Source organism: Spermophilus citellus (assembly GCF_964194105.1).
Source record: "Spermophilus citellus genome assembly, chromosome: 8".
Lineage (NCBI taxonomy): Eukaryota > Metazoa > Chordata > Mammalia > Rodentia > Sciuridae > Spermophilus > Spermophilus citellus.
This window is the reverse complement of record NC_138189.1, coordinates 23,794,343-23,938,521: the sequence shown is the minus strand read 5'-3', so window position 1 is coordinate 23,938,521 and position 144,179 is coordinate 23,794,343.

Below are 144,179 nucleotides of genomic sequence, written 5' to 3'. Positions count from 1 at the left end.
TTAGTTTTGGGCACTATTTTTCAATTCCTCTTCTTGTAGTATTTTGCTCAAAATGCTTTGCAGTGCTGGTTTTCTTGCTGCAAATTCTTTTAGCTTTTTTTTTTATCATGAAAGATTTTAATTTCATTGTCAAATCTGAAGCTTAATTTTGCTGGATACAGTATTCTTGGTTGGAATCCATTATTTTTCAGCGTTTGAAATACATTGTTCCAGGATCTTCTCGCTTTCAAAGTCTGTGATGAGAAATCAGTCGTTAACCTAATTGGTTTACCCCTGAATGTAATCTGCCTCCTTTCTCTCGTAGCTTTTAATATTCTCTCCTTGTTCTGTACGTTGGCTATCTTCATAATTATATGTCTTGGGGTTGGTCTATTATGGTTTTGAATGTTTGGGGTCCTGTAGGCTTCCAGGATTTGGCAATCCATTTCATCTTTCATCTCTGGGAAGTTTTCTAGAATTATTTCATTTAATATGCTGTCCATTCCTTTGGTTTGAATCTCTGTGCCTTCTTCTATCCCGATGATCCTCAAATTTGGTTTTTTTATGACATCCCATATCTCTTGAATAGATTGCTCGTGGGATTTAAGCATCTTTTCTGTGTTGACTATATTCTTTTCAAGTTGATAAACCTCGTCTTCATTATCTGATGTTCTGACTTCTACTTGATCAAGTCTATTTGTAATATTCTCGTTTGAGTTTTTAATTTGGTTTATATTTTCCTGCAATTCTAGGATTATTGTTTGATTTTTTTTTAATATCTCTATCTCCTGGTAGAGCTCGTTCTTTGCCATTTGAATTTGATTGTTTAATTCATTTTCAAAATATACTTTTATTGCTTGGACTTGCTGTCTCATGTCTTCTCGAATATTCCTTTCCATTCGAGTTAGGTATGCCTTGAGTTCTTTCCCTATCCCTGCTTCTGATGTTTCTATGTCCTCCTGTAGAATTAAGTTGTCCTGCATTGTTTGTACTCCTTTGTTCCCTTGTTTTCTCACGTTGTCCACGTTACTTTCCAGCTCTATTTGATTGCCGTGTTTCTGCTCTCTTCTATAGATTTGTTTTGGTTCTGTGTTACTCTGTTGTTTCTTCTTTGTGTTGTTAAACTGTGCCTGCTAACGTGGATTCTGCTGGGAAGGAATTCCGACGGCCGAGCTCCAGTGACGTCACTACTCTGCTCTGACGGGCCCCAGGCTCCTTGCTGGGGTGTCCTAATGGGGTTGTGTGACTGAACTGTCTCTGTTTGGTTTCAGCTCCCCATCACTACTCTGCTATGACGGACCCCAGGCTCCTTGCTGGGGTGTCCTAATGGGGCTGAGTGACTGAACTGTCTCTGTTTGGTTTCAGCTCCCTGTCGAGGCAGGCAGGCAGTCTCCAGCCACCCAGTATCTCAGGCAGCGGGCGGGTGATCAGTCGCCGGCGGGGGGGTGGACTCCAACCGCCCAGTTGCACGGGCAGTGGGCCGGCTGTCGCCAGTGGGCGGGCAATCTCTAGGAACCCAGTCCTGTGGTCAGTAGCTGGTGGGCGGGCATTCTCCTACCACCCAATTACACAGGCAGTGGGTGAACTGTCGCCGGAGGGCCTGCGGTTTCCAGCCGCCCAGTCGCGAGGGCCTGGCCTCTAGTCCCCTGGTTTCTCCTGCTAGTCTTGGTTTCTCCTGCTAGACCAGATTTCCCCTGAGTGATGGCTCTCGGCAGTTCAAACTGTACTCTGGACCTGCCATTTGTTGGGTGTGGAGGGTGTCTATTGGGAACCCCGGCACTCTATTGTTTTGTTTCCGTTGTGGGGGATAGAACTGTACTGCTTCCTTCCCCCTCTGAAATCCCGTACTCAGCCCGGGGGTCAGTGCGGGCTCATCCGGCAGGATTCCACAGAATTGCAGCCACTTTTCTCCCTGCTTGCTAATTAATCGCTTCTCTGTGGCGCCCCGCCTTCTGTACCCGTGGGGAAGACCGGGCGAATCAGTCAGCCCGGATCTCCAGGGTCGCACAATTGGCTATTGGGATCCCTGGCACTCTATCGTTTTGATTTTTTCTGCTTGCCCCTCCCCCAGCGCTGGCTAGACAGGTTTCGTTTTGGCTGTTGATGGGAGGGGGAGTTGAAGGTCAGGTGTCTCTAGTTTTCCCCTAGTCTTTATGCAGGCTCACTCTGATACTCCCTCCCCCGGAAAGCCTAGGAGAGGTTTTATGCGAATTCCCCAATGTATGGGGGATGGGCTGAGTGACACAGACCTGTTTTATTGTTGCAGTCTGTCGGAGAGTGGCGGTGGATACTTCAGCTCTCCAAGATGGTGGCCGCTGATTGCCTTGGTGGAGTTTCCTTTGTAGGGGATAGGACTGTATCGCTTCCTTCCCCGTCTGAAATTTGTACTCAGCCCGAGGGTCAGTGCGGGCTTGGCCGGTGGGGATCCACCGAATCGCAGCCACTTTCCTCCCTGCTTGCTAATTAATCACTTCTCTGCGGCGTCCCGCCTTCTGTAGCCCTGTGAGATATATCTTATTGATAAATTTCTCAGTTATCTTTCCTTTCTTTTTCTTGTGGCTTAGTATGGCTGAAGGGATATACATTCTTTCCTCCACCTACTTTTTTTCTACTCAACATTTCTTAGAGAATTTCTCCCTATTGTTTTTATTTACTTTCAATTTTGCACATATTTGTTTGTACTGTTCCGACATGAGAATTCGGTGGTATGATTCTCACTTGAGTCACCCATGGAATTTGAAAATGGTTGAGAGACTAATTTCAACACAATACTGTAAAAATTTAACTGTAATGCATAGAAATGAAAAACAACAGAAGGAGAAAAATGTCTTAGATCAGCTATAATGATATAGTTAGAGTGTAAATTTTAAAAAAAGTGTATCTAAAAAATAGTTTCGATATAAAGGAGAATGGAATGGGAATGATCATAGCATCAGAAGTAGAGTCACAGGGCAAATAATGCAATGTCCATGTTGAGAATGTTTTGATAACAAATATGAACTTGATCTGATTCTCATCTTCTTGTCTGTCTCATAATATCAGAAAAATGAGCTGAAAATAATAATTAAGAACTATAACCACATGGTAAAAGAATGAACAGGTTGTAAAAGGAATATAAAGACCAATACATTGAATGAGCCGGGGTAGTTCATCGATGCTTAAATGAGAGTCAGTTCTTTCAAAGCTGATATCAGCAAGCCCTCCAAGAGGGTCCCTATCCATTTTCATCCTGGGTGGCATGAATTGTGCCTCCAGAAAGAAGTCATTTAGACTTAATTTGAATACTATAATAAGGAGTCGGTTCTTTATTAAAAGGGAAAAAGATATTTTGGGTAGAGAGACATCGGAATGAGAAGCAGTTTAGTACGTTCTGAGAAAAAAAAATAGTTCACTTTAAACTTTTGGAGGTGAGTTTTAAAAGCTAGGCTGGGGCCAGTCAAAGAATGTTTCATGCGCAGCATTCTACCCTACCATGTAATGTTGTCCCTCAACCTCTCTATTTCTTCTCTGTGGCACTTACAACATTTTTTACCTACTTTATTTTTTGCTTATCTTTTCTGCTAGACAATAAGTTTTAGGAATGACAGATTTGCAGAGCATAAGCCTGGAAACAAGTCAAGGACCCTTGTAGCCTTCAGATGAGGGGCCACAAGAATTAAAGAGAAGGAAAAGAGGGGGTGAAGATGGTGATTAAGTGTGGAGGGACAAGAACAGAGTACAGTTGGGGGTCACTAATAAAACAGGGTGTAGTGGTAGGAGGGGTTTGGAGGTGAGAGGGACACTTGCAGGTTGTCACCTTGACTAATGTAGATTAGCAGGCCATTGGGCCTATCGCCCATATTCAGTTCTGCATTGGAAGCATAAATTCAGGAATGGTTAACATTTCCTTGGTACTGAGGTACTTATGATAGATGTGGTCTCCTAGGAAGTACTTATAGAGGTGGAAGAGAAGAGTTCAAAGAACAGAACTCTGGAATGGATGAAGGAGGAGGAGGTAAATAGGAATGGAAAGGAAAGGTAAAAGAACAATCGAGGGAGGATGGTAGCACGTTACAAGGAAAACCAATTTTAAGAACAATGTAATACTTACCCAGTATAAAAGCAGCAGAACAGTTTGGTTCAGTAAGCAGTAAAATATTCTCTTTTAATTTGGCAATTCAGAGGTAAGCAGTGAACACAAAAGGATAGTTTGCTAAAGTGAGAGAGACAAAAGGCAAACTCCAAAGACCAACAACAGAATGGAAGGTAAAGAGGTTGAGAATGAATATGAGCTGATTGCAGAATAACTCACCTATATGTAGGATGTTTACTGCTTAATAGTTTTCTGGTCATTGTTAGATAAATTTGTCAATACATTACCTTTACTTGATATATTTTGATTTTGAAAAAAAAAGGGGCAATACCTTAATTTGAAAGACAAAGCATCTGATAATAGGAAACGCTGGTCACAGAGAATATATAAGCTCAGACACAGTCTATACACCAATCCATGGCTCCTTGCCTTTTTAGACTCCTTTCCCTACCCACCTCCACAGAAACCCCCCAAATTCACAGAAGCAGTGGGGGTTTAGCAAGAAGTCAACAGCTACTCAACCAAGTTTTGCAAGGGATTTTGCTTTTTGCCTTTTAGGCCATGTCTCCATAGCATGACTAAGTTGGTCCTGGATTGCTTGATTTATTCTTCATTTTTTCCCCTTGGATGTATTAATAGAACAATCAATCAGATCTTGGCAGGGATCAGAATTGGCCACTAAAGCAGCCCAATACAGTGAATCATGCATAGATTTTTTTTTGATAAACACATAGACCTGACCTTGGTTGTGCAAATGTTACATATGAATGCACACATAGCTTTTCATTATACTTACAATATCTAGATTTCAAAAACATCAGATGGAGATCTTTCTGCTTTATAATCCTTCTGAAAAATGATACAAAAATGTATTAAATATATAGTGTGAAACATACTTAAGCAAGTGATTCTCTATTCCAGGTGATTCAGACATTTGTTTAGGTTGACAATTATTTAGGCAGCAGCTAGAAAGAGATGATCAAGAATGTTATATTTGTTGCAATTTTATAAGTTCATGTTTGTTTAGAACACATATTTCTGACTTTTTAAAATTAAAGCTGCATTAGTTTACAACTGGGGAAGGCAATAGACAAATTATGAAAATAAAAAAAAAATAATGTGGTTTGTATTAAAAACATTTTTCAAGTCAAATTATTGTTTTATTTGGAAATTTAGGAAATGGAATGCTTTACTTATGGTACAAATTGACCTTAGAATCTGTCAAAAGAACTGAAGTGATATAAAGTCATCCTTATTTTACCAGAAAGCAAATAGCCTTCCAATTCTACTTGATCTCAGTTTTCAGGGCACATTTGAATCACAATTTTATGAAAATGTATGCAATTGTTTGTATGATCAACAGAGGCTGGGACATTTTGTCCAATCTCATGTTTGTCACAATGTAATCTTTCACACTACAGCAAGAGAAATCCATAAGGAATCAATGACTCAGGATGAATATTCTAGCCCATTCACTTTGGGACCAAATTGTTTTATTTGTGAAGCAAATTGCCTCTGTAACTGTTACTGCTTGAGGCCACTGCATCTTGGGCCACAGTTTCTATTCTTACATTAGTGTTTATGGTTTAGATATGCAGTCCCCCCAAAGCTCATGTGTATGACAATGCAAGAAAGTTCAGAGGAGAAACAAATGGGTTGTAAGAGTCTTAAACCAATCAGTGAATTAATCCCCCAATAGGGATAAACTGAAGTAACAATTAACTGAAGTGGTAGGGTGTTGCTGGAGGAGATGAGAATTGGGGCATTCCTTGGAGCTATATATTTGTATCTGGTGAGTGGAGTCACTCTGTCAGATTTCTGATTGGCATGTGAGCTGCTTCCCTCTGCCATACTCTCCCACCATAATGTTCTGCCTCACCCCAGGCCCCTAGAAATGGAGCCGGCCTTTTATGAAAGGAGAACTCTGAAGCAGTGAGCCAGCAAATAAATTTTTCCTCCTAAAATTATTCTGGTCAGATCTTTTAGTCACAGCAGGAAAAAAGCTGCCTAAAACTGAAATTGGTACTGAGAAGTGGGGTTGTTACTGTGACTAACCTGATGTGGTTCAGAAGCTTTTTGAGCTTTTTGGAATTGGTGGGAAGAATTTCGAGATGTTTAGCAGATGCAAGCACAATTCTTGTTGAAAGGGATCTTCGCAGCTTCAATCACCTGAAGATACCAGACTCTCACTCCATCACTCTTCCAAACTGGACTCTGTCAGTGATTCTCCTTGGAGAATCCAGAAGCCCTTATTGTGGGACTAGGTTAGCACCATTGATTCCTCTTGTTCTGAGGCTTCAGCTTCTTGGACTACACAGCTACTGGTTCCTCCAGCTGTCCAGCCTGCAGACAGCCATTGTGGAGTATCCAGCTTCTGGTCCTGTAAGACAATCTAATAAACTCCCCTTCTATAATCATACTTCCTGTTGATTCTGTTCCTCTGGAGAACCCTGACTAATAAAATGAGTTCTGATATGATAGAACAACCATATAGGTAGTTAACAGAAGAAAATTTTATATTCACATATAGGCATTAAAAGACACCAAAAGCCCAGGAATCATGATGAGCCAGTTCTGCAAGTTTCAGGAGAGCTGCCCATAGTGGATGAACCCTCCTTTGTGTGTACTACACTTGCAGTGCAGCAAAAGAACCCCAGAAAGCAGTCTACTTTGGGATTTATGCTCTACATGAGGTTCTGAGATCTTATACTAAAATACTATAGTTCACTAGATTCTATGAAGGGCAGAAGAGCCCGGGCTGTTCTTGTCAGTGTCTCCTTATCTGAGAATGTTGTATTTCCCTAAAATTCTACAACCATTCTTGAGAACTTCAGTAAAGAAACTGGGGAGAAATGCAGAAATCCAGCCAGCTGGAGAACTGTCCTGCAAAGTCCTGCCCTGGATGGTAGCTTTAAAGTTCATGGAGCTCTGGGGACACTTGTCAAGAGAGGAAAGCTCTTTCAGATGACAATAATATATGCCAAGTACTATTCCGATGACAATAATATATGCCAAGGAATATCCATTTTATTTCCTCTTCAAATATAAACTTGATTATCAAATTTAATCAGAGATTCACCAGCATGAAATATATTGTGGGTCAGGAATGAGATTTGCTGTAAATGCTATACAATGTCCCTTGTACAGGGTATGGCTGCTTATGGAGCTCCCAAGGGCAGCAGTCCAGTAGAAAAAATTATGGAAAGTCTTCTTCTACCACCTTATACTAAGATCCTCTGCTAAAAGTTTTTGGCTCAGGGCTCAAGTAATTTCTTTGGAGCTCCAATTAGATATAAATAGAAAAAAAATGTGATCTCTCTGGAGAGAAAATTGGTGAGGAAAAGAAGAAATATCATTAGAAATATTTTAGACTTAAAATATTTTAGATTTAAGGTTTTGTGAAATGTTGGCAATATTACCCATCACTCAAGGCTGTTATGAGTTTTGTATTATATAATTACATTGGAAGAGAAAGAAAAATGATATAGAAATGAAGATACCCCAATTAAAAAAGAAATTATGATGTACTGGTCAGACAAAAAGCTTGCTACCATTTTTACCACCATGTTATCTGTATCCCTATCCCTGTTCCACTCCGTTTCCTTACTTCATATTTACCACTTATTTTCTTCCTTTTGCCACTTGCTTCTCATGCAAATCTACTAATGAATTTCCTATTATAAATGTCAGAAAGGACTCTGGTGAGTTTAGAACTTGTGACCCCAGGGTGTTAAGAGTATTAAACACACAGACAAGATCAACCCTAATATCAGAATGAGTAAATGGCCTGGTCTCTGGGACATGTTTTTTTGTTTGCTTTCTTGAAACAGGTGAACTAATAATACATTCTTCAACATTACCCTGAGGTATAAGGCTTTACATATATAAGATGCTTTACAAATGTTAATTAATGTTAATAACAGCCATATGGCTAAACTAATTTGTGTTTGGATTCAGCTTTGCAAAGCTTTCTAATATGTAATCCTAAAGCGTGGCCATCCAATTTTTGAGTCTACTCTGGGATGCATGCATTAGCTCAGTGGATGTGCTCAGGGTGTACAAAGACTATACTGGGAAAGGTGGAGACTTCTTGGCTGACCAAGATTACATAAGTTATTTGACTTCTTTGTGTTGTATTTTATTGTCTTGTTTGCCATTTGTAATACTGACCTACTTCACAGGGTTGTTATGAGGATTAAATGAATCTTGCATGTAAAGCCCTGTGAACAGTGAGGATCACATTCTAAGTGCTCATTGACTGTTAGCTAGTGGCTTGTCATTCTGTATTTTGAATTCAAACTGCGCATTTATTGAGCACTTCACAAATATAAGGACCTGTAGGAATGTCGGAGGATTTTTAAAATTAAGAATTTATATTTAATACCTGAATATAATAATCTAGTCATTGTTTAAAACACATAATTGTGTTTTGTCTTCTAACAATAGCATTTTGTCCTCATTTGATTAAATCTGGAGTTCAAACATTTCAATTGTTGAATTGGCTGATTTCCCTTTCAGATTTAATGCAAAGCCAGTTACTCTTTTCTGCATTTAAGTTTACCTCTGGTTTATATCCATTTATTCTGAACTATAATCATATTTTAGGGAAAAACAATATTTATCAGAGTAGAAATAGAAAAGGAGGAACTATTTTCAGCTTTTTTTGGTATTACAATTCACTGACATAGGATCTTCTAACATGTGAATAAATACCAAAAGTCCTATGTAGGGTACCACCATCACCATATCACACTAGAATTGCAGAAATTTAGTATAGAATGGGGCCTAGCAGCAGCTGTTCTAACTGCCTTCACTTGGATAACTTCCTGACTTTTCTGAGATCACACATTCAGTAGTGAAAGAAAAATCAGAAAGCAGCTCTCCTGATTATATGGAAGATGGCATCTTCTGCCTTGAGCAGTACTAGTCTTTAGAGCAAGTCATGTAATAAGAATTTGTGGAAGAAACAAACGCTGACCTGAATTCAGCATTCTTTCTACCATTTTCCAATGTTTTTAGAACTTTATTCTTATCCCAGGCTCTAAAGCTGATACAAGCCTAAAACCTAAAATATATACATTACCTTTGGTCACTGCTTCCTCTAGGAGAACTGAGTAAATATAATTTCATTCTTCCTTTGGGTTTGAGTGCAATTCTTTCAGTCACTAGGTGCTGTTTCCTGGTGATTTTTTCCCTCTGTGGGGGTAATTCGGTTGATTAGCTACTAACTTCTGTGGAACCAGCTTTCCTTGGGATGGATCAAGGAAATCTGATCTTCCCTTTGTTCTTAATGTGACTTAATATAAAATGGAGCTGATACATTGTGGGATTTATAAGTTTGTGTTTGTGTTCACTGAATTAATACACGAAAAGCCCTGACACACAATAAACTCTCAGTAAATATTAATTATTATTAACATTAACATATAGGACAAATATATAGTAGAACTGATTTTTTTCAACAAATAATTGTTTGGAAAGCCACGATTTTGTTTTTGTTTACGGAGTCAATTTTACAGTCAATAAAAAATATACATAAAATAGAATAACTTTTGTACTATACCCAGGAATCTGCCCCCTTTCATAACTAGAATAAAGTAACCATTTTCCTGGGAGGGGCTGAGGAGACAAGGCCTGTATTATATGGCTGCAGATATTGTGGATTCAGATAACAATGTGGGCAGCAGAAACCACACCTGCTAAGATGAATTAATCCTAGGAGCATTGTTAGGCACTATGTCAAACAGCTGTTGAGAAAATAAAATTTTGGGTAAAGGAGGAGATCTAGTGAAAACATGGTTGGACAAGCAGGGGAGAAAGAAAGCCACAATGGAGCAGGGATTATGAAAAGCTGGGGAGAGCCAGGCAATGTGGCACATGCCTGCAATCCTAGAGGTCTAGGAGGCTGAGGCAGCAGGATCACAAGTTCAAAGCCAGCCTCAGTAATTTATCAAGACCCTGTTTCAAAGCAAAAAATAAGAAAATGGTTTGGGGATGTGGTTCAGTGGTTAAGCGCCCCTGGTTCAATCCATGGCACATAAATAAATAAACATAAATAAATAAATAGAATTATTGGTAAGATAAATGAGGATCAAAAGGCAATGTCACCAGGGAGTCTCATTTAACAATTGGAGACTTCAAAGGAGAATTCTTAATTCTCAATCCAGTGAAATCCCTCAGATGTCTCCAAGAGAGTTGCCATTGCTCCCGTTAATTCTACATTTTGGGGAACTACTCAAGAAATCATCAGCCAGACCCAGGTCTTCTTCCCCATGTCTTATTATCAGCTAAATTCTTATATATAGTCATAACATGTAGTTGTGTGTGAGATGAAGTTCAACTGGAGAAATAGTAAAAACATTTTTATAGCTGTATAGGTATTAATAGCAAGAACAGAAATAAAGGGGTCAGTTTCAGAGAAACAATTAACAGACTTAGACATTGATTATGTTTTAACATGAAGGAAAGAAGTGGAATTGAGATCTGAATGTGAATAGTGCTAATGTAAATAAATAAATAAATAAAAGGAAAACATAGGAGGGTATTAAGTCTGGGAAGATGTAACCTGACTCACCAAGGTAATATAGTCCAGGGCAGTTGCAATTTTTTTTTCAGCACTATCAGCAACAAGGAGGTAGGTAAGTCATGAAGGCCATGCAAAATTTATAAAGAATTATCTATGTGCAAGACAGCAACATCTCATGTAAATCTCACTTTCAAATACATTTTCTTGTACAAATGTCTTTCCTCATTGTCATATATTGATTTTTCTATATTTTATTTGTAGCTAATATGGGTATTGGTGCAGGATTATCTAAAATGTTCATGTCTTCTCCCATCAGAGCTTTTATTAGAAGCAAATTGTTATTTAGGTATATGAAGCATACCTACGTATGTTGAAAATAACTTTAAGAACGTTTAGGAAATAGGTGAATAGTACTTGAAGCATATCTGAAGTATTAAACACATTTGAACTAGAATAATCAAACAAGACATTTGCTGCCTGTTATGAAGCTATAAAGTTATTCTTCACATTTATCTCAATTGAACATTTCAACGAGGGCTTGCATTCTATCTTACCAGAGAGAGAGGAGGAGGAGGAGGAGGAGGAGGAGAAGGAAGAGGAGGAAGAGGAGGAAGAGGAGGAGGAGGAAGGGGAGGAGGGGGAAGGGGAGAAGGAAATGGAAAAAAGGAAAGAAGAAAGACAGTATTAAAATATTGCATGGCAAAATGGTAATATATGTATTACCAGTCAAAAATTCACTAAGTCTCCATGATGTCTTCACCACTTTCACCACTAAGCACTTGGTGTGGCAAAGATTTGTGTTTACTATATAATACCTATTATAATATAGATATTATACAAGGGTATTATTATTATAATGTACAGTATCCATTATTCTTACTAACAGAGTTCTGGTGTTAGCCAGAATGGCTCTGTTAAGATATCTGCATTCCTTTGTTCATAATGGCTTCCCTCTATTCAGATAAGAGGTGGAGTTCTCAGAGTCTAACAAGCCTTGCAGAATCTAGACCCCTGTTACTTCACTGACTCCATGTTCTACTTTTCTCCCACTTGAATATTCCTTTTTATAGCCATTGACCTCCTTGCTTCTTTTAATTTTCTGCAAATGACTTTAATGCAGGGATTTTGAATTAGTTATTTCTTCTTATTTGAATATGAAGTTGCCTACCCCCCACACCCTCACACACACCTGGCAGAAGCCCCAGTGCAGGAATGTTCAGAGGTGAAATAATTGGAATGTTAGAGCTGTAAACTAATCAGTCCTTCCTAGTTTGAATGGACTCACTGGATGGTAACTGTAAGCTTGGCTGTGGCTGGAGGATGTGGGTCACTGGAGGCAAGCTCTGGAAGGGTCCATCTTGTCTATAGCCCTTTCTAGCTAGTCTCACTTCCTCTGCTTCCTGACTTCCAGGAATGGGACAGAGCTTCACCATCAAACCCTTCCACCATGATATTCTTTCTCCCTCACCTCAGCCTCAGAATAATGGAGTTGGCTAACCATGGACTAAGCCATAAAACCATCAGTCGAAATAAACCATTCCTCCTCTAAATTTTTCCCTTTGGGGTTTTTATCACAGAGACAGAAAGCTGAAAGACAAATACATCTCTCCTTCAAAGTATTTTCCTCTGAATATTGCTAAGGCAACTTCCTTCTTCTTTCTTAACCTTGGCTCAAGTGCCATGTTCTTAATGAAAACCACGCTGAACATCCCATTTTAAATCATATTCCCCTGAAAACTCTTTCAGCCTGATCATCGCTCCCATGTTCCCTCCACCTGCTCAGTTTTCTGTAACAGTCACTATGCTAATGTAGTATGTATTTATTGTGTTTATTGCTTATTGTATATCCCTTAGCACAAGCATTACATGTGCAAGAATTTTTATCTGCTTAATTCCTTCTCCCATCTACAAGTCCTAGAACAGTACCTGGCACATTAAAGATATACAATAACTATTTCCTGAATTGAATTTCTAGATATAGCTACATGCCTGGCAAAATTTTCAGTTTTTTTGATAAGATACAGAGGATCTTGTTAATGAGATTTAAGCACAAGTTTTATCATGGAGATTTCAGGATAATTTCTTAAAGGTGATAGTTTCTCTGTGTTCTCTACCTTTTTTTTTTCTGAAAAGCAGAAATGTTATATAATTTTTTGTAGTTAGTGTGTTAATTTCCTTGAACTAGAAGCATTATGGCTGTCAATAACATCATTCTTTTCTCACATTTTATAAGTGGTTCAACTTATATACATTTTATGTTTCCAATGTGTCTCTCATATTTTCTCACTCTTCCATCTCTATTGCCACTTTTTGAATTGCCCTCCCCCTTCATTTTAATGATTTGTATTTACTAAAATAGAAATCCATATTAGGCCACTCTACCTTTCATATTTACTTACCCTACCTATAGAGTGAAGTACAAACTGCTTGTCAAAACTTCAAGACCCTTTGAAATCTGTTTTTCACCGTTGCCTTTTAAGAGTAATCTTTTTAACCTGACCCACATTCTCATGTACTCCAAACTCCAGTCACACAGATATAACTTTTTTCCCAAGTATGCTACAAATTTACCTTCAGTTTTGCCTTTGTAAGTGCTTCCTTTTAACTAAAAATAACCCCCTTCCTGTTGCCTGTAACATCCCTACTTATTTACATTAATCATCATATGTAACATGCTGAAGTAGCATATAATGCCTAAGCTCATGGTATAACATGATAAAACAATGATAACTAACATCAAGTCCATAGACACTGAAAATAAACCCTTTTAGGGTATCAGTGAGGGCAAACTGGTTGCACAATAGTAAAGTGGTATTTCTACTTTTTTAACTGATGACATTTGTACTGTTGGTGTAACATAGTGGATAATGGTCATGGTATTGATTAGCATTATATTTTTCCCTTTGTTGTAGAGCAGAAGGGGAAAAAAAGGCCAGTGTTCCTTAAAAAATGTATTTCATAAATCACAAAAAATCAATTAAATGTTGTCCCTTGAGTATGTCTTTTTAATATTCCATGTGACACAATAGGAAGAATGCATGAAGCACTTCCACTGCATACCAAAGTATGTTAATGGTCTCCAAGAAAGGCATATGTGCATCCCTAAGAATTTTGAGCTGAATTAACACTTTTTTTGTGATGTACTGTTTTTACTTGAATAATGACTGACAAACTATGTTTATTCAAAATTGAGAATTTGGCAGGCATTTTCTGGGGGGAAAAATGAATGAACAAAGTGAACCTGTCACTTCATGAAAAACAACTGAGGCTTTTTGTGACCGATTATACACTTTGAAATTCCTATGAAAGAATTTGGCATAGTGAATTTAACAGCTACCCAATACCTAAAGATTTTGCAGATGAAATTGGTGGTGATATATACAGTTGTGTGTGTGTGTATGTATGTTTTTAAATATTGAAGAGTATAACTTGCTGAAAGCTAAATTTAGAGTGCAAGATGATCATGGATTTTAATGTAAAACAACAAGCTCACTGATACAGTTTTAACTTCCAGATTATAATTAACTTTTAAGCATTATAATTTGCTAGATAGTTTTGCCGATTATAAAAGAAGAAGAGGCATAATTACCTGAAAAAGTTATTAAAAGTCTCCTCCATTTTCTAACCATGTATTGGTGCAAGCCCAGATTCCTTTATGTAATTCTACCAGACAACATCTCAACGGATTGGATCCAAAAAAAAAAAAAAAGATAAGAACATCCAATTTTATTCTATGAAGGCAGATATGAAGAGGTTTGAAAATTCAAATAAATACGACTTGCTATGGTCTAAATGGTTGTGTCCCCTCAAAAGTGATGCTACTAAAGAGATGGACTGTAGCCAAACAGTGGCACATACCTGTAATCTCAGCAGCTCAGGATACTGAGACAGGAGGACTTCAAATCCAGCCTCAGCAATTTATTGAGGCCTTAAACAACATAGGGTCAGACAACCTGTCTCAAAAAAAAAAAAAAAAAAAAAAGAGATGGGGCAATGATTAAATCATAAGTGTCACATCCTCCTGATGAATGAAATTAGAGGCCTGAAGGATCTTGTTTGCCACTTGCACTGTGTGAGAGTTCACCTGCTGTGAACCAGAGAGCAGGCCCTTACTAGATGACAAACCTGCTGACATCTGATTTTGAACTTCCTGCATCCAGAACTGTGAGAGATAAACTTCTGATGATGTTGACATCATCTAAGATATTTCGTTTTAGCAGCTTGAACAGACTAAGACACAACTCTTTTCATTATTATTTTTTTTTTATCTTTTGTTTTTTGGGATACACATTGATTTTTAATAAAATACAGTATGCTCATTAAAGTAATAAAATTGAGTACATTTCTGTTTTAATTTGAAACATTAATACTAAGAGTTTAAATTCACTTTTTGGGTGAATAAATTATCTCATTGGGGTAATAGATTAAATTCACTCAATATTTTTTTTAGGAAATCAAAAATAAAACCAAAATATTTGAGAATTGCCCATAAAAAGTGCTTTCTCATTCATGCTACATGCCTAACACCAGAAGGTCAGACATGTTATTCCAGATTGCCATTCAAGGACTCAGGATGACAAAGGCTCTTTATCATGTATCTGTAACATTTGAAAATTGTAAATTCTGTTCTCACAACAAGGAAATAATGAAAAACGTATGTAATCTCATGTTAAATTCTATATAATCATTAAAAAATACTAGATATAAAGAGAGCCAGTGAGACAAATATCAACAGGGAGTTTTAAGCAGAAAATTTTATGTAAGTTAGATTTCCAATTATTGGCAGGTTATGGACAGGTGAGTTGGTGGATAAAGGAGCATTCATGGACAGATTAACAACACTAAAGAAGGTCCTGATAGATTGGTCCCGATGGCCTTCATGGCCATGAGGCATTCTTTCCAACCTTAATAAAAGGTCCACGATGGCAGGTAAATGAAGAAGTATATTTGGAAAGTCAAATAAGAATAGATTGTGATGCATTTTAAATATAAGGACAAATAGATCAGTCTGATTGATTACATACAAAAGTTTTAATTTTGAGAAGGCCCGGCATAGGTAGCACTGGAAGAAGACCTGGCTGCTGCTAATGGTTTTCAGGATGCTAATTGCATGTGACCAAAACTAAATTAAAAAAAAAAAAAAGTTTTGTTTTGTTTTGTTTTGTTTTTTAACTAATCCTATGTACTTAGCAGAATGAACTTGTGATTAAGGATGGCAAACCGTTTAAAAAGATGAGGACAAATGATAGAGATGGTTAGAAAAATATGAATTGGTTTTGCTTATTGAATGGATATTGGGTAAGAGGACCAGGATATATTTTTATAGTTACATATATGTTCTTTTTTCTACTTTTTATTGAATCATCTTTTCAGTCATTTTTCTATATGGAAAGTGTTTCTTCATAATATGTGCCCATAGAAAGTATCACCTTTAACTTGAATTATATACACATATTTTTCATTACCTATGTATTTGGAAGTTATGTTTCAAAAGTCAGCAGGATAATTTTCATATGCCCCATGTCTTAATACAGTTCTTGGTACATAGTCAGTGCTTAATAAATGCTTATTGAGTACATGATTATATTATGTAATTCATATTTCAATTTAAGAGCAATTATTCATTCATTTAATGTTCAGAAATAAATAGATGAGAACCATTGTATAAATTTTAAAGAATTTTGACCATATTTTCAAGTTTCCATTTGGACTTAGTAAATTTTAAAGATAGAGTTGTAGAATATGGGCTGGATTGTAGCTCAGGGGTAGAGTGCTTGCTTAGCATGTATGAGGCACAAGGTTCAATCCTTAGTACTGCACAAAAATAAATAAATAAATATATTGTGTCCATCTACAACAACAACAACAAAAAATAGTTTAAAAAGTAGGATTGGCAAACAACAACAAGAACAAGATGTAGACTTGTAGAATATATAGCATATTGTATATAGTATAAACTTCATTTTTTTTCTTTCTATGCTGGCACATGTTTCTGGCAAACTGATTATGGCATAAATCAATATGAAAAGTCTATCAGACAAAATGAGGGTAAAAAGTAATATCACTTACTTTGAGTTCCTATCTATGGCCCGCATGTAGAAGTATATTTTAATATACCAGGAAAGATATAAACCTGCTCTACATAGCACCAGACATTTGCCATCTTCTTTTCTAAGTGCTTTCCACATAGCAATTAATTTAATCCTAAAAATAACCCTATGAAGGAGATGCTATTATTATCTCTGCTTTATATGAGGAAAGTGAAGCACAGGCTCCTAGCTTACCCAATGTCACATATGTACATCAATATGCATGTGGCAATGACACTTGTCTCAGGCAGTCCATGTTCCTCGCCTCTGGCTTTGAACTGAACTTTTCCTATAGGACATTACAGAGTTGCAGAGCTCTCACAAAAATGTCATGAAATTCTATAGGATAGTTTACATACACGGTGATTTCTTTTTCTTTTCAGAAAGAGCAGATTAGCTTTTGTCAAATGGAGACTTTAGGAAAAGCTCACAACTCCTTAGACAGTCTCTTGAGTTTATAGATCTGAAATAGTCAAATGTTTGTATTTTACAATGAAATTGTAAAGATAAAAATCTCTAAGAGGGAAATAATAATACAAAACTCTTCTCTATAGATTTAGAAAACCAGCTTTTTGGATGATTGTAAACCAGTGTGATCCTTGTAAATAGCAAAATGTACTTATTAAAAGACTAAGCAGCATGTTATACACTTGAAAGTTCTTGAAAAATGTGCATGCCAAAACTACTAAAGTCATGAACATATTCTCATTATTAGCATTATCATCAGTTGCTATTTTTTAAATGTATAGGGTTTATGATACTGAATTAAATGCTGCAAAACAAAATATATTTAAAAATCACAAAATACTCAAAAAAATAATTAAAAACTCATTGTTGAGAGACATTAAAACAGTGCCTCATTTACTGAGCAATGGTTAACACTTTCCAACAAATAAATGCTTTATAAGTAAAATTTCCCAAAATAGTTTATACATGGAGGAGATTCTACTTGAAATAGTTAACATAGACTTAAAATTATCTACAATCATATCCTACTGAATGCTGGAGAATCTGACTCAATATTTGCAACCAATTAAGTTTTCCTATAAATAGAGTTGACATTTTTGCTTTAAAAACTCAAAGTGACTTTTTCCTTTATTGTTTTGCTGTGGGTAGATTTATGATTTTTCGATGGAAACTGTTTTTTTTTTTCCTCCACAAAAGGATTGAGATTTGAAATGAAGGCTTGAAGTCAAAATGACAGCTTTTATATACATAAGTATACAATCAAATTCAGTGACATGGTTGTTTATTTTAAAATAGAATGGAAATGTGCTCTTTCAAAAGCAAACATATTCAGTTAGCATTTTACAAACTAAAATTAAAAGTAACAAAAGAAATCAAATTGCAGTTGTTGTAATCTTTAATTGGTATTTAGAGCAACAGGTTGGAATTAAAATTAGAAAGCATTTTGTTATTTTTACCTTTAAGAGTCTGTAGAGGATAATGTGAAGTCAGTCTCTACACATATCTTTTATTTTTTATTTTTATTTTTTATATAATGGACGTGCTTTAGAAATTAATTGCAATTTGATGAAATATGTTGTGAAATTGAACTAGATGTCAGTTGTCCAGAGGATGCTACAATTAAATCATCCTGTCTAAACTAATATTTCTTCTCTATTGAGAATAATAACTTCATATATCTGTCTACAATCTTGTTTACATAGACAAGATACAATCTTATCTATGTATCTGTGTGTACTAGTTAAAAATAGATGGACATATAGTGATCACTTAATTGTAATATTTGTATGAGTTGTTTCTCTTTTAGGAGCTCAAAATTATACTCATATATTTGAAAATAAACAAACATCTACTGTTCAGCATCCCTTTCTTTGAAAAAATGCTTATTTCAAAAAAGCAAATTGAAGGATGGTGTTTTACATTTCAAAACCACCCTGAGGATTCCTTAAAGAATGACATCTTCTGTTAAGTGTCAGAATCACTTAATTCAGGTATCTGGGATTTAATCAAGAACCACCAGTAAGACTGATGCAGATGCAGGCCCAAAATTCATTGTTTTAAAATAATCCTGATTTACAAAGTTTCCATGATACATTTTAGTACTTTCTTGAATTCCCTTGGCATTGCCTCAAGAATCTGTAGACATTGGCTTTGTTAGGCAAGCAACTCTACTCCAATATATAATATCCCACAATAGGCGAGTGTTTCCCCTGATGTTGGGTTGGATATGAGGTATCTCTCAAAGTCAGGAATATTCAGAAATGAAATGATTAGATTGTGAGAGCTGTAACCTAATTGGTCTATCCTAGTTTAAACAGATTCACTGGATGGTAACTACAGGCAGGTGAAGTTTGGCTGGAAGAGGTGGGTCTCTCGTAGTGTGCCCTTGGAGGTTATATCTTGTCCTCCTGGCTTCTCTTCTCTCTTGGCCACCATGAACAAAGCAGTGTTTCTCTGTCACACCCATCCAACATGAGCTTCTGCCACAGCACAGCCCAAAGCCATGGAGTTAGCCAACCACAGACTTAACATCTGAAACCACAAGCCTAAAATAGTTTTCCTCCAACTTGTTCTTATCCGGTACATTGGTAACAGTGATGTAAAGCTAACACATCCATCTAGAGTTTGTGTATCCTCATCCAAATTTAAATGAAATGTAACTCCTTAGAGTGTGTAATCTGGCTTTAGGAGAGACCAACTACCTTATTCAGATGCAGCAACCAGAAATGCAATGGAGTTCATCTGCTGTCCGGAGAAGTTTGATTAATGGGAATAGGCAACAGGAGAAAGCTAGGCAGATGTCTCCTTCTGTTCCTCTGTTGTGTTCTTCTCACAGACTGCTCTGTGGTTCCTCCATGTAGCGTATTGGGCTATGCACTATGTGTCTGAGTAGCACACATGACATTGACTTGCTGCAAAAGCTCATCAATGCCAGTGCAATGCTTCTCTTTCCTTCCCGCTTCACTAATATTCATGCTCACTTATTTCTGTTTTTTTTTTTGTAATTCAGTCAAAGACATTCTATGTGTATTTATTTTAGAAGAAATATATGCATTTTATCAAATGCACTTGTGTCTTTACATAAGATCTACCACCTTGAAATTTATCTGAAAAAAAAATCATGATCTTATAGTAAGAGGTATTCATGCAGAAACCAAGAGTTGCATATAAAACACAAATTACATCTGGCATTAATATTTTTGATCACCACTTCCTAAATGTTTCATTATACAATCTAGTTTGTAAGTATAAATAAGTATTCTTGATATTGTACTTTCACCTTATTTGCCTGCAAGTTCCTTCTGATCCTCCAAAAGAACCATTATTCATGAATAGTTGTTTGGAGGGGGTTGAGGCTCTCAAATTTGTTTTCTTGCTGCTGTGAGATGTAAAAGCTCATGAACTGCGGAAGAAACAGTGGGAGTGATGCCCTTTTTGTCAATATCTTGTAATCAATTTTACCAGTTGTCATCTCACAATTGTTTTTTTTTTTTTTTACATCGAAAGTCTATATAAAGTTTAGTTGTATTTTTTGTTATAGGGTCACTCTCGGGCTTCAGTCAAGCTCATGGCTGGGCAGTAGTCATCTTAAGGCTCAACAAAGAAAGAATTCATTTCCAAGTTCTTCACATGGTGAAGTATACTTTGGTGACTCTTGAAGTGGTGGACTGAGGATCTCAATTCTTGGCTGGCTACCAGTGACAAGCTGTTCTTAGTTCATTTCCACTTGATTGTCTTGATACAGTAGCTCAAATTGTTTCATCTGGGTTGTTCGGAATAAACAAGCTAGAAGAGAGACTAAGAGAGAAGAGAGAGAATGAGAAAAGGGGGATGCACAAGACAAAAGTTACAGTATAACCTGTAACACAATTTCAAAACAGATACCCGTCTCTTTGGTTATTTTTTATCCATTAGAAGCAGGCCAAGGGAGGGGAATCTATGCAAGCATAAATATCCAGACACGGGGATCATTTGGAACCATTTCAGAAGCTGATATGGTCTGCAAGAATGTGAAGTCTCCTGTAATACTCATGTGAAATGGCATTGGGAGGTTGAGCCTTTAGTTGATGTTAAGTGATGAGTTATTTGCTCTCATGTTGGATTAAAGTTGTAGAGAGTGTGGGTTGTTAGCTTTCTAGGCTCCCTCTTGCTCCATCCACTTTTCCCCCTTGGTCCCTTGCAGGGTCTCATTATGTGATGCCTTCCAACTTTTTATGATGCAGCAGGAAAGCCCTCAGGAGATGCTGGTGCCTTGACCTTGGGCTTTCTATCTTATAGAACTGTACGAAATAAGTTTTCTTATCCAATCTGTGGTATTCTGTTATAATAGTAGCAAATGGGCTAAAACATCACATGAGAGAATTTATTAAAGACTATGGGCAAAAATATATATATATATATATCAATTCATTATATTCTCAGCATCTCACATACAAGTCAATTACAAATATAAAATCATTATGAAGAGTTATCTTAGGAGTTTTCTTAAATATGCATTTTACCCAAGCAGTCTCATTTAAAAATAATTTCATTTGCATGTTGTCTCATAAATAGGCCCAACTTCAATCCACCATTAATCATACTACTATCTCTGTTTGAAGTGTGTTGTATGTTGTGATGCAATATAAAAATGTAGAAAATGCTCTCAGTCCTCAAGGAAATAACAAGTCTTTTGGAAAAGCAAACCTATAAAATGCAAACACATTTAAAAATATACTTTATATATATTAAAAACTGAACAATATAGAATCCATATAATCCAGATATTGTATTCCAGAGGAAAAAAGTTGATAATAGTTAATAATTTTTTATTTAGTCATTGAAGCTTGAGCTGGACCTTGTAAAATGATGGATGTATTTGTCATTTTTGTACATAGAAATACACAACCCTTCTTAGTTTTTAGAGAATTCTCAATTGTTTATTTTCTGGTAAAAAGAAACATCCTACATCCCAAAGTACTGATTATATAATCTCCACGCTACCTGGAATGGAGTATATTGATGTATAACTTTATCAAATCTTCTTCCTTAAAATTTTTCATATGGATCAAATTAAAAAAGTATGAAGTGAATTCCTTTTTTTATTTTTATATTTGTGGTGTTGGTGTGTGATGGTGTATTCTTTGATGCTTGGTCCTTTAGAATTTCTTTGATTTCTCTTGGTTTCCAAAGTCTAGTTTTCCAGTAACCCTGATGATTACTAGTGAATGCCTCTTATGCTTAACATAGATAGCATCTGTTAATTGTGTTTGCATTCAACAATGTGATTGACACAGCCACATGTCATGCAGGCAAAGATTCATGCTAGTTTTATTTCAGGTTAGAGAGACAGCCTCACAAAGGGCAGTGTCCCTACAACACACAACTGCTATTTAAAACTCTTCAGTATTTTTCAGTATAATTAATAACATAGACAGATGTGTATGTCTGTTCTAGTAAGCATGTCTATGATAAGAACCATGAAGTAAACAGAGAATCCTAATTAGACAACACCTGTCTCTGATAAAGATGAATGTGACTTTTTTTTTGTCTTAAAATTTGAAAAGAGCTTTTTATTACTTTGTGGAATTAGAGACAAAGAAAGTTGTCTTGTCAGGACTTGCAATGATAAGAGCAAAATTTCCACCTGTTGTGTAGCTTGTTTTCCATGCAGAAAATGGGACTTATAATGGAGAAAAGATCATTAAGAGCATTCAGTTTTCCATGGTTTTGGAATATAGGGTAAGGGAGAGGAAGCAGATGTAATTGAAAATTTAATTCAAGGCTGAAACCACTTCTCTTATTGTCCTATTTACTTTGCATATGGAAGGAATTGGTCTGCACAATACATGGAGATGAAGGAGAATCCCTCAACTTTCTGAAAGTTGTCCTTTGCCTAGATGGGCACTAGAACTTTGGAGAGAGAATGATTTCCAAACCATGTGAAATCTCAGGTATTTTATTCCATAAAGATTTGTTGTTGCAATAAAATACCATCAATAAAGATCTTAAATATAAAAAAATAGTTATTAGCAAAGCTTTTAAAATATTATTTTATTACTATAACCTGGAGCTACATAGCTTTAGGAGGGACTATAAAACCAATAAAGCGTTCAGCATAGCATAATATGAAAGTCAAAGTAATTTGGTTTTAATAAACATTGAAGTCCATCTAAAGCCATGTGCATTTTTAATTACTTTCACCTCTTTTACAGAACTTACTAACCTGAAAGAGAGATTGCTCGAGTATCATTCATTTTAATGTATATTATTGAACAGTAGGTTTCTAAAATTTGTGGAATCAATTTCCAAAGTGAAGGCTGAAGTGTTAATGTGACTCCTATAGCATTTGGTTTCTGTTAGACTCATAAGTACTAGAAGTGCAGAGTTAACAGTGCATTTCACTCTGACTTCATCATTTACTAGTAAAACTAAATAGCATTTTGAGAAGAGTACATAATAAATGCATTCAGATACTGCAGCTGTTTTTTGTCTGTTTTCCAAACACATAATGTGCTAATTTGGAAAAAAATCAACAACAGCTGCAAATACATGTCAACAGCAAGGTCTTCAAGGGAAGGCCTTAATAGGTTTTGTTAATCAGTGGTGAACCAGGTGTGAATAAATAATTAACACACTTGATAAGAGAGCCCTGTTGCCACTACTGCTATAGCTAAAATTCTGGTTGCCTTTCCTTTAAGTTCAAGATTTATCTGCAATACATGAACAGAAAAATAATCACTACAATTCAAAAAAAGTGAAAATGATAATAAAAGCATTGAGTATGGATATCCAAAGAGAAGTGATGTATATTTTAGAATACATTTTAATCTTACATAAAAGTAGATGTTTAATAATTTGTTTCGTTGGCATATCATTTTTTTTTCAAAAAGGAGCTAAGGTCTACTAGTCTAGACATGATTAACCAAAATTGATCGCATATAGAGCATGTCAACATATATATTAACATTCTGATTAACATTCTGATACATTTCCTTTTGAAGATAGAAAATGCTGAAATGCATGCTCACTTAATAGCAAGTGAGCATGGAATGCAAACCTGAACTTTGTGATTCCTACCCTTAAAGTGTGTACTATACATGCTAATAAACCTACATATACTTTAAACACTGTATAAGGGTGAGGAAATAACTATAATTTATATTAACTATATTTATTTAGTATAAAATGCAATATATAAAATATTAACATTTGTGAACAAATACTAAGACAGTAGGCATTCTATTCTTTATAGAAGAATATGCAAAACATATTGGGTTTAGAATATGCAAGTGGTCATCAAATAACCGTCCCAGGTCTAACAGTTGTAGCATTGCCTGGGAATATGTCCAAAAGTCACACAATTCTGACCTACCTCAAAACTAGTGAATCAGAACTCTGGGCGAATGCTCAGATATGTGGTTTAAGAAGTCCCTCTAGAAAATTTTTAATGCCTGCTAAAATTTGAGAATTGTTTATGTTAGTCACAACTGTGTGTAATACAACAATGTTAATTGCCAAGTGCATGGTTTGATGACTAAGGCCCACATCTGGAGACAAAAGCTGTTTAGCAACCCATGAACTCTGAGGAAAGCCACCAGCTGTTGGCATTACTTCACAGTAAGGCATGCTGAGAGGCCCCAGAAAACAGAAAAGTCATTTGCCACCAACTGTGTTTAACTTGTGTGGATTGTTCATGTGTTGCAGAGGTGCAATAGGTTGCGGGGGGGTGGGGGTTGTCTTCACTTTTTAATTCATGGGAATTAAAGAGTTCAGGGTAATGTATTTCCCAGAATATAAGTGGGAATTACAAGTAGTTATCTAGTAAAGTTGCCATGGTCAAATCATGTATTTCTCCATCAACAGAGGGATTGGAGTAGATTTATTAGAAAATTAGGAAGAACAGAGTGCCTAAGAAGGCCAATGAATGATAGCTTCCTTTACAAGCTTGGAAGCAACATTTGAGAAGTTTCCATAGGTGAAATGAAAATTACAGAAAATGTTTAGGCTTGAATCATCTTGCTTCTTTCTCTCAGTCTCTCTCCCTAAAACAAACTACTGTGGACTATGTTTTTACCCTCCAAATTCACATATTGAAGGCCCATCACTCAGTGTGATGTTATGGGAAATGGTACCTTTGGGGAGTAATTAGAGTTAGATGAGGACACAAGAAAAAGAGTACCCTTATAAAAAGAGACACCATCTGGGCACAGTAGCACATGCTTATAAATCCAGAGATTCAGGAAGTTGAAGCAGGATTGCAAATTTGAAGCCAGCCTCACCAATTTAGCATGGACTTGAACAACTTACTGAGACCCTGTCTCAAAACAAAAAATAACCAGGGTAGGGGATGTAGCTCAGTGGTACAGTAACCCTGGGTTCAATTTCCTGTACCCCTCCACCCTCTTCAAAAAAAAAAAAAAGAGAAAGAGAGAGAGAGAGAGAGAGAGAGAGAGAGAGAGAGAGAGAGAGAGAGAGAGAGAGACACCAGAAAAGTTGCTTTCTTTCTTTCAAAGCATGCAGGAAGAATAGGCCACTTAAGCACAGAGGGAGGAAGCAGCCATCTGCAAAGCTGGGAAGAGAAGCCTCACCAGGGCCCAATCATGCTGGCACTTTGACCTTGGACTCTCAACTTCCAGAATTATGAGAAAATAAATTTTTATTTTTTAGGCTACCCAATCTATTTTGTTGTGGCAGCTTGATTTAAGATACTTGCAAACGTATGTTCCTTACTCTAAAGAATACTCTTAGTTTTGGGGAGAGAAGGCAGCCCTCATTTTGAAGCCCTAAAGCCTTCAAACTTTAGGATCATCATATTATTTTATACCAACAGCATTTTCCCCTTCTGGGTCTCTTGATGTACCTGAGGTGAGTGAGGATGTGGCTTTGGGAGAGGCAGCTGGAGATAGTGTCACCCTCTGGCTTGATTTAGCAAGTCTTGTAGGAGGTGGCTAGTGGCTTTTGTAATTTATTGAGGGATATAATTACCTATAGTTCTCAGTTATTGGTTTTAATCCCCAGGACCAACACTTACTTGAAGGTTAACCTATTACATGCATTATGTAACCTAAGGACAGTCAAATGTTCTCTCTCAGTCTCTGTTTCTTTACTTCTAAATCTAAGTTTTTTGAAAGAATGTAGAAATAAGTGAATAATTGCATAGCATATAATGGAAACTCAATAAATATCCTTTAATGAGTTTGAAGTCAATGAATAGATGGTCTTCTATTGAACTATTTCTCTTCACTAACTAAAAAAAATATGCTAGATTTTTAAAAGGAAAAGGAAGCTGAAAAGTCATACTATTCAAGAAAGTTTTCTTTAAGTGAATGAAGTATAACCTAAATTTGGGGAAACCGAAATGTGAAATAAACGTGAGATTATTTTTGTGATTTTTAAGAAAATGAAGAGCGTTGTCTTCATTGAAGAGCCAGAATAAATCATAGTTATATTATAATTACACATTTACAGACAGATTATCAGATAACAGGTTATATATTAAGTCTTAACATAAAACTTTAATTCTGTCAACAAACCTAATGGATGAGCACCATTAGTGTTAGGGGCTGAATTGTGTTCCCCACCTCCCAAATTATATGTTGAAGTCTTACACTCTAGTACCTTAGAGTGTGCCTTGCTGGAAATAGTGTCTTTAGAGAGGAAATCGAGTATAAATGAGATTTAAGGTAGACACTAATCCAATGTAATTAATGTCCTTATAAAAAGCAGAGATTAGGACACAGACATGCCCACTGGAAGAACACCATATGACTCCAAAGAGCTTTCTCAGTGATGCTTCTGTGAGTCTAGGGATGCCATATATTTCGAATAAATCTCCAGAAGCAGGAAGAGGCATAAAAAATATACTTCTTTACAGCCTTCAAGAAGAAACCAATTGAGCCCTAACACCTTGATCTTGGATTTAAAGATGCACAACTGTGAGACAATAAATTTCTTTTGCTTAAGCTGCTTGATTATTGACACTTTGTTTCTACAGTCCTAGTAATAAATACGACTGGTATCTCTACTTTTGAAGTGAGGAAACTGAGTCTAGTATTCAATAGATGGTGTGGTGAATTGATTCTAGTTTATTCCCTTATGGGATCCCTACCCATTGGATGTGAGTGAGGACCTGTAGTTTACTTTAAATCAAAATAATATGGCAAGTGTGATGGTGCATACACGATTCTGTTCTGGATTATGTTAGATAACATTCCCATATCTGTCTTCTTAAGAAGAAAACTCATGTCATCAGATTCTATATAGAAAAGGCCTCGTGACAAGGAGCTGAGGGTGGCCTCCAGCTGACATCCATCAAGAAACATAGCTCATTCTGGCAAGCAGCAAGGAACTGAATGCTGCTGGTTAAATGAACTTAGAAGCAGATTCTTCCTTAGAATCAAATGAGAACTTCGACTGGCTAAAATATTGATTGAAGTCTATCCAAGACCAAGCCAGGCCATCCAGAGGACCCTGAGTAGAGAAAAAGAGAGTAAAGTTGTTGCTTTGAAGCCACTAGATTTGTACAATGTGTTTGTACAGCATTAGATGCCAAATACATGTAGAATTGACTCCTTAAAACCTGATTACTGGGCTGGGGATGTGGCTCAGCTGTAGAGCGTTCACCTAGCATGTGTGGGGCCCTGGGTTCAATCCTCAGCACCACATAAAAATAAATAAACAAATAAAGGTATTCTGTCCAACTACTACTAAAAAATAAATATTAAAAAAAACCCTGATTACTAATGGATGAAGAAAAATTCCATTTATGATTTGTTGCTTGAGAGACTTGAGGGGAGTTCCAGAGAGAATTTGTTTTCTGACACTTGCATCCTGCTATAAATAATCCTGCCATAAAGAGAGTCAGCCCTTTAAAGATTGTGTTGAAATAAGGACAATGAATTTAGCATTAGAAAAATTTGATTTAAGTCCTCTTGCTGCTACTTATGTGGCAGTGGGATCTTCAGAAAATTTATTCTGATTTAGCCTATTCTTTTATTAAAGAGTATTAATATTATATATAAAACAACCTAGTACAAATTTGGTGCATGTTATGGTTTGGATCTTAAATGTTTCCCAAACCCCATGTAATAAAGGATAGGTGCTATGTGGAAATGGTAGAGTCTTTAAGAAGTGGGGTCTAGTGGAAGGAAGTTAGATCAATGGGGGTAAGCCCCTGGTGGGGATATTGAAACCCTAGCCCCTTCATTTTTCTTTGCTTCCCCACTATCATGAGGTGAACAGAGTTCCTCTACCACATTTTCTCACCATGAAGTATTTACTGCCTTACCACAGGTGCAAAAACAACAGTATCTAGTAATCACAGATTGGAAGCCATCAGCCAAAATAAATCTTTTCTTCCTTTAAATTGATTTCCTCAAGTATTTTGTCAGTGATAGAAATCTGATTGACATAGGAAAGTGTTACCAAGAAGTGAGTACCCATTTGGCTAACAGAGGAAATTGGTACCAAGAAGTGAGTATCAGGTATAACTATACTTGATAATGTTGTTCAGAAGCCTGTGGAATTCATTTGGGAGAGGGGTTTGGAAAAGTTTGGAGAATCAAGCCAGAGAGAGCCCAAAATATTGTAAGAAGATTTTGATGGTAGCTCAGAAGATCAGAATGCTGATAGGAATGCACACAATAAAAGCTGTGCTAATAAGATTTTAGATGGAAATGATGACTGTTGGAAAATGAATTAGAGGCTGCCCTTTTCACACTGTGGAGAACTTGAATTCATTTTGTCAGTACCCTGAGACTTTGTGTGAGGCTGAATTTAAAGGTGACTATCTGGTAAAGGAAATTTCTAAGCAGCACAGCATTCATATAGTGGCATGAATGGTGCTGGCTGCTTTGAGTCAGATTTATGGTGAAAATTGAGTAAAAATGCAGAGTGGAGAGATTTGAAAACTTTTTGTGTGTGTGTGTGTGTATGGTGCTGGGGATTGAACTGAGGGCCTGGTGTGGGGCAAGCGCTCCTCCAACTGAACTATATACCCAGCCCCCAAAATGTTCAGATTGGTCAGAAAAGGAGAAGCTTAAATTGCAATCAGGAAGTGTGTGATTGCAAAAGAGATTAGGGCACCATAGGAATCAGGAAGAGCCCCCTACCCTTACACATTGAAGGCTCAAAGCCTTTTGTTTTAGAAGAAAGCCCCAGAGCAGTGTGCTGTATGAGATCACCTAAGGAATTTTTTCCCAAGGAATGTTTTTCTTATTCTTCCAATCACTCAGAGGCTGTTGCAGCCATGTTTCCAGTGGGTCCAGGTAGACACTGGCATCATCTATGTACAGAAACATGCAGAATGCAAAAGTTACATGCTCACTGTGATTTCAAAGAAAAGCTTGACAGGCCAGGCAGTGTACAACCAACCTCTAAGAGGCTGATACATAAATTGCCAGAATAAAACTGAAGCTGTAGTGGAGACCTCAGGACTTTAGATATGCCAGGAATGTGAGATACTGGCCAAAGGAAGTAAGAAGCAGCAGCCCAAGAGAGAGGCCATTTGGGCTACAGCCAGCAAGGTCACAGGGATCTTGACCTTTGGAGGTCACATCATGCCACTGTGTGGCCCTGATGCCAGGCATGGAGCTGTATGTAGCATTTAATATTTGCTCTTCTGAGTTTCAGTACCACACTGCTTCAATTCCTTCTTTCTATGCCCGGATTCTTCCCTTTTCAAATGGAAATATTTAGCCTGTGCCATTGTATCTTGGATATTTATAACCTGTTTATTTATTTATTTCATTTTTGCAGGAATTTACAGATTAGAATTTGCCTTGAATCCCAGAGGAGACTTTTGACTTGGACTTTGTAGTCATACTGCAATAGTTAAGATGTTGGGGTCTCTTAGAGATGGACTACAAGTATTTTGCATTATCAAATGAACATGAGCCTTTGGGGTTCAATGGTAGAATATTGTGGTTTAGATCTTATATGTACCCCCAAAACCCATACACTGAAGGACTGGTTACCAGCCTTTGGTGCTATTGAGAGGGAACTGAACACTTAGGAGTTGATGCCAAGTGGAAGAAAATTAAATCATTGTGGTCTTGAATGGGATATTGAGACCCTGGACCCTGGAAACATCATCATCTCTCTCACACATTTTTTTTTTTTTCTCTCTGTTCCTCACTGCCATGAATTGAACAGGCTTCCTGTTTCATATGCTCCTGCCATGGTGTATTGCCTCACTAGAATCCCCAAAGCTGCAGGACCCAGTAACCATGGACTAAACCTCTGAAGCAGTTAGACAAAAAAATCTTTCCTCCTTTAAACTTGATGTCCCTAGGTATTTTGTCACAGTGATAGAATCTAACTTAACATATTATAGGAATTAATAAGTACTGAATTTCTATTCTTTTCTAACTTTAGCTTTTAACTTCATTCTTTTCATTCCTGATAGAGCCATATGGTCTATCAGTGCTTAGCAGGGAGCTCCATATAATTCAAGGGCATGTTTGTGAATGATCTTTGTGTGGTTTGAGGTGGTGGTTAAGCTTATAGCAGTTTCACAAGATTCAAGGTGAAAGACATTTGGGAATCCAAGCCGGAATTTATATCATGCACAGCACTGTGAAGTTATGTAAAAGTAGTTATGCTGTAAACTCAGGAAAGATTTATTTCTTACAGTGACATCTTAGAAAAACAAAACGAGAAGACCTCTTTGTTTTTTTTTTTGTTTTTGTTTTTTTTATTTTTATGAAAGTGCACAGTTCTTCTGTCATTAAAAGTGGAGTATTTTGTTAACTTTGTAATTTCTTTGTCAAGCTTACAGATTAATTCAATGTATACTCTGGGACTTTGATAAAACAAGTAAAGACTTTTATATAAATTAAGCCATGAGTGAATTAATTGAATGACTTAACAAATGAAAGGACAATGACACTGTAGTGTTTTAATGGCATTTCAAATTATAACATTTATTATCATATATTATGTTGGATACCATGGCATTATTTCATTTTGTTTAATATATGTCATGGTTTGTATCTGAGATGTTCCCAAAAAGCCATATGCTAAAAGCATGGAAGCAAGCCTGTGTCATTGTTATGAGGTGCTGCAAACTTTAGAAAGTGGGGCCTAGGTGGAAGAAGTAGGTCACTTGGAGTGCGCCTTTGAATAGCATAAATAATTCCAGCCAATTCTCTCTCTCCCTCTTTCTTTCCTTTTTTTTTCCTCACCACCATGGGATGAGCACCTCAGCTCTACCATATGCTCCCTGCTATGATCTTTTGCATCACCAAAGACCCAAATAACAGAGCCAAGTGAAAAATCAAATTTTTCCTCTTTTAAGTTGATTTTTCTTAGATATTTTATTGCAGCAATAGAAAAAAAAAATAAAACCATATGTAGTTTTTCACACACACACAAATCCTTTCTATTTCCTGGCCTAATTACCTTGGAGTTATACATTCCGTGCTTTTAATCATAAACAACATTGAAATAAAATGGAATTTGGGGATCTGGTTTGCTAGAAAGTAAAGTGGCTTTTATGTGTGATACTTAAAACTTAGGGCGCTGATGTCCTAGGAGGGCTAAAGTACTAAGGAATTCATTACAATATCTGAAGAACAGGAGGTAAGTGGAAGACACATTCCGGAAAGAGCAATTGAGCATCCATGAAAAAAGATAGTGCTTCCTCATCTTTTCTGTACAGAAGGGAGTCACTATTCTGGTAGAAAAGCAATAGGCAGGGGTTAACCTGTTTGAAGCTGTGTTGACATAGTAATTCACAGTAAATCTCAAACAATTATATTTCAAACTAAAGAATGTTGGTAGGTAGAACTTACAGTCTAGAAAATCATGCTGCCATTAGTTTCCTAGCTGTGCAACCTTCAGCAATCTAAATGTCCTTATTTGTAAAATGAGGCTAATAACAGTACATAACTCATAGAGTTGTTGTATATATTAAGGTAATGCAGAGTTTTTAGCTTGATGCATGGTCAATAAATTTTATATTTAAAAATATTATTGTTATTGCATTATTGATCAAAAATCTAAAAAGTAGTTTATCAACCTAGCCAGAATTAGGGGTAGAGAGAATGGAATATCATATTTGGGTATTTATTATTTTTTCCTAAAGAGTTATGGTTTTCTTCAGATATGGATTACCTTTTGTGTCTATTCATATACAAGAAATAATTTATATTTTCTGGAAATATACAGGTACACAAGGCTTTAAGTTGCAGCATGTACTCTGAAAGGTCACAGGGATATTTACATTTACTATAGCTTATTCAGAGGAATTCTTTTCTATGAATTTGCTAGTGAAATATGAATGCTTTGTTGGTTTCCCACCAACTGGCAGACTTCATGTTTCCATTTATTTTTAAAGACCTGGGTGCATATTTCATGTTTTTATACACCACAAAATCTAGTTTCTCGAAAAGCGCACATGTGCATAATATTGAGTGAGAACCATTCATCACATAAGTGATGCTTAGAAGACAAACAAAACACATTAACACTTAACCAAAAATGAGTTTTTGTCCCATCATGTTACCTACTTCTGATATAAGAGCAGTGAGAAAAAGACACTGAACAGAAACACCTATCAGGAAACATGATTGAACCTGCAGTAAAGCTGGATTCCTGTGATGGGGAAATGTTTTATAATGAGGTGTGACTGAATTAAACACCTGGTGGTTTCAATATCAAATTAAATCACCCCCTTTGAACTCAGTTTCACTTATGTAGTAACTGTAGTTTTTTAAAACACATTGTGAAAATAAACTCCTTAAGCATAATGGTGCAAAAGTGTTGCTAAGGTAAGGAGAAGCTGGTTTCAAAAAGGCCACATTATCATCTATTTCTAATTAATAAGACCAAATTTCATCTTTGTATTCATTTCCATAAATTAATTTTGTTAAATTATTTCATAATGTCTATCTTTATACACATATTTTCAAGTTGTGAGTTATAAATTTACATGTTATTACTTCTTCTACTTGGTTTCTTTTAATGGGTAGGTGACCCAAATTATAATAACCATCATAGCAGAGCAACACCATTAGGAATAGTCACAATTAACATCTATTAAATGCTTTCTCTGAAGCAGGTATTATCCTAGGGTCTTTATACATATTAACTTATTTCACAAGGAAGTCCCTTTCCAAAGTCAGTAAGAATTTTCATTCTCTAACTCTATCCTTAACCCCTCAGTGAGAACTAAGTTTATTTGACTGCTATCAATGATTCAGTATCTCTTGAGATGTCTAGGTTCTTGTTATGGTTTGAATATAAGATGTTCCCAGAAAGCTCATATATAAGACAATACAAAACTCTTCATTGGTAACATGATTAGATAATGAGAGCTGTAACCTAATGTTGTATTTTGAATGTGAGGTGTCCCCCAAAAGCACACATGTGAAACAATGCAAGAAGGTTTGAAGGAGAAATGATCGAATCACATTGTTAATCCAATCAATGAACTGATCTCTGATGGGATTAACTGAGTGGTGACTGGAGGCATGTAGGGCATGGGTAGACAACGTGGTTCATTGGGGTTGGGGCTATGGGGTATATATTTAGTATCTGGAGAGTAAAGTTTCTCTCTGCCTTCTGATCACCATGTGAGCTATTTCCATCCACCACACTCTTCTGCCATGATGTTCTGCCTCAACTCAACCCCTAATGAATGGAACCAGCCTTCTATGGACTAAGACCTCTGAAACCCTGAGCCCCCAAATAAACTTTTTCTTCTCTACAATTGTGCTTGTTGCACCTTTTAGTCCTAGCAACAAAAAAAAGGTGACTAAAACACCTAGTCAGTGGATTGATCCACTTGATGGGATATTAATTTGAATGTATTAATGGGTCTTAACTTCAGGCAGGTAGGGTGTCTCTGGAGGAAGCAGGCCTCTGAGGGTGTGCCCTGGGGGATTGTATTATCCCTGGGAACTTGCACTCAAGCTCTCCCTGCTTACCAGCTCTCATGAGTTGAGCAACTCTCCTCCTTTACACCCTTCCACCATGATGTTCTGCCTCCCCTTGGACCCACCACAATGGACTCCACCAACCATTAACTAAATATGTAAAACCATAAGCCAAAATAAACATTTCCTCTTCTAAGATGTTTCTGTTGGATACATTAGTCTCAGTAACACAAAGTCACTAAAACATTTTTTTTTTCTGTCTCTGAGTACTTAGCTTGTGGTTTATTCATTTTCTAGCATTCTCTTTAATTTGTAATTTTCACTACAATTCTCCTCTAGGCTAGGTTTTAGATATCATCCTCTTTAGGAGAACATAATGAGTTAGGACTAGAATGCTCTCATCTGAATATTTATTACCCTCCCCAATTCATATATTGACATCATCCTCACAAAAATTATAATAATGAAAGATGGGACATATGAAAAGTGACTATGTGTTAGGGATGGAACCCTCATGAATGGCACTAGTACACTCATAAGAGAGGCCTGAGACAGACCCTTCCTCACTCCTTCCTTCTACCACATGAGGAAACAGATAGTTGGCATGACCTATGAACCAGAGAAATGTCTTTCCCAGATACCTAATCTACCAATGCTTCCATCTTGGACTTCCTAGTCTCTAGGAAGGTGAAAATGCATTCTGTTGCTTATGCTGCTCAGTTTATAGTATTTTATTACAGCAGCTTGAATCAACTATGACAAGGCCCCTTCTTTGTCCTTATACAAGCGAATACTTCACCCCTGTCACACCTTTACCAGGAGAGGGAAGCCTTGGGTATATGCTTGGTTCACTGAGCACAGGGCCTACCTCTGTTTATCACATTTAGCCCAGTGCCAGGGCACAGAGGTAGTTAGTACATTTTTTGTTGGGGCAATAAATAAATTAGGCAATTTATTTTTTGGTTTTTTTAAATCAAACTTAAATTATTCTCTAAATAATTTCTATGTTACAAATCAACACAGTAAAGAAAGGTGTAGGCATGGTAGGGCAAGAATATATAGACATTTATTAATAAAACTAATGAACAACTTTCTTTCTTTGAAAATCCTGGATAGGTTGAAGAATGGATTGGAAAATAGATCCCAGAGCATTAGACAGTTAATTCCAACAACATTGACTTTGAAAAAAAATTTTGTCAAGGTTTTTGCTTTACCCTTTAGTTACTAAGGCATTTTCAAGTTCAATTACATAGCATTGCCAAAAGCATATAATACTAGTGATTTGGTAATGGCAAGGAAATTAGTGATTTAGATAATGGTGAAGGTTTTGGATGAATAAAAAGACAGAAACTAAGAAAATCCTTAAAATATAATGAAAAAGCAAAATGAGAATCTGAGCGGCATGGGGGTTTACAATGAACAGTCAGACTGCTGCTTTTCTGTAACATATATTCATCCATTTCTTCAGATTGGAGTAATGTTAAAACTAACTTTACTAAACTTACTTGTTTTTCACAGGCTTTTGATGATTGATGATGCCTCTCGTTTGAATGCTTTGAAGACTGATATTTAAATAGGAATTAAGTAGTGATTAAATACCAAACAAACTCTGTGAATATTTTATCCACGGATTTCAGAAATCAGATACAGAAATAAAAACCATATATATTTTAAAATAAGTATTGAAAACAAATCAAAATGATGTGTGCTGTAAATGGCATGCATTATTTATAGAATCGATTACAATCAGAAGTATTACATATGCACGTATATCAATTATGTTAAATAGATTTCAGATATTTAATGACTAAAGACTTTCATAGCAGTCTCATGACTAATTATAAAATGAGTAAGCTATTATCCATCTTTCTAGATGTTTCAGAAATATCTTTGAATATTTAGTATTGTTTTGAGCAAAATGTTGTATATTAGTTTTATACATTTGACAGCAAATTAAATTTATTAATCAAATAGATTTACATTTATTTTTTCACTAAATCATACTTGAAATGATTCAATTGTAGGAGAATTATTTAAAGACATTTTCTAAAGATAATCAAAACATTATGAGCCTCTGGTTCTATTGAAATACTAATGCCTTGAAAATGTTAATAGCTTTTCTTTTTCTGCATTCATGTTTTGTGCAGATTTCAGATGAGACAAACTAGGACTATAATAAATAATGATTAAGACAAAGTGAAATTTTTTTTCTAGTATGAGAAAAAAATATAAAGTTCTTTTTGAATATAAAATTGGTGTTTCTTTTTATCCTCTCAGTTTAAAGTTGTAGTTTTATAAAAAAAAAAAATAGTATTGGGAACTAGATGCTTCCGACTTTCTCCCTTCTTTGGGATACATTGATCCATGCTGTGGTGGTTAGACTTGAAGGTTTTGTTAATGGTGTTTGATCTATTGTATAAAATCAAGAAATATTTGTTGAACCATTAGATTCACATTCTCTCCTTTCCTCTTACATTTGTAATGGCAGAGCATGTAGTCTCTCCAAGTCTCATATTGTCCTTGAAAATTAGAATTACAATTGTGATGATTAAGTGATATATTGTCTTTGAGATGCACTTAGGCTCTCCCAGTTGTGTGCCCCTTGGCAATTCCCATGGTCCTAAAGCCCTCCTCTTACAATGCATCAAGAAAGCAGTACGTTTATAGACGAGGAAATTATACACCCTTTGTATCACTGCACATCTCTTGGAAAAGACTAGAAGCAACTGGCTACAGCCTAGCATCATTTGCCTCTCATCCAAAGGTTCACTACTTTGGGCACTCCATGAAATCACACATAACCTGATATTTAACTTTCTCTCCAGAGCTTCCTGTGAGAAATTGCTCAGGACACCTACAAGCCATTCACTAGAAGGGCTCTATTGAAAGTGCAGGCGGCCTACCTGGTTGTTCAGTTTGAAAACAAATTCACCAAAAAATGACCATTATACCAAAAGACAACTAGCTGTCATGCTATGCATATTGTATATACAATAATTAGCAATGTTTATTATTTGCTCAGAGATTTCTTAATCTTTTTTTTTTTATTGGTTGTTCAAAACATTACAAAGCTCATGACATATCATCTTTCATACATTTGATTCAAGTGAGATTTGAACTCCCATTTTTACCCCAAATACAAATTGCAGAATCACATCAGTTACACATTCACATTTTTACATAATGCCATATTAGTGACTGTTGTATTCTGCTGCCTTTCCTATCCCCTACTATCCCCCCTCCCCTCCCCTCCCCTCCTCCCTCTCTACCTCATCTGTTGTTGTTCAGTTCTCTCCCTTGTTTTTTTCCCCCCTTTCCCCTCACAACCTCTTTTATGTGATTTTGTATAACCTTGAGGGTTTCCTTCCGTTTCCATGCAATTTGAGATTTCTTAATCTTATTGTTGAATATCAGATATTTTCCCTCCTGGAAATCTAAGTTGCCATGGTAAAGGGTAAATTAGGACCAGAGCTTCAGGAAATTTTCATTGTATTATATTTTCCAATATCATTTATTATTATTATTTTTTCACGAAACTGAGGAATAAAATACTAAAGTAATTGAAATATTTAAATATGCAAGTTTTAATAGTTCAATTTAAAAACCATTATAAATTTGTTCATCAGTATTTTTTCTGGACAATGCTAGCAATTGAGTTCTTTTACAGGCAGATTCTTATTAATTGTTTTGAAATGGCATTGGTTTCTTCCACTCATTATACATTATTGACTTGTTCTATAAACAAGCCCATTTTTTCAAGGTTGCTTGACTTCTATCCTTTTCTTATCAATTTTAAATTTTAAAAAAAAATTAAAAATGCATTAAGTATATTACCAGTCACATAAAATATTCCCAAGACATAGAAGTATTAATTAATGTATGTTATTGATATGCCAACTGGCCAGGGTTAAGAGTTTAATCGGATAGTGTGCACAGAATTTGTTGTTTTCATAGGCAGTTAATTGATCAGTTAATGGAGAGATAAACACTCAAATACTTGAATGAAAAGAACACATCAAGTCTCTCGGCATTGCATGGACTCTGTGGTTTCAGAGGTCACTCCAATTTTTCTGACTTTGTCTTATTTTTTGAAGTAATGGACAAACTGACTTCTGGTGGGTAAAATGCCCACACAGAATTGAGGGTTTTATTCAGAAATGAGGTTTTTTTTTTTTTTTTTTAAAGTAAGTTCTTTCCTGAGTATAAAGATGTGCTCAGCAATCACCAGCAGATATAAAAAACCAGCTGCAACTTATTGTGGCCATAATTTTAGGAACATGATCTTACCTAATTCATAATATGTTCTGAAATACATATCTGTCTTTAATACGAGGATCACAAATCTTTATGAACAGATGGCATGCCTAAAGTTTCACTGGTCATGGGAAGTAGAGTGGAGAAGTGAGATCTATGCACTAGCAAAGCTATGCTCATTACCCACCACAATATATGCCATGTCTTAGAGGTTTTATCTTGTAGTACATATTCAGTTCCCTTTTGTTGATTCATTGCATAATGCCTCTGATTGAAGAATTTATGGAGTTCTTACCAATGATTTTTTCCTTGCTCTCAAGTTCTTTTATGTATAGAGAGGATAAAGATGTTTTTTTTCTTTTCCTGATTCTTCAACAACATAACCAAAGAGAGGGTTAAAATGTTCCCAACCTAAATTTCTAATTTTAGCAGAGAGCTAATTTCTCAAGAAATTATATAGGAATTAATTTTTAATTTTGCCCATATTTATGCTTCAGTTTTCAAACTTATCAGCTTTGTTATACTTTGTTTTAATTTCCTCAAACATTTTTTTTTGTTTTCATGCCCTCCTAGCATGTTGATCTCTAAAGTGTAGGTCAAAGACTTGTACCAAAGGCACATTATGGGAGTATTTTAGAAACACAGACACTCAGTTTCCACCCAGACCTACTGAATCAGCAGCTGCCTTTTATCAAGGTCCTCAGTTGATTCTTAGGCACATGAAAGTTTGAGTCTCACTGCCCTAGCATGTCATCAGAATGCTTTAAAATAGTCTTGGAAACAACAGAACAAACACAAGCATTGTAATTTCTTAAGAATCAACAACTCTGTTTTGATATGCCTATACTTCCTAAAGGGAATAGAAACATTTCATAAATCATCAATCATTTGTCAGGCACACCCTTTTTTTCCTGCCTCAGTAACTCGTTTCCCTATAGTTGAGGTCACTTGATTGTCATCTGTAGAGCTCCCTCACTTCTTGCTTCTAGTTTTTGGGACCAACTCTCATCCAAGAAAGGAATAGCTTGATCACTCCACACTGACCTGTGTGCTCAGCCTCAAGTCATCTGTAGTCTTCCCCCAGTTCTTGTAATTCATATAACTTGGCTTCTCTCTTGTTTACTTCTTCTGTATCTTCAGAATAATCTTCAAATAATGCATCTTTCCCAAGCTTGGTAGTTCCTTTTCCTCTTTCTATTCTTTTTTCTGGTGACTGGTACCTACTTTAACCTATGGACCTGCCAACAGTTTGAATGTTTTGATTTTTGTTGTCATCTTTCAGCTAGATTGCTGGGCTCTTGCCTGATCCGACATTTTTTAATTTGTATTTGATATCCAATTCCAAATCCACACTGTCCAGCCCTTCTGTTGTACTATGAAGCCACTAATTTAGCTTTATGCTTTGCTCTACTTAACACACTCTATTTTCAAGACCTGCAAATTAGTACATTTCTTGTCTTGAGATGGTTTGAAATGTAGAGCCAAAGGATTTCCTGTCTCCCTATAGATCATTAGGAACTCCAAAATTTCACATTATGCTCCTGTTATGGTTTATATATGAGGTATTCTCTAAAAGCTCCTTTGTTAATGCTGTTAGCTCCTGTGTTAGAGGTGAAATAACTAGATTATGAGAACTGTAACCTAATTAGTGGATTAATTCACTTGATAGATTAATAATCAGAAAGAACTACTGAACTGAGTGGTGACTATAGGCAGTGGAACATGGCTGGATGAAGTAGGTCTCTGGGGCTGTATGGTTGGGGATTATTTCTTGTCCTCTGGTTCCTCTCTGTGTTTCTTTTCTTCCTGGCAACATCAGGTAAGCCACTTTTCATCACCATGCCCTTCAGCCATGATGTTTTGCTTTACCTCCAGTCCAAAGCAATGTGGTTCACCATCCATGGACAGAAGCTTTGAAACCATGAGCCCAAATAAGCTTTTCCTTCTCCAAATTTTCTTCTCAGATATTTTGGTCATGGTGATATAATCTTAAGTAATGCAGCCCCAATAGATTGAAAAACACAGATGAACTTTTAATAAATTAGTTTTTATGGATATCATCTAAATACACAGATTAACTATAAACTTGAAAAACTTACATGTTTAACTTTCCCAAAACTCTATATTCTGTTCTCAGAAATACTGAACTTAGAAAAATGTTGTAGCTGTGAGTATCTGACATCTTTCTCAGAATCCACTAAAAGCAGAAGATATTATTAATTCATCATTTGAGATGGAAGTTTTGGCACAAAGAAAGTCTATAAGACTTTAGAAAACAAATGCTAAAGATACTTCAGAATAATAACTTTAAAAAGATTGAGATTTGCCATTATATCTGTTATTTGAATGTGAAGAAATAAAACCAACCTTAGATCTATGCTTCCTGATTCTTTCTCTGGCCCAGGATTATTACTATTTTCAGACTATCTCATGCTTTATATATTGTTCCTATTCTAAACTATCTTCAATGAAGACAGAGCACTGGGTTTTGCTAGAAACCTACTTCTTTGTTTGACTTTTCCTCTACTCTGTGTACCATGCTACCTGAGGTCTAACATGCTGGACAAAAATGCATTCATTTCTCTCTGTCATGTTGTACTCAATCACTTCTATGGTTAACATTCCCTCCTAGAATTTACAAAATCCTTACTGTTTCCACCAAAATAACAAAGAACCAAAAAACACCAAAAAAAAAACCCACTTCACTTTGATGAGCATTAAATTTTTTTATTATAATCCTTCTCTTATTGGTTTCCCAATATTTATTTTTTTTCTGTCTCCAAATAATTCTATGTATAGTTTCCAGATCATCCAGAATGTCTCCTGCTCCCTTCATGATCATTTCTTTCTTGTGCTTATTCAAATTACATATGTATACACACACACACACACACAAATAATATGAATAAACTGCTTCAGCTATCATTTTAAACGAAACTTTAAAAAACGATGATTTAACTCTTGACATACACACACCTCATCAACATACAATACCCATATATAATTATATATGTGAACAAACATATAATAATGTGTACACAGTAGTCTCCTCTTATCTAAGGTTTTTTTTTGGTGTGTTTTCAATTAACCATAGTCAAACATGGTACAATGATATTAAATAAACAGGTTCAGACATAAATCATTCTTGAGTTTTAAGTTATGAACCATCTGAGTGGTGTAGTGAAATTTTACTTGCTCTTACTCCATTCATCCTGGGACATGAACCATCTCTGCTTGGCATATGCATAGTGTGTGTGTGTGTGTGTGTGTATATATATATATATATATATATATATATATATATATATATATACTATCACTTGTTAGCCACTTAGTTTCCATCTCAGTTATTAGGTAGACTGTTGTGGTATCACAGTGTTTGTGTTCAAGTAACTCTTATTTTACTTAATGTTCCAGAAGAGCATAAGTAGTGAGGTTGGCGGTTCAGATAAATGAGAGAGAGAGAGAGAGCGAGAGAGAGAGAGAGAGAGAGAGAGAGAGACTATAAAATGATTCCTTTAAGTGAAAAGGTCAAAGTCCAATAAGATATTTTAAGAGAGGGACTTAACTTTTATTATAGTATATTGTAAATTTTCTATTTTATTATTAGCTATTATTGTCAATCTCTTATAGTGCCTAATTTATATATTAAACTTCATCATACATATGTTTATATAGGAAATAACATAGTATATGTAGGGTTTGCTGTTATCCATGGTTTTACTGGGGGTCTTGGAACATGTCCCTTGTTATACACCTTTGTGTTCTTGTGTATTTGTATGTATGCCTGTATCTGCACACACATTCAGAACAATGCATTTCATAAACCAAATACACTGTGTAACCCGTTTCCAGATTATAAGAGAGAACATGTCTGCTGCTATTTTTAGCCACTTTTTCCTAAGGCCAAGACTTCTTTTAGAATTCTCTTTAACCATGCTCCTCCTCACCATCACTCTGAATGGGCCAAGTTATGCTGCAGCAATAAACAATGCTAATCTTGAGCATAAAAAGAAAGTAAATGTTTGTTTTGTGATGGCATCTGGGTTGCCCAGAGTGGACTCCAGCTCCTGGGCTTAAGTGATCAAACAGTCTCAGCCTCCGGATTATCTGTGGCTATAGGCGTGCACCACCATGCCGGTTTAGCATGTTTTGCCTTTTAATATTAATGTCCACTGATATCATTCAAACTCTGTTAGGCATTACTTTTATTTATTATTTAAACTGTTTTTAATCATAAGGGATAATTATGCTTAGACACTTGAAGGCTTATTATATTGTGCGTCTTTTAATTGTGTTCGTTTGTATTTTGCACAAAAGTTTTCTTATAGAGTTAGTTTAATTTTCTAATTTATAGCTGTAAATAATCTCACTCTGAACATAATCTCAGCCCTATTTATTGCATACCTATTATATATTAACTACTGTGTTTATCATTATGTTAAACATCTAAATTGGAGGTATGAATTTGATGCTGAATCAAGGGGTATAAAATCCCATTAGAGGGGATTATAGAGTTTTTGATTAAGGGTTTGTTTTTCCCTGTTTGCCTGAACTATACACCAAAATTGCATTTGAGGCTCATACCAAGTCCCCCCACACACAAGCCCAAAGTAGTTTCTCATGTTTACAGAGTATAAAATAAGATAGATGGAAATATTTTCCTTACATCTTCAATTTGTGTCTATCATATGTAATGTATTTTGCCAGGCACTAGTTTACAAGTATTTTTTCCTAGACTTTGTAGATGCTGTATAGTATTAGGTTTTACATTTATGTTTACAATTTTTTTCTAAGTTAACTTTTATTTATGCAATGAGATATAAATCAATGTATTTAAAAGTTTTTTTAACTTTCTTTTTTTTTAGCATATGGAGATCCACTTGTTAAAATACCTTTGTAGAAAAAATATTATCATTTTCCCGCAGAATTACCTTTTATAGCACTCTTAAAAACAGTTATCTATATACATCTGGTTGTACTTCCAAGATTTATTCTGTTTTTTCATCTGTCCATCTTTATGACCAGGTCACAGCTGATTAATCACTGAAATTTTATAATAATATTGAAACCAGGTAATGTTAGTGTTAGTACTCCAACATTCTCTTCATTTTTTTTTGTCTTTTATAGGTCCTTTGCATTTCCATATGAATATTAGGATTTCTGCAAAGATCCTGCAGTGATTTTGATTGGAATCACAATAGGGAAAATGGATACCTTATCTATGTTATATCTTTCAAACTGTATTTCTCCCGGTTACTTGACTCTTTCTGTATATGTTGTTTTTTCATATTCAGGTTATTGGTGTTCAACATTTTCTTATAGGTTTATGCCTAAATATTTTATTGCTTTGAGGATAATATAAATGATACTTACAAAATCTCAAATATTATTCTGTTTAAGTGGTATCATATGTCTTCCAAATAGTATACAAAAGTCAGAAAAGTACTTTTATTTCTATTTCTTCTCATCACATGCTTCCTTGAAAACAGACATACAGACAGACAAGATAGACACCAAAAGCAAACTCACAAATCCCATTTACTGTGATACTTGAATTTAGTCCAGTGAAACTGAATTTAGAGTTCTGATATCCAAGAACTGTAGAGAATAACATTTTGTTGTTTTAAGCTACTAAACTTGACAATGTGTTAATGCAGAAATAGGGACTTTATACATTTCTAATATTTCAGGAATTATTTTCTTTCTGTTAGCTAATGTCTAATGCCTTAAAAATCAATAATTTATATGTTGTGTTTGCTTTTGATTATTCTTGGAGGGTTAGTCAATACTCAATCTATACTGAAAGGGGAAATACAAATATATTTTATTTTCTATTTATTGGGGAATTATGACGAGACAATTCCTCAATTCCTTGAAGACCAGTGCATGAAGTTGCTCACTGGGATATAAAAGTTAGTATTCTGCATTTGTGTATTTCATGCAATTAATTCTTGATGATAGGAAAAATGAGTATCTTAAATGATGGTGTCTTCTAATAGTAGAGGAAAAAGAAAATAAAAAGTACAGCTGCATAGTGGAGGTAGCATAGTATGTGCAAAGAAACGAGTTTTACAGTCAAACCTTCATTTATTTCCTAATTTTTCTCCCTCCTATCTTGTGATTAATGCAAGGGATTAACTATTCAGAACCTTGCTTCTGTTATCTGAAAGATAAAGATAATGTTCTCATGACTGATACCGATAAATTTAAGAGTTCTAATTCATTATTTCTTCTAATGGGATAGCAAAGCATTAGACAACAGGAATTCTTGGAGTAGGCTCTCATTTCCTCTTAAAAAAGAGTTGAAAGCCGCCATGCCCTGCTGAGTATCTAGGAAGTCTTGAGTGAAAACTGGAGTGTTACATTTGTTGTACTTTTTTTTTTTTTTAATTTTTATGTGACGCTGAGGATCGAACCCAGTGCCTCACACATACTAGGCAAGTGCTCTACCACTACAACCTCAGCCCTAAAAATTGGAGTGTTAAGGATGCAATTTTAAATTTTACATGGTAACTGATATTTTCATAGTTAAAACTGGGTCTTGAATTGTCTTCAAGAATTTTGCAAATTGGAAATATCCATTACTCTCAAAGATAAGATAAACTTGAGCCAAAATTGAGAACCAAATGTCCTTTGTCTCCAAGAAATTATTTAAAAGATTGGATTAATTATCTTCAAAGAAAGTCCAAAATGATTTAGCCTGAGTCAGTCCCCTGAAGGAGCCACCCGCACCCCAGTGAGCTCTGGGCTTCACAGGAAAGGAAGGCCCAGTTTTTATATTGGTAGCTCTTGAACCACAGGACCTCACAAGCTTTACACCTCCAGTCTGGGCTTCCATGCCTACCATTTGCCTCTGCTTGCTGCTTGTTATTGTCTTTCTTATTCCATACATGTTGCTCCTGTTGACAACTTCCTACCCATATCTGACTCAGGGACTTCTGTCCTTTAGAAACTTTCTGAGCTCAAATGAGGATCACACATGAAGGTTAAATTGTAGAATGAGATAAAATGGAAAGTTCATGTTATTTCACTTTTTTAGAATATAAAAAAAATTCTTTATATTATACTCCATATTATGCTAACTTGGAACCAAGCTACTCAGTTTTAATCCTTGCTCACTATTTCCTAGCTATGTCACTTTGAGGAAACTACTTTATTCGTTTAGCTTTTGCTATTATTCCGATAACACATAAATAATAATGGTACCTCCTTCATCAGGAATTTATAAGAATTAAATGACTAAATTCTTTGTCCTTATTAGTATGATGTTGTATTGCCTCTAGTATCTCCCATGGATACTGAAATCTTTAAAATGCTCAAGTCCCTTATATAAGACTATCAGTATTATCATATGTATATCCTTTGGTATACTTTCTCTCCAGTATAAATGCTATGTAAATAGTTGCTATGATGTAATTGTTTGGAGAATAATGACAAGGATAAAATGTTTGTACACATTCATTTTGTAATGACATAATATCCATCAGCAACAATGTGTCCTTTTTTATTTTTTTTTTTTAAGGAATTTTTCAACTTAGGTGATACTGCTGGTTACCGGTTACCTTGACGAGTCCTGTTTCCTCAAATGTTGAAGTATAACACCAGAGAGGTATACCCAGGCAAGCCTAGAGTAGAAAGTAAGAAGCTTTATTAAACGATATTAAACGATAGTGAAACAGACTTCTCCTGGGTGGACTTCTCAAAGGTGGAATCTGTGGTTTGAGGAAGTCCTGTCTGTTTTATATGTCTAAACTTTCCCTTGTTCTCCAGGATTCTTCTCCCTTATCTTGTTAATTTCCCCTTATCCTGCTTAGTGACTCAGGGATATCAGTGAAATATCCAAGGTAGGCTGGAAGGGCTTAGGTGCAGTGCTAGGCAGGAAGGGAGCAGCAGCCCAAGGGGCAATTGATTAGCAGCTCTTTGCTCTTGAGTTGCTTAATTAACAACCTTTTTGGGAGAGGAGAATCAAAGGAATTTGGAGACTTGAACTCTCCAATCTCCCAGGGGCTGTTTTCAATTTCCTGGACTCAAATCCTTGAACAGGAGTCCATTTTCTCCATCAGACCCAATTTACCTAACTACACTAACTACCTGTCTTAAAATCTGTCTTCAGAGGGATCCATTCTAGATGTGAAACTGATAGATAGGGAGGATCAATTGTATATTGAAATGGGGTTACAACTATGTCTGGCACACGACATGCTAGATAAGTGTATAGATTTTAATATTTCAAAAACTGTGTGAATGTATTATAATTAATTACTATGTTTGATTGTAATAGAGTGCAAGTTTAAATTTTAAATAGGTACTTAAAAACACATAGAAACTAATATAAAATGATTTACCAAATTTTGGGTGGTTACTTTTCTCTTAAGACTTTTTAAACTTATATAATCTTATCTTCCGATATATTATCAAAGGCATCAGAACTATATAGACTTAGGGGTCATTACAGAACAGAAACTTGGTGCAAACAGATAAGGGATCAGACAATTATAGCCTTTTAGGCATTGCTTTGTACTATTTCATCCACTAATAAATAAGAGGAGGAAAAGAGAAATTGTTATTCAATGGTATAAAGTTCGATTATGCGAGGTGAATAAGTTCTAGAGATCTGCTAAACAACACTTCCTATGACTGTATATGTCACCATGCCTATGTGACTGTATCATACACTTAAAATTTTGTTAGGAGAATAGATCTCATGCAAAATAATCTTACCTTAATTAAAAGAAAAAAAAAGTCAGAAATAAATTCCCATGGGAATAGGCAGTATAAAGAGTGTAGACTGCTTTCTTGTAAATGAATATCCAGAGAAATTTAGACCTTTTCAAAATTTAATATGCCTGCAAATCACCAAGAGAGCTTGTGAAAATGCAGATTCTGAATTAGAAGTTGTTGTGTGGAGCTGGGGATTCTGCAGTTACAGCAAACTCCTAGGCAATATATCTTTGCTGCTGATTCTTGAACCACATTATCAGTACAAAGGTTATGAAGTGTGGAGGGACTATAGCAAGGATAGGGTATAATAACTGAAGCTCATTAGCTATTTTGAAATCAACTATTGATCCAAATCCATCTCTTGTATACATTTGAGACAAACATTCTGTGAATCTGAGATTCTTTATACATTGCATTAGTGAAAATGTCTTCTAGATAATGTTTAGTAAGGGAAATGCAGCAATTTCATTCCATCAATCATTTTACTTACAAGGCATTGTGAAAGTTGTCAGAATCAAAATTAAGTTACTTGTGCCAAATACTAACAAAATAGAGTTGGGAGGTTATTAAGGGGAGGTCCTCACCCATATTTGACTGATAACAAGAACTACTAAGGAAGATTGACCAAAAGACAACCGTGTACAATGGCCACCACCACCTTGTACCTCATACTTAAATGAAGATGCTACCCAGCAACCATTTGCCTTTTCAACTTTGGATTCATGCCAACCTTGTTAATGGTCCAAAGTCAAGGATTATTGTTTCAAAACTTATTTCTCCTTTATCATTTTACATTGAACAGCCCTTTTCTTCTTTTGTCTCATGTGATATGCCTGCCATTTTATAAGTGTCCCGGATTGCAATCCCCAATCATTCTGAATGCAGTCTTCATTTTGAAATGCTGATTTCTCTGGTGCTCATGTGGTTGAACAACAGAGTATGCATTAGCACTTTTCTGCCAATTACATATTCATTGGGAATTAAAGATAAAGCTGGAAATACATGGATTTTTGTGTAATCATAGTATAAATATGACAGATAAAATTGAATAATTTTTAAAATTATTATAATAATTGAATTTACTGTAAAATATCAAGTGTTTATCTCCTAATCTCCATCCTGAAAAAGTTGTAATCAATCTATCTACAAGGATAGTAATAGGTTTATGTATGTGTGTGTGTGTGTGTGTGCGTGCACGTGTGTGTGTCTGTATCACAAAACACAAAAAATCAAACCAAATATTGCCTGAGAAAATATTAGAATTCAAACACATTCCCAGAAAACTTAAATTTAAAAGCAATGATCAAAAAAGGGCAAATCACTCACATCAGAATCTATGTATTATAAGGGAGAAGAACTTGGGAAAAGATAAAAAATTTCCAATTAAGGTTTATTTACAATTGAAATTATAAATGTATCAAACTTTTTCCAGATGAGAAAAATCATTTTTTAGCAGTCTAATTCTAAGAATAATTGCTTTTGAAGAATTTCATTATATCATCTGTTAAAGAGTAATATATTATTTATATCATGAGGGCAAGCATTCATTCTGTTTATGAGAGATCTTGTTTTTATAAAGCTCACATTTGTGTCAGGTCTAGGTATCCACTTCTTGTGGGATTCTCTATTTTGCTTGATGGTTAGGATATTCTGTCCTAATGAAAAGTCTTAAGGTTTCCAAGGCCATGCACTGATAGAAATTTATTTTCAATAAAGGGTTTGAACCAAATAAAATGATAGGCTTGCTTCTTTAAGAAGCACTTTGATTTTCCCTCTATTTCCTTTTATTTATTTATTTATTGATTGATTGTTATTTCTAATTGCTAGACGATTTTACATTTGGGTCCAATTTCCTTATAATGCTGTTATCTCTGGAAGTGTTTATGACAAGGTTGGATGTTACCATGGAAATCACTGTGCAACCACAAATTTTACATTCTGATTTTGATGTAATATTAAGATGATTGTGGATTATAGTTGTTCAAAATTTAAAAGATTTAGTAATAAGATGACAAAGAATAAAATTTTAAGCACTTAAAGGTTAAGAAATTTATGTCACAATGTGAATGTTTCCAGTGTTCTTTATTCTGTTATGAATATGTTCATTAGAGGGAATAATATCATTTAATGACCTTTAAATATATGAAGTTATCATTTATTTCCAATTAAGTAAAAAATGATTTCTTGAGTGAGAGATTTGCTCTACTATCATTATAAATGAAATCAATTAGGTCCAATAAGTATAAGTCACTTGCCTCTTATAAAATCTACATTCTTGGCTGTATAAAACCAGTAAGTTTCCAGATGATGTCTCTAATTCATTTAATATGAATTAATTGACCTTATAACAAGTGCCTCAATGATGCAAAGGATCAACTGATTTCTGTACATTTTAATTAGGTGGAGGATAGAGATATGATTATGATGATACAGACCAGGTGCTGACCACTGCTCTGCTTAAGTTCAGGATTTCATTAAAATGATGTATTTTGGCTTGAAAAGGGAAGACACTATCAATATCATAATAGCAGAAACACTAGTGAGCTAGTCAAAAGCTAGCTCTAGAATACTAGATGGCTTTCCCATATTTTATTTTTAGCATAATGAGGGAATTTTTAAATAACTTTTTAAGGAACCATAATTTTGACGGGCTTCGTAATTTCATTTTGCTCTCTACTAAAACATCACGTCCTGAGAGAATATACCCTGAATGCTTTATATAAAATAGCATTTCCCAAATCTCAGCACTTATTATACTTCATTTCTTCATGATCTCAATTATCTCCTGGAATTGTTTAACTTTCTTTTTAAATAGGATATGCCTCTAATGTTCAAATGTACCCACTCCTATTCCAATATAGTTCTTATGAAAGCAGATTCTGCATTTACTCATTGCTGATCCTCTTATCTGGAGCATTATCTGATAAATAGTAGGTGCTTAATAAATATTTTCTTGAGTGAATAAAGGAAGATACTGCCGTACCAGGAATTATCCTGGAGCAAGGAATGCAGATTGTATATATTTTTTTTAAATACATCAAAGTAGGTAAAGAGACATGCATGTTTATAGAGCATGGGCTTACTTTATACTGAAATGTCTGCTTTTATGCTTTATTTCTCAATTTCTAATTTTTCTTTGCTTTATCTATTTTTTTCCGCCCATGCTACTATTCTTTTTGCAATTCAAAATGAATGGACAAATTGTTAAAATGGATAAAACTGAAACACATGAATCTTTATCATACAACTGCTAAGGTTTTCACAAATGGCCTAAAACAAGAAATGAAGAAAACAGATCAAAGAATGTGAGCAGGGGTCTTCTGTCTCCTTATGCAATACATAACATTTGGGAAACGTATTTAGCAAGTTCTCTGGTTGCTTGTATTGAAATCACTGTTGCTACAAACAGATAAACTCTTTGGAGTGCTATGTTTCTTCATCAAAAATATTTAGTTTTACAATATTATTTAATATTTCCTGAAAGATAGTTCTTTAATACAACATGCTTGTGCTGCAAACAAAAACACATCACAATTCCATTGGGACAAAAGGCAAATTCTAAAAGAAAACCAGATTGAGGTAGAAAAGGATCTTGGATTTGTTTTTCTTTATTTATGTTTCTGACCATGCACTGTATCATTGCTCTTATGCCTCTGGGCACTGTTAGAAATGATCAAGACAATATTAACAATTGATCTTCCACATCTAACTCAGAATAAAAGCCAAACTAAATCAATAATTTTGCCATTGTACAACACCTTGCTATAATTTACTTGTGGGGTAATTTTCTGTGTATGTTCATGAATGATTGAGAATTGTATCCCCAGGAGTACCTTCAACTCAGCCTTAAGAGTCTCTTGTGAAAATTTCATTTTGCTCACTTTCACATTTTACTTTCCTTGGGCAGCTATAATTTTGGATCTACTAACTACGATTAATTTCTACACATTCCAAAGAAGGAGATGTGGTTCCACAGGTGTTATTTGTATTCTTCACAAACACATAACCTTAGTATGTTGTATTAGGTTTACAGAAAACCCAGCATGAGAAAAATCACTTTACAGTCAGTCAAAGACGCCCAGGGGGTAGATTATTTCCTGGGAACCAATGCATAACTGTGGTGAGAGAGATAGAATCAGGGCTGCAAATTCACTTGTCCATTTCACTACTTAGTTCACTAAATGACTAAACAGTGTGATAAGAATATGGAGAGAGGGGTTACCTAAAGACAATCTCCATGGTTGTATGATCAGTTTGTCTAAGCCCTATAGTTCTGACCTGAATTGGTCATTTGAGAACAGGTCTTCATTTTTCATGGTTGTTAAGAGTAATGGTAATGGATTCTGATCTCCACAAAAATAAATGAAAAACAATATTAAAACAAGTGAAAATTGCAAAAATCTCAATCTCAATTTACCATATAGAAGCATATTGTTTTCAGGATGAACCCAAATTCTAAGACTGCATCCGGAACAGGAGTGTTCTCTGAGGTTGGGTTTTAAATAGATGGTGCAGGGGCTATTAGTCATGAGTTGTTCTGATTCTGCCTTGGACTAATTAATGACATTAAACAAGTCATTTGACCTTCCAGTGATTCTGGTTTTTCCTCCTATGTAAAATGGAGAAGTGAATTTCTGTCTCAGAGAACTTTCAAATGCTAAGTAATAAAAGCAGAGACTGTGGATACTAAAGAGTTTGGAAATGTTATTATCTCTCTTTGCAAATAAGCCCATGAATAAAGAACCTGCATTAAGCTTCAACTTTCTAATCTTTTAGGTCTTTTTGGCACTACCTTCTCTCAAGGATTCATTAAAGTATATGTAATCTTATTGTAGCCAACCCTTATGCATGAGAGAGGTCAGAAAAATCTGCCTGTAACTTCTTTATCAGACAGCTGAGAATTAAATACTCTCTTAGAGTCTAGATTACAAGTACATATTTGATTCTTATGCCATGTGCAATAGAATATTTCTTCCTGTTTCACGTGGCTTGACTTCAAGGTTCTACCAGTGAAAATACTCTGATACCTCAATTGACAAAGGCTCTATTGGTAGCTTAACAAGAGACAAAGGTCATTGATGCAGTTACCATTTTTGAATATAAGTTTAGGACTTGAGTTTTTCAAAGGAAAAGGAAGCATCTGTGAAGAGCTATGCCTGACTGAGATTCTTCAGATTAGTAGCTACCAATAAAGTATAGATGAAAACTAATTTACACATACTTGTCACACTGCCTTTTGTAAAGGATTTTAAAGTAAACTATTGGCAGTGTAAGAGCTGTATGTGAAAATTTATCAGATATTTCTCTTTTTCTTAGTCTAATCACAGGATGGCTCAGTCAGCCAATTCTATAATGCTCAATTCTTCTGTAACCCTTGCTTTGAAAATGAGAATACATTTTAATGTGGTTGATCTATTGGGGGACAATCTTGGTGTAACATTAATTTCCCATTTACTTATGGACAATTTCATCCCAAGAAACAATAAGTGAACACAAAATACTGTCTTCAGATGAATTGATTCTGGTAAGATACACCCACCACACATGTGTAGCACAAACTCAACTCATGGTGAGTGTGAGAACCACATCTATCTACATGATACAACTCTTCATCAGATTTCAGATAACCATTCTACAATCTCATATAAATAAACTTTCTTTTCAAAAAATAATACCATAGTCATTGTAGAAATTATTTACTTCTTTTTTTTAAATATTTATTTTTTAGTTGTAATCGAACACAATATCTCTATTTTTATTTATTTATGTGGTGCTGGGAATCAAACCCAGGGCCTCTCATGTGCAAGGCGAGCACTCTACCACTGAGCCACAACCCCAGCCCCCGAAATTATGTACTTCTTAACTATTTATCACATGTAAAGTTTTGCTAGTCTCTGTTTTTATTCCCTATTTTTTTTTTATGTTTTGCTGTTGAAGTTTTAAGTATTGTGTCACATCCAAATTTTCTTTGGTTGACTTTGTATGGTGTGATTTTGGATAGCAATTATCCTAAGTATAGTTATCATGAAACTTCTGACATAGTGTTTCAGAGGTAAGAAGTACTGGCCAGAAGCACAAACAGCTTTGTGTAGAATCTATGCAACTCTAACTGTTCTTCCTTTATCACTGTAAGGAGTAATCAGGGATATGGGAACATTTGGGTAAAAGTGTGTTATAGTGTGCTTCTAGAATAGCCATGTGGATAACTGAAAACAACAACAACAACAACAAATAAAAGCAAGATGAGTTTGCTTTTTTCATTTTACTTAGAATTTGCTGTAGTCATTAAGTTCCCCCACCCCTCAGCTCTTATTCCACAGTCTTATATAAACTAATGCATCACATTATTAATTAAATAAATAAAAGAATACATGAAGTATATATATATATATATATATATATATATATATATATATATATATACACACACACAAAGGTATAATTAGAAATTTCTCCCAAAGCTGGATACAGTGACAAATGACTGCAATCGCATCAACTCTGGAAGCTGAGGCAGGAGGAGCACAAGTTCAAGGCCAGCCTCAGCAATTTAGTGAGGCCCTAAACAATATAAGGAGACCCTATCTTAAAATTTTAAAAAGGGTAAAAAATATTTTTAAATAACATGGATATAGCTCAAGAGTAGAGCAACTTTGGGTTCAATAAAGAAAAAACAAAACAAAAAAACAAAGAAAGAAAGAAAGAAATTCCTCCCCAGATAGACCAAGGACAGAGTCAACCTTTTCTGGTACTAAGGGTTTTACCTGGGTAGCAGGAGCTGATGAGAGTCAAGAAAATTCATGGCACCTCTTGTTCATTCCTTAGAGATACTGACTTCTCCTTAGTTGAAAACAAAATGTAGGATTGGCATTTTTTTCCTCTCATTAAAGACTAATGTGTTGATCTATTAATAGATATAGCAACATTTAATCAATTGAATAATTTCAATTTTATTATAAATTAAAGGAAAATATTTTAAATCATTTAATCTTTGCTTCTTGTATCTGTAATTACAGAACCAGAAAAATTAATAGTATTAAAATATATTCTGAACTAGTGTTGAACAAAATGTATAGAATATGTGATATGTGTCCACTTAATATAACAAATAATATTAATATGGAGTAAGTCTGATTTCTCTGTTTAAGTCCATCAGCCCAGAGAAAATATCTCCTGTTCTCTGGTTCTCAGTGTGATCCGGCCTGATTGGGAATAACAAGGTAATTTAAATATTTTCTAGTTAATCAATTGCATTGTTTCAGTGATATTTCTTCTTTGGATCATGGGTCAGTCCACCAAAGCTTTGTAGCAATAACCATGTAACATTTGTAATACTCAGAATGAGGTTTTTGGTGATAGTCATTTCTAGGTAAAGCAGTATGCGGTTAAACAGAATCTACACAATTAGTAAGCTTTGTCAGAATTTTCCTACATGTAGGTTGTACCTTAATTATTTTTGTTTCAAAAGATGAACCTGAGGTTCTGTAAAATCCTAAATTGCCTATTGAATTATCAATATGCATTTTAAATAATCAGTATATTCATATTCTACTGAATGCAAATAATTTGAAAATGTGTGCTACAGAGATTATTTATATTGATGCTAAAAGAGATCATTCAGGGAAGCAGAGCTCTTTGGAATGGAAACCTTCATAGCATTAAGTCATTCAGACCTGAGTTAAAGTCTCGTTTTTACCACTGGCTACAAGTTCTGTCATGTTACATAAATATAAACCTCAGATTATTCATTTATAAAACAGGTAAAATCATGTCTACTTTGCATCATGGTTATAAAATTAAATGAGAGCACATTATATCAAATACATGGCTATCTATTCTTAGTGCAAAATATAGATTCTCTATCTTTCCCTTGCCTTTAGTACTGAATCTAGTTTTAACTGTTATTTTATCTCTCTCTCACACACACACACACACACACACACATATAATTTAATAATTGATGTTAATTATAGATTATATTTAACTTCTAAAAAAAAGTTGTTTTGTTAGGTTATTGAAAGAACTGATGTTACCTTCTAAGCATTTTAAGCGTAATATGCTTATGGAGCAGTGACTTTCTGTCCTCTCTCTTACTGGTTTTAGTAGTACATAATACAGGCTTTGGCCATCCTTGTCAGTCAACACAACCATAAAACTCCCACCAAAGGTCTTCTTGCTTTTGATATCACAGTGGTTAGCAGCAGGAAATTTCCCAGCAGAATTATTGTTTCCTCAAATGGTATAAAGCTTACATGTTTGATGAAGTTTGGTAATCATTCAATGGAATGTTGAAATAAGTAACTTGATTGGAGGAATGGAGAAACCATCTTCATTTGGGTTGATAACAAGTTTTACTTATATATTGACAATGTCTCAGACAATCAGAACCAGTTTTACATAATTTTTGGTTAGATGGTGTCTCCCATGGGATGCCTCAACATCTTATTGGGGAATGGTGGACCTCCTTTAAAACCTGATTTTAGCGTTGCTTAAGGAACACACGAGGTTAAAATAATTTTTTTAATGGATTACACACACCTTGTTAAAGTGAAATGAAAAGAGATTGTATGGTTCATGTTAAATGCATAAAATCTGCAATCATTACATATTTTAAACTTTACTTGGAGTAATGTTTTCTTCTTGAACTTACGTTGATAAGACAATAGTTATATTTTTTCTTTTTCTTTTTAATTTTAATAAATATTGATATTTGCTGGGTGCAGTGGTTCACACCTGTAATTTCAGCAGCTTAGGAGGCTGAGACAGGAATATTGCGAGTTCAAAGCCAGCTTCAGCCAAAGTAATAAGCTAAGCAACTCATTGAGATCCTGTCTCTAAATAAAATACAAAATAAGGCTGGGGATGTGACTCAGTGGTCCAGTGCCCCTGAATTCAATCCCTGGTATTCTCATCTTCCAAAAAAAAATTATATTACTGATGTGTCACTGGCAGTCATGTGAAGAATTACAATAGAATCAGATTCTAGATATCTCATTTTCCCACAATTGGAGGATAGTAAGTCATCACTGTGTCAAAATAGTAGTCCTTTTGACTACACAGATTCAGCAACAGAACTTTAAACATGACACAAAGTTATATGGGTTCAGTGTCTTTAGTCTTTGTGTTTTTTTTAATTCAAAAGTCTGTATATTTTTATTTGTGTGGCCATTTTAAATTGATAATATTCAAAAAATGTACTCAAATTTAAAATTCATCAGTGTCTGCAAGAAAATGCTTGACTACTTAAAACCATGGTAAATCATTGTAAACTATTATAAAACAAAGTCAAAAAGGAAAATATGAATTGATATTTTTATGTCTTATAATGTCCAACAAGAGATATTATTACAATTCAATAAGTCAAGAATCTTTCTTGCAATTTCTAGAATAATCACTATTAAAAATATCACAGTACTATGTAAGAAAAAGATAAATGAGGTGAAATATGAAATTAAATAGTATACCAAGATGTCATTATTAAAAACAGAAGCATATATTAATTGAAATTAGGTTAATGCTAACAGTAAAATGGCACTTTGAAAGTCAAACATCTCAGTGACTACAATAAATATTATGGTAAAACAGCAAAGACCATGAAACTGTATAACAAAACAAATATATGCTGTTTAAAAGAATTACATTTAGAATTGGAATAATGGAAAATATATGCCATGAACATGCTAAAAGAAAGTTAATAAAATGTTTTAATATTCAATAAGGTAAAACAATTTGTTAGACAAAAAATTATCATTAATAAGGATGAAATTTTGGGTATATCAGGAATACATAGCAATGATACATTTTAAGCACCCTTTAGTATAATTTCAAAAATATATAAAAAATTTACAAGGATAAACAGATAAGTCTACAATCATATTTTGGGGATTCTCAATTTTCCAAGTAACAGAACAAGTAAACTTAAAATTAGAATACATAAAAATTTACCAAAAATTAAGTCAACAAACATGATCTGATTATCATATAAACAACATTGCACTGAACAAATGAAGAATAAAGATCTCTTTAAATTGCTCAAAGATAATTTACTGAAATTGAACATATGCTGATGCACAAAGCAAGTATCAACAACTTCAAATGAATGAAATCATAGAAAGAATGTTTTCCACCCGGTGGAATTAAGATGGAAATAAGCAACAAAAACAAAGGTAGAAATCCCAGGAATAATTTGAATTCATGTAACACAGTTCTTATAATTTTCAAATTTAAAGCAAACATTACAACAAGAATGAGCAAATGTGACAAATCAAAAACTGAGGCATGCAGCTATGTCTCACTGACAGGAACCATCCAATGCCAGATGCATACATTGAGAAGGTGAAATGCAATTGACAAATGCTGAATCACCTGGCAAGACTGATCCAAGGAAAGACCCACTGATAAGTAGCCAACTTATGGTTTATTAAGTAGTTAATAAGTGAACAAAATGGAAAATTTGTAGAGAATGAAAAATATTATAGAGATTATTATAAAAATGTTGGCCAAACATTTTGAAAATTAAATTGAATATACAAGTTCTAGCAAAATAAACTAGCAGAACTTATCCAGAAAATATACTTTATATTGATAATCTTTGATAACTCCAGGCTGTGGTTGTATCAATGATGAATTCTACCATACATTGAAGTATAAAATCGCACATCTCTTAAATTATCTATGAAAGCGGATAAGAAGAGAGGAAATATTTCTCAACTTTTCATGAAATCAGCATTATCTTGACACTAAAACTTGATGAAGTTGTAGTAACAAAAAGAACATTTAAATTAATCTTGTTGATAAATTTTAGGAAAAATCTCCAAATACAGACCAACCAAAGCCAGAAATATAAAGAGGATATTTTGTCAAGAGCCAAGTTGGGCATATTTCAGGAATTGGAATGATTTGGTATCTGAAAATTGATCAGTACAGTTGAATATGTGAACAGAGTAATAATAAAATCACATGTTTATTTCAAAATATTTAGAAAATCATTTGACATAATCTGATACACATTCATGGTGAATTTTTATAAATTATAAGATAAAAATTTTGTTACTTCATTATTAAATTGTAATTTATTATTAAGATGTAAAGCTACTTATAATAAGAGAAATTTCAGAATATACCACACATATTGATGATTTTTTTAAAAAAATATTTGCTTTATTTGTATTTAACTCCTCATCTTCAAGTTTGGGAATAATATTATACATTTAATTGTGTATTGTTTTTTGCCACCATACTGAGAAAACAATACACACTGAGTTAATTCCAACATCAGGGATTTTATCCCCAATTTTCTTTCCACTAGGAATTCTGTTGATTTCAAATATTGGTGCGATTAGCTTTGTTTTGTCATTCTCCCCTCATCAGAGATCACCTTTTCACAGAGCACTTCTCCAGCCCCCCTATCTAGCAGAATTCCCTAAGCTCTGAGTTAACCTCAAAAGGAGCGATCAACCCATGTGATGATGCTCCATGTACGCATGCCACATATTTCCTGAGTAACTTCTATGTGTCAAGGTTTTCTCTACCTTCCAGACACAAAGAGAGAGACAACATATCCCTGGCTTCATTTTGAGAGAGTTAAAATAGCATTTAGTGAAATTTTAGCAAATTCTTAATGATTATAAATCATAATAGCAGATATAAAATAGACTGTTGTAGCACTTTCCATGCTAGCATATGGTCATAATACGACAATCACTTTTAGCTTAAAGATATGTGCTTTCAAAGAAGTAAGGGATTATATATATATATATATATATATATATATATATATATATATATATATATATGTATATATATGCATATATACACACACACACATACGTATGTGTATACATATATGTGTACATACACATGCACACTAGTAATTATGATTAAATCAACAATGAATCTATGTCTTTCAATCAACATTTAGAAACAATATAACATATTGCATACTTAAAAAATTTTTTTGAAAACCATTTCAATAGATACTCAGGAAATCTATACATTAAAATCATGACTTTTTCTTTCCTCTAACCTCCAGAATTTATTCTCGAAATTTTGGAGCACATATTCTTTTTTATAAAGCTCTTGTCACTCTGTAGTGGTGCATTACTAATTAGACAATTATTTCTGTACCGTTAAAGCATTACTTGAAGTATTTATTATAGCTCTTGGACTGCTAAAGAGTTACCCAGTTATAAATTGCTTACATTACATCAGGTATCATTTACCACACAGTTCAAAATTGCTTGTCCTTTCTCAAAGCAAGTGTTACATAATTACACTAAGTGACTGCAATTATGAACCCATAACTTTCAAGAGTGACATTTTATCGACTTAATTGGAGTAAATTTGGAATGAAAATTTTTTTCTACAAATACACAAATTAATAAATATTGCACTTTGAAGAGGACCTTAATTACATAAATTTTGTAACCCATACATCATATATTAAAGTACACATTTTCCGTTCAACAAATAGTTTAAAGTACCTAGTATATGTAAGAAAGTATGCATGTGAATATCAATGAATTGGCAATGTAATGTGATGAGGTTGGATGAATTTATGTTGACCTCATGTTCAATGTGAGCTGTCTAGGGAATTTTTCTGTTCCTATGCAATCTTAGCCAGAATTATTATAAGCATAGTCCAAAATAGAAAGAGACAACATTTCTATGGGATCCATATTGTGCAGATAACATCTGGGATTGTACTTGACTTTTTTTTTGTGGTGCTAGGATTGAACCCAATGCCTTGTGCATGCAAAGCAACACTCCACCAACAGAACTACATCCCCAGTCCCTGTACTTGATTTTTAACATCATGTTTTAGAAGGGCATCTTCAAATAAAACTATCTATATAGAAAAATATTTTCAGGAAAATGGGAGTACAAATCATGTAAGGATAATTTAGGAACTGGTGTGGTAGAAACTTGCTTATAATTTTTTTAAAAGGCAGGATTGATAAAAAAGTGTAATTTGTATTAAATTCTTCAATTCTTCATATGTTTCTAAATTATATGAAAATTTATACATAGTATAGTGTTTTATAATAATAAGTTTTTATTATAAAAACTTAGTGGGCAAGCAGACACAAACAAGAGTAAAACTCGACCTAAACAACTTCAGTAATAATGAATAAATCCAGCAGACATAGATTAAACTTGTATGCTGAAATAAAAAGAGCATTTCCTTTAGATAAAGTTCATGATTTTTTTTAAAAAAAACATCATCATACAATATGAACTTCAAAAATTGAATTTCAAAATTAATAGAAGCATGGAAAATGAGAATTCTGGAAATAAGAACATTAAGAAAAGTACAAACTTCTCTTAATAATTCTTTCATGTCATAAATTGATTCTAAGTAATAGTGGTAAAACCTTTGATAATCAAATGTTTGGAATTTGACTAAAACAGCAATCAGAGGAATATTTGTAGCTGAAATATTTACCTTACCAATCAGGAAATGATTTAATCAATTGAATCATTATTTCAAGAGTTAGAGAAAAGACCAGCAGAATAAACCAATAGAAACCTGAAGAAAGGGTAAGATGAAGATAAAAATAGAAGTTCATAAATTGGAAAAACCTACTTTAAAATTATGAATTCTTTGAAAATAAAAATTAGCTAAACTATCAAGAAAACATGGGCTTTTTTCTCCCAAAATTATATGAAAAAAGAAAATTAGGTAATATATTACTGAATTCTGAAAATTGGAGAAAATAAAATAGTTCACTTAAAGTATAAATTTTCTGTATGGATTCCAGAAATGCTGGAATGATCAAACATACCCAAAGAAAACACAGAATTTATCAAGCTCTGTATCTCTCTCATCAATCCTTTCAAATCTTTCAGAAATACAAAATACATTGTTACATAAACTGTTTCAGAGAAGAGAAGGGAAGAGATTATAATTTTTTTTTTCTGAAGAAAGCATAGTATTGTATCCAATTCAACAACAACATGCCAATGAAAAAGAAAATATGTTAGCCTCAGTTTTGAAACTTATCAGAAAAATGTTCTAAAGTATTAGCAAATCAGAACATTTAATCATTAAAACAAAACCATCCTCTGAGATTGCTTTCAGTAACAAAATATTTATTATTAAAAATATATTTTAATTTATTTACAAAATTGATAAATGAAGAAATGAAATCTAAAAGTCTCTATAGTTTTAGTATAATAAAATAAAAGGTGATAAAATTAGTTCATATCTTATGAATTTTTTCTGAGACATACATAAACACACACACATACAACCCAATCCACAATTATGTTTAAATGCAAAATACTACCTCATTACTATTAAAGTCAATGATGTCCAATCTTGCCACTATTTTAAAGCACTTTTTGGCAGTACGTGACAATGCAATTAGGTAAGAGAGTGATGTAACTGGTATAACATTGGGAAGAAAAAAATCTAACTACTCATTATATGCAAATGATATGTTATTATACCTGGAAAACATAAGAAAGTCAAATGGAAAAAACTCTTAGAAACAAGAGAGGGATTCAATAAGGAAGCTGTTGACAAGATTAAAATGTAAAAAGCAATCGCTTTCTTATACACACATTATAAACATTTAGAAACTACCGATGAGCTCTCTGCAATTGGCAGAGTTCAAGCAGAGATAAGTGATAAGGCAACCATCTGTCAGGGATATTGTGGGAAGACCCCCTGGACAGGATGACAATTATTCTGGAAGAATTCTAAACTCCTATACCCCTGCTATCATTTTACAATTTGGGATATTTGAGTCTATGAACAATGGGTTTGAACACTAAGGGAATAATTTTGTGATCCAATTGGCTTCAAGTCCTACACTTATTCTGATCATTCGGGCATGTAAAATATTCTTGTTAGGTTCTGACATTCTGTGCTCTAGTCTCCATTCCTAAGGATCTTTGTGGACATTGTTTCTAGACCTATTGCTTGAACTGTTGAATATATGTTTCCAGTTCCTATCTCTTACCTGATTTAAACTTCCCTTGATCATGGCCATGTATTTTTATCTTTCTATTAGATTGTTAACATGTATTTAAAAATGTGGCATATAATAGGCATCAAATAAATACTATGAAATAACTACATTTGTTCTAACTTCATTTATTATACATGGTGCTGGGCATTGGAGTCACCAAATTTCTACATAATTCCAGTTAACATATTTGTTTTGTCTCTCACATTAAGAGGGTCTCCCCACCCCCAATTGGGCTTCGTAATTGCTTCAAGACTCTGTCACAATCTTGAGGGTTAGTGTTCTCCTCTTAGCCATCCTTTCCAAAATTATCTCTAACCTGAAAATTCTTCAGTGGGAAATCATATGAGATAGAAAACCCATATGAAGGATTCAGGCGTATGTGTCTCTCTACCTATTATAACTATCCTATGTGTATACAAGAGATTTTGTTTGCCTGTTTATAATTCCATTTTTTTCCTGGAAAATTGGTGCATGGATTTAATTCTAATTATGTTATGCATCTTGTTTCTCTGTATTACTATCTTGCTGCTCCCACATTCATGCCTTTCAACAATAATACTCGAGTGACTGAATTTGTGTTCCTGGATATGATAGAAAGTGTGCATCTAGTATATTATGTGGTGTTTGGCATAGGTTACAGGCTAACAATTTATTTTCATGGCAGTGCCTGCAGTAATCAATGAATGAATGAATCCTCCCAGTATGGTTAACCAAGTATGATCTCCTGGTACATAATCATTTTGGCAGTATACAAACAATGAAAAAAGAATGCTTATACTGCATAGAGAATTTTTGGTAGCATTCTCAAATGGCTGCTTTAGGGATGTTTGGAAAACTACAAACAAAATGGACAAAAGAAGAAGAATTTGGGGTTAATAGTGTGGAATGCTTTCAACTTAATTCCTGGGAAACTACTTCGGTTAATATATGCTTCCATATGCCCAGCAAAAGTTTGGTTTTTTATCTCACATTTTTTCACTAATTTTTTCAAAATCATTTTGGTGCTGTGATCCAAATGTTAGAGAAATACATCTTGAACTGTCCTAATATTAATATTTAAAATCAATACCATGTGTGTGCCATGTATTAAAAATATAAGGAAAGTTACCATCAGCACAGTCTCTGTGTTTTGATTCTGCTGGGTGCATCAACTCCCTAGGAAACTTTGCTTGCCTAATCTTAGAGACAGGAGGCCGAATGGGGGAGTTATAAGCTCAATTCCATACACTTATCAGATCTAAAATGATTATGTTAAATGAATACTTTAATTTTCTTGTCCTTAAAGTCAAATGTGCCATATATTCTTGAATGAAAAGAAATCATGCCCCCTTGGGCTGGGGATGTGGCTCAAGCGGTAGCGAGCTCGCCTGGCTTGCGTGCAGCCTGGGTTGGATCCTCAGCACCACATACCAACAAAGATGTTGTGTCCGCCGAAAACTAAGAAATAAATATTAAAATTCTAAAAAAAAAAAAAAAAAGAAATCATGCCCCAATGCAATGCTTCTAGGTGAGTGAACATTGTTCTCCATGATTCAGGGTATTCACACCAAGTTTATACAGCACAGGGACTGCTTCTTCGTTTTTTGTTTTTTTGGTAGCAGAGATTGAACCCCAGGGTGTTTAACCACGGAGGCACCTCCCAACCCCCTTTTTTATATTTCTTTTTGAGATAGGGTCTCACTTAGTGTTGCTTAGAGTCTTGCAAAGTTGCTGAGTCTGGCTTTGAATTCAGGATCCTCCTACCTCAGCATCCCAAGTTGCTGGGATTACACATGTGAGCCACCATACCTGGCAGTGACTGCTTATTCTAATCAAGGTAGAAAGATAACTGTTTTCTAATACCTAAGTATGCCATGACCTACACAGCTGTTAATTCACAAACTGGTGAGAGGTGATGGGGGATTAGAAAAAACAAACAGACACACCCAGAGAGAAAGCTGGGACCAGGTGGAACACCCTCCTCTGATGGCAGAACAATGGCCCTACCTAGCTCAGCACATTTATTATGTAGGTTTTATCATCAAAAGGGTTTTCTGTGAGAACGTTTTTTTTCAAAGCAGGCAGGTTGAAGAATAAAGCCTAATTCTCTACCCCTGGCAGATGGTGTCTGAATTCAGGGTCAAGACTGATAGTCTCATGCCTTGCACAGAACCTCTTTAAGCAGGGTGTCACCATAGCAACTGGGCAATCTTTTTTTTTTTTTATTGGTTGTTCAAAACATTACAAAGTTCATTACATATCATCTTTCATACATTTGATTCAAGTGGGTTATGAACTCCCATTTTTACCCCAAATACAAATTGCAGAATCACATTGGTTACACATCCACGTTTTTACATAATGCCATATTAGTGACTGTTGTATTCTGCTACCTTTCCTATCCTCTACTATCCCCCCTCCCCTCCCCTCCCCTCCCATCTTCTCTCTCTACCCCATCTGCTGTTATTCAATTCTCTCCCTTGTTTTTTTTCCCCTTTCCCCTCACAACCTCTTATATGTAATTTTGTGTAACAATGAAGGTCTCCTTCCATTTGCATGCAATTTCCCTTCTCTCTCCCTTTCCCTCCCATCACTCGTCTCTGTTTAATGTTAATCTTTTCCTTATGCTCTTCCTCCCTGCTCTGTTCTTAGTTGTTCTCCTTATATCAAAGAAGACATTTGGCATTTGTTTTTTAGGGATTGGCTAGCTTCACTTAGCATAATCTCCTCTAATGCCATCCATTTCCCTGCAAATTCCATGATTTTGTCATTTTTTAGTGCTGCGTAATAGTCCATGGTGTATAAATGCCACATTTTTATTATCCATTCATCTATTGAAGGGCATCTAGGTTGGTTCCACAGTCTAATTATTGTGAATTGTGCTGCTATGAACATCGATGTGGCAGTATCCCTATAGTATGCTCTTTTAAGGTCTTCAGGGAATAGTCCGAGAAGGGCGATAGCTGGGTCAAATGGTGGTTCCATTCCCAGCTTTCCCAGGAATCTCCATACTGCTTTCCAAATTGGCTGCACCAATTTGCAGTCCCACCAGCAATGTACAAGTGTACCCTTTTCTCCACATCCTCGCCAGCACTCATTGTTGTTTGACTTCATAGTGGCTGCCAATCTTACTGGAGTGAGATGGTATCTTAGGGTGGTTTTGATTTGCATTTCTCTGACTGCTAGAGATGGTGAGCATTTTTTCACGTACTTGTTGATTGATTGTATGTCCTCCTCTGAGAAGTGTCTGTTCAGGTCCTTGGCCCATTTGTTGATTAGGTTATTTGTTTTCTTATTGTTTAATTTTTTGAGTTCTTTGTATACTCTGGATATTAGGGCTCTATCTGAAGTGTGAGGAGTAAAAATTTGTTCCCATGATGTACGCTCCCTACTTACCTCTCTTATTGTTTCTCTTGCTGAGAAAAAAAAACTTTTTAGTTTAAGTAAATCCCATTTGTTGATTCTTGTTATTAACTCTTGGGCTATGGGCATCCTATTAATGAATTTGGAGCCTGACCCCACAATATGTAGATAGGAGCCAACTTTTTCTTCTATCAGATGCAGAGTCTCTGACTTGATATCAAGCTCCTTGATCCATTTTGAGTTAACGTTTGTGCATGGGAGAGAAATGGGTTCAGCTTCATTTTGTTGCATATGGATTTCCAGTTTTCCCAGCACCATTTGCAACTGGGCAATCTTAACCTGCCACGTTGCATGAGAAGTTCCCAATGCAGGTGCAGAATCCTGCTGCGAGACAGAGATCTTTAGCCAAGTGACTTCTTCCCACATAAGAATGATACAATTCCTAATAATAATTGTGTTAGATTATATGGTAATATATTTTGTAAAATAATACAGAGTGAACTTCTGGTAGTCTAGTTATCCTGGCTTCCCAATGATGAAAAAGTTACGATTACATAAGACAAAATTGTTTTCTTTTTATTTAATTTTTTATTTATATATTTCTGAATTTTCTTATTGATGCATTATGCTTATGCTTAATAGTGGAATTCATTGCTATATATTTGTGTATGCATAAAACATAGCAGTATAGTTTGGTCAATTTCATTCCCCAGTACCTTCTCTTTTCCCTTTTCTCCTCCCTCTCCATCATCCATTTCCTCTCTTGTTCTACTGGTCTCCTTTTTATTTTCATGAGTTTCCCCCTGATTTTTTTCCTTTTATTTGCTCTAGCTTCCACCTATGAGAAAAAAAAATACAATCTTCGACATTCTGAGTTTAGCTTATTTTGCCTAATATAGTGCTCTCAATTTCCATCAATTTTCTTGCAAATGACAACATTTCATTCTTCTTTACAGTGGAGTAAAATTCAAAGTGTATTTATACCACATTTTCTTAATCTATTCATCTGTTGAGAAGAATAGCTAGTTATGGCTGATTCCATAATTTGGCTATTGTGAATTATGCTGTTAAAAACATGACTAAAATGTTTTAGATTGATGTTATTTTCTTAATACTTGTAAGTGTATTATGAATATATCACTGCTTATACATCTATAATTATTAATTGATAAATCTAGGTGAGTGTATATTCTCTACACTTCTGTATATTTAAATTTTTTCATGATAAAATTTTTAAGAAATTTATTTATAAAAAGATGCAGAAATAAGCTGGTTGCAGTAGTGCACACTTGTTATCCCAGCTAGTTGAAAAGCTGAGGCAGGAGGATCACAAGTTCATGGTCAGTCTCAGCACTTATGGAGGCCCTAAAGACCTTTCTCAAAAAAGTATGGTTATATATATATATATATTTGGAGTGTGGCTCCTCAGTGGTGAAACACCACTTGTTAAATCCCCAGTACCAGTCCTCACTCATCCCCCCAAAAGGATGCAGAAATATACACAGCCCTTTGTTTTTCAGATAATATAGTCTTAGAACGACTATGCCTGTATTTAAACCATCACCAGGCTATGTTTTAAAATTCTCTCTCATTGCCTACAATATAGCTCCTAAATTGCTTAAGAACAGACAGCTAGTATTTTCTTATCTTGAGGAATAAGCTTTGCCTTCAGCATACTTACATTCCTCATTTAAAAAATATGTGTACCATGCATAAATTATTAAATAATACATTAGAAATAGCAGTGGCTTAAACAATGTTTCATTATCTGCTTCCTGCTCAGTCTAGAGTGTTCCTCCACTTTGATGTTGCTTTATAGACAGAGATAGCTGATAGAGGTCCAGCCTTCCTTTACTATGGGATAGGGATAGGAATGAGCTAAGGAATATTTTTTTAAAGTCAACATTACATATATATCCTGTGAGAAGACTCCTCAGGGTTCCAAAACTTTCCCATAAACCTCCACACCCAAGTCTTGCTGGAAGGAAACTGTTAATTAAATATTTCAGTTGAATATATTGCTACCTTGAATAAATTTTATTTATGTTTCTAAGGAAAAAGATGAGAGTGGGATAGTCAATTTATATTCCCTATGCAACTTTGATGAAAATTATAAGTTTTTACAGAAGTTAAATTTGAACAGGAACAATAATATTGACCTTTGTTAAAATGGTATAAATTTAAATTTCCATGCAAAGACAGTAAACTATGAAATTCACTCATATTTGAAGAGAGTTAAATAATCTTGGTTAATAAAGAAAACTGATGTTAATGAAAAAAGATATTCGTCATCTTATTTCTTCTTAATTAGCTTTATAATATAGTAGAAATGTCATTTCCCTTCTGTTCTGGTAATTGTTCACAAAAATTATTGTATTTTGCTTGCAATGCTACTGTGTAATCTGAAATGGTTCCTTAAGTAGATGATTTTTAAAATTCTATTAAAGAATCTTCACTGCCTGATAAGGATGACTAAAAAGTTTACATGGATCTTCTCTTCTTTGACTTGTAGCTGATAACAAATTAGAAGCTAATTTTTATCTTCTCCTTGTCACTTTTCCTGTTTCCTTTATTCTTTCCCTTTCTGTCTCTTCATCATTGAAAAAATAACTTTCTTTTCTTTTTTGATCTGTCTATAAGTAAGAACTTTGAACTAGAATTTTAAGTATTGAACAAGTTAAGGAATAAATAAAAGGAGAAAGAGGAGAACTTCACTGTTATTAGAGAAATAAAGTTGATGCTGGAAGAGCTCAATGTTTCTATGGTAATTGAGCAAAGAAAGGAAAAGGCTCTTCTTGGGGCAGACAAGAGTCTTGCCCTTCAGAAATAGAGAACTGGATCTTAAGTCCCTGCATGTGTTTGCACTGCCTTTGTAACTGAGCTCACTGACTTAGTCAAAATGACACTTGTAACGTAACCTACTTCTGTTCTCCAGCCCAATGGTGGATCTCAGGCTGGCATTATCTGGAGGACCTTTGAAGACTTTTGATACCAGAGAGCTCTCTCCAGATATCCTGATGTAATTGGTCTGGTATGAAGTCCTGGTTTTCCCAGATGATCTTTTTGTACATTCATGGTTAAGAACCACATTTAATATCAATAAAGAAAATGTGGTATATAAACAAAGTGGAATATTACTCAGGCATAAAAAAGAATGACTTTGTGATGGTTGCTGGTAAATGAATGAATCTGTAGTCTATCATGCTAAGTGAAATAAGCCAATACCCCGCCCCCCCCCAAACTAAATGTCAAGTCTTCTCTCTGATATGTGGATGCTAACAGACAATAAGGAGCAGAAGGAGAATGGATGAATAGAAGTTCAGTGCATTAGACAAAGGGGAATGAAGGGAAAGAGTTGGGATGGGAATAGGAGAGACAGGAGAATGAATCAGACATAACTTTCCTATGTTCACGTAAAAAATACACCACCACTGAAACTCTACATCCTGTACAATCACAAGAATGGGATCCTAACTAGAATAAAGTATATTCCGTGTAAGCACAATACATCAAAATACACTCTACTATCATGTATATCTAAAAAGAATAAGAACAAAAAAATAGATCAATATTTTTGTTACAAAATACTATTGTCAACATTTTTATTTCAGAAATTTACATTCTTTTGTCATTTAGTTAATTGTGATGCAGTTGTTTTAAGAATTAAACTAAGAGACATTTCTACATTGTTTATTTAATTAGATACAGATTAATAAACTTTGAACTTCACCTATTCATTGGATTTGTCATCATTAAATGATACTTAGCTCTCTATTTTGAGCAACTGATCTGGTATCCAAGGGGTTATCTTAGCTGCTCTTGATAGAAACTTTATTCCATAAAAAATATAATTTATTGAATGTGGAATGGGAATTTTAGCTCTGATTGTTTACTGCAGAGAAATTCTATCAGGATCAGAATTGGAAATATGGTGTGAATCTTTGAAAATGCTCCTTGATGTTCTAGATAAGCTAAATTCCCAGTGAGCTCTATATCTATTCCAACAGCGATTCTGCCAGATATTTTTAATGCCCTGTTTTCCTTCTTAGTATTAGTTTTAAAAGCTAATAATCGTTTTAAAGTAAGAAATTGTGAATTTGGTGCATTTTAGAAATTTTCAAAATAAATCTCCAGGTATTATTCCAGATTAATCTTTCAGAAAAGAACTGGATAACATGTTTCCTTCTTTTAGAATTGAGTGGGTACAGTGGGGTTGGGATAGAATTTTACAAGTGTGAAAAATGATCCAGGTTGAGGATATCAAATTCTAGAATTAACAGATAAATTTGTTTGATTCATAAACCCAATATATTAATGAGGACCATACAGTGGAAAGTGAGGAAGACATGAAAACCCAGTTTTTAAATTTTTTTTTTATGTTTTGCTTCCCCTCCCCCCATCAGATTGACAGTTTAAATTGTTCTGAAATCACTGGGTAATTAAGCAGCCTTCTGTGTGGCCCTGAAGCGGCAGTCTTGCTACTACATAATTAATAATGTTCTCTTCAAAGTGTGAGCGATAATCCCTTGATTGAATGCTCCAGTTTCATTACATTACTAAATAAAATGAAACAATAATTAGAACAATGTGCAAGGTAAGAGAGGTCTATATCATTATGTTTGTTATGAAGAGAAGCAGAAAAATTAATCAAATGAAATGTAAAATTATTATGGATAATTGCAGGCATATGTAAATGATCAGCTTGCTTGCAATCAGAATGTTGTAAAGGGACAGGTACATGACGTGCTTATCTTTCCTTGATGAAGCCATGCAAATTTTTGAGTTTCAACTGAGTGTTAGCATCTAGAATTACGGTAAACTCTTCATTATATTTTAGAGGTCTTTGTAAGGTGCCTATTGAAAAATTGAACATTTCCTTTTAGTTAAGCTCTATTCCCAATTCCTCTTGTAAAAATTAATTCTGCTTTTCTCTATACTCTCATATTCATAACACCTTTTTTGTATTACTCCAGACATCATGTTTTGGTATAGGCTTCTTTCCTTATCCTTCATCCTTTCTTTCCCCAATCCTATTTTTTATCGTCTCTTTCCACAGCTAGAGATATACAGTTTTCACACACACACACACACACACACACACACACACACATATATATATATAACACAAATATATATATATATATGTGTGTGTGTGTGTGTGTGTGTGTGTGTGTGTGTGTGTAGTTGAATGATTAAATCAAGTTATTTAACATACGGATCAGCACGTTATTATTTTTTTCTGTGGTAAACATGTTTGAAATCTTCTCTTCCAGTAATTTTGAAATACACAGTACATAATTAACTATGGCCAACTCACAGTGCAAAAAATGACTAAATATTCTTCTTTCCTCTAACTTTGTATGTTTTGACTGAATTCCCCTTTTCTTAGACCCGTTCTTTAGCACAATATCCTCCAGAATCATTGTCCAAATGGGAGAAATTCCTTCTTTTTAAAGGCTGTTTTATTCCACCATGCTTTCACATCCGTGTGCATGTGTCTGTGTATGTGTGTACAGATGTGTGTGTATAAAGTGATCTGCATATACACAGATGACAATTTTTTATCCACTTATGCACTGGTGAACATAGGTCACTTTTATATCTTGTTATTTTTATATCTTGTTATTTTTTTGTAAATAATGTCAAAATGAGCATGGGGGTATCAATATTTCTTTGACATATTGATTGCAATCCCTTTGGATATATACTTTGGAGTAAGGTTCCTGGATCATGTGGTAGTTTGGGGTTTGTTGTTTTGAGCAACCTCCACACTGTCCTCAAAACAGCTCCACTAATTATCTATTCCTATCTGGAGTATACCAGAGTATTCTTTTAATGTCTTTGCCAACATTTACTTTTCTTTTCTTTCCTTCTTTCTTTCTTTTATTGTACCAGGGATTGAACCTAAGGTACTTAACCATTGAGCAAAATCCCCAGCATTTTTTATTTTTTATTTTGGGACAGATTCTCATTTGGTTGCTTACAGCCTCACTAAATTGCTGTGACTGGTTTTGAACTTGAAATCTTCTGGCCTCAGACTCCTGAGCTGCTGTGATTACAGGTGTGCGCATCTGTGCCTGGAATTTTCCAACATTTTTTAAATCAATTATCTATTTCATAATAACCATTCTAACAGGTGTGGGATGATATCTCTTTCTGTTTTTCATTTGCATTTCCCAGATGATTAGAGATGTTAAACATTTTCCCCAATATATCTATAGACCCTTTTTTTGTGTATTTATATGAACATAATATATACATTTATCTATATTATATATTTAATATATGTGTGTATATATGTATATATATATTTATATATATGAAATATTCATTTAGGTCCTTTTACCATTTTTAAATTTGGTTATTTGTTTCTATGTTGTTGAGTTCTTTGAGCTCCTTACCTATTTTTGATGTCAGCCTCTTATCAGATGTATTTTTTGCAAATATTTTCTCCCAATTCATAGGTTATTAAAGTCAGAGTCTCCCCCTGGATGAAGAACCTTGGTGTCCTGTGAATTCTTTTAACCCCGACGTCTCCCGCCGGACTCGGTCCATTTCTGTCGGACGCGGCAGTTTGGAGGTTCCGCCGACCGGAAAGAGGAGGTAAGCGGACGGGGGCTCCCTCCACGGAGAGGGGGGACTGGAAGCCTTCCATAAGCAGAAGGGGTCCTTCCATAAAGTAAAGAGACTGGAAGCCTTCCATAAGCAGAAGGGGTCCTTCCATAAAGTAAAGAGACTGGAAGCCTTCCATTAGAAGAAGGGGTCCTTCCATAAGAAAAAGAGACCTTCCATAAGAGAAGGGGGAAAAAGTTGCAACTTAAATAAGGAACCATGGGTAACTCAGCAGCAAAAGTTCGTCTGGCCAACGAACTCAGGGAGCTGCTGAACACACAAGGAACAGGAATAAAAACAAAAACTGTAACAGAATTCGTTGAAGTTATTGCCCAGGCATGTCCTTGGTTTCTGACAGGGGGATTTCTTAATAACAATGATTGGGATCAAGTCAGATGTGATTTACAAAGATTGTTGAGGGATCAAGGTCCGGAAAGTATCCCAATCGCCACTTTCTCTTTATGGAGACTGGTTAAAGATGCTTTGTTAATAGATAAAATAAAGATTAAGGAACAGCTTGCAGAATGTGAACAGGTCCTTGACCAGGTCCAGGAAGAGCAAATGGCAGAGTCCTTACCCCTTTCCCATTATTCTTTCACATCTCCTTCTTCATTCTTAGATCCACCCTAGCTGCTCTCAACCCTGCCTTCTCATCTTCCCCCTCCCTAATAGGCCCACAAAAAAGTCTTAACTGACCTTCTCCAGAATATTCACCATGGCTTATTTTAGGACTTTCTACAAAACAATCTCTACAAAAAGGTTCAATGTGGATAAATTTCCTATTTTCATATTACCCTGTTTTATTTGGCTACTGTCTGAAAAGATCAGCACTCCAGGCGCTAGACACTCCCTTACTAGTTTTTCACAAAAATATGTAAACAAGGCCTCTGGCCTTGAGCTGGGCTTCACAGTGCTGAGTACATTTCTAAGATAAGGGAGTTACTAACTGGGCTCCATGGTAACAGCTGGCAGGAGGAGGAACTGGAAAGGGAGATAGAGGAACTAGAGGGTCAAATGAAGAAGTCAAGATTTAAAGCACCTACGGCCCCGATCGCTGTTGTGCTCCCTCCTTATAACCCCAATTGGGACGAGGACAACCCCAGAAGGCGGGGGGCAAAGGTGTTCAGTGGCAGCCTAAGACGGCCCACACTTTTCCAGTAATTGAAAACCTGGATGCCTATGGACAGCCGGCCAGAGTGTACGGGGCGATCCAGAGACAGAACAAGCTGCCACCGCAGTAAGATGTTGGCCAGGCGGGGAAAAATGCAGACGAAATCAAACAAAATGCAATCGGCTAGGAAAACTTAGGGAACTTTTGCCCTGAAAATGGGCAGCGGACTCTATGTTGTTTGCATCACCATGGTAACCATGGGGTACCTGGCCGGAAGAGCGGCTTCCTGGTCCCACCTCCCACACTTTTGGGGCTACTGATTGGTTCTTCCACAGTCACTCAGACAGGACTTCTAGTCCCGCCTTCCAGCCACTAACCTGTACTGCTGTGTTTCAGATTTCTACCGGAGCTGCTCAGAGCCTGTATTTTTAAAAGATGCCTACCTGTAAATGCTAACGAAAGATATCTTTTTCAGACAAAATTTAATTCTACAGGTTTCTATGTTACAGTCCTAAATTTAAGCTAGTTCTAAGTTAAATAACCTGACTTTTTCTTTATAGTTGTGTTACTAAATAATGTTCTATTGATGAGAGATATCAAATATGCTTCTTTATATTTTACCTTTAATTTTGGAGGTTATGAGGATGCATTTACTCGCCACAGGAACAAGCCGGCAAAGTTCCTGTGATGACCAAAAAATCCTTATTCTCATTGCTAACCATAAAAATAAAAATGTATACTCAAGGATCTTATTTCAGTTACATCAAGTGACGTCACATAAAAGAGTGCACTCCTAGTTAAAAATAAATTAAAATGGATCCAAATATTTTAAGACCACATGGTTACATAAAGTTAATACAATTATAAGTTAAGTTCTTATTCTTAATATATATTTTTTAGATATTTAAATAACCTATATTTGTTAATCTATAAATTAATTAGCACATGCCTAATTGATTAGTTAATATATATTTGCCTAATTATTTTTCTTCAACAGGAAACCCATAATTTATGTTTTATATTTACATTTATCAAGATACTCTGCCTTTTCAGTTACAGATATTTGAGATAAGTGTGTTTACTATAAATTTGCTTTTAAGTGAAAATACAATCAAGTAGTTTCTAATTCTCAAGGTTACTGTTTAAACTTATAAGATGATAAATTATTATAATTATTTCTACAAAATATCTAAAGGTTTTAACTATATTTTCATTGATATTTCTTATCAAAGTATAATAATTTGTTTATAGATTCTAAGGTTTTCAGAAATTGTTCCAAAGTATTTTTTTTTTTTTAAGAAAAAGGTGCTTCAACAAAGAAAAAGCACACATGGATCCTAAAAAGAAGAAAGAAATCATCTTTGGGTAAAACTAGGTCTTTATATTCATTTTCCTAAAAAAAAAAAAAAAAAAAAAGGGGGTTTTATATTGGTATCTAAACAGATGATGTAAAAAGTTAGAACAATTAAAAAAGAGATTTATATATACTAAACTGACTATAATTAATTTAAGGGTATTTCAGGTTATTTTCCTAATTTAACTATACTAATGTGAGCAAAAATTTTGTCCATATTTTGATATGATAAACACCTATTAAAATGTAAGTTTATTTCTTTAAAGAAAGATCCTTATTGCCTAATAATTCTTACTGTTTAAGATAAAGATTAATTTTGGTAAATAAATTCACATTGTTGATTAAACATTAAGTATATTGAACTACTAACTTAAATCCCTGTATGACCTTTTGAGAGGAGACCCCTCACCCACCTCCCTGTAAAAACCTACTCCAAAAGCCTTGAAGGCACTCAGGTTAATAAAAACAGCCCCACAAAAGATACAGGTTACCCAGATAGATTATTCTATACCTCTATCATTTGTGGTCCTGCCATCGAAATTAACCCCTACTGGAGTGTTTTGGCAAACAGGTCCCATCTATTGGGTCCATCTACCCGCTTCTAACTCTCGGGTGATAACTCCCTTTTATGAACTAGTGATAAATCTGATCTGGAAAGCCAAATATTTGGGTGATGCACTGTTTGGAAAAACTTTTGACATTCTCATTCAGCCTTATACCCAGGATATGATTTTAAAATTACAACAAGAACATAATCTTTGGTGTCTCTTCCTTTGTAATTTCAAAGGTCAAATTGATAATCACTTTCCCCGACATAAACTTCTAGAAGGCCTTAAAAAATGTCCTATTATTTTTCCTAAAATTATTAAAAGGGAACCTATCTCAGGAGCTCAGACTGTTTATACAGACGGAGCTAAAGGGGGGTGTGCTGTTGTTTTTGATGGATCTCAAGTAATTCGACACCCTGTTCCTAAACTGTCTGCCCAAAGATCAGAAGTTGAGGCTCTAATTATGGCTCTTAAACTTTACAATTCCACCCCACTTAATGTGTATACTGATAGTCTCTATGTTGCCAATTTAGCCTTAGTTATTGAAACAGCCCCTTATATTGGCAGGCAATCTACTATCATGGAACAATTACAAACGGTTCAGCTTCTTGTTTGGGCTAGACGAGATCCTTTATTCATTGGACATATCCGAGGACATTCAGAGCTTCCTGGACCTCTGGTGGAAGGCAATGCTAAAGCAGATGCCGCCACTCACAATATGGGACCGCTTTTCGGTCTCCTCCTTATAGTTGCTGTAGGCCCCTGCCTTGTCAAGAGAATGACACAATTTATTAAAGACCAAATTAACATTCTGACTTCTAAGCCAATACAGGTCCATTATCAACGTCTACAAACCAAGGATGATCTTGCTGAAGTTTGTCTCCGACCAATTCGAAGATGATTTTTCTACAATGATCCCTGCTTCATGCCTTCCTCCTTTTGCCCCCTTCTTTTCTTCTTTATTTTTATTATTCCTCTCCTCTGACTCTATGCCTTGTTGAACCGGAACCAATTAAAAACCCAATAATGACTGGCTGAATAGATACCACTGAACGCCTTGACAACAACAAGCTGATCTTGTAGTACCCAGAGACCGGCAACTTTCATGCTTGCACTGCAACCTAAGACAGGGGAATGGGGCCTCCCCAAAGACGGGTAAGCAGTGTAAGGGCAGTGAACGACCTAAGACAGGGGCTACTTGATTCCCTTTGGCGTGCAACAAACAAAAGAGGGGGAACTGCTGGCTTGGATTCCCCCTGGCCCCCGGGGCTTGGTACCGGCCCTGGTTTCTTGTGTGCACGCCAAAGAGGCCAGCTCCCAAGGCCTTGAAAGATTTGTGGTTTCTTTTTTCATATTCAGCCTATAACAGTCATGTGGGAACGTCCTGACCTGCTTGGGTCTGATAAGGTTCCTGGTTGAAGGCTTAGTATGAGTCGACAAGGACCACCTGCCCCCCTCCGTCCTTGCTTCCGCCTACCAGTAACTTTCCATTCTGTCTGAAAGAAATATATAAGTATGAGCTGAGATAATAAAGAGTCTCCCCCTGGATGAAGAACCTTGGTGTCCTGTGAATTCTTTTAACCCCGACGTCTCCCGCCGGACTCGGTCCATTTCTGTCGGACGCGGCAGGTTATCTCTTTGCTCTGTTGTTTTCTTTGATTTTTTAGTGCATGTTTGGAGTCCCTTTAATATAATCCATTGATGGTGGAAAATAAAGTATACCTGACTTATAAAACACTTAGCAATAAATAGTTCTTTATCTAGTGATATGATTTCTATGGTTATTATTTGATGAGTTTATATTGAACCTTATAATAATGAAAAGTGAACACTTGCCCAAATGTGGTGTGTAGTAATATATCCATTGTGTTTAAATGGAGTTATATTTCCTGAAGTTTTTCAGAGAAACTTTCATATTAGCAGGTAAAATAAGTTCCTGTTAAAAATGTAAAAGTGCTAAGAAAAAAGTCACTGTTTTAAAATCAAAAGACCTTTTAGAGGCAGCAAAAAATAGAAAAGTACTTATGACATTCTTAAGGGTCAAGTCTGTCTTGAACCTCATTTTAAAAAATGTAAATTTATTTTTTTTCCTCTAACTTGAAGACCTGAGACCTTGGTAAAATACAAGAAGGTTATTTTATAAATGTAGGATAATAAGACATAACAATCGCATGCAAAGTGACTAAAATGCACATTAACCTGTGTAAAAAGGAAGTAACTGCAGGACAGATGAGAAAGTTGTAATTTTAACATGGGCAAATGCATGCATCTTTAAAGTAATTTATTTCAGAAAAAAAACTATTTTACTGTAATATTTTCTCACAAACAGCTGAAAAGGAGTTTTAATTTAAATTGTTTTTGAATAAATAAATGTTTTTCTTCTTTGTCTTTTTCTCTTTATTTTCTCTAAAGTCTTCTTTTTTAACATTTCTGCCTCAATAAACATTTTCTCTGTTATCTTAATGCTGTATATTTTCATCAAAGCTTAGACAAATTCTTTCAAATAATCCTTCAACCATTTGTGGATAAATAGTATTGAACGACCATTGTTAGGTTATTTTTGGGACTGGAACTTGAGAGAAATGTTGAGTAGGATGGTCCTGGTCCCTATTATCTGGGATAATAGTTCAAACAAGAAACTTGAGTACAAGGTGAGTGGGGCTGTGATGGAGTAAATTCATGTGCTGTGATACCAAGTGTGACAACATTCTATTCCTGACTTGAACTTGTGTGTGGGGGGATGAGGAGGAAGAGGGGAAGTGGGGGTAGAGTGCTTCCCAGATCTACCTCCCAAGTGAGACCCCCTGAGGGACTAGTGCTCAGAAAAGGAGAGAATAAAAAGTCCCAAGAAAAGTAAGAGGAAATAAGTAAATAATAGGAATAAATATAAGAAGTTCATTAAGAATCAATCTACATGCATCTCTTTAGGGTATCTAATGGGATTTGGACTTTATTCTGAGGTCAAGAGCAGCTTTTAAGATATTTTCATTAAAGTTTTCTCAGAGGAGGACATACAATCAATCAACAAGTACATGAAAAAATGCTCAACATCGCTAGCAGTCAGAGAAATGCAAATCAAAACCACCCTAAGATACCATCTCACTCCAGTAAGATTGGCAGCCATTACGAAGTCAAACAACAACAAGTGCTGGCGAGGATGTGGGGAAAAGGGTACACTTGTTCATTGTTGGTGGGACTGCAAATTGGTGCAACCAATTTGGAAAGCAGTATGGAGATTTCTTGGAAAGCTGGGAATGGAACCACCATTTGACCCAGCTATTCCCCTTCTCGGTCTATTCCCTAAAGACCTAAAAAGAGCATGCTACAGGGACACTGCTACATCGATGTTCATAGCAGCACAATTCACAATAGCAAGACTGTGGAACCAACCTAGATGCCCTTCAATAGATGAATGGATAAAAAAAATGTGGCATTTATACACAATGGAGTATTACTCTGCATTAAAAAATGACAAAATTATAGAATTTGGAGGGAAATGGATGGCATTAGAGCAGATTATGCTAAGTGAAGCTAGCCAATCCCTAAAAAACAAATGCCAAATGTCTTCTTTGATATAAGGAGAGTAACTAAGAACAGAGTAGGGATGAAGAGAATGAGAAGAAGATTAACATTAAACAGGGATGAGAGGTGGGAGGGAAAACGAGAGAGAAGGGAAATTGCATGGAAATGGAAGGAGACCCTCATGGTTATACAAAATTACATACAAGAGGAAGTGAGGGGAAAGGGAAAATAATACAAGGGGGAGAAATGAATTATAGTAGAAGGGGTAGAGAGAGAAGAGGGGAGGGGAGGGGAGGGGAGGGGGGATAGTAGAGGATAGGAAAGGCAGCAGAATACAACAGACACTAGTATGGCAATATGTAAATCAATGGAAGTGTAACTGATGTGATTCTGCAATCTGTATACGGGGTAAAAATGGAAGTTCACAACCCACTTGAATCAAAGTGTGAAATATGATATGTCAAGAACTATGTAATGTTTTGAACAACCAACAATTTTAAAAAAGTCTTTCAATTAAATAGTAAATTGATTTTTAAAAATTTCATGATTGTGAATTATTTTAATTTTTTCAAGATTGATATAAAGATTAGGTGTTTTTGTTTGTTTCTTGAGTTTGTTTTTGTTATTTAAATTACCATATATAATATATAACTTTGTATGTGGCTTAAAATATTGAGTGAAGACTTGATAAAACAACCTCAAAAAATTTTATTCCATTTTATTGTGTTTTGAAGGCTTTCTAAGTTTAGGTCTTTGGGGGATTGCAAAGGATGAAGTTGGTGTAAATGTTAAAACATTACTAGGACTGGCCAAATCACTGATACATATTTTACATCACTATGCACTAGCTATTGATATGTATTCTAATGATATACCTTCTAAGAGCACCAGATGAACATATTTCCCTGTTTATATAGCCTGTTTCATGCCTGATTAATCTAGAAAATAGGGCCAGTTTTAGACAAAAGTGGATTAACTTTCACTTATTTGATTTGGTGGCTAGAGAATTTGCAAAACTTATAATATCCTTTACTGGAATACTATAGGAACTCATCTCCTGATGTCCATATTTTGAATATGAAATACAAGTACCTTGCCATGAGGAAAAATTTTATTCTAGATTGTCATTGTTATAGGGTACCTATGGTTATTTGATCAGTGTCAATTCAAGATATACCATCAGAAGTGATACGGAAATCTTGAAAGTTCACAAGCAATTGTGTGGCCAAATTTAGAATACTATATAAGACAATTATTTTGGGATGCAATTCTCAAGATATTCATAAATTATAAGTATTTGTAGAGTAAAAATCAATGTAAATATTCTGCTTATGTTAAAGATTTGTATACTAAGTAATTCAAGAAGGAAAGTGCAACTACAAACAGATCACAGGTTAGTTAAATTTGGAAAGACTAGTTGTTTGAGCTCTATTCTACTTGCATTATAACATCTATGAGTTCATAAAGTTCAACAGCATTTTTTAAATTTAAAGAAAATATATTTATAACTGTATCTACATTTCAATCCTTACTGGCCACTCTAGCAGTTGTCTTGTGTAGACATTAATGATATTAAGAACATAGTTTTTAAAATTTTGATTGATTATGCTTTCCTCTTAAATCTTGTTTTGAATTAGAAAACATAGATTATGGAATTATGAAATTATTTTAAAACCTCATTTTAATATGAAATTTGGAAATTGGAGTACCTGTTTCCACTTGGCACTAAATTTCCATGCTATTAAATGGGGTTATAAAATCTGTCTATAAATTGTTTATTAAATGCCTAGTAAATACATATATAATTTGAGAGCATTTGAGATATCTCTAATGCACCACAGATGAGAGTAGTGCATTTGAGTAGCTATTCTCCTCAGGAAAGAACAAGGAAATGATTCCCTTAGATTGTTAGAAGAGGGAAGAGAATAGTATTTAATTTATGAGAACAGTTTAAAGAGCAAATGTCACAATGGAATTGACAATGAGAGGCTTTTATTACTGGAAACTTAACCAAAGAACAATGCCAAAAAGAGAAGAAGGTAAAAAAAGCAAATGTCACCTGCAGACTGTACCTGCTTATTGTAATTTTTTTCCATGAAAATACTTACTTATGAATCATATTTAATATTTATCTTTGGGAATCTTGGTTAATCCCATTAGTCATTCCCATTCTGCTTTCCATTACATACTTGTACTCTTTTTCATTCTTCCATGTTTATTCATTTCATCACTTTTCCATTGGCAAACATCAATGAAGCACCTAATATAGATATAATGAAGACAAGAACAGAAATGATTTTTTTTTTGTAGGACAAACTTCAACTCCATAATGTTGCCAAATTACTTCATAGGGTGTAGAATAATTATTTATTCATAACATTAAAACTTACTTGGTTTTCTCTTATGCTATACAAGAGGTAAACAGGGATTATTTGGATTTCTAAATTTGGTATTACATTATATTCAGAAATTAACTTCTTTCTTGGTGCTGGTGACCAAACCCAGGGCAAAAATAACTTTTAATTAAGAGAAAATTTCCACCATTATGAGCATGCCTTTTTCTATTTGTTCACAGGGTTGTGGGTTTGTATCCAAAGTGTAAAGTTTATGTGAAAAATCTTTATTGATTATTATAATGAAAAATTAATCAATCCAGCCATGTTAATTAGTACCTACTAGTACTACTTGTGATTTAATTAAAACAATCAATTTAAAATGTAGACTAGGTCAAAGATTTATACAGCATTTAAACTAGTTGCCTATAATCAATAATGCTATTTTTGCATCTAAATCATGCTAATTTTAATCTTGTTCTATTATACTCTGTATTCTGAATCATCTGAAAATGGTGACCCTTCTACATTGCTGTGTTTTGGATATAAGGTGTCCCCCCAAAATTCCTGTATTACTAAAGAAGTATTCAGAGGTGAAATAATTAGATTATAAGAGCTGTGACCTAACAAGTCTATCCTTGTTCAAATGCACAGGTGGGCCATAGGTAGAGGAGGTAGGTCACTGGTGGTTTATCTTCCCTCTGTTCCCTTTTCCTTTCTGTCTGTTTCCAGGGTGCCATGAATGGAGCAGGTTGCCTCCACCACACCCTTCTACCATGATGTTATCACTCTCCTTGGGCATACAGCAATGGAGTCAATGACCATGGAATAAAACTCTAAAACCATGAGCCAAAATAAACTTTTTTTGCTGTTCTAAGTTGTTCTCACTAGGTATTTTGGTCTCAGCAATGCAAAGCTGACTTACACATATGTAAACCACTTCTTTACATTGGTCTCCACAGAAGTTCCTCCATTTTTGCCAACTCCTTTTCCTGTCCTCTTATGGTCTCTTCTTCTTTCATCTGTGGCAAAAAATTTGTGAGTTTTTCAAGGTTCTGTTATAAGCCCTATTCTAGTACTTTTCTGTGCATTTTTTAATGGATCTAACCTAGCTTGACATGCATGTTCAAATAATAACTGTCACATTCTCATGTTTCATCTGGCTCCTAAATACATCATAAACATTTTCACAGAAATATTTTATAATCACCCCTACCCTAAATCATCCAAAGATAAGCCCTTTTTGCTCCATATTGTTTATCCTTCATCTTCTCAATTATTCTATATTAATTTGCTGTCTCTTTTTCTCTACTGCTGTCCTCCTGAATCTTGAGCGTTTTCCTTGATTTCTTGTTGCTACTCTCACATGTGACAACCACATTGGGTCATTATTAGTTTTCAAATGTATCCACTTCATTCTCCCCTAATTCAAAATAATGACGGAGGCCACATAATCACTGTTAGACTTATATTTACCTGTTCAATATGCTCTAGTTTTGTCCTTTCAATTAACTTTTTTTTCCAATGGAGTAATTTAAAAATTCTGATTATTTACTTTAAGCATGGCTCTTGATTTTTCTCTAACATGGCATTACATGTCTTTCATTATTTGAGCCCTGATAATAGCAATATCTTCATCTCCTGATCCACCCCTTCCCTTTAAATGTCCTGCTAAATTGACAACTTGACAGCCTCAAGCACAAGTAAACCCTACTCACTTCCAGACCTTTTTTCCCCCTGTAATTGAAACTTTCCTTACTCTATTTCTTCACATGAGCAATTCTTAGTCAATTTTAAGGAGTATTTGTCATAATCAATGACGTGTTATTTTTCACCTCATAACTCACTGTCAGTTACTGTTTAAAGTATCTTTTAAAAATATATCTTGTCCCCTGCTTCCTAACATCAGAGGAATTAGACATTGTTCTTTCCTGCCCTCTCTAATTAACTCACCTGGTAATGTTCTCCAGATGCATGATTTTGACTAGCTCTTACATGCTTGTGACATTTCAATGTGTATTTCCAACTCATACTTCTCTTCTGAACCCCAGACTTGTATATACAACTGTCTATTTAGTATTTCCCCTTGGATATCTGTGAAATGTCTCAAACACAAGATTGCTGAACTTTCATATTGACCTCTTTCTCCTGCCACAATCTCTCTCTTCCCCTTAAGAATGGAAATCCACAAATCAGCCTGTTCTTAGTGCATTCATCTATTATAAGACAACTTCTTGCAACTGCTTATGTCAAAAACTTTGAGTCCTTATAGACTCACATTTCTTTCATAACCAACATACCATCTGATAGCTAATCCAGTTGAATTTACATTCCAAATACATCCCAGATCTGACCCTGCCTCATCCCTCCCTCTTAGCAGCCTAGTTTTCCCACCAGTATCTCCCTCCAGGAGTTCTCAACAGTCTTCTTACTGTCCCACCTTCCCTCTTTACCCCTTAGTTTGTTCATAGTAACACAGTATATAGAATGATGACTTAAAAACAAATGTAACCATGATTTTCTTTTGCAAAATCTCCTCAAATTGTTCTCTGTAACTGAGAGTAAAACCCACGGCTTTACAGTGACTGACAAGCTGACAACTGATCCTTTTCCACTTACTCTCCTTTTCTCCTACTCTGATTTCATGCTTCCTTTTGATCTGATGATCCTCTAGAGCTACACTTGTTTCTATTGCTTTAGGATCTTCACACCAGCTATTCCTGATGCATCTGTTCTCAAGCCCACACCACTTTCAAATCTTTGGTTAAAACTTACCTTTCAAAGAGATGTACATGTCATAGCATTCTTCATCTTTATGTTTTTCCTTATCACTTTTCTCCTTCTGATAGCTGAATGATTTATTTATTGGTGGTGTTTACTATTTTTTTTTTAGTTCAAGGTGAGCTCCACCAGAAAGATCTCTGTTTGATTCTCTTGTATATACAGGGTACCTAGATTTAATGGATAGCACATGGTAGGTACTCAAGTTCATTTTTTTAAAATATATGAATAAATGAATGATAATAGTTTTGTAGTGACTTCACAGTGAATGCCTAAAACAATATTTGTTCATTCTCCATTTACAAATATCATTAAAGAGAATGAATTTTATACTAGCAGTGACTATCATTATTGTTGATAGTTTTTCTATATGCCTAGGGATTATTTAAAATAATTAAAGTCGATACAATTCTATGTTAAAGGTGTCTATAAATAATATGACTAAGGTTTTGTGAGATTAGGTAACTTGATGAGGCTCATAGATTGGCAGAGTCTGTGTGGAATTCACTTAGCCATTGTTTGATAACTTTCTCCATTATGAACACACAAGGTGCAGGAAAGAAAGCTTCTTTTCTCACATAGATATGTTCTTCCTATGTAGCTGGATGGTATTTGTATGCGCAAATGCAGCTACTGCTCATCTAGCCCTTAGTCTAGATTTGTTAAAACTTCCACTGATATTGTTTTTTTTTAACTCTATTGTCATCAGCTTCCTTTTTAAAGCAATCTGTGACACATTGAAAAATGCTTCTAGGAAATAGCTTAGCAACTCAAGAATGGTACTCCAGAACTAAGTAATTTAATATCTCACAGAGGGGATGTGCTGAATGCATCAATTTCCTCAGGGTTTTGCTTGGACTCACAGAAGTGACAATGTGCTGCTCTGTAATAGGTCTTGAGCTTTCTTCCTAATAGGTTTTATTTTATTTTATTTTATTTATTTTTTAGTGTAGGTGGCCAAGAAATTATTGTGATGTTCACTTTTTAAGGAGGATTCACTGTCTTATTTATTGTTCCTCCTTCTTTTTTTCCTTCTTTTTAAAATCTCATGTGCTATTACTTGAAAGTAGTTTTATTTTCCATATATTGACATTTTATTATTTTCTGAAATAATTTTCTTTTCCTGAAATGGTTATAATCATACTTCTTACAGATTTGGACCCTGAATCAGTTTGTATTCCATTAACAAACTTATTCCTTAGTATTTACATGGCTTCAAATTCTTGGGTAGAAAAGAGAAAATGGCATTAATCTGTAAGAGCCACATATAAAAACCCAATGAAAACCATGTGGATATTCCTAGCTGTGATATCAAAAGTAATAGGAAATATTGAGGAAAAGACATTTCCATCATGAATGAATTTCAAATGTTTACAATATGAAGTCCATAAGTGTTTTTAAAAAATTACTTTCATAAGGTAACGTGTTGGCTGGGCATGGTGGCACTCAGGAGGCCACCACATGGTGGCACTCAAGAGAGTATCGCTAGTTCAAAGCCAGCCCCAGCAACTAAGTCAGGCACTAGGCAACTCTGTGAAACCCTATTTTTAAATAAAATATAAGTGTTCTGGGGAGATAGCTCAGTGGTTAAGTGCCCCTAGGTTCAAAATAAATAAATAACATGTTAATTACTGTCTTTAAAATAAAGAGAAAATTCTAGCTCTAAAAGGGCATTCACCTATTTGAAGGGCATGTGCTTAAGGGATGCAAGGTGAATAAATATGCAATCAGTTTTCATAGTTGAAATATTTCCCAATAGTATCTTATGATACAGTGATTGAGAAATCCTTGCTTCAAATTTAATCATTCAGATTTGAAGCTAAATCTATATTCTTGTGTGTAATGAAAAGTGAGAATTGAGAGGCAAGACTCAGATAAATGTGATTCTTTTCTCAAGAGAGCCAAAAGTTTAAGATAGTTGCTAAAATAGCTTAATTGACGGAACTCATGTATCAAGAGTTCTGAGTCTTTCTGAATACAAGATCATTACTTTTTAAAATTTAGAGTAGAAGTTTGAACACTATTCAGAAAACTTGAGTGTCTTCACATACAATGAATTCTGAGATCTGGGAATTTTGAAGATATAATTGGTATATCCCCACATAATTAATTCTCTAGTTAAGGATTCACTTATTCATGAAAAAATTGTGTTGTTTGATAGAGTCATTTGTGTTGACTCTACCTATTGATCCACACCCCACACACAATAAAAAAAAAACACTATTGTTAAAATATGCATATTTGGAAAAGAGTTTCTGAATTGCTAATTCCTAGGTACTTGTTATTTTTCTCCCCAAGGGATATTTGCATATATAAATGGGCAGACTTCAACTAATTCAAATATTTTATTATTTAAATTAAGATTTTCCAGTTACATATAATACCAATGAATGAATCACTAAATTTGAACATACTTGATTGCTATGGATAAATGGCCTACACTATGTTGGTATAAATGAACAAGTGAATTAGTCTTTCTGATGGCATCTAATTGCTCAGTACTCAAAAAAATTTAAGTGAAGGTTTCTGGAAGATTAAAGTTCAAAGATTAATGTATAAACTTATAATAAGTTTTACTATGAATTTTATTTATGTATACATACTTTTTTAATTTGTTTGTTTTTTTTTGGTATGGGGGATTGAACCCAGGGGCACTTAACCACTGAGCCACATCCTGGAAATTAAAAAAAAAAAATATATATATATATATATATATATATATATATATATATATATATATATATATATATATTATTTTGAGACATGGTCTTGCTAAGTTGCTTAGGTCCTTTAAAAGTTGCAGAGGCTGACTTTGAACTCAAGATCTTCCTGCTTCCTCCCAAGGTGCTGGGATTATAGGCAAGTACCACCATGTCTAGCTCTTCAAAAAGATATTTAGTGCTAAAATTCAATTCAAAAATTTGGATTGTGATTATGTCTATGGAAAGGAAGAAGGCAGTAAATTGGCATAATCTTCTAAATATCTCGATAAGCAGACTTCATGGTAAACAGACAAATGATGCTTGCTAGGAGGTGAGAATTTCCCTGTATAATGCTTTTACTAAAATGTTCCTCATTTGTTTATAGTAAACAAACCTGTTCTGTAGGAATTTATGAGACATGACTTCCTAGTAAATGCCATATAAGCCATACAATTATCTAGGGATGTAAAATGCAAACATTTTGTAAACTTAACTCTGTCTACTATTTGAGGTGCCCTGTAAACTTCTTAGAAAACCTGAAACACAGACTACAAGCCAGTATTGACAGAAAAGATATGAAGAAACATAGAAAATGCTTTAAATTGCTCCCTACCTTTCCTGTGCTTTATTAATGCTTCTATTTTTGAAACTACCAGTGACACATGCTACTGAGAATTCTAATTTCTGTGAGCCTAAATTTAACAATGTTATGCTTAACCTCAGCTAATTAAACTATTCGGCACCCTCTTCTCCATTGAATGCTGGTTCATGTCTTCCATAGAAGAAGCATGGTATATTTATTTTTTTTATTTATTTTTTTCCTTTTCTTATTGTTGGTCGTTCAAAACATTACATAGTTCTTGATATATCATATTTCACACTTTGATTCAAGTGGGTTATGAACTCCCATTTTTACCCTGTATACAGATTGCTGAATCACATCATTTACACTTCCATTGATTTACACATTGCCATTCTAGTGTCTGTTGTGTTCTGCTGCCTTTCCTATCCTCTACTATCCCCCCTCCCCTCCCCTCCCCTCCCCTCCCCTTTTCTCTCTCTACCCACTCTACTGTAAATCATTTCTTCCACTTGTAATATTCTTCCCTTACCCCTCACTTCCTCTTGTACGTAATATTGTATAACCCTGAGGATCACCTTCCTTTTCCATGTAGTTTCCCTTCTCTCTCCCTTTCCCTCCCACCTCTCATCCCTGTTTAATGTTAATCTTCTTCTCATGCTCTTCATCCCTACTCTGTCCTTAGTTACTCCCCTTATATCAAAGAAGACATTTGGCATTTATTTTTTAGGGATTGGATAGCTTCACTTAGCATAATCTGCTCTAATGCCATCCATTTCCCTCCAAATTCTATAATTTTGTCATTTTTTAATGCAGAGTAATACTCCATTGTGTATAAATGCCACATTTTTTTATCCATTCATCTATTGAAGGGCATCTAGGTTGGTTCCACAATCTTGCTATTGTGAATTGTGCTGCTATGAACATCGATGTAGCAGTGTCCCTGTAGCATGCTCTTTTTAGGTCTTTAGGGAATAGACCCAGAAGGGGAATAGCTGGGTCAAATGGTGGTTCCATTCCCAGCTTTCCAAGAAATCTCCATACTGCTTTCCAAATTGGTTGCACCAATTTGCAGTCCCACCAACAATGAACAAGTGTACCCTTTTCCCCACATCCTTGCCAGCACTTGTTGTTTGACTTCGTAATGGCTGCTAATCTTACTGGAGTGAGATGGTATCTTAGGGTGGTTTTGATTTGCATTTCTCTGACTGCTAGCGATGTTGAGCATTTTTTCATGTACTTGTTGATTGATTGTATGTCCTCCTCTGAGAAGTGTCTGTTTAGGTCCTTGGCCCATTTGTTGATTGGGTTATTTGTTTTCTTATTGTTTAATTTTTTGAGTTCTTTGTATACTCTGGATATTAGGGCTCTATCTGAAGTGTGAGGAGTAAAGATTTGTTCCCAGGATGTAGGCTCCCTATTTACCTCTCTTATTGTTTCTTTTGCTGAGAAAAAACTTTTTAGTTTGAGTAAGTCCCATTTGTTGATTCTAGTTATTAACTCTTGCGCTATGGGTGTCCTATTGAGGAATTTGGAGCCCAACCCCACAGTATGTAGATCATAGCCAACTTTTTCTTCTATCATACGCCATGTCTCTGACTTGATATCAAGCTCATTGATCCATTTTGAGTTAACTTTTCTGCATGGCGAGGGAAAGGGATTCAGTTTCATTTTGATGCAAATAGATTTCCAGTTTTCCCAGTACCATTTATTGAAGATGCTATCCTTCCTCCATTGCATGCTTTTAGCCCCTTTATCAAATATAAGAAAGTTGTAGTTTTGTGGGTTGGTTTCTGTGTCCTCTATTCTGTACCATTGGTCCACCTGCCTGTTTTGGAACCAGTACCATGCTGTTTTTGTTACTATTGCTCTGTAGTATAGTTTGAAGTCTGGTATCGCTATACCGCCTGATTCACACTTCCTGCTTAGCATTGTTTTTGCTATTCTGGGTCTTTTATTTTTCCATATGAATTTCATGATTGCTTTATCTATTTCTACAAGAAATGCCATTGGGATTTTGATTGGCATTTCACTGAACTTATAAAGAACTTTTGGTAATATCGCCATTTTGATGATGTTAGTTCTGCCTATCCATGAACAGGGTATATTTTTCCATCTTCTAAGATCTTCTTCTATATCTCTCTTTAGGGTTCTGTAGTTGTCATTGTACAAGTCTTTCACCTCTTTTGTTAGGTTGATTCCCAAGTATTTTATTTCTTTTGAGGATATTGTGAATGGAGTAGTTGTCCTCATTTCCATTTCAGAGGATTTATCGCTGATATACAGGAATGCCTTTGATTTATGCGTGTTGATTTTATATCCTGCCACATTGCTGAATTAATTTATTAGCTCTAATAGTTTCTTTGTGGACCCTTTTCGGTCTGCTAGGTATAGAATCATGTCATCTGCAAATAGTGATAATTTAAGTTCCTCTTTTCCTATTTTTATGCCTTTAATTTCTTTCGTCTGTCTAATTGCTCTGGCCAGTGTTTCGAGGAGTATGCTGAACAGAAGTGGTGAGAGAGGGCATCCCTGTCTTGTTCCAGATTTTAGAGGGAATGCTTTCAATGTTTCTCCATTCAGAATGATGCTAGCCTGGGGCTTAGTGTAGATTGCTTTTACAATGTTGAGGTATGTTCCTGTTATCCCTATTTTTTCGAGAGTTTTGAACAAAAAGGGATGCTGTACTTTGTCGAATGCTTTTTCCGCATCTATTGAGATGATCATATGGTTCTTATCTTTAAGTCTATTGATGTGGTGAATAACATTTATTGATTTCCCTATATTGAACCAGCCTTGCATCCCAGGGATGAATCCTACTTGATCATGGTGTACAATTTTTTTTGATATGTTTTTGAATCCGATTTGCCAGAATTTTATTGAGGATTTTTGCATCTAGGTTCATTAGAGATATTGGTCTGTAGTTTACTTTCTTTGAAGTGTCTTTGTCTGGTTTAGGCATGAGGGTGATATTGGCCTCATAGAATGAATGTGGAAGTTCTCCCTCTTTTTCTATTTCCTGAAATAGCTTGAAAAGTATTGGTATTAGTTCCTCTTTAAAGGTTTTGTAAAACTCTGCTGTATACCCATCCGGTCCTGGGCTTTTCTTAGTTGGTAGTCTTTTGATGGTTTCTTCTATTTCCTCAATTGTTATTGGTCTGTTTATGTTGTCTATATCCTCCTGACTCAATCTGGGCAGATCATATGACTTAAGAAATTTATCGATGCCTTCACTATCTTCTATTTTAATTGAGTATAATGATTCAAAATAATTTCTGATTATCTTCTGTATTTCTGAAGTGTCTGTTGTGATATTGCCTTTTTCATCCTGTATGCTAGTAATTTGAGTTCTCTTCTTCTCTTCATTAGCGTGGCTAAGAGTCTGTCGATTTTATTTATTTTTTCAAAGAACCAACTTTTAGTCTTGTCAATTTTTTCAATTGTTTCTTTTGTTTTGATTTCATTAATTTCAGCTCTGATTTTAATTATTTCTTGCCTTCTACTTCTTTTGCTGTTGTTTTGCTCTTCTTTTTCTAGGATTTTGAGATGAAGTATGAGATCATTTATTTGTTGTTTTTTTCTTTTTTTAAGGAATGAACTCCAAGCAATGAATTTTCCTCTTAGAACTGCTTTAAATGTGTTCCATAGATTCCATATGTTATGTCTGTCTTTTCATTTAACTCTAAGAATTTTTTAATTTCCTCCTTGATGTCTTCTAAAACCCATTGATCATTCAGTAACCTATTGTTCATTCTCCAAGTGATGCATGATTTTTCCTTCCTTCTTTTATCGTTCATTTTCAGTTTCATTCCATTATGATCAGATAAGATGCATGGTATTATCTCTACTCCTGTATATTGTCTAAGAGTTGCCCTGTGACATAATATATGATCTATTTTTGAGAAGGATCCATGTGCTGCTGAGAAAAAAGTGTAACTGCTTGATGTTTGGTGGTATATTCTATATATGTCAATTGAGTCTAGGTTGTTAATTGTGTTATTGAGTTCTATAGTTTCCTTATTCAACTTTTGTTTGGAAGATCTGTCCAGTGGTGAGAGAGGTGTGTTGAAGTCTCCCATGATTATTGTATGGTCGTCTATTAGACTCTTGAACTTGAGAAGAGTTTGTTTGATGAACATAGCTGCACCATTGTTTGGGGCATATATATTTATGATTCTTATGTCTTGTTGGGGTATGGTTCCTTGAGCAGTATGTAGTGTCCCTCTTTATCCCTTTTGATTAACTTTGGCTTGAAATGTATTTTATTTGATATGAGTATGGACACTCCTGCTTGTTTCCAAAGTCCATATGAGTGATATGATTTTTCCCAACCTTTCACCTTCAGTCTATGTATGTCTTTTCCTATCAAATGCGTCTCCTGTAGGCAGCATATTGTTGGGTCTTGTTTTGTGATCCATTCAACTAGCCTGTGTCTCTTAATTGGTGAGTTTAAGCTATTAACATTTAGGGTTCTTATTGAGATATGGTTTGTTCTTCCAGCCATATTTGTTTATTAATGTTACTAAACCTGATTTGTTTTCTTCTTTGATTATTTTCCCACCTTTACTGTCCTACCTCCCACTGTTGGTTTTCATTGTTATTTTCCATTTGCTCTTCCTGTAATGTTTTGCCAAGGATTTTTTGAAGACATGGTTTTCTAGCTGCAAATTCTTTTAACTTTTGTTTATCGTGGAAAGTTTTAATTTCATCTTCCATCCTGAGGCTTAATTTTGCTGGATACACGATTCTTGGTTGGAACCAATTTTCTTTCAGTGTTTGAAATATGTTATTCCAGGATCTTCTAGCTTTCAGAGTCTGTGTTGAAAGATCAGCTGTTATCCTGATTGGTTTACCCCTAAATGTAATCTGCTTCCTTTCTCTTGTAACTTTTAAAATTCTCTCCTTATTCTGTATGTTGGGCATCTTCATTATAATGTGTCTAGGTGTGGTTCTCTTATGATTTTTCACATTTGGCATCCTGTAGGCTTCTAGGATTTGGGATTCTGTCTCATTCTTCAAGTCTGGGAAGTTTTCTCGTATTATTTCATTGAATAGATTGTTTATTCCTTCGGTATGGACCTCCATGCCTCCTGTATCCCAGTGACTCTTAAGTTTGGTCTCTTTATGTTATCCCATGTCTCTTGGATGTTCTGCTCATGGTTTCTTAATTGTCTTGCTAAGCTGTCTATGTTCTTTTCAAGTTGAAATACTTTGTCTTCATTGTCTGATGTTCTATCTTCTAAGTGTTCTACTCTCTTGGTAGTATTCTCAATTGAGTTTTTAAGTTGGTTTATTGCTTCCTGCATTTCTAGGATTTCTATTTGTTTGTTTTTTATTACCTCTATCTCCCTGTATAATTGATCCTTTGCTTCTTGGATTTGTTTATGTAATTCCTTGTCAAAGTGATCTTTCATTTTCTGATTTTGCTGTCTCATGTCTTCCTTGAGACTCCAGATCATCTGAAGCATGTATATCCTGAATTCTTTATCTGACATTCCATCTTTTGCAGGTATTACCTCTTCTAAAGTTGAGTTGACCTGCATTGCTTGTGGTCCTTTCTTTCCTTGTCTTTTCATACTGCTTGCGTTTCTTTCTGCTTGGTGAAACTGTTGTGTTTTTGAAATTTTCCTCCTATTTATTTATATTGCTCTTGTATAGTTGGGAAATCTCCCTTGAAGGGTGGGTAGTGGCTGTGCTCCTCCTCTAATTAGGGTGATCTGTCTACCACGCTGGTCGGTCACAGGTCTGCCCACCCTGCGGGAACAGGTGGTGGCTCTGCTCTGCCCCCACTCCAATTGTGGTGACGTGACTACCACGCCCTCGGGTCATTGGACGTGATCCGGATGCAGGTGGCGGCTCTGCTTGGCCCCCACTCCAATCGGTGCGACGTGTCCACCACACTGGCAGGCAACCGGGCCTGTCCCGCCTGTGGGTCACAGGTCTGCCTACCTTGCAGGCTCAGGCGGCAGCTCTGCTCGGCCCCTACTCCAAATGGGGTGACTTGACTACCACGCCATCGGGTCGCTGGACCTGATACAGGTGTGGGCAGCTGCTCTCTTCGGACCCGGCTGCAGTTGGGGTGATGTGATACCACGCCGGTGGGTCACTTGGCCTCTTCTGGGCGCAGGTGGCAGCTCCACTCTGCCCCTCTGGCCCCCACAGCACCCAGCAGGACCTGGACCGAGAAACAGTTTCCGCGGGTTCCCCAGCCCTGGGCCAAAGCAGCTCCGGGAGCCAGAACCCGGCCGCTCCGAGCTCAGTGCACGCTCTTCTAGGAGCAAGCTCCAAGAAGCAGTCTCTGCGGGTTCTCTAGCCCTGAGCCTGAGCTATCTGTCTGCGAGATGCAGGCAAATAACAGCCTGAAATCACCTGTTCCATAGCTGAATGAGCTGAGATCAGTAGAAAACAGGGATGATTACATCAGCTCTCCAAGATGGCGGCAGCTGGTCTCCTCCGTGGTCCGACCGGTGTGGAGAACTGAACTGGGATGCTTCCCTCCTCCATCTCAAACCCAGAACTAAGCACTGAGCACAGCCATTGCACCGCTGGCAGGAGCCCAAGGAATCTGCAGCGCTGCACCTCCATGCCGCCACCTCGCCGCTTCCCAGCGTGCGCCGCAGACTCCAGCCGCAGGGCGATCCACCAAACAAGCAGTGCGACCCTACATGCAGAGAAATCGCCCTCGACCGAGCCCCCGCAGCAGATCCTCGCGCGATGAAAATCCCTCCACTAGATTCTGGAGCACCTCAATTTCGCTGGAAATTTCCAATAAGACAGACTTCAGCTGTTTTAACTCGTCATTCTCCCACACAGTGACGCGGCACACGTGGGTGGTGCACTCCCTTCATCGCCATCTTCCTCTGAAATCAAGCATGGTATTTTTAAATGCAATGTTAAATTTGTAATGATTGCAATAAAGAATTGCCTAATACAAATCTTTAAAGAATGCCTAGTGCACTTTGTTCTTACTACCTATTTAGTTAGTCAATGCATCAGAATTAAGCTTTTAAATGTTTCTAAGTAGAAATTAAATATTGTAGAAAGGGATGTGACTCCCACACAAAATAGGTCGTAATATTCTTGATCATTTGATATTTAATGTTATAATAGTGGTTTGAGTAAGTTAAATTTCTGAGGAACTTGTTCCCTTGAATGAATAAAAATACAGCCTTTCCCTAGTGTATTTTAATTGTATTGTTATCTGCATAATCTCATTTCTTCAAAGAATCTATAAAAGTAAAACCTCAACATTTCAATTTTCAAATCACTAAATATTTTGGTACATTTTATACTTGTTTGATAGTTCATTTGTTAGAGCCTAAAACAAGGATATGAAGCACCAACATGAAAAATACAGAAGCTTCACATTTGTTTTCATAATTCCATGGAATTCAATGTCAAAAGGAACAGAAAGAAGGTGAAGATTGAGTTCAGTTCCCACTAAAAAAGGGTACGTTTAATTAAATATTGTACATATCAACCATATAATTACCGGGAAAACTGTTCCAGGTAGTATGGGCAGAGAGGAATTCAACTAGGAAAAGAATATTAAGGAAAATGGTTCTTTCAGCAGGAATTCTAATGAATTTGATCCCTGTTTTTCATAATTATTTTATTTCACTATGTTGATTAGGACACAATTCTTATGAATCCAGGATCTAGTTATGAGAATTTAGACCTGTAACAAACGTCTAATTCCTTCATATGGGTAAAATATTTTGTGGGAGCTACTTAAGTTCTTTACAACCACAAGAAAACTCATCTGATAGTTATTACTATGAGCTCTTCAATTATTACACACACTAGATTATTGTTCTTAAATTAATAAACATTGTGGAAAGATACAGACTAGCTCCTAGCTGATATATCCAGAGCACATTAATCAGATATACAATTGATTTTACCAAACTTACTTTATTTGTAATGCAAATGATAGCGGGATATCTAGAGTAAATACTTATTATGAAAATATTTAAACTGAATGAAATCTTTTTTTTTTATTGGTTGTTCACAACATTACAAAGCTCTTGACATATCATATTTCATACATTAGAATCAAGTGGGTTATGAACTCCTATTTTTACCCCAAATACAGATTGCAGAATCACATCGGTTACACATCACATTTTTACATACTGCCATATTAGTGACTGTTGTATTCTGCTACCTTTCCTATCCTCTAATATCCCCCCTCCCCTCCCCTCCCATCTTCTCTCTCTACCCCATCTACTGTAATTCATTTCCCTCCATGTTTGTTATCCCATTCCCCTCATAACCTCTTATATGTAATTTTGTATAACAATGAGGGTCTCCCTCCATTTCCATGCAATTTCCCTTTTTTCTCCCTTTCCCTCCCACCTCATGTCTCTGTTTAATGTTAATCTTTTCTTCCTGCTCTTCCTCCCTGTTCTGTTCTTAGTTGCTCTCATTATATCAAAGAAGACATTTGGTATTTGTTTTTTAGGGATTGGTTAGCTTCACTGAGCATAATCTGCTCTAGTGCCATCCATTTCCCTGCAAATTCCGTGGTTTTGTCATTTTTTAGTGCTGCGTAATACTCCATTGTGTATAAATGCCACATTTTTTTTTATCCATTCATCTATTGAAGGGCATCTGGGTTGATTCCACAGTCTAGCAATTGTGAATTGTGCTGCTATGAACATCGATGTGGCAGTATCCCTGTAGTGTGCTCTTTTAAGGTCTTCAGGAAATAGTCCGAGAAGGGCGATAGCTGGGTCAAATGGTGGTTCCATTCCCAGCTTTCCAAGAAATCTCCATACTGCTTTCCAAATTGGTTGCACCAATTTGCAGTCCCACCAACAATGTACAAGTGTACCCTTTTCCCCACATCCTCGCCAGCACTTGTTGTTGTTTGACTTCATCATGGCTGCCAATCTTACTGGAGTGAGATGATATCTTAGGGTGGTTTTGATTTGCATATCTCTGACTGCTAGCGATGGTGAGCATTTTTTCATGTACTTGTTGATTGATTGTATGTCCTCCTCTGTGAAGTGTTTGTTCATGTCCTTGGCCCATTTGTTGATTGGGTTATTTGTTTTCTTTTGTCTAATTTTTTGAGTTCTTTCTATACTCTGGATATTAGGGCTCTATCTGAAGTGTGAGGAGTGAAAATTTGTTCCCAGGATGTAGGCTCCCTATTTACCTCTCTTATTGTTTCTCTTGCTGAGAAAAAACTGTTCAGTTTAAGAAAGTCCCATTTGTTGAATCTTGTTATTAACTCTTGTGCTATGGGTGTCCTATTAAGGAATTTTGAGCCCAAACTCACAATATGTAGATCGGAGCCAACTTTTTCTTCTATAAGACACAGAGTCTCTGATTTGATATCCAGCTCCTTGATCCACTTTGAGTTGACTTTTGTGCATGGCAAGAGGAGGGGATTCAGTTTCATTTTGTTGCATATGGATTTCCAGTTTTCCCAACACCATTTGTTGAAGATGCTATCCTTTCTCCATTGTATGTTTTTAGCTCCTTTATCAAATATAAGATAGTTGTAGCTTTGTGGATTAGTCTCTGTGTCCTCTATTCTGTACCATTGGTCCACCCGCCTGTTCTGGTACCAGTACCATGCAGTTTTTATTACTATTGCTCTGTAATATAGTTTGAAATCTGCTATCGCTATACCACCTGATTCACACTTCCTGCTTAGAATTGTTTTTGCTATTCTGGGTCTTTTATTTTTCCATATGAATTTCACGATTGCTTTATCTATTTCTACAAGAAATGCCATTGGAATTTTGATTGGCATTGCATTAAACCTATAGAGAACTTTTGGTATTATCGCCATTTTGATGATGTTAGTTCTGCCTGTCCATGAACAGGGTATATTTTTCCAATTTCTAAGATCCTCTTCTATTTCTCTCTTTAGGGTTCTGTAGTTTTCATTGTATAGGTCTTTCACCTCTTTTGTTAGGTTGATTCCCAAGTATTTTAGTTTTTTGAGGATATTGTGAATGGAGTGTTTTTCTTCATTTCTGTTTCAGAAGTTTTGTTGCTGATATACAGAAATGCCTCTGATTTATTTGTGTTGATTTTATATTCTGCCACTTTCCTGAATTCATTTATTAGTTCTAGTAGTTTTTTTGTAGACCCTTTGGGTCTTCTAGGTATAGAATCATGTCATCTGCAGATAGAGATAATTTAAGTTCTTCTTCTCCTATTTTTATGCCTTTAATTTCTTTCGTCTGTCTAATTGCTCTGGCCAGTGTTTTGAGAACTATATTGAATAGAAGTGGTGATAGGGGGCATCCCTGTCTTGTTCCAGATTTTAGAGGGAATGCCTTCAATTTTTCTCCATTCAGAATGATGCTCGCCTGAGGCTTAGCATAGATAGCTTTTACAATGTCGAGGTAAGTTCCTGTTATCCCTAGTTTTTCTAATGTTTTGAACATAAAGGGATGCTGTACTTTCTCAAATGCTTTTTCTGTGTCTATCAAGATGATCATATGGTTCTTATCTTTAAGTCTATTGATGTGGTGAATAACATTTATTGATTTCCGTATATTGAACCATCCTTGCATCCCAGGGATGAATCCTACTTGATCATGGTGCACAATTTTTTTGATGTGCCTTTGTATCCGATTCACCAGAATTTTATTGAGGATTTTTGCTTCTAGGTTCATCAGAGATATTGGTCTGTAGTTTTCTTTCTTTGAGGTGTCTTTGTCTGGTTTAGGCATGAGGGTGATGTTGGCCTCATAGAATGAATTTGGTAGAGCTCCCTCTTTTTCTATTTCCTGAAATAATTTGAAAAGTATTGATATTAATTCTTCTTTAAAGGTTTTGTAAAACTCCACTGTGTACCCATCTGGTCCTGGGCTTTTCTTGGTTGGTAGTCTTTTGATTGCTTCTTCTATTTCATCCATTGATATTGGTCTGTTTAAATTGTGTGTATACTCCTGACTCAGTCTGGGCAAATCATATGACTTAAGAAATTTATCAATGTCTTCACTATCTTCTATTTTATTGGAATATAGGTTTTCAAAGTAATTTCTAATTGTCTTCTGTATTTCTGTAGCGTCTGTTGTGATATTGCCTTTTTCATCTCGTATGTTAGTAATTTGAGTTCTCTCTCTTCTTCTCTTTGTTAGCATGGCTAAGGGTCTGTCAATCTTGTTTATTTTTTCAAAGAACCAACCTTTGTTTTGTTAATTTTTTCAATAGTTTCTTTTGTTTCAATTTCATTGATTTCTGCTCTGATTTTAATTAATTCTTGCCTTCTGCTACATTTGCTGTTGATTCGTTCTTCCTTTTCTAGGGCTTTGAGATGAAGTGTGAGCTCATTTATTTGTTGGTTTTTCCTTTTATTGAGGAATGACCTCCAGGCGATGAATTTCCCTCTTAAAACTGCTTTCATTGTGTCCCATAGATTCCGATATGTTGTGTCTGTATTTTCATTTATCTCTACGAATTTTTTGATTTCCTCCTTTATGTCTTCTGTAACCCATTGATCATTCAGTAACGTATTGTTCATTGTCCAGGTGATGTAGTATTTTTCCTTCCTTCTTTTATCATTGATTTCCAGTTTCATTCCATTATGATCTGATAAAGTTCATGGTATTATCTCAACCTCTTTATATTTACTGAGGGTTTCCCTATGGCATAATATATGATCTATTTTTGAGAAGGATCCATGTGCTGCTGAGAAAAAAGTATATCCACTTGATGATGGTTGATATATTGTATATATGTCAGGTAAGTCTAGTTTATTGATTGTGATATTGAGGTCAATAGTTTCTTTATTCAACTTTTGTTTGGAGGACCTGTCCAATGGTGAGAGAGGTGTGTTGAAGTCACCCATGATTATTGTGTTGTGGTCTATTTGATTCTTGAACTTGAGCAGAGTTTGTTTTATGAGCATTGCAGCGCCATTATTTGGTGCATAAATATTGTATAATGTCCTTCCTTATCCCTTTTGATTAACTTAGTCTTGAAGTCGATTTTATTCGATATGAGGTTCGCCACCCCTGCTTGCTTACGAGGAGCGTATGCGTGGTATATTTTTTCCCAACCTTTTACCTTGAGCCTGTGTATGTCTTTTCCAATCAGATGTGTCTCCTGGAGGCAGCATATTGTTGGATTTGTTTTTTTAATCCATGATACCAGCCTATGTCGCTTTGTTGGAGAGTTTAAGCCATTAACGTTTAGAGTTACTATTGATATATGGTTTGTACTTTCTGCCATGTTTGATTATTTGTTTCTTTTTTTTCTAATTTAGTTTGTTTCTCCATGATTAGCTTTCCCCCTGTCCTCTGTCTTTACCGAGGCACTTCCTGCTGATGGTTTTGGTTATTGTTTTCCATTTCTTCCTCGTGTAGAGTTTTGCTCAAGACTCTTTGCAATGCTGGTTTTCTGGCTACAAATTCTTTTAGCTTTTGTTTATCATGAAAGATTTTTATTTCATTGTCATATCTGAAGCTTAATTTTGCTGGATACAGAATTCTTGGTTGGCATCCATTGTCTTTCAGTGTTTGAAATATGTTGTTCCAGGATCTTCTCGCTTTCAGTGGCTGTGATAAAAAATCCGTTGTTAACCTTATTGGTTTACCCCTAGATGTAATCTGCCTCATTTCTCTTGTAGCTTTTAATATTTTCTCTTTTTTCTGTATATTGGATATCTTCATAACAATGTGTCTTGGCGTTGGTCTACTGTGATTTTGTGTGCTCGGTCTCCTGTATGCATCTACAATTTGTATATCTGTTTCTTTTTTTATTTCTGGAAAGTTTTCTGTAATTATTTCATTCAGCAGGTTACTCATTCCCTTGGTATGAATCTCTGTGCCTTCCTCTATCCCGATGACTCATAAGTTTGGTTTTTTTATGTTATCCCAAATCTCTTGGATGTTTTTCTCGTGATTTTTTGCCAGCCTATCTGAGTTGGCTAGACTCTTTTCAAGATGATATATTTTGTCTTCATTATCTGAAGTTCTGGCTTCTACTTGCTCCACTCTGTTAGTGATACCCTCGATTGAGTTTTTAATTTGGTTTATCTTTTCTTTCATTTCTAGAATTATTGTTTTATTTTTTTATAATCTCTATCTCCTGATAAAGCTGCTTAACTTCTTCTTTTATCTGTTTATGTAATTCATTTTCAATGTGATGTTTAAGGTTCCTTTCCATCTGTCTAAGGTGTTCCTTGAGTTCTTTATATGGCCATTTTTCTGATGACTCCAGGTCCTCCTGAATATTTAGGCTGTACTTCCTTGTTTGTACTCCTTTTCTTCTTGCTTTTTATGCTCATGATACTTCTTGTTCTCTTTGACTGCTGAGTTACTGTTTACTCTTATAAATTTATTTGATGCTTGGGAGGAGAGGTATTAGAAGGGAAGGGAAGAAGTCACTAAAGAGAGTGAGTGTAGGCAGGTAGAATTCAAGAAAGGGGCAATAAGAAAATTGTAAATAAATGAAAAGACAAAAGAAAAAAAAGTGAAGAGAAAGAAAGAAAAAACGAAAAAATAAAAATTTAAAACAAAAAAAATTATAATGATATTAAACAAATGGAAATTAAAGTTTAAAAAATAATAGTAATAATAATAGAATAAAAAGAATTAAAAAAAAATTGAAACCATTAATAAGAAAGTTGAAGAACAACAACAACATCAACATCAAAAAGTGAAAATAAGGAGATCCAACATGGCCGCCGGCGAGGAAGCAGCGATTCCAATGTCTCCACATTAACGGGATCAGAAAGACCCATTGGAACAGCAGCAGTCTACCTAGTGAGGAACTTCTAGCAAAATTCCATGAAGAGGGAATCTGACGGGAATTGGTAGGTTTATTAGAAGTGTCAGTTTGTCCCAGACAAGTGGATCTTGACCGGCCACGCAGGCGTGGAGGTCAAGTCCCGCAGCCACCATCCGCTTCAGAAAGTGGCCGGAGGCCCCGAGCGGCGCGGCCCGCCCGAACCCGCAGTCGGCACCCGACACCTCGCCGTCCCGAGAGGCCCTGCTCTCGCTCAGCGAACGGCCACTCCACCCGCCCGCATCTTAGCCACGCAGCCGCAGCTGCCCGGCTCTACCGGCAGCTCGGCGCAGCGAGAAGTGTCCCCGCCTGGCCCAGCAGATAGCCCGTACCCTCCCGGCTCTACTAACAGCACCGCCCACCCGGCGAACGGCTCCCCCCCCGAGACAGCGTGAAGGGAATATAACCAACCCTTTACGAAATAGCGAACTGGGAACTAAAACCAGAGATTGTGTCAGACCAGAGACAAGCCAGTTCCACCCCTCCCTTCGGACACTCTGGCAAGGAGCCAGGGGCCCGCCATAGCAGAGAGGGGAAGTCACCAAAGTTCCGCCGAAGAGATTCCTTCCCAGCGGAATCTACTTTAGCAGGTGTGTGACTCCCACCCACATCAGATACAAACAACCGGGAAACTTCAAAATCTCTCCGTGGGTGTGACCCTAAGGGCCAAAGGACTCTCGACCCCCAACTCCCCCTACTGCCAGTGACGAGGGCGTGACTGTAGGGGCAGAGGGAAGCAGAGAAGACTCCCCACCCCCAAATCCCCCAACCGCGAACTGAGAGGGTGTGTCGGTATGGGCGGAGGGAAACAGAGGACACTCCAGACCCCCAACTCCTCCCACCGCCAGCAGTGTGGTTGTGACTGTAGGGGCTGAGGGAAGTAGAGGGGATCCTAGATCCCCAACTCCTATTACCACCAGCAGCGACACCAATGGTCTTAGCTGCCAGATTCCGAAGGTGTGCCCACCAAAGGGTTCCGGAAAAATTAAACAATTGACTCCCAGACTACAGCTCCACAGCACTGGGGCTTAGATGAATGACAACGAGAGTGCTCAGTAGTTAGGGAAATAAAGCACTCGGTGGGGCTGAAAGTGTAACCAAATCCTTGGTGAACTGCCTCTGGTGAGCAGGACCTGGCTGGCTGACAGGAGGATGGGGAGGAGGGGCCGTAGAAGTGAAACAGCTCTGGACCAACAGGATTGAAAGACTCCCAGGAACCGCCGTACAGGGATTGCTGTTGACACATTGAGGGCAAAACACAGCCCGGAGGGCACAGCTTTGCCTACGGGAAGAGAAGAAAATGGATCTCTAATACCTAATTTTATTTCCTATTTCATTTTAACTTTTTCTCTCCCTTTTCCCTCTCTCTCTCCCCTTCCAAGTTTTACGGCTCTTTCCATTCTCCTCTATGCTATCTATTTCCCTCTCCTTCTTTCCTTTCAAGAGCACCTACCTTCCCCTTCCCCCCAACTTTCATCCCAAGCATTACGTCATCCATTTCGCATAACTGTCTAAATACAAATAGGTGTGTGCCCTTCCCCCGTGTCTGCAAGGTAGCCGGACCTACAACCCACCAGCAGGTCAGGCCCAGCAACCTGGGAGTGGCAGAGCCGCCCCACGCGCCTACAAGGTAGGCGCACCTGCTACCAACCAGCAGAACAGGCCCAGCGGCCTGCTGATGTGGTAGGCACAGCGCCCCAATTGGAGGAGGAGCAGAGCCCCTGCCCGCGCCTGCGTTGGAGACTTAGCAACTATACAAGAGTAATACAAATATATAGGGGGAAAATTCAACAACACAACAGTCTCAGTAAGCAGAAAGAAATGCAAACAGTTTGAAGAGACAAGGAAAGAAAGGACCACAAGCAATGCAGGTCAACTCAACGTTAGAAGAGGTAATTTCTGCAGCAGATGGAATGTCAGATAAAGAATTCAGGAGATACATGCTTCAGATGATCTGGAGTCTCAAGGAAGACATTAGACAGCAAAATCAGACAATGAAAGATCTCTTCAACACTGAAATACACAAACAAATCCAGGAAGCAAAAGATCAACTATACAGGGAGATAGAAGGTATAAAAAACAAACAAACAGAAATCCTAGAAAGGCAGGAAGCAATAAACCAACTTAAAAACTCAATTGAGAATACCACCAAGAGAGTAGAACACTTAGAAGATAGAACATCAGACAATGAAGACAAAGTATTTCAACTTGAAAAGAACATAGACAGCTTAGCAAGACAATTAAGAAACCATGAGCAGAACATCCAAGAGACATGGGATAACATAAAAAGACCAAACTTAAGAGTCATTGGGATACAGGAGGGCACATCGCTCCAAACCAAAGGAATAAACAATCTATTCAATGAAATAATACGAGAAAACTTCCCAGACTTGAAGAATGAGACAGAATCCCAAATCCTAGAAGCCTACAAGACGCAGAATGTGCATAATCATAAGAGATCCACAACTAGACACATTATAATGAAGATGCGCAACATACAGAATAAGGAGAGAATTTTAAAAGCTACAAGAGAAAGGAAACAGATTACATTTAGGGGTAAACCAATCAGGATAACAGCTGATCTCTCAACACAGACTTTGAAATCTAGAAGATCCTGGAATAACATGTTTCAAACACTGAAAGAAAATGGGTTCCAACCAAGAATTGTGTATCCAGCAAAATTGAGCTTCAAGATGGAAGATGATATTAAAACCTTCCACAATAAACAAAAGTTAAAAGAATTTGCAGCTAGAAAACCATCTCTCCAAAAAATCCTCAGCAAAACATTACAGGAAGAGGAAATGGAAAATAACAATGAAAACCAACACTGGGAGGTAGGAGAGTAAAGTGGGGAAAATAATCAAAGAGGAAAACAAACCATATTCAGTAACATAAATAAACAAATGTGGCTGGAAGGATAACCGATATCTCAATAATAACCCTAAATGTTAATGGCTTAAACTCACCAATTAAGAGACACAGGCTAGTAGAATGGATCACAAAACATGACCCAACAATATGCTGCCTACAGGAGACGCATTTGATAGAAAAAGACATACATAGACTGAAGGTGAAAGGTTGGGAAAAATCATATCACTCATATGGACTTTGGAAACAAGCAGGAGTGTCCATACTCATATCAAATAAAATACATTTCAAGCCAAAGTTAATCAAAAGGGATAAAGAGGGACACTACATACTGCTCAAGGGAACCATACCCCAACAAGACATAAGAATCATAAATATATATGCCCCAAACAATGGTGCAGCTATGTTCATCAAACAAACTCTTATCAAGTTCAAGAGTCTAATAGACCACCATACAATAATCATGGGAGACTTCAACACACCTCTCTCACCACTGGACAGATCTTCCAAACAAAAGTTGAATAAGGAAACTATAGAACTCAATAACACAATTAACAACCTAGACTCAATTGACATATATAGAATATACCACCCAACATCAAGCAGTTACACTTTTTTCTCAGCAGCACATGGATCCTTCTCAAAAATAGATCATATATTATGTCACAGGGCAACTCTTAGACAATATAAAGGAGTAGAGATAATACCATGCATCTTATCTGATCATAATGGAATGAAACTGAAAATGAACGATAAAAGAAGGAAGGAAAAATCATGCATCACTTGGAGAATGAACAATAGGTTACTGAATGATCAATGGGTTAAAGAAGACATTAAGGAGGAAATTAAAAAATTCTTAGAGATAAATGAAAACACAGACACAACATATCGGAATCTATGGGACACATTGAAAGCAGTTCTAAGAGGAAAATTCATTGCTTGGAGTTCATTCCTTAAAAAAAGAAAAAACCAACAAATAAATGATCTCATACTTCATCTCAAAATCCTAGAAAATGAAGAGCAAAATAACAGCAAAAGAAGTAGAAGGCAAGAAATAATTAAAATCAGAGCTGAAATTAATGAAATCGAAACAAAAGAAACAATTGAAAAAATTGATAAAACTAAAAGTTTGTTCTTTGAAAAAATAAATAAGATTGACAGACCCTTAGCCATGCTAACGAAGAGAAGAAGAGAGAGAACTCAAATTACTATCATACAGGATGAAAAAGGCAATATCACAACAGACACTTCAGAAATACAGAAGATAATCAGAAATTATTTTGAATCCTTATACTCCAATAAAATAGAAGATAGTGAAGGCATCGATAAATTTCTTAAGTCATACGATCTGCCCAGATTGAGACAGGAGGATATAGACAACATAAACAGACCAATATCAGTTGAGGAAATAGAAGAAACCATCAAATGATTACCAACTAAGAAAAGCCCAGGACGGGATGGGTATACAGCAGAGTTTTACAAAACCTTTCAAGAGGAACTAATACCAATACTTTTCAAGCTATTTCAGGAAATAGAAAAAGAGGGAGAACTTCCAAATTCATTCTACGAGGCCAAAATCACACTGATTCCTAAACCAGACAAAGATACTTCAAAGAAAGTAAACTACAGACCTATATCTCTAATGAACCTAGACGCAAAAATCCTCAATAAAATTCTGGCGAATCGGATACAAAATCATATCAAAAAAATTGTGCACCATGATCAAGTAGGATTCATCCCTGGGATGCAAGGCTGGTTCAATATATGGAAATCAATAAATGTTATCCACCACATCAATAGACTTAAAAATAAGAACCATATGATCATCTCAATAGATGCGGAAAAAGCATTCGACAAAGTACAGCATCCCTTTTTGTTCAAAACTCTCGAAAAAATAGGGATAACAGGAACATACCTCAACATTGTAAAATTAATCTACACGAAGCCCCAGGCTAGCATCATTCTGAATGGAGAAAAATTGAAGGCATTCCCTCTAAATTCTGGAACAAGACAGGGATGCCCTCTCTCACCACTTCTGTTCAACATAGTTCTCGAAACACTGGCCAGAGCAATTAGACAGACGAAAGAAATTAAAGGCATAAAAATAGGAAAAGAAGAACTTAAATTATCACTATTTGCAGATGACATGATTCTATACCTAGCAGACCCAAAAGGGTCCACAACGAAACTACTAGAGCTAATAAATGAATTCAGCAAAGTGGCAGGATATAAAATCAACATGCATAAATCAAAGGCATTCCTGTATATCAGCGACAAACCCTCTGAAATGGAAATGAGGACAACCAGTCCATTCACAATATCCTCAAAAACAATAAAATACTTGGGAATCAACCTAACAAAAGAGCTAAAATACTTATACAATGAAAACTACAGAACCCTAAAGAGAGAAATTGAAGATCTTAGAAGATGGAAAAATATACCCTGTTCATGGATAGGCAGAACTAACATCATCAAAATGGCGATATTACCAAAAGTTCTCTATAGGTTTAATGCGATGCCAATCAAAATCCCAATGGCATTTCTTGTAGAAATAGAGAAAGCAATCATGAAATTCATATGGAAAAATAAAAGACCCAGAATAGCAAAAACAATGCTAAGCAGGAAGTGTGAATCAGGTGGTATAGCGATACCAGACTTCAAACTATACTACAGAGCAATAGTAACAAAAACAGCATGGTATTGGTACCAAAACAGGAGGGTGGACCAATGGTACAGAATAGAGGACACAGAAACCAACCCACAAAACTACAACTTTCTTATATTTGATAAAAGGGCTAAAAGCATGCAATGGAGGAAGGATGGCATCTTCAACAAATGATGCTGGGAAAACTGGAAATCCATATGCAACAAAATGAAACTGAATCCCTTTCTCTCGCCATGCACAAAAGTTAATTCAAAATTGATCAAGGAGCTTGATATCAAACCAGAGACAAGGCATCTGATAGAAGAAAAAGTTGGGTATGACCTACACATTGTGGGGTCGGGCTTCAAATTCCTCAATAGGACACCCATAGCTCAAGAATTAATATCTAGAATCAACAAATGGGACTTGCTCAAACTAAAAAGTTTTTTCTCAGCAAAAGAAACAATAAGAGAGGTAAATAGGGAGCCAACACCATGGGAACAAATTTTTACTCCTCACACTTCAGATAGAGCCCTAATATCCAGAGTATACAAAGAACTCAAAAAATTAGACAATAAGATAACAAATAACCCAATCAACAAATGGGCCAAGGACCTAAACAGACACTTCTCAGAGGAGGACATACAATCAATCAACAAGTACATGAAAAAATGCTCACCATCGCTAGCAGTCAGAGAAATGCAAATCAAAACCACCCTAAGATATCATCTCACTTCAGTAAGATTGGCAGCCATTAAGAAGTCAAACAACAACAAGTGCTGGCGTGGATGTGGGGAAAAGGGTACACTTGTTCATTGTTGGTGGGACTGCAAATTGGTGCAACCAATTTGGAAAGCAGTATGGAGATTTCTTGGAAAGCTGGGAATGGAACCACCATTTGACCCAGCTATTCCCCTTCTGGGTCTATTCCCTAAAGACCTAAAAACAGCATGCTACAGGGACACTGCTACATCGATGTTCATAGCAGCACAATTCACAATAGCAAGATTGTGGAACCAACCTAGATGCCCTTCAATAGATGAATGGATAAAAAAATGTGGCATTTATACACAATGGAGTATTACTCTGCATTAAAAAATGACAAAATTATAGAATTTGGAGGGAAATGGATGGCATTAGAGCAGATTATGCTAAGTGAAGCTATCCAATCCCTAAAAAACAAATGCCAAATGTCCTCTTTGATATAAGGAGAGTAACTAAGAACAGAGTAGGGAAGAAGAGCATGAGAAGAAGATTAACATTAAACAGGGATGAGAGGTGGGAGGGACAGGGAGAGAGAAGGGAAATTGCTTGGAAATGGAAGGATACCCTCAGGGTTATACAAAATTATATACAATAGGAAGTGAGGGGAAAGGGAAAAATAATACAAGGGGGAGAAATGCATTACAGTAGAGGCGGTAGAGAGAGAAGAGTGGAGGGGAGGGGAGGGGGGATAGTAGAGGATAGGAAAGGCAGCAGAATACAACAGACACTAGTATGGCAATATGTAAATCAGTGGAAGTGTAACTGATGTGACTCTGCAATCTGTATATGGGGTAAAAATGGTAGTTCATAACCCACTTGAATCAAAGTGTGAAATATGATATATCAAGAACTATGTTTTGAACAACCAATAAAAAAATAAAAAAAAGAAAAAAGTGAAAATAAAATTTAAAAAAATACCAATAATATTCATTAAAAAAATAATAATAAATGCAGTCATAGAGCTCAATTAACTTCTTTTCCAGTAGGTGGAGCTATGCCCACTGGGCAAGGCTTCTCTTCTTGATGGGTTGGAACCAATCACTGTGCCTCAGCTCTTCTTCCCAGACTGTGCGGGTCTCTAATCCTGAGTGCCTAGGGCCTTCTCTTGTGGTTCCTCAAGCCAGGCCCAGCTCACCTGTGACGCTCACCACAATACTGGCTACACGCCGGGTCTGCTGCTCCTGGGAGCCCTGTTTCCATGGATGCCTGGGTACACCCTTTCTGTTTGCCTTCCTCAGACCCTAAGTTTGTAGGGCTTGGGGCTGAGGACCCCCAGCAAATTTGTTTGCCGTCAGGTAGCAACTCCCCTGGTAGCTGGTGCAAGGGACCTCTGTTGTCAGCAGAGGGATACCCTGGGTCTGACTATTGTGCTCAGTTGGCTTTTACCTCTGTGAGTTCAGGTGGGCCGACTAGTTTTTTCAGCAGGATCATTAGTGCTGAGTCACAAGAAGCAGGCGAACCAGAACTAGAATGCAGCCCAATCCGGGCTCGATGTGTTCTGAGAGGGGCAGACTGTTCGCCCGGGATCCCCTTTAGCTCAACAGTGCCTAGTGGTCCTGAGCGAGCAGTATTTTGACAGTTTACTTCTCCCTATGCTCGTGCAGCTGAAGGGGTTAGAGACTTGATCTCTCCGCGTCTGCCGCCATGTTGGATCACTTAGATTTTAAATTGTCACTCATCAGCTGTTCCATTTTACTCGGCAGCTCACTCGCGCGGTGAAGAGTCTGCTCTATGGTGGTCCGCGGGAAACGGCAGCGGCGGCGCGGTGGCGGCCCAGCTGTGGCCTTCGGGACCCCCATGGAGGGGGTGCGGGCTGGGGGAGGGGAGGCAGCGCCTCGGGGCCCGCGGGCCGGGTACTGGACACGCAGGAGAGCGGGCGGGGTGGGGGAAAGAAATTGAGATCTAGATTTAGGGACTGAGCATGGGAGGAGAGATGGCAGGGGAGAAGCAAAGCGTAAAGGTGGAGAGGAGAAGGAGAAGGGACCGAGGGAGCCAGGCAGCTTGGGGCCTGCAGCCTTACTGCTAGCGCTGAAGTCATGATGGACTCACTCCACCTTGGCTGGAGTCGTGGCGGATTCACTCCACCTAGGCCCCTTTCTTGACATGGTGCTGAGTCTTTGTCGACAGATCTCCTTTAATGATCTTTACTTCATCTTTTAAGACACGGCAACATACGCTGCGGGCGCGGAGGCGCGGAGCATAGAGCGGTTTACTCACACTTCCAGCCTCCATCTTCCTTAAAACCCTGAATGAAATCTTTAAATTCTGTTTTACAAAGATGGAAAGAGTATACTGAATTTGGAGAAAATACATGTTGTATAAAACTTGAGGAATGAAGTATAAATAGTTTATGTATTAAAAAATACCCACGTGATTATCAGTGCTGTAGTTTGAATGGCTGTGACTTCTCCAAAATTCATGTTTAATCTTAATCCTCAAGGCAATAGTATAAAGAGATGACACCTTTAAGAGGTGATTATAAAATTTACGAAAAGGTTTGGATAAAACCATGTGGTCTCTTTTATCCTCCCCCCCTTATTACCTTTTCATCTCTTCTGCCACATAAGGAACCAGTGTTCACTTTGGGGTTTCCTTTGATTTTCTGCCATGGGAGGACATGGTGTTTTTCCCGTTGGAGAACACAACACTCCAGATGCTCTTTTGGAAGCAGAGACCAGGCTCTCAGAAAACATCAAACCGACCAGCACCTCAATCTTGGATTTACCAGCATCCAAAATTATAATTAATAAATTTATGCTGTTTATAAATTACCCACATTCAGATATTTTCTTATAGCAACATGAATTATAAGACATCCAGGTGTTAAACAAATCTAGAAAAATCTTTGTAGCTGCACTAAATGAAAACATAAAAATTTACAGATGATCAAAGTGAAAATCCAACTGCTATATGTCCACAACAGTAAAATTCTGCGCAAGAGTTTTAATAATAATAAATATCATGTACTTTTTATAGATAAAAGAACAAAATAGTCTCAGCATTATAAATAAATACTTCTTTGAGATATATAAGCTTCCAGGTAGAAATTTTAAATATTTTAGACAGAATTAATTTATAAATTTAATGAATTTCCAAGAATCAACCAAATTAGTTTTTAGGATAATGCAGTAAATTCACACTAAAGTTAATCTGGAAATATAACTTAAAAATATAAACTTTTGCAGGCACCTATGCTACTAAATTTAAAATATATTTGCAAGATTATAATAACTTGAAGAATATAATAAGTTTTAAGAATTAATGAAAAACCAATAGAATGTAATAAAAAATGATCTCTCAGGCTTGCACAAACATACACACAAATCCATTTATATATATTCCTTGAGCATACAATGAAGGTGGCTATTAAATTAGTGGGAAAGAAAGATCTCTTAATAACTGATATTTGAAACTGTTATAAATATTTGAAAAATTCAATTCAGACTTAAATCATATATGAAAATAAATGGTGAAATAAATGGTGAAAACTAGAGACTTAAGAGTTCTAATCTACAATATCCATGACATTTTTTTTTATCTTGGAACATGGGAGACCTTTCCAGATAAAAAAGGGGTGAAGCAAAGTACCAAGAACAATGAAAATTAGAACAAAGCAGGTAGGTCTGACTTGAAATTAAAAAGTAAATTCACCAATATACATAATAAATATGACAAAAAGTAAAAACTTAAAAGTCAGGGAAAATCTATGCCTAAAATAAATCAAGCCGAGGGTTAAACTTCCTAAACAGAACAAGAAAAGCATATGAAATCTAATGGAAAATGGTTAAAACTCACAAAATATTTACAGAAAGAAAATTGCTAATTTCTGATTATGAAGAAAATGGCAAATATATATAAATACTTAAACACAAACTTTCTGAATTTGTCTTAAAATTTATGATAAAGAATCAAAATTAAGAATCACAGCAAAAGGATGTGAGTTATAAAGCACAACCTAAAATATATGTTAATGGTGAATTATTTTAATTTTACTCAGTATAATGTATTGCTTTCTTTATCCTTATATAAGGTACCAATATTATTTTCTATTAGAATCTAATTAAAAACACTATCCATGCTTTACCAGCCAGCAGTATATTTCACTATAGAAACGCGCGTGCACACACACACACACACATGCACAAATTATTCATATCAGTAATGAACTTCAGAAATTTGCAAAATGGCACTAGTAAGAACTTTGACAGAAAATTTTACCTCAATCAGTGCAACCTTACTTCACCTTTAATTGACTTGATTAAAGCAGTATATCTGAATCATGTTTGCATATTTATTTCTTATGCTGGAAAACTTCAAATGTATGTAAAATTTATCCTTTCAATTAGTTATAAAGACTTGTCACAGAGATAGGTATTAACCTAGAATCTTGCTTCTTTTTAGGATACCACATTAATATTCGTAATGGGGGGGGAGAAAATAGTATTGGTTTATATGAAGCATAGACATAAAAAGCACAACTTCATTCTAATCTAAAGCCTCTCTACCTTGTATCTAACATATATGATGCTGTAAACTTTCAAACTACAGTTAAGTCAGAATATTATATGTGTATTTTCCTTTAGTGTAAATATTAATTAGATACCAAAATGGTCATGATAATAGTTCTTCACATTTGTACTACACTTCACATTAGTGGCCTTTATAATAATTAACATCCAGAATAACTGGTTTGTGGGAGACAATTTCTCCAATTTACAGTTGAAAATAATAAAGTCAATGGTGGTTACATTATTATTTGGTCACAAAACTCCTAAGTGGTAATTCTAAAACTCAAGTGTACTTTATTTGAGTCTATCTCAGTTCAATAAGGATGCCATTACAAAATAGCATAAACAAAGTACTTATAAAGAAAAATTATTTATTTGAGTACTTGGATTTGAATCCAGGGTTGCCTTTACCACTGAGCTATATCCTCTAGGTTTTATTTATTTATTTATTTATTTATTTATTTCATTTTGAGACAATACTGCTAAGTTGTTGGGACTGGCCTTGAACTTGCAATCCTCCTGCATCAGCCTTCCTAGTGGGTGGGTATTTGCTACCACACCCACTTTATTTATTTCTTTTAAAATTAATTTTCGGTGCATAATAATAATACCTAATGGTGGCATTCATTGTGACATATTACATACACATAACATGCATACACATGAACGTTACTTTGTCAATTTCTATCTCCAGTACATTTCCTTTTCCCCTCCCCTGTTGTCTCCCCCTGATTCCCTTCCTTTATTCAACTATTCTTCCATTTCCATTAGATCATTTTTCTTCTTTGTCTCTATCTTATATGTATGAGAGAAAACACAAGACCCTTGAGCTTCCGAGCCTGGCTTTTTTTATATAACATGATGTTTTCCAGTTCCACCCATTTTCCTAAAAATGTCATAATTTCATTCTTCTTTATAACTCAGGGTAACTCCATTGTGTATCTAAATGTATATACATTACATTTTCTTTATACAGATTAACATTAAACAGTTTCATAATTTGGGTAATTTTTGAATTGGCTGCTATAAACTGATGTGTGTATCTATCTCTAACATATGCTGACTTTGGAGAAATACCAAGGAGTGGTGTTAGACCTGGATCATATGTTAGTTCTATTCCTAGTCTAAAAAGAGAAAAACATTTTTTTTCTTATAGATGGCTCTGGAAATCAGAAAGTCCAATATAGAGGCTCTGGCAGATTTAGCCAATTTTAAATAAAAAAGATTTGGTTAGCAATCTTGTCACTTAACACGTGATAGCTTGATAGCCATGATAACATGAAATTTAATGAGATAGAACATTATTGAACCCTAAATAGGTAAAACTTTTTCTCATTTCTATCTTGAGTATGTCAATATACCAAGAAACAACATTATTAACAAGGTTCACTTGGGGGCACACAGGAATCTTTCTATATGTACATATTTGCATGCATGATGAAGTGTTTCCTCACATTTAACTGTTAAATATTTTGTACTGTGTACCTAATATAAGCCTGGTACAATTTAAGGAAAAAAGTCTTTTTTTTTTGCATTCATAGATAAAATGTTGCATTCAAGGTAGACTTTTAGCAAAGTCACATACAGAATATTGCCTACAATTATTGCCATGTGGAGAAGAAATAGAGGACACTGAGAACATGTAATAAAATACTAGGTTAATTTATGTTAAAAACATAATGGACTGATTGAATATAAACAAGAAAAATTGCATTTGGGGTTACAATTTAAAGGTAAGAAATTATAAGGGTAGTCTATGCAGAGGAAAATCTTTCAAGCTCCTAAGGTGAAGAAAATCATCAGTAACTTAAGAAACTGAGAATCCAGAATTATTTGGGAATGATGGACAAAGAGAAATATGGTACAAAGTAATAAAAGACATGCAGTAAAGGGTCATGTAATTTCATCAATTTTACCCAAGGTTATAGAGAAAAACCACTTTGAATAAAATTCTAAGTCTTGAAATGAAGAAATGGTTGAATTTTATTCAAAGTAGGTTTTTCTATATCCATGATCTGGCAGGGCACAAAGTTGATAGATACAACAAAAGGATTTTAAGTGCACTCTAACTTGTTCAGGTCCATCTAATTTTGAGTCAGAGATTACACAACCTCTGACAAGCAAGCTCTCTGGCACAGGCAGCAGGTGAGAAAAGAATATACTGCATGTTTCAAGCTTGGTCTAGCACAGATAAAAATGACCTTGAACTTTGATGCTGGTCCCCAACTTTATATATTCCCACAGATTGATTTAGTCTTAAGCTATTTGGGCATTGTCAAAAATCTATATCTGCTTTCTGTGCCCACTATTGATTTCAAATATTAGATCAACTGTCCAACTTTTCTCCTAGCAGCAGGGCTATTACCTCACTTGTTAGGTTATGAATTCCTTTCCTCCACACACTAAGGTAAGATTTTTTTTTTTAATTAAATTGGAATACCCATAGCAGTGCTTAATTTGAATGGTTCTATTCAATAACTCTGAATTATTTGCACATTGGCCATGAACTAGAATTTCACTCTGTCATATAGATGTTTTCTATTGGACATCTAATTCTCCAAATACTCATTGTGACTCACAAAGGTGAGACATTTATTATTTGAAAGGAGAATGGCACTGAGTTCTTTTCAAGATCTAAGAAATCGTGGCTGCTATTTCCCCCAATTGACTCTTCATGTCACATGGGGAGTGTGAGATGACAAACTTAAAGAGAAGTTATCTTGTGGTTTTTATCTTCAATTTATTCCTTATCTCTCGGCTCTTCCACTTGTAACACAAAAAGACCATTTTTTGAGTCATTTAATATTTTAAAGTGATTAATATTTAAGTTAGTGATGGACCAAACTACTAAGTTGAATCTTGATTTATAGACTGATGGATTGAATTCTGTTCAGAGAAAGTCATCAGAATTATTGCTATTCTAAATAAATGCAAACACAAAAACAGGCGAAAAGCTACTGTGTAAATTGGTCCCTGGTTATAACCTCCCTGTTGCTGAAGAATATAGTTGTCATTTCATTGGCACTTTGCAACAATATCACCAGCTGGCCAGACTGGCAATATGAGCTGAGTTCAAAAGAGCTGGCTATATCAATCACTATGAAAATAGTGAAGAAACCACTCAGCACACGAACATAAGTTTCTAAGACAGGATGGTTCCGTGAACCCAAGGGTCAGCTCCAGCACTGGAAAAAGCAAGAGAGGTAAGCAAGAGGAAGAGCACACCTGAAACACCCCTGTTTATTGGGGGAAAAGCTATTTATAGAATATTCCACCCAAATAAGGACAGGGATTGGGTTTTGAAGACTGGCTTGGTGATGTCTTGAGGTCTGCAGGTTGATAGACATCTTGGAAAATCACACCCATCTCATGTGATGTGTAGGATTAGGATCACAGGTAGAGTGAGAAGAAAGGTACACACATGTGGCACAGCCCAATCAGGCAGTAAAGTCTGGCCAGTCTCCCCATACGGTCAAATGAGCAGTCCATGGATGGCTTGTGACACAACAGTAATTTTTTTATCCTCCTTTTTAAAAGGATATTTTGTAACCACACCTTTCCATGATTATGTGTTAATTTATAAAGGAAATCAGTTTCTTTCCATTGCAAGTCTTTTGTGGTAATCAGGGACATCTATAAGAAGGTATTAACTCTGTACTCAATACTTGTGTTATTTGTAGAGACAGTGTTTCAGCACATCTTATATCTTAATTCCACCTTTTATCCCTCCAACTTCAGGCTATAAGAAAAGTGAGAGTGAACACTAACAATATCAATATGAACAGTGTTTTCCAGAAAAAATATCAATTCCATTAGTATATTTCCATATATTTTTCCTATAATCACAATGAAATTATTATTTTTTAAAGCAGTCAGTTCCTGTGTCTTTATACACTCAGTGACTTGTTCTTTTTATGGACGTTTTACTGTGTGAACATTTTAATTTTTTTTTTTAAAATTCTTCTTCCTTTATTCTACAATGCTGTCAATGGTTTTTGTTTTAGTTGCATACTTTATAGTCTTTTGTTATTGGTAATTTTTCTTTTTATAAGTTTTATTAAATGTACTTCTACTCTTTTTGGAGAGACCCTTGAATATATCTTTCCACTTTTTTTGTAGCCCTGTGCTCTACTATCTCTCTTAGTTTCTATATATGGTGACCAACTGAGTTAATTTTACCTTTGCCTAGGAACATCCTGCTTATGCCTGTTTTGTTCAAAAGCATCACAGTTTGCAAAATTAGGACACTCACTAAATATCTGAAAGGTATAGACTGTCCAAAGTATCTGGGAGGACTAGGGTATATATCAAAAACTGAGACAATGTAGCAAAACCGCCACCACACACACATACACACACACACACACAACTGGGTACATCCATGGCTGCTGACTTGCTGAAGCTGGAATTAGATGCTCCTCCTTGAACCTTTACTGCTGCATTCACTCAAAGATGAATGTCTTGCTAAACACCCTTTCCAGAAAAGTTTTGCAGCACACCCATTTCACCACACTTTCAAGCCAGCCTCAGATGACTTCTGAATGATGGAGAATGGAGGCAAGGAAGGACGGAAAGTAAGTTTTAACTCCCACCGTTGGAGGAGACATGAGGATATAATCTATTCCACAAACATGCTCAGGGTCTTCAGCAACTGGGGGATCAATATCATAGTAATGTAGAGTACTCCTAGTTCATTTTTATTTTTATATATAGGCATACAATTGGGGTTTCAAAATATCTGTAAAGATTTCTTAAAAGAAATGTCTGAAAATAACAAATAAACAAGCAGAGCCAGGAAATTGTGTGTCCTGTAGTAGAAGTGGTACAGATTTCTAAATAGGAAGGTCCAGTAGTTGGAGTTTAGTCTTGGCTGATCATTGAAACTCAGTCAGTGGGTTTTTGAGATTTGATCCATATCCCCTGTTGCTGGGAAGATGCTGATCTCTGTTGGACATCTGAGTCTCAATTGTTTTTCCTAAACTCTACTCTCAAGGTTGGAGTCTAAACCTCACAACTGGAAGGTAAATGGAACTGCTGGGAAGTATACCCTTCTTCTAATCTGCCATCTTCTCTTCTCCCCTGTGGAGGTTTTTAGGTGGACTCTCTCAGAACTCTTGTTGACAAATCTTGATTCTATAAATGATTTTTCCAAGTTGGGTGGCTGGTGACATTTCATTTTTCTTTTGGAATGTTTTTTTTGTGAAACATGAGTATAATGAAGAAAATATCGATAATATTAGAAAATGGTCATTGAGGCAGGCACTTCTGGATGTCCACTCAATATCCATTTATCATTTCTCCTGTTAACACTAAGTATTACTTTTGATGGCTACGTTCGTAGCTTAAAAATATCCATTCATCTTTCTCCCTTTCATCAGGCTGGTCATGTGGCATGGTCTTGACTTATGGGAAATATGTGGAAAAGTGCTTCTTTTCTTTCATTCTCTTCAGCTAGTTCAGTAGAACACTTTCAGTTACATGTTTCAAAGTAAAACCACTTCCCCACTGCAAGACTTAACGGTTACAGAGAAACCAAAGAGTAAGTGAAGAAACAAATTCACAGATATAACCTGTACAGTATCAAACAGAATCTTTGCTTCCTATTTAGAAAGAACTAGTGCTAAATGATTAGCATTCACAAATCATAAGGGTTTTTCTATACTATAGTTTGTCAATTGAATTTTAATGTTTGACCTGTAAGCTACTATACTTTTCTCAGGTAAGTACATGAATCCTATGTCCAAACACACTGATTTGTTTCAATAGCAGATATCAAAAAAATAAAGCTAATACTGCAAAATATATTTTTGCATTTCTTTTTGCTACAAATGTTAGTAAAAAATATTCAAGATCTCCAAACAGTAATGGCCTGGGGAATTTGCCAGCAGTTCGTAATATCAATTGTAAATTTAACCTGGCTTTAACCATGAATTATTTTTTAGGTTTCAGCAGCCTCTAAATTATTGCTCCATTAAGGTTGTAAACTTAATCCCACAGACATACTTTTATAACCAATAAATATGCTGTCCTGTGCATCATTTAGAGCATTACCAGGAGCATTTTCTGTTGATGCAGTAGGAGAGACAATATTTCATCAATATAAAGCAATATCCCCTAACATTTTTGGAAAATGTTTAAAAACAAAGGGAGCATATTGTCTATTGCTGGAATGCACTACCTCATAGTGTTGTATAAATTGCTTTCTCTCTAAACGCACTCAATATTACTACCGAATAAAAACTGTTTTTTTTCTTAACTAAATTTGAATAACTGTAGTCCTATGGCATATACTTTGCTTCTGTTTCATTTTTACATACTGCTGTTGAGCTGCATTAGAGTTTTATTTGCTTTTTAGAAAAATATATTTTGATGGTAACAACTTCATCAACATCTAGATGAACTATGAAATTTTAATATCTGAATACTCTTTCTCTATATTAATGTTCCATTTATGCTTATAAATATGCTGTTAAATTTACATACAGTTCTTAACAGTAGCATTTTTTATCACGTTTGATGTATCATGAAACAGAAAAGAATGACTACTCGTAGATTTCATATTATGGCTAAGGTACAATACAACTATATTTTATTATTTTAGGAGCTGGATCTAGATGCAAGGCTTTGAAGAATATATAAAAACTTGATGAAGCTCATTTTGCATTATTATATTTTGGGAAACAAGTTCCCTGTATACTAACTAGGTTAAGCTTGTCTACTTAATTTGTCCAATTCTACTTATTGCTAATTTATACATCAACTTCTGAGAAGGTTGTGTACCAAAAACCTACTATGACAATAAAAAGGCGACTTTTTTTCCTTTGTGGTTCTGTAAATACGTGCTTTGTATATTTTGCTTTTTAGTATTAGATTCATATAATTTGAAAATTGTTACATCTTTCTAATGAATTTGACTTCTTTATCAATCTTTGTCTGTATTGCTATTTCTTCTTTAATTTTATGCTGGCTGATACTATATGTGCTTTCTATACTATATGTGCTTTCTGATTTCTATGTAATCTCTGTTTTAAGTTATTTTATTCCAGTGTCACTGAAAATAAACCTTTTCTCAGTTATTTTTGTTGTTTGTAGTAGGATGTAGCTTTTCTAAATCTGATGCAACAAAATTTACAAAGTCTGAATATATCTAAAGGTAATATTTATATCTAAGGTGCTATATTTATTTTAAATTGCTAAAAATATTTTCACAAAGAATTTTTAAAATTATAATGATTTTACAAACAAAGTCTATGAAAAGTATAAAGAACATGTAATTGGAATATTTAAAAAGTCTTTCAGAAAACTTAGGAGAAGGAAAATTTTTACCAACTGATTCATTAAAACTCAGATAATAAAACCAGAACCTGGTGACATTACAAAGCAGTATTCCTCAACAACATAGATATGGAAATGCTTAATAGAAAATACAAAATCAAGTGGAATTTATCCCAGAGATGCAAAATTGTTTCAATATTAATAAATTAAATAATATAATTTGCCATCTCAACATAATGCTCAAGTCAGTAGATGAAAAACTTATATTACAAATTCAAACACTTCTTCAAGTTATAATCTCAGCTAAATATAAATTAATGAGATGTTTATAAGTGTTTTTATTAAAGGGCATATTTTATACATGGAATTATTCCCCTTTCAAATTCATATGTTGAAGTTCTAACCCCCAAGGTGAAAGATTTTGAAGACAGCTCTTTTAGGAAGGTCATTAAGGTGAGATGAGATTTTAAGGATGGGACCCTAATCCAATAAGACTGGTGTCCTTATAAGGAGAGAGAACACCAGACTCTATTTCTGTTTCTGCACACTCACGTAGAAAGGTTGATGTAAAAATACAGAGAAGGTTGTCATTTACGAGCCAAAAAGAGAGGCCTCACCAAAAACCAATCCTAGTGGCAGTTTAGTTTAGTACTTTAGACATCTAGACCTTTGAGAAAATAATTGTCTGTTGTTTAAGCCACCCAGCATTTTGTTAAGGCAGCCCAAGGAAAATAAAACAGTGTCATGGAAGTTTAGAGATAATTTCATACTAAATGGTGGTATACTGAGTGTATTTCTTTTAAAATCAAAAAAAGAGGGAAGCTATTCATTCTTAGCAGTTTTCTTTAATATCAGATTAGAGGGCTCAGTCTGTTCAATCTTAAGGTAAACAAAGATTTCTTAAGATTATACAAAATCATGACGTAAACACCATCCTAACTATTGTAATAAAAACATGCAGCTGAAACATCTGTTCCTGATAGCTATTTTCCTGTGTTGTGTATAGCTAAAACATTTTCCATGCTTGCGGAGACTTGTAGGACTCTGACTCATATCTGCCTTTACTAGATTCTGAGCTCAAATGTGGTAGCCCTGCCATTTGCCTGAGCTTATTCCTCCATGTGGTTCTTCTTTGTCAGAGCCACAGAGATTCTGTCTTTTTCTGGGTCAATGTCAATCCTTTTGCATATAATTTTCAGATGTATTGGTTTTTTAAAAATTTTTTTATTGGTTGTTCAAAACATTACATAGTTCTTGATATATCATATTTCACACTTTGATTCAAGTGGGTTATGAACTCCCATTTTTACCCCGTATACAGATTGCAGAGTCACATCAGTTACACTTTCACTGATTTACATATTGCCATACTAGTGTCTGTTGTATTCTGCTGCCCAGATGTATTGGTTTTGAAGGAGAAGAGGGATAGTCATGAGTTCACAAAGCCATCTTGATTGAAAGAGTCAGCACTATTTTTAGACAAATTGCTTGATAAACCCTAAGTGAAACGGGAAGAAGGTACATTCTTTTCTGTGTGTAAAAATACAGAAGTAACTTGTGACACAATGGTGTGGGTCTTTATTTTTTTAATTTTAATTTTTTATTTATATATGACACCAGAATGCATTATAGTTCTTATCACACATGTAGAGCACAATTTTTCATATCTTTGGTTGTATACAAAGTATATTTACACCAATTCATGTCTTGATACATGTACTTTGAATAATAATGATCATCACATTCCACCATCATTAATAAATCCATGCCCCCTCCAGGCCCCTCCAACCCTCTGTCCTATCTAGAGTTCATCTAGTCCTTCCATGCTCCCTCTCCCTATCCCACTATAAATCAGCCTCCTTACATCAAAGAAAACATTCAGGATTTTTTTTTTTTGGGGGGGTTGGCTAACTTCCCTTAGCATTATATTCTCTAATGCCATACATTTACCTGAAAATGCCATGATTTTATTCTATTTTTATTTAATTCTCTTTTATTGCTGAGTAATATTCCACATTTTTTTTATCCATTCATCTACTGAAGGGGATCTAGGTTGGCTCCATAGTTTAGCTACTGTGAATTGTGCTGCTATAAATATTGATGTGGCTGTGTCCCTGTAGTATGCTGTTTTTAAGTCCTTTGGGTAAAGACTGAGGAGAGGAACAGCTGGGTCAAATGGTGGTTTCATTCCCAAGTTTCCAAGAAATCTCCATACCACTTTCCATATTGGCTGCAACAATTTGCAGTCTCACCAGAAATATATGAGTGTTCCTTTATCCCCACATCCTCATCAACAATTATTGTTGTTTGTCTTCATAATAGCTGCCATTCTGATTGGAGTGAGATGAAATTTTAGAGTAGTTTTTATTTGCATTTCTCTAATTGTTAGTGATGATGAACATTTTTTCATATATTTGTTGATTGATTGTACATCATCTTCTGAGAAATAGCTGTTCAGGTCCTTGGGCCAATTATTGATTGTGTCATTCTTTTTTTTTTTCTTTTTTCTTTTTGCTGCTTAGCTTTTTGAGTTCTTTATATACCCTAGATATTAGTGCTCTATCTCATATGTGAGGGGTAAAAATTTGCTCCCTAGATGTAGGCTCTCTATTCACCTCACTGATTGTTTCTTTTGCTGAGAAGAAACTTTTTAGTTTGAGTCCATCACATTTTTTGATTCTTGGTTTTAATTCTTGTGTTACAGTAGTCTTGTTAAGGAAGTTTGGGTCTAATCCCACATGATGGAGATTAGGGCCTACTGTTTCTTTTGTTAGACACAGGGTATCTGGTTTTACTCCTAAGTCCTTGATCCATTTTTAGTTGAGTTTTGTGCATGGTGAGAGATAGAGGTTTAATTTCATTTTGTTGTATATGGATTTCCAGTTTTCCCAGCAACATTTGTTGAAGAGGCTATCCATTTTTCCAATGCATGTTCTTGGCACCTTTGTCTAATATAAGATAATTGTAGTTTTGTGGGTTAGTCTCTCTGTCTTCTATTACGTACCATTGGTCTACCAGTCTGTTTTGGTGCCAATACTATGCTGTTTATGTTACTATTGCTCTGTAGTAGAGTTTAAGGTCTGGTATAGTGATGCCACCTGCTTCACTCTTCCTGCTAAGGCTTGCTTTAGCTATTCTGGGTCTCTTATTTTTCTAGATGAATTTCATGATTGCTTTTTCTATTTCAATGAGGAATGTCATTGGAATTTTGATCCAGATTGCATTAAATCTGTATAGTGCTTTTGGAAGTGTGGTCATTTTGATGTTATTAATTCTGCCTACCCAAGAGCAAGGTAGATCTTTCCATTTTTAAGATCTTCTTTGATTTCTTTCTTTAGCATATAGATATTTAGATATAGATATTTCACCTTTTTCATTAAGTTGATTATCTAGTATTTTATTTTTTTGAGGCTATTGAAAATGGGGTAGTTTTCCTCATTTCCCTTTCTGAGGATTTGTCACTGATATACAGAAATGCCTTTGATTTATGGGTGTTTATTTTATATCCTGCTACTTTGCTGAATTTATTTACTAATTCTAGAAGTTTTCTGGTGGAACTTTGAGGGTCTTCTATGTATAAAATCATACCATCAACAAATGGTGCCAACTTCATAAGTTAGTCCATGCCTATCTTCAGCCTTTTGCTTATTTAAGACGCTTTATGTAACTCCGAAGATGGGACCACTTTCTCAACACCTGTCACACCTTTAAATATAGAATGGAAGCACAAATTATAAAAACAAGCAATAACAACCACTGAAAACTAGTTAATTCTTAAATAAAACTTTTTATAGAACATTTCTGGTCACTCAGAAATTGTTATTCATAATTTTAAAATGTTTGACTTCACCCCAAAGGTAGAGTTTCTTTTATGACATCAAAGAGTAATTAGTTGAATGATTTTTTCAAAAAAATACGAGAACTATACACTTTCCCTTTCTCCCACTTCACCAAATCAGTTTGTTGTTTCTGCACATTGCCTTCTCGAACCTGCAGAGAGAAAAAAATTCTCTAAGTTCTCCTGATCATAGGTTTTGGAGAAGAATGCTTCTAAACAACCACATTTCATTTCTGATGTAGACTAAAAATATTTCTATATACTTACAATGAAATTTACATATCTTGGTGGAGACAAATGTTACCAAATCCAAACTTGTGACTTTGTGTTTTCAAAAGAGCAGGTAATGAACCACATTTATAGTTGGCAGGGCTGGGAGTAAATTATACTCATTTGCTTCCCTTATCATTTTTATTCAAGCTAAATATAATGATTAAAATGAGCTACGAAAGCAAACTCGAAGGGGAAAGTTTCAAAGGGAGCAGTTTTGCTGATGTGGGTGAGGGTGTTCTGGAGTGTTCCTGTATTTTATAGTTCAGTAGTGTACATTTTATTTCTTGATGGCATGCTTCAGTATCATTTCCAGATTATCTTTTTATAAACATAGGTAAGAATATTGGAAGCTCTGAAGACATAAGGCCCAAAATGTGTTCTTAAAGATAATGGAAAAATATTAAAAGTCTTGATTTTAATATTCTTGTCTTTGTGTTTCTATGAACCATGTGATAGTGCTGAATAGCTTTTACATGAGAGTGTGTGATGGTATCCTGTTGTTGTTGGAAAAATTAGCACAAATTCAATAGCTTAAAAAAACAGTTTTATTATCCTACGTAAGAGAAAACATTTTTTTTTTTTTTTTTGCCTTTTTAGCTTCTAGGAACTGCCTGGGTCCCTTGGTTTATGCTTCCCATCATTACAAACTCTGCTTTTGCCATCATATCACCTTCTTTGAATCTGACCCTCAATTTTCTCTCTCAAGGAACCTCTTATTACTTTGGGTTCATCCAGATAAATTTTTTTGATGACTTTTTTTTTTTGAAATTGCATTCCTCTCCAATAACATAAGGAGTATTGTTAGAAGTTCCTATTATTTTTTTTTAATTTTTGACACACAAAAACTGAAAGATAATAAATATATGTTGTATTAAGTGATTGGGCTTTTATGTTGTGATAATTTGTTAAACAACATAAAAATCTATAACATAAGAAACCACAATTCAACTAAAAACAAACCAGAGATCTGAGTAGACACCTCACCAAAGAAGATACACAAGTGCAAATAAGCATTTGAAAAGATTCTGCAAATGTCACCAGGGAAATGTAAATTAAAACAATCATGCAATACTATTATATACTTATTAGAATGGCTGAAACCAAAAAACTGACAACACTGAATGTTGACAAAGACATGGAGCAAGAAAGACTCACATTCATTCCACATAGAAATGCACAATGAAACAGCCACTTTGGAAGAGTTGTCCATTGCTTACAAAATTAAAAACTTACCATTTGATCCAGTAGTTGTGCCCCTGGGTATTTACCCAAATGAGTTTAGAACTTATTTCCACACAAAAGTTTTCATGTGGATGTTTATAGATTTTTATGCATAGCTGCAAAAATTTGGAAGCAATCAATACATAAAATCTGGAACATTCCTGTCATGAAATATTAATCAGTGATAAATGACATGAGCTCTCAAATCATGGAAATGTATGCAGGAAACTTAAGTGAGTTTTGTTAAGTAGACAATATCAATCTGAGAGGGCTACATGTGTTATTCTAACTCTATGGCTTTCTGAAAAGGCAAAGCTACAGGGACAGTAAAAAGATAGGTGGTTACCAGGAGCTAGGAGTTGGGACATGGGAGGTAGTTGAATAGGTGGGGGGCAGGGGAGATTCAGGGCAGTGAAACTATTCTAAATGATACCATAATATTGAGATACAAGTCATTATACATGTATCAAAACCCACAGAATGTACAACATAAAGAGAAAACCTTGATGTAAACTTTGGAGGTCAGCAATGCATCACTATCAGCTCATTTGTAATAAACATATAAACTAATGCAATATGTTAGTAACAGGGAAAATTGGCCAGGGAAATATGGGGTTTAGAGGAAGTTTCTATGCTTTTGAGTCAGTTTTCATGCATAACTAAAACTACTCAAAAAATAAAGTCTGTTGATCATAAAAAAAAGAAAAACAGTCAAGGCTAGTATTCATTCTATTCTAGTATTATTTTTCTCTATAGAAATTTATTGAGATCCAGTTTCTCTCCAGAGCCTAACTCATAAGTTCATTTAAAGAAGTTCTATTCTAAAGTTCTCCCTTTGTTTAAAATGTATATGTATGTATGTATGTATGTATGTGTGTGTGTGTGTGCATGTGCACACAACTATTTTAATTATATAATTTGGATCCTTTCTACCATGTTTTGTATGGTTACTTTTTCCTCCCTTGGATTGAGACAATTGAGACAAAAACCTCAATTTTGTTCCATAATATTCTGCTTATATTTCTAGAGGTTTTATCTCAAATATTTTGATGCTATATGACTTGTTACAAAATAAGTATTATATGATTACATTTGAACTTGAGAGGAGGTTGACTGAATGGGTTAGGTAGCTCACTGCCTTGCACTTGAAACACTCTTTTGGCCCCTCCCCAATTTTTAGCTCAGCAAGAGCTGCTGTGTGAATTGGCCCCTTGTAGGTCCGTTTCATACCAGCTGCTGTGTTCTGGAGGCTTCTGTTTTGATGAGGTCATTTCCTGGGCCAGGACTCTCCTGTTATTCCAGTAAGTGTGTAGTGTCTTTGAATGAGGATGCTGTCCTTGGACCTTAGACACTACATATAATTTGTGTTTTCAATCTAAAATATGAGTCTCATTTCTTTTTTATTTAGTGTATGTAGATATAATAGACAAATTTTAATTGTGTCCTGTTACTATATATGAACTATATATATTTATATATATGTATACCTATAGTTTACACATGTGACACATTTGTTGTTTTAATATGTTCATACCTATTCTATAGATATACGTATGTACAATCAAGTTACTGTGTGATATATGGAGATTTATATATGTTTAAAAAGATACTCAGAATCTCTTTGGATATCTACAAGTTTTAAAATCACTTTTGGGTCATAATTATTATTTCTGTAATACTAAATCAAATAATTAACCCTATTTCTCAATTTATTAACTTTAATATCCAAATATTATGCTGTGGAAATGATCCCAGATATGGGTGATTTTCATTTCTCCTCACTTGTCATCTATAAAGCTATAAGATGAATCAGACCATTTTTAGAGCCTTTTTTCCTTTCTCTCTGTTTAAATCATTGCTTTAGTGTTTAGGCTGGGTGGCTGCACAATTCTCATTTATGAGCCCTCAGTTAATCCTGTGTTTCAGTGGAACCAGAGGGGTAAAATCAGATAGCAGTTTCCCTGCACCCTGTTGAATTCCAGTGTTTTCCGAAGGCCTAGGAGGGCAGAAAGGCTCTCTGGACATACATTATTTTATTTTTTTAGGCTGAGTATATCACCCAGCAGGACTTAGGGTCACTGTAAAGATTCTTGGATCAAAGGGTCCCTTTTTGATTGATCATTCTTTATTTCTTCTGTCTTATATTTGGCCAGCTGCTTTATGTCAGGTTCTCAGATTAATGATTCCTGTTCTAACTCAAGTCCCTTTATACTCTCCTCACAGTTAAGAAATGGTTGAGAAATAAAATTCACATATTTTCACCCCATCTTCTCAATGCTGTAGAAATGGTCCCAAAACTTCCTTTGTCTTTTCACTTTTCTATCTTTTGTTCCACCCTCATTTTTGTTCTTTGCTTTGCTTTTGAAGTTAAAAGTTGTTAATGAATCTTTTAGGATGACTCTTTTCTCCAAAGAGTGCTGCTCTCCTTAACGGAGAGAGGAGACTAGGATCAGGAGGTACTTTGCCGTTGACTTCTAAAAATCATTGTTTCTGGCAGTTAGATTTTAAGAGTTTATTCAATTACTTTGCTTTTTTTTTCCTTAAAAAACACATATTATTTATTTCCTTCTTAGTTTGGGGTTCTTTTGGTATATTTCTATTAGTCTCACATAGAGGAGAAGAATAAATATTGATTTATTTCCAAATTCAGTGAATAACTCATGAAGAATATTTAATGAAATATCATAGGCAACTGAAATCATTAAAGAGGACAGGGATCATGAAAAACACAAAAGGGAAAGGTTTGGCAATTATTCAGCCATAATTTGGCACCTACATCCTACAACATCTTTTACCACACTACTCTTATTCCTTTTCCTATGGACAAATGTCAGAAAAATGGAGCATGTTCAAAATCATCTGCCCTCACCCCCAGAAGAGGAAGAGAAAATTTGAGTCACTCAAACACTCATGCACCTGTGTGAAGGGACTAATACTGTATATCACACACTGTGCTGTTCAAGATATTTTGCTCATATAATGGGAATTTCAACCTAGAGCAATCCTTTTTGTTAAATATGATTACCTTGAGTTGCATTACATGAGGAATAACAAAACACTGTGGGGACAAAGTGACTTAATTTGAATGTTAAAGAATATGGGCTCTAACCTTGCCTCTGAAATAATATGTTGCAATGCAAGGTAATATTATTTTAATGTCAAAAGCAATATGATTTCTGGAGAGCTTAAAATCACTCTATCCATGTTGTGTGATTAGTAAGTAATGAGTCCTTGTTGAAAAGGGTAGAATTGCTACAATGTCTCTGAGGATTTATTTTTGTTAATCTGTTTATTGTTGACTTCTTGACCCAGGAAAATGCAATCCTCATGATGGTATATGAAACCTGGAACAATGGATTCTACCTAAAACAAACTATAAATATTTATTGTTTTAATGGAAAGAATTATATTGTATTAAATTACCTGCAGCTGCCACAGAAAATGCTTCCCTATACATAAATAATATAGGGATGTATGATTTTAATGAGCATTTATGTTGTAATAGAAACATTGTAGAATATTGGTGGTTCAATAATAAGCAAAAGTCATTGTTTAACTGATGTACATGAACAGAAATAAATTTGAAATTAGAACTGTGTTTAGAGTTAAGGAAGGATCCTTTGTCCACTGAGTATTTTTTGAATGATACATAAATGTTTATTTATCATCTGCTTCTTATTGCCTACCCAACTACATAGAAAAAGGCTTACTCTATTTTCTTTACAGTTGGATATATTCCTACATATAGAATAGTTTCCAACAAATAGTAAGTTTTCAATAATATTTGTTCAATGGATTAGTAAGAGTCAATTAAAGACTCTTAATTTGGGGTTCTTTTGTCACTTTTTTGAGGTTTTCAAAGCAATCAGTGAAAACTCTGAGAAGGCTGAACTGAGTTCTGAAGAATGAATAGGCATTCCTTAATTGCAATGAAGTGGAAAGAGGATGTTAGCAAGGGGGAAATGTTATGTACAAGTCCTATGTAAGGAGGCATTCTAGTGAATATGGAGAACTAAGGGAGGTCAGGGCAGACAGGAAGGGTCAAAGCAACCCTGCTACAGGAGAGAGATGGGAATAGACCTTCTCTAAGACACTTGTAGACCATGCTAATCATATGTATTTTTCTTCTTTGAGAACTGATAATCACTGATTATATAACAGTGGGGAAGATCATCAGATTTGTGCTTTAAAAAGATGTCTCTGTTGGTAATTATTCATAATGGAAGTGGCAGCAACACTCATAAAAAGTGTAGGTGAAGTAAAGTGCAAATTAATGGAATCAGAAAGAGCAAGTAACTGTATAGGAGAAAAATGGGAGTGTGGCAAGTAATTCAAGGCAAATAAAGAAGGCATTTTGAAGGAGGGGCTTACATAGTATTCAGTTATGCTGAAAGGTAAGTTGCATTGCTAATGTCTGAATCAAATATCCATTGGATATCAAGATGTAGAGGATATTGCTAATTATAGCAACCTGCCATTCTCTCTCTCTCTCTCTCTCTGTCTCTCTCTGTCTCTCTCTGTCTCTCTCTCTCTCTCTCTCTCTCTCTCTCTCTCTCACACACACACACACACACACACACACACACACACTAAAATAATTGGGTAAGACTGGTAAGCATTTTTTCAACAATGTGTATAACTGAGTCCAGAAGAAAGTAAGACTATTGCCAGGAGCTAAATTAAAGAGACCTAACAAGCTTAAAGATAGCAGTGCTGTGAGCAAAGTATTCGTTTTCTATGAATGTAAAGCTCTGTGTTTTAACAGCTGTGTTGGTGAAGGAGGCACAGCTTCAGGCCGGTGGTAAATGGTATGATGTTATTGAGATAAATATTTATTGTTTTAATGGAAATAATGATCTTGTATTAATGTACCTGCAGCTGCCACAGAAAATGCTTCCCTATACATAAATAATATATAGATGTATGATTTTAATGAGCATTATTATGTTATAGAAACATTGTAGAATATTGGTGGTTCAATAATAAGCAAAAGTCATTGTTTAACTGATGTACAATCATAGAGAGACTAGGCCACCAAATGGTTATGCCCACTGAGAACAAATAGGAATACATAAAGACAAACATAGAAAACTACTTTCCAGGAGCTGGGGATGTGGCTCAAGCGGTAATGCGCTTGCCTGGCATGGGCAAGGGCGCTGGGTTCGATCCTCAGCACCACATAAAAATAAAATAAAGATGTTGTGTCCACCTAAAACTGAAAAATAAATATTAAAAATTTCTCTCTCTCTCTCTCTCTCTCTCTCTCTCTCTCTCTCTCTCTCTGTCTCTCCCTCTCCCTCTCTCCTCTCTCTTAAAAAAAAAAAGAAAAATAAAATAAATAAAACTACTTTCCAGAAAAGGCAGATAAGGATGGTTATTGCCTTTGCCCTTGCCACTTTCTGCTATTGCTGGGAAAACAAACTCTGCAGAGAATCAGTAACCAGAGTCATACTACCCTTTATGCAAGGAGTTTTAATATTCACTTGTTTTGGAGCCTAGAAAACGCCAGCCAAATAGTTCTATTGAATGTGGTCAGTTACAAGCATCTTAGGACAATATATAGCATCTGTGAAAATTCCTTTTGGGAAAAAACACAGAAATAAAGCTGTCAAAATTCTCGAAAAACATAATCTCAAATTCCATCCCACATTAGGAAACAAGCCACAACAAATGAGAGCAAAACAAACAAACAAAAAATCCTGAATGCACTATTAAACCATCAAGGGCAAAAGACATGGGAATGATTACAGATTATCAAATAATGCATGAAATGTTTGACAAATTAAAAGAGGAAATTGAAAACATAAGAAGGTGACAGGGGAACTGAGAAGCTGAACAGGTGACCTTAGAAAAGAGCCAAATGAAACTTCTGGAAATGTAAAGTGGAAATATTTCAATTAAAACATCACTAAATGTGCTCAACAGTATAAATAGCTCAAGTTAGAATGGTCAAAAACACATAGCATATCATATACATAATTTCACAACACAAAAAAGAAAAAAAATGAAATAGGGATAATTATAGATATAGAAGTAAAGCATAAAAGTCAAAGATATATTTATTTGGAATTCCAGAAGGAGAAATCTAGAGAGTATTTAAAGGGGAATTTTCAAAAGGATAACTTATTAGAATTTTTCAGAACAGATGAAACACAGATATGCTGAGATTTAGAAAAGGTGATAAAACAAAAACATGACAAAATAAATGTAAATCCACATATAAGAAAACTTTGGTAAATTTCAAAATTCTCAAAAACCTAGAGAATATCCTTAAAGCTAAGTGAAACAAAAGATTATCCCAAAAGAAAAAAACATAAAAATAAGAAAAAATGATTCAAAGAGATGACTTATTTTGAACACAGTAGAAAAGTGTGCAAAAATTAATAAAAGGAGGCATTAAATACTTGTCAGTGTATGATATTTTTAATATATGTAAGTCATAATTCACGAAAAAGGGAAGAACAACAAATTGAGGGAAATTTATCAGCAATGCACTCTCACTAGCAGAACTTTAAAGGAAGAATTTTAGGAACAAATGATTAAATAAGAAGGAAAAAGTATAGTAGAACTAAACAGTAAACAAAATGATAAACATGAAAACAATAAAGCAAAAATATTGAAACATAAAGAGTGGCAATAAGGCTATTTTAAGATTAAAATATAATTTAAAATGTTTAAGTTAGTACTTTGTATATGATGAATATTTTAAAATTTTTAATAAGTAAGAAAAATAAGGTTTTAAAACACTGATATAAAGCTGAAATATTTGACAATGAAAATGTTAATGCTTGGCATTGTTGGATGCTTTATGGTCACAGTTAAAATCAACTAAAGATAAGTATTGTTTGTGAGAGCTATATAGACATTGCCATTAAAATGTATCAGTGAATAATTTAACATCAAAAATCAAATGGGAAAAACAAAAAACAATGCCAATTAATTTAAACAGTTTTTTTATGAATGAAAAAAAGTACAAGATGTCATAGTAATAGTGCAGAATACATTGAAAGAAGTACTAGTAGGGATTATCAAATTCATTCTTTAAAATATCCATCTGCATATATTTCTCTAGAAATTCATTTAAAGACTGAAAGCCTAAGGAGATTGAGAAAAAAAAGTAGGGTCATCAAACAAGACAATTCTGTTGAATTATTATTTTTACTATGAAACAAAATAAAAGTTAAGGCAAAAGCCAACATTTGAGATAAATGATTTAAATTCCTATGAAGAATACAGAGCTATGCTATGTTTTTGGATCTAATAACATAGATACGATATATAAAGAAAAGTTGATACTTGTAGGCAGAACTTTATCTTCTACTGGGAGGACTCATTTCTAATACTGAGAGATCCCAAAATTGAACTTAGTCAAAACAGGGAACACCCTGAATAAGTTTGTTCTCTAAAAGCCAAAATTTTATTTTAACTCTGAATACAAAAAATAAAGGGCTTATTATTTTCAAGTATACATAATATTTATAAAAATTGACCTTGAGATAAATTCTAATGTAAATCCAATCAAGCTTGAAATAATTAATGAGATGGACAATTAGACAATCATCATAAATTTATTAAATTGGAAATAAAATAAATATTTTAAAAATACCAAACATAGTTAGAAATTGTCTATTACTCTTCCAAATAACTAATACTTCAAAAATGGAAACATACAAAAATTTTAGCAGGAATCAAACAATAATGAAACTACTCCATATCAAATCTGAACCAAGTCCTTGTACTATGAAAGAACGAAAAGTTGCATATCAATGAAATTGACATGTCTCTTAAGAAATTAGAAAAATGTAGCAATATAAAGCCAAAGAAATTAAAAGGAAGTAACAGTAAAGATAAGAGCAGTAAGTAATAATCAAACATGAAACAAAGAGTATTTCCAGTCAGAAGCTGAAACTTAAAAAAAACAATAAAATAAACAACCATCCAGATTGCTCAAAATATAAAAAGAAACACATGTAAATGTGGAACTAACTACAAGGAGGGTCGTAGAGAATATAATTTTTAAATTATATCAAAAGAATATAGTCAAAATTTTACATAAGAGAAACTATGAATTTATCCTACATCTTAGCATATATCCCAAAGTCTTAAAATCAGCATACTACAATGATATAGTCATATCAGTATTTATAACAGCCCAATTCATAATAGCTAAGCTATTGTTCCAACCTGGATGCCTTTCAACTGATGAATGGATAAAGACAATGTGGCTTATATACACACTGGAATATTACTCAACCATATAAAGAATGCCTTTATGACTTTCACAAGTAAACAGATGAATCTGGAGACTATTATGCTAGGTAAAATAAGCCAATCCCCAAAACCCAAAGGTCATATCTTCTTTCTGATATGTGGATGCTAACACAAAATAAAGGGTGAAGGAGGCAGGAATAGAAGGGAGTGGATTAGACAAAGAGGAATGAAGAGAAGGGAGGGAGGGTGAGAAGAAGAAAGAGAATGGATTGGACATAACTTTCCTATGTTAGCATGTGAATATATCACCAGTGAAACTCCCTATCATGTACAACCACAAGAATGGGATCCTAATTAGAGTAAGTTATACTACATTTATCTATAATATGTCAAAATACACTCCACTGTCATGTATATCTAAAAAGAAAAAATTAAAAATGAATTTAAATAAAGACGTCCAATCAGTGAAGGTAACCAAAGTGGCAGCAACCAAATTAACAAGAATCTTTCACCCGAGTAATCATGCTTGTACAAATGATGTCAATCCTTTAAACCTTGGATCCCTGGACTCCATGCTGCCCTCAAACCCAATGGGAAAGAAATAGTCTTTTCTGCTCAGAGACTGTGTCTCCCTTACTATAATGAGCAATAAGTTCAGTTTTCTTTTTTAAAAAAAGAACATATATATAAAAATATAGTTTACCCAAACTCTTTAAATAAGACATAGGAAGAGTTAATACTACAATATAAATTGAAAGATTTTTGTTCACCCAGTAAATAAAACAAGGATGGATGGTTTTAGAAGAAAAGCAGGCAGAATATTTAAATCACAGATAATTGCAATTCTATAGAAAGTTTTTAAAGAAAGAATAAATACAAAAAAAAAATAAGTCAAGAAGAATGTATTTCAAGTGGTATGCAAGAAGTCACATTAAATGTCTTGAAGAATCAGTGGGAAATGTGGAAATAGAAAGAATAAGTACAACTAAACTTTGCAAAACCGGGGAAGAGTGGGGAAAGAGGGCAGTAGTGCTGGGAATTCTCATATACTCAAAGGGTTTTTTTATAGTAGGAGAGAGTTCATCAAAGAGCCATTGGAAAAAAACTTAAACAAGAGGAATTTTTATACAAAGGAAAGAAAAAAAGTTCTTTATTTATGTGCCAGACATTGTAAAATTAGAAAAATGAGGACAGAATGATACCTAAAACACAACTGGATTTTATCCTTAAAATGAACAGCTGCATGTGTGTTGTAACAATATAAATGGAAGGCAGAAATGTATAGATGTTATATTTCCTATTTGATGGCGACTGTTTTCTCCAAAAATTATGATTTTAGGTCATATATTAGAGTGAGGGAAGGTGAAGCACTCGAGGATTGGAAATTTTTAGAGTGTGTGCATGTTTGATAGCAGGGTGAGAGAGTCTCAGATTTCTAACAGGGTTTCTGGGCAGGGCTGAGTGGATATTTGAAGCAGGTGAGGATCATGAACAGTAAGTCCTCATCCTGTTTTATGACTTTTTGGTTGGGCATCATTTGGCATCTTGGTTCCAGATGTAGAGAATATTCAACTTTGGATTCCTAATTGTAATGAATGCAATATAAATTCTTTAATAAAACTTTACGGAGAAGCATGTTGTTTTTATGCCCTTTAGTTAGTCAACAAATTTTGTGCATGAAGACTAACTTTTATTATTTTTTCTTTTTTTATTGGTTGTTCACAACATTACAAAGCTCTTGACATATCATATTTCATACATTAGATTGAAGTGGGTTATGAACTCCCAATTTTACCCCAAATACAGATTGCAGAATCACATCGGTTACACATCCACATTTTTACATACTGCCATATTAGTGACTGTTGTATTCTGCTAACTTTCCTATCCCCTACTATCCCCCCTCCCCTTCCCTCACATCTTCTCTCTCTATCCCATCTACTGTAATTAATTTCTCTCCTTGTTAATTTTCCCATTCCCCTCACAACCTCTTATATGTAATTTTGTATAGCAATGAGGGTCTCCCTTCATTTCCATGCAATTTCCCTTTTCTCTCTCTTTCCCTCCCATCTCATGTCTCTGTTTAAAGTTAATCTTTTCTTCCTGCTCTTCCTCCCTGCTCTGTTCATAGTTGCTCTCATTATATCAAAGAAGACATTTGGTATTTGTTTTTTAGGGATTGGCTAGCTTCACTAAGCATAATCTGCTCTAGTGCCATTCATTTCCCTGCAAATTCTATGATTTTGTCATTTTTTATTGCTGCGTAGTACTCCATTGTGTATGGATGCCACATTTTTTTAATCCATTCATCTATTGAAGGGCATCTGGGTTGGTTCCACAGTCTAGCAATTGTGAATTGTGCTGCTATGAACACCAATGTGGCAGTATCCCTGTAGCATGCTCTTTTAAGGTCTTCAGGGAATAGTCCAAGAAGGGCAATAGCAGGGTCAAATGGTGGTTCCATTCCCAGCTTTCCCAGGAATCTCCATACTGCTTTCCAAATTGGCCGCACCAATTTGCAGTCCCACCAACAATGTACAAGTGTACCCTTTTCTCCACATCCTCGCCAGCACTTGTTGTTGTTTGACTTCATAATGGCTGCCAATCTTACTGGAGTGAGATGGTATCTTAGGGTGCTTTTGATTTGCATTTCTCTGACTGCTAGAGATGGAGAGCATTTTTTCATGTACTTGTTGATTGATTGTATATCCTCCTCTGAGAAATGTCTGTTCAGGTCCTTGGCCCATTTTTAATTGTCTTTTAATTGTCTTTACACCTCTGTTAACAATTCCAACTTTGCAGTCTTTGAGTATTCCCAGATTTTCGCCTGGCCACTTCTCTAATGGAAAGGAGAGTCTGCAAAACACCCTTTAGATTAAAAAGCAAATCAAGAGGCAGTGCCGCAGCCTGGCTGCAGCAAAATAACGGGGGGTGGGGGGGTGAGGAGCAACTTGTGTACATTGATACAGCAGGAGTGGGAGCCGTTTATTGTAGGACAGGAGGGGTATATATACATTCCACACAGCTTATCCTAATTAACATAAACTAGATACAGTAGTCAACCAATAAGGAATCTCCACACTTAATGTCTCGCTGGCGTTACTTCACAAACCACTCCCTCTGCAAAATGCCAGGCGCCATCTTGACTTGTTTACAGACCCTAACAAGGCAGCACTGCACATATTGGATACTAGTGACTTTCCAGCCATAGCTACTGAAGTTAAGGTGCTATATGTATTTTATTGCAGAAATTTATTCTCAGATGGACTCTTAAGTTAAGCAAATGTAACTTAAATTGTTGCTTTTGAAAATCTTACCCAGAAAGGATAATTTAATAATTATTCATCAGATCAAGATATGAAACATGCCACATTTTAATCATAATGATATTTTAATATCTATTGAGTATTACTTATAAGGCACTCTTATGCTTTTATGATTGTTCTCTTAGCCACTTTATGAGAAAGATAATATTGCTGACCCCATTTTGTGTGATAAAACAGTCGTAGAAAGGTTAAGTAAATTCCCAAATAACATCCAAGTGGTAAGTGGAAGAGATAAGAGAGAAGCCCAAGGAATTTGGCTTCTTTGCCTGAACTATTAACCCTTAGGCTACCCTGAAAAAGGCTCACTCTATTGTGAGAATGTAGTATTTTCACTTTTACTGGCAATAAAAACAAATGGGATTGAAGGAATAAAGTAACAATACAGAGAATAAAGCTAATTTTTTTTTGAAAGTTGAGGCATTTGAGAAACATAGGTGTCTGGGAGAACCAAAGAGGAAAATATTCAGCAGCAAGCATATTAACTGGGATTTGAAATGAGAATCTGCTAACCATCAGTTCCATGTTTGTATTTACTATTTTGCATTTCCCTCTACTATTCCCAGGCCTCTGGGAAAGAATGAAAAAGAATGTGGTCTTATGTTAGTTTTACTTAGTGAATAAGGAAATAAATTCGCACCTCTACTTTGAAATGCAAAAAAGAATGAACAGAGACTGGCCACTATAGCAAAGTAACTACAAGATGGCCCAACATAGCCCATCCATTTAGTGTGTGCAACAGTCCAAATCAGCGGTGGTAGTAAGCAACCAGAATGATTTCATGGAATAGGAATTGCTCCTAGAAATTTGTTCTTCATGTATCTGTTTCTGGGAGTAGTAGAATAAAGAACCTACTCTTTTATAAATACTTTCTTTATTCTGTTAAACTGTTAGTCACTGTGTATTTAATGTATCTCTGAATGTATTTATCCACTACTCCATCCATCCATCCCTCCGTCTGTCTGTCCATGTACTGTCATCTCCTATTAGAATATACAGCACTTAGAAGGTAGTACCATATTCTGCTTACCGTTAATTCCTCAATATCTCTCAGAATACCAAACAGATTTCAATATTTATTGAATATCTAATGATCCCACAAATTCAGAAATAAAGCAATTTTTTTGAGTCTCGAAATCTTTGCCTTAAAACAATTCTACTTAGGCCATTCATATATTGAAACTACTTTCATGGAATTGGTCTTGGGTCACAAAATGTCCATATGGCTTCTTGGAATCAGTTTATCAACTTAGTACATGCTCCATTCCACACAGGTATATGAGATAGCACAGTGAATGCTAGAAACTAGAAACTTCCAATTTGCTTTTTTTTTTTTTTGTACCAGGGATTGAATCCAAGAGTGCTTACCCACTGAACCACAGCCCCAACCCTTTTTATTTATTTATTTTCATTTTGAGGCAGAGTCTCACTAAGTTGCTTAGGGCCTCACTAAGTTCTTGGCTTTGAACTTGCTATGTTCCTGCCTCAGCCTCCCAGTTGCTGGGATTAAAGTTATGTGCCACTCTGCCCAGCACAACTGTCAATTTTTTACTTCTTGATGCCAAATTCCCTTATTCTGCAATATTTGCTTCATCTAGTAATGTCTTCAAGACTGTTTTATTGTACAAACATGATCTTTTTTTAAGGCTTGGGAATTCTACATGTTATTTTCTTTTAAAAAACTTGTTTTCAATTACTATGTATTCTTCAAGGACTGGTTTAAATCCCATGTAGTCTCTGCAGTATTCTACCTTCAGTTTAATCTACTCTGAGCAATTCTTTCTCAGAATTACCTTAGCTCACTTAAACTGAAAGTTTCTAGAGAAATATATTTGTAACAAGGTGCCTTATGAAATAGTTAATTTTCATGTGTAAAGGAATACCATCTGGGCTGGGGTTGTAGTTCAGTAGGAGAGTGCTTGCCTTGCATGTGTGAGGCACTGGGTTCAATCCTCAGCACCACATAAGAATAAATAAATAAAATAAAGATATTATGTCCCTCCATGACTAAATAAAAAAGGAATCCCATCTTCTGAATATTTCTAGACTCTGCTGTAGGGCACAGTAAAAATCACAATTTTTTGAATAAACTACTTAAATTTGCTTAGCAGAACTCAGTAGGTTTTAGTGATATAGCAATGCTTTCATTAAAAACATTAATGATTTCAAATGTATGATATGTCAAAGTCATTGTACTGTCATGTGTAACTAATTAAAACAAATAAAAAATATTAATGATAAGATTATATAAAAGCATATACTAACTTTAAAAATAAATAGTTCATCTATATATAGTAATGAACTGTACTTTCAAAGTTTATAATTTTAGTTAGATTTTTAACTTCCTAAGGAAAGCATAAGATCATAGCCAGGCATTTAGAAAAAATATTGTGGGAGATTTTTAATGATGATAATGTAATTTTGATAAAATAATAAACATGTTTATTTAGCTATGTGAACAGTTGTATTGATTGAGCAGTAAATGGACTGCCTTACTGTGTATGGATATGGACTTCTTATGTATTATAAGACAAAATGTGCATGGAGAGAATGTTCTGCACTGGAGGAATAGGCAATGAGCCAACTAACCCCAGCCTCATCAAACTGTGATAAGGAAAGTGCATCTCTCTGGCTGGGGAAAAAGAGAGAATTCCCAGCCACAATGCTCCTTTCTTTAGTATAAAATGTGCACTAATAGGCTGCATTGAGCTACTGACAGTTTCTATGAAGAGTCTCTACCCTTTCAAATGCAAATATTTCAGAATCAGTCAGGTTCCCAGCACATGGATTTTAAAACCAAGTCATTCTTCACTGTGGGCTAACATAATTGCACACTTGGGACATTATATATTTATACAGATAATGGGTACAATTCAGGCAGCTGTCTACTGAAGTTAATGGAAAGTCTATTTATTGAGAGAGGAATGTGAATATATATGGATGTAGGTGTGTATGTGTTGTGTGTGTGTGTGTGTGTGTGTGTGCATGTATAATGTGTGTGTATATATATATGGTTTTTCTTCCTTTTCTCCCCACTCAATTCCTGACAAGCCCTATTCTATAATACTTTTACTTTGTAATTTGAATTTGTTGGATTTGAACTTCACACTATTTATCTATTGATTTATCTCTTTTTAAAACAAGGTTCTTTTTAGGAAGTGGAAAGAAGTGGCAAATTATACATACACATGAATAAAAATCGTATCCAACTACAATGAAAACTTTTTAGAGTAGTAAAAGTTATGTGTATATCATTAATGAGAATGGATTTTGGAATCAAACACTTTACTTTTTAATCCTAATTTCACCAAATATTAGATAAGTGTCTTTAGGTTACTTCACTCCTCTGAAATTCAGTTTCCTCATCTCTAAAATGACAACTTACTAAGAACTTTTCACATCACTTATTCAAAAGGCTAATTGGATCCTTTTACTTTTGTTTCCACAGAGTATGTTATCTCTGAGTAATAGAATGCAAGCCCTGATGAATAATGTATTTTCCTACACATTCACCATGGAAATACCTATGCTTGTTTGCCAGATACCCTCCCCTCACGTGTGCCCACTCAAAGGCACACTCACCTTCTGCTCCAGAAGCAGCTCTGAATGGGCAGTGTCTTTGAAACAGCCCCACAAGTCTGAATAGATTTAGTGAGAACAACTTAATCTTTAAGTGAATCACAAGCTTTTAGCCTCATTTTGAGGTGTTGGAGAATCTAGTATCTCTTCCCACCAAGGTTCTGAGCAATTTAATAAATAAAATACAATTATAAGAAATCCAAAACATCACAGTTTTTATTTTAGTGCATATTAATTACACAGAATATGGTTCTTGTGGACCACTGGTACATTTACAGAACATTTCGGTAATTTCTAGTCTCATTTACTCCCTTTTTCTGATCCCCTTCCTTTTTACTAAATTGAAAGTCAGATCAGGGGAGATTTGCTCACTATTTTTTTTTAATTTTGTGATTTTATTTATTTTAATTAGTTACATAATGAGTGCAGAGGCAATTCAATTCATATTATACAAATAGAGCACGATTTTTCATGTCTCTGGTTGAGCACAAAGTAAAGTCACACGATTCGTGTTTTCATACATGTACTTAGGGTAATGATGTCCATCTCACTCTACTGTTTTTTCCTACCTTCATCATCTCCTTTGCCTCTCTCCCTTTTTCCCTTTCTAAAGTTAGTGTAATCCTCCCATCCCTCCCATCCCCTTTATGAATCAGCATCCTGATATCAGAGAAGACATTAGGCATTTGGTTTTTTGGGATTGGCTTACTTCACTTCATCCATTCATTTACTGAAGGGTATCTAGGTTGGATCCACGATTTATCTATTGTGAATTGTGCTGCTATAAACATTGATGTGGCTGTGTCCAAGTAGCATGCTGTTTTTAAGTCCTTTGGGTATAGACTGAGGAGTGGGATAGCTGGGTCAAATGGTTTCCATTCCCAGCTTTCCAAGGAATCTCCACTTTGTTTTTCAGATTGATTACACCACTTTGCAGTCCCAAATGCAATGTAAGAATGTGCCCTTTTGTTCACATCCTCACCAACACTTATTGTTGTTTGTCTTCGTAATAGCTGCCATTCTGACTGGAGTGAAATGAAATCTTAGGGTAGTTTTGATTTGCATTTCTCTAATTGCTAGAGATGTTGAACATTTTTTTTCATATGTTTGTTGATTGATTGTATATTGTATTCTGAGAAGTGTCTGTTCAGTTCCTTGGCCTATTTATTAATTGGATTATTTGTGTTTTTGGTGTTAATATTTTTGAGTACTTTATATATTCCAGAGATTAGTGCTCTGTCTGATATGCCTGTGGTAAAAATTTGCTTCCCAAATGTAGGCTCTCTATCCACTTCACCAATTGCTTCTTTTGCTGAGAAGTTTTATGCATGGTGAGAGATATGGGTGTAATTTATTTTATTGCATATGGACATTCAGTTTTCCTAGCACAATTTGTTGAAGAGGCTATATTTTCTCCAATATATGTTTTTGGCCCCTTTGTCTAGTATAAAATAACTGTAATTATGTGGGTTAGTCTCTGTTACCTTTATTCTATACTACAAGTCTATTTTGGTGAAATACTATGCCCTTTTTGTTACTATGGCTCTGTAGTATAGTTTAAGGTCTAGTACTGTGATGCCACTTGCCTCACTCTTCTTGCTAAGGATTGCATTAGCTATTCTGGGTCTCTTATTTTTCCAATGAATTTCATGATTGCTTTTTCTATATCTACGGAGAATGTCATTGGGATTTTGATTGGAATTGCATTAAATCTGTATAGTGCTTTTGGTAGTATGGTCATTTTGACAATATTAATTCTGCCTACCCAAGAACAAGGGATATTTTTTCATCTTCTAAGTTCTTATTAATTTCTTTCTTTAGCATTCTATGGTTTTCACTATACAGGTCTTTCACTTCTTCCATTAAGTTTCCCAAGTATTCTATCTATCTATCTATTATCTATCTATCTATCTATCTATCTATCTATCTATCTATCTGGTAATTTTTCTTGTTTCTCTTTCAGAGGATTTGTCAATATTACTTTAATTTCTTTTGTTTGTCTGATTGCTCTGACAAGTGTTTCAAGAACTATATTAAATAGAAGTGGTGAACAAGGGAAGCCCTGTCTTGTTCCAGTTTTTAGATGGAATGTTCTCATTTTTTTCCATTTACAATGATGTTGGCTTGGAGCTTAGCATAGACAGCTTTTACAATTTTGAGATAAGTACCTATTATCCATAGTTTTTCTAATGTTTTGAGTATGAAGGGTTGCTATATTTTGTTGAATAAGTTTTCTGAATCTATTGAGATGACCACGAGTCTATTGATGCAATGACTTACATTTATTAATTTTCTTATATTGAACCAACCTTGTATCCCTGGGATGAACCTCATTTAATCATGATGCACTATCTTTTTGATGTTTTTGTTTTGCAAGAATTTTATTCACAATTTTTGCATCCATTTTTATTAGAAATACTGGTCTCAAGTTTTCTTTCTTTGTTGTTTCCTTGCCTGGTTTTGGAATCAGGGTAATATTGGCCTCATAGAATGAGTTTGGGAGTGTTTGCTCTGCTTCTATTTCATGAAATAATTTGAGGAGTATTGGTATTAGTTCTTCATTAAAGGTCTTTTAGAGCTCAACTGTGTATCCAAGTTTCTGGACTTTTCTTGGTTGGTAATGTTTTGATGGCATCTTCTATTTCATTGCTTGAAATTGATCCATTTAAATCATGTATATCATCCTGGTTCAGTTTGGGCCAATAATGTGACTCTAGAAATATGTTAATGCCTTTGGTATTTTCTATTTTATTGTAGTACAAATTTTCAAAATAATTTCTAATTATTGTCTGTATTTCTCTAGTGTCTATTGTGATATTTTCTTTTTCATTATATATGTTAGTAATTTAAATTTTCTTTGTCCATCTCTTCATTTGCATTACTATAGGTTTATCAATTTTATTCATTTATTCAAAGAACCAAATTTTTGTCAACATTTTCAATTGTTTCTTTTGTTTCAGTTTCATTGATTTCAGCTCTAATTTTAATTATTTCCTGTCTTCTACTGCTTTTGGAGTTGATTTGTTCTTCTTTGTCTAGGGCTTTGAGATTTAATATTAGGTCATTTATTTGTTGGCTTTTTTTTTCTTTTAAGGAATGAACTCCATGCAGTGAACTTTCCTATTAATACTGCCTTCATAGTGTCCCAGAAATTTTGATTTGTTATATCAATGTTCTCATTTCCCTCTAAGAATTTTTTAATCTCTTCCTTGATGTCTTTTGCAACCATTGTTTATTCATTAGCATATTATTTAGTCTACAGGTGTTGGAGTAGCTTTTTTTTAAATTTTATCATTGATTTCTCATTTCATTCCATTATGATCTGATAGAATGTAGGGTAGTATCTCTACTTTTCTTTGTATTTGTTAAGAGTCACTTTTGGCATAATATATGGTCTATTTTAGAGAAGGATCCATGTGGGGCTGAGAAGAAAGTGTATTCACTTGTTGGAGCAATAAATATTCTATATATGTTGGTTAAGTCTAAGTTATTGATTGTTTGATTGAGTTCTATAGTTTCTTTGTTCAGATTTTGTTCAAAAGATCTATCCAGTGGTGAAAGCAGTGTGTTATAGTCACCTAGAATTATTGTGTTGAGTATTTGACTCTTGAACTTGACAAGATTTTGTTAGATGAACATAAATGCTCCATTATTTGTGGCATATATATTTATAATTGTTATGTCTTGTTGATGTATGGTTCCCTTAAGCAATATGTAGCATCCTTCTTTATCCCTTTTGATTAACTTTGTCTTAAAGTCTACTTTATTTAATATGAAAATGAAAACCCCTGCTTTATTCCACAGTCCATGTGAATGGTATGTTTTTTTCCAAACTTTCACCTTCAGTCTGTGGATGTCTTTTCCTAAGAGATGAGTCTCTTGGAGGCAGCATATTGTTTTTTTTTTTGTTTGTTTGTTTGTTTGTTTTTTTTTTGTAAAATCCAATTTGCCAGTCTTTGTCTTTTGATTGGTGAGTTTAGGCCATTAACATTCACAGTTATTATTGAGACATGATTTGTATTTCTAGCCATTCTTGTTTATTTTTGGTATTTAACTGACTTGGTTTCTCCTTTGATTAGTTTTTCTTTTAGTGTAATACCTCCCTCTGCTAATTTTCATTGTTGTTTTTTATTTTCCCCTTGTGGAATATTTTGTTGAGGATGTTCTGTAGTGCTGGCTTTCTAGCTGTAAATTCTTTTAACTTTTGTTTATCATGGAAGGTTTTTATTTCATCATCAAATCTAAAGCTTATTTTTGCTTGATATAAGATTCTTGGTTGACATTCATTTTCTTTCACAGCTTGGTATATGTTATTCCAGGCTCTTTTATCATTCAGGGTCTGGGTTGAAAATCCTGCAGATATCCTAACTGGTTTTCTCCTATAAGTAATCTGATTCCTTTCTCTCTGGGCTTATAAGATTCTTTCCTTGTTCTCTATGTTAGAAATTTTCATTATAATGTGCCTTGATGTAGATCTGTTGTGATTTTGTAAGCCTCTTGTATTTTATTTTTCAATTTATTCTTTGTTTAAAAAATATTTCTGATATTATTTCATTGAATAGATTGCTCATTCCTTTGGTTTGGAACTCTATGCCTTCCTCTATCACAATTACTCTTAATTTTTTTCCCCATATTTCTTGAATGTTCTACTCATGATTTCTTACCATCTTCACTCTGTGACCTACATTCTGTTTGAGATTATATATTTTGTCTTCATTGTCTCAGGTGCTATCTTCCAAGTGGTCTAATCTGTTTATGATGTTTCAAATTTAGGTTTTATTTTGGTTTATTGTATCTTTCATTTCAAGGATTTTGTTGTTGTTGTTTTTTTTTCAGAATCTCCATCTCCTTATTGAAGCAGTATTTTGCTTCCTGTATTTGCTATTTTAGCTCTTTAACAGTATTACTTTTGCTGCCTGCTATTATTCTTTTATATTATCCTTTATTTCACAGAACATTTTAATTCTATACATCCTGAACTCCTTCTCTGTAATTTCTTCTCTTGTGCTGGCCTTGGATTATAATAATGTAGTATCTTGATTTGTTTGGGGCACCTTTCCCCCCCGCCTTTTTTTTCATGCTGTTCTTGTTTCTCTTCTTCTAGCACTGAGGATCCACATTATTATTATTGCTTTAGGCTTATCTTGCCCCTACAGGATTCCAATACCTCTCCTGCCCAGTGTGTGTTCCAAGCTGGGATTTGCCACAACTAAAGACGGCAATGATGGTGTCCCAAGACGGAGGTGGCTACTTTCAGGGATGGAGTGGCAGGACAAGTGGGGGTGGGTCAAATAAATTTCTGGAATATATTTTAGGATGAATTCCTCCAAAGGTTATTCCAGAGACAAAAGATGGGTTAAATGCAAAGATAAATGACCAATGGGCTTGTTTTTCACTATTCTTTACCATTATTTAAGCCTATTTTCCAGACACTGTTAGATACTAGCATTAGTTCCATCTCTAAAACAACCCTCCAGACTAATATTCATTTGGTTTTATCAATGAAAAATAAAGTATAGAGAGGTAATGTGATACTATTTCTAGGTGGGAAATGGCACAATGCATCATTTTGGCTAACTTCAAATCTTA